Source organism: Argiope bruennichi, chromosome 7 (assembly GCF_947563725.1).
Source record: "Argiope bruennichi chromosome 7, qqArgBrue1.1, whole genome shotgun sequence".
Classification (NCBI taxonomy): domain Eukaryota; kingdom Metazoa; phylum Arthropoda; class Arachnida; order Araneae; family Araneidae; genus Argiope; species Argiope bruennichi.
The window spans coordinates 84997686-85141864 of NC_079157.1; the positions used below are offsets into that span (position 1 = coordinate 84997686).

General features: G+C 30.5%; 2 protein-coding genes and 2 long non-coding RNA genes across 4 annotated transcripts in view; 2 read left to right on the forward strand and 2 right to left on the reverse strand.

The window, feature by feature from the left end:
* Positions 1-40723: 40723 nt before the first annotated feature.
* LOC129975900 (adhesive plaque matrix protein 2-like) lies at positions 40724-64622 on the forward strand. Its single transcript, XM_056089179.1, has 17 exons — positions 40724-41010; positions 44119-44223; positions 44320-44442; positions 46533-46640; positions 46723-46830; positions 47252-47362; positions 47982-48089; positions 48199-48306; positions 49877-49984; positions 52008-52115; positions 52222-52329; positions 54492-54698; positions 56001-56243; positions 57543-57609; positions 57779-57834; positions 61471-61567; positions 64370-64622. The coding sequence occupies exons 1-17, from the start codon at positions 40878-40880 to the stop codon at positions 64386-64388; spliced, it is 1917 nt and encodes a 638-aa protein (XP_055945154.1). The 5' UTR covers positions 40724-40877; the 3' UTR covers positions 64389-64622.
* A 954-nt stretch (positions 64623-65576) lies between these two features.
* On the reverse strand, positions 65577-78146 carry LOC129976501 (adhesive plaque matrix protein 2-like). The gene is made up of 6 exons (XM_056090107.1): positions 77945-78146; positions 74504-74611; positions 72315-72422; positions 67613-67720; positions 67410-67520; positions 65577-65751 (listed from the first exon to the last, which is right to left on the reverse strand). Exons 1-6 carry the CDS (start codon positions 78072-78074, stop codon positions 65636-65638), a joined length of 681 nt encoding a protein of 226 aa, XP_055946082.1. The 5' UTR covers positions 78075-78146; the 3' UTR covers positions 65577-65635.
* A 9489-nt stretch (positions 78147-87635) lies between these two features.
* On the reverse strand, positions 87636-93770 carry LOC129976183 (uncharacterized). The gene is made up of 3 exons (XR_008785098.1): positions 93655-93770; positions 91953-92061; positions 87636-90560 (listed from the first exon to the last, which is right to left on the reverse strand). It is a non-coding gene; the product is annotated as an uncharacterized LOC129976183 (long non-coding RNA).
* A 46737-nt stretch (positions 93771-140507) lies between these two features.
* The window catches only part of LOC129974820 (uncharacterized), an 11811-nt gene continuing 8139 nt past the window's right edge, over positions 140508-144179 (forward strand). Inside the window, exons 1-2 of the long non-coding RNA XR_008784969.1 lie at positions 140508-140653; positions 143161-143412. This is a non-coding gene — a long non-coding RNA (uncharacterized LOC129974820). The remainder of the gene's footprint in view (positions 140654-143160; positions 143413-144179) is intronic.

Consider the following 144179-nt stretch of genomic DNA (forward strand, 5'->3'; position numbering starts at 1 on the left):
GGCCAACAGTACGACTTTGCCACTCACGCATCATTCATTCGCTTGCACAACCCCTTTTTGCAGGAGGGCACATTCACACATCTCACAGATAGAACAACAGAAGAACAACCATGCTCAAACCGGGACTCGAACCCGGGAAAGACGCGCTACCCCTATGCCAGGACGCCGGCAGAAATAAACAGTATTTGTAAATGTTATTAATTTTTGACGAATCTCTTTTTTTTTTGTAAATGCTGCCTATAAATTACGTTTAATTAAAGAATCTTTTCTATTTCAGATAAAAATATCAATTGTACCTAAAGCTGTTAATAAAATATGAGGAATCTGTGGTGAAAGCTTAATAGCCAATTAACAGCTGCGCTACCTGAGCAATTGCTTTATATTGTGGTCACGTTACCCGACTGCGAATCGTAAAGTCCCAGATTCTATCCTTCCTCGTAACAATCTGCTACATTGTTGACCTCGATTGATGAACCGCCAATCTTCCTATAACTGTTGTGGCGCCATCTACCCACTGCAAATCAAAGTCGTCACACTCACTTGACTCAGCAATACAAAGTCGTTAGACTCACTTGACTCAGCAACACAAAAAGGCAGCAGCAACACAAAGCCGTCAGGCTCACTTGGCGCAACAGCATCACCAACCACACACGCTCGTTATGCCGCTTTGCGCTTTTCAAATGGGTACAGGCGCATTAGATTCAACGGCTAATACATCGACGTTCAACAGCCATATCGTTCCTCTCATCTCCGACTCACTGGAGAGAGAATCTGTGGTGAAAGCTGATAAGCCAGTTAACAGCTACGGTATCCGAGCAATTGCTTTTGTATTGTGGTCATGTTACTGGGTTGCGAACCACAAGGTCTCAGGTTCTATCTTCGCTCGTAACAATCTGCGAAAGTACCATATGAATGCTTTACTTGTTTATTATCCTTCGAATAGGCTATCCTCGTGTTTGTATATTTTTTCACTTAATATTCGAAAATAAATTAACCTTTTACGTTACATTGATTTATGTAAACCCATGCATCTTTGAGGATCACAAAGTATTTAATTTTTCTCCTATTAAATAGATTTCAGAAAGGTTTCGACGATTTATTTTGTGTTGAGCCATATGTAGTGGGAAAAAACTGGAGAACCATTAGATTTTTTAGCTTTTTACAGATATAAATTTAGACTTATTATTTTATTTATTGTTGACGCAGATATATTTAATGACTTTGAAATTTCTTACTGCGTCGGTGGGTATTTTTCTTACTAGCAATTTTACTTTAGAATTATATGGAACATTATGTGTTTTTTCCGGGAATTCTTTCGGAGACTTCTTTCCACATGAAAGTAATGATAGGAGTATTTTTCCCTTTCCGATTAGTAGTATTGCTTATTTTACATTTAGACGATTTAATACCAATATTTTCTCAATAATTTTGAGTTAGGCAAATAGGAAAATTTCTTTTTTGAAAGCGTAAGAGCATATCTTTCAATCAATCTACAGTTTGTTTATGCGCGATATTTTCAAAGAAGAATAAAATTGATATACGATATTTCCCATTTTAAATAATAAGTTGTTGCCAGAAATGTTTATTCCAAGTGATTCTCTTATACAATATTCATTATCGAAATCGTTCTAAGATGTGCAATAAAAGACCCGCTTTTTCTGAACTCTGAAATATGAAATTTTGAATAAAAGCCGTGAAAAACGACATTTTACATTTTTCCTCGTGTAAAAGTAGTGAAATTTTGTACACTTCTTAATTAGATTTTAAGAGTGTTAAAATTGTCTTAATTTTAATCTTATTATCTTAATTTTAAATTGAAACATTTAATGTAAACTTTTAAGTCTTAATATATTAATTTTTCTAAAAGTTGATATAAAAACGAAGACACCATATACAGGCTTGAGAAATGTTTCATATTTCTTAATATTTAAACCATGAATTATGCAACACCTTAAATATTAAAAAATGAAAATAAGATTTTACTGCCCGTTTCACTCATGTAAGAAATGCAAGGAATTTTTTAAATCGAAAATGAATTAGCAGTTTGTAAGTAGATTAAGGCAATGTAATCAGAAATAATTTCTTGTATTTTCAATAAAAATTAAAATATATTATAAATACCATTAAAATTTCAAATTATCTAAAATATTCCCTTCAGTTTCTTACATTTTTAGAGTATTGCTTTGAAATCCATATTTTGTTAAAACAACTGAACATAAGAACTTATTATAAGATAATATAAACACAATTATTCTTGGAAAGAATTATTACTATTTTATTGAATTAAGAGTATTACATTTTGTAGAGAAATATTAAATATATTTACTAATTAGAATTTTTATAGTGTTAGATTTGAGTGCTTATTTTCCATGTCTCCTAAAATACATTTTCCCGTTAAGAAAGCGGTCAAAAAATGCGCCTACATCATGTGCTAGACCTTTGCGGCATGCATGCTTCTACGTAGAGAATTATTCCTATGGTGTTGATGTTCTTTTTAAATAATTTACTTTCATGTACCCGTGTGTGTTTTTTTCTGTATAGAATAAATGCTTTTAATGTTTTGCAAATGGTCACTGCATAAATCTCCCATGCGTAGAAATCTAAAGCTTTTTTTTTCGCTGAAAAAACTTCTTTTCCCTGTTAAAGCTACTGGGCTGTTTTCTGTTTCCAATCAACAGAATATTATATAAATCAAAATTCCAAATTTTGTCGTTCGTATTCGTAAATCGTTCGTAATCGTAATTCGTTCGTAAATCGTATTTGCGTTATGAACGCAAATACGATTTCAGTTCATTCGGAGCTTTTCTCTCTATTTTTCACACATTTAAGATTTCTATTTCGACTGCCAGATTTAATAAAATTTTCTCGTTAATAAATCTCCCTTTAATAATTTCCCTCTGATAAAATGTTTAAATTCATAATTATGTAGTTCTTATTTATATTAAATTTCCTAGTTTAACGATCTTTGCTTAGTAGTTAGTCACTTAATGTAGCAACTAAGAAATTCGATACCGACTGCGATTTGATGCGGCAAATTTGATACCGACAGAAAGAAATGGAATTTTTAAAATAGTGCAAATTCAATTTATTCATAATATATAAATCTAAAAAAAAGAGTAAAAATCAGTATATGAGAAAAAAGTGACATTTAAATGCGTTAATAAATATGTAATATTTAATAAATTACCGATTTTAACAAAAGAAAAATTTAACTTATTTTCAGATAAATTCTTATATGAAAATCGATCAATACTACAATGAAATTTCAAAACAAATTTTACAATTCAAATCAAACACTCAAAGTTTTAAAAAATGCTTTTTTTCAAGTTAAGGAACTCAAATTGAACCATTTAGGAATCAGGAACGAACATACAAGTAGATTTCAGCTTTAAATTCGAATGTAGATGAATCCGATTTTAATACACTGAGATAATCATAAACACAATGTTAAAAAGAACTAGATTAAAATTCCATTCGTTCATTTCTACTACAATATTTCTAGGGCATGACCCATTTCTAATTTATCCTATCTATACTCCGCAATCAAATTAAAGAAATAAATTCTGATGACTTGCAATTAAATTTTAACTAATACAATGATTTCAGATAAAGTATTGAAAAAATAAATATTAATTCGTCTTGTGCCTCTCTACTTTTAATTTGAATAAAATTCTTCCAACAATCTGGGTATATATGCAGTCTTAAATTAGATTATGAATTTGTTAGAACAGTAATTCTAGAAAATTTAAAACATTTCACAGAACAATTATTCAAAAGGAGACAGGACTATTTTATAATGAAATACGAAATTGAATTCGAAATACAGAAGCTTTATTTGCAAATTGAATATACAAAAACTGATCATTTACAAGATTATAACATAAAAAGTAGAATATTAATACATTGAATTAAGAATCCACTACAGGTATCAAATTAAATAAGTTAAACAGATATGAAATTATATAAAATAGCAATCAGCTTAACAAGAATTCAAAAAGTTTTAAAGGTAAAGTTTTCATTTAACATAAAATTGATGCACTAAAATTGGAAATTTAATATAAGCATTTTTTAATATATAATTAAAGAAACACCACATTTATATAAATTATTATATAAAGATAGGATGTAACTGGAATATTAGTTAAAAAATTTTGCAATGCATAATTTCACTTGCAATAAGTGAGAATTTAATATTCCAAATAATTTAGAATGAAAATCGAAATTCGATGATTCTGCAAAGCTGATAATTCTGAATCCCTCATTTTCACGTATTTTATTAATAAAAGAAAGTCATCTACACTATATTATTCAATATTCATCGCATCCATTCACTTTTTTTTTTCTCAACACATATTTCATTATACTCGCGTGCAATTTAGAATTTTTATTCAAGCTAATCATGCGCGAGAATCATTTTCTGCGAAGGCATATTGATCATTGTGGTGATCAGGCACAATGATCAAATGCTTTCGAAGAACCGAAGGACATTTTGATTGGCTGGCCGGCCGAGCCAATCAAAGTATCCTCTATCCGCGGATTAATTTTATAATTATTACTCATTTATTATTTATTTAATTTTTTAAATAAATTTAACAAGAATAAAATCCTGATTTTAAAAAATAACTGCAAATGGATGCAATGAACGGATACTTATTTAATATAACTATAAAGATTTTGTTAATATTTTTCTGAAAGTGTTGAAATTAGATTTCAATTAATGAACATTGATACCATGATTTTAAACCGATGTTATGAATTTCATAAAATTTTTATCACATAATTTAATAAAAATTACAGTCTTGAAAATCAAATTCAAAATATAGCCATACAACATCTTTTCAATGCACAGTGCTGGTTCATGTGCACAAACGCCTAACAAAGTTCAAATAATCTTTAAGGCAAAGCAAGAATTTTTACATTGCATATTTTGTTTTTTTCTTTCATACAGAGTATAGATACATCTCCTCTAGATAGTAGAAACTATTCATGTGTTTTAAATTAGACAAACATACATATAATATTAAATTTCATTGTTATAAATTTTTCTTTAAAGCTCAAATATTTCTAGAATATTTTAAAATCTTGAGGCCACATAACGGACGTAAAACAATATTTCAAAAGTGAATATGAAAATTCTATGATAAGCAAAATACATTGATATTACAATTATACACATATGATCATTAGAGTAAATATATTAAAATTGTGCTAACTCATTTCAGAAGCATAAAGTTAAGTTCTAGAAATGAATGAAATAATGAAATTGTTTTCCCCAGCATTGACATTAAGTATAAAATGAAAACACAGAATTCCAATTTCATAAAATTACTTAATAAATAAAAAACTATACAGAAACAGTTCTGCTAATTACTATTATTAACAGTTATTTAAGTATGAGCTAATGAGTTGATTAGAGTTTAAATTTTTAGATTATGTTATGACAATAGATGATGAAAAATAATCTTAAATCACATTAATGCATTTTCCATTGACAATGATTGAGAAATGTACCATGAAAATTAATTCTTTATTTTATGTAATTACATTACTATAGCAGTCGTTGGGATACTACATATATTTCTGGAACAGTGACGGTTCTGCCTGTTAACTTACAAAATGTAACAAGAGATTATGGTTACAAATGAAATTCATACATGCGGAAAAGTAACTTTCAGTATTGTTGAAAATTGGATTTAGATAACAAACGAAATTAAAATATACTATCAAATTTTAATTTATCAACTTAATTTTTTTCAAAAATCTATATTGTTTTAAAAAATGCTTGCTTCTAAAGCAGTACAAAATAATTATCAACTTTAAAGACATAATGTACCAAAAGCTGTTAAATTGGTATATGAATAACAAATTCCAAAAATTTTTTAAAGATGAAATATAGATTCATATGCCAAACATGTTCTGAATGATGTACATTCTCTGCTCTTAAATGTTTTCCAATTTCAAAAAGAATTACTTCATTAATTGAAAGAATTCTCCAAAAAAGTAAATAAATATTCAACACCTTAAAAATAGATGAATAAAACATGTATTGATATCCTCAAATATTGCTAATTACATATGTATTCACATTTCCACTATGTATATCATTGTTAATATTTCGGTACAATATAAGTCTTTTGGGTTTGGTCTAAAATTTTAATTTTATAAACTGCGGATGTTGGATATCCATTAATACTTCATTGTTCCCAATTCCAATATGCACTTGCTGAAGATTCCGGATGTCATCCACTGTCTCCTTTGATCGTTTCAGTCAAAACAATGTGTATAGATTAAATATCCGATTGTCAATATCTGAAAAGATTAAATATTTGAATTAATATAGATTTGAAAATATCATTAAATACTGAAATAGAAGCGACTTAATTTTGCTCTTTAAATTAATGATTCAAAAGTCTAAAAAAAGAACTTATTTACCATTTCGTTATTCATAGAAGTGAAAATAAAAATTCTTTTAAAATATAGATTTCCTAATACCCCGCTTTACTTGCCTATTCTCGTTTTAAAAGTGAAATTTATAATTATTTTTAAATTGCATTTAATTCATTAGCTAAATAAAAAAAAAATCTTTCAGAATCTTCCGTTTGTTCTGAAATGTTTATTCTCAGAGGATGAGAAGTGGCGCGAATAATGAATGTTCAAATAGTCCTCCAGTAGTCACAGTCATTGCATTCAGCTGTGTAGTCAATAGGTTATTCTTCCATGTCCTCAAAACATTCGAAAAATCATCTTGGCACTCTGGACATATGCATGCGTGCAGAGAAAAAAAACATGACCCAAATTGCGTTTGAAAAATATTTCTTTCGTAGGTTTTTAGATGAAATTTTCTTTGTTGTCTTTTAAATACGTGAAAATGACTCGCGTCCTTACTAATATCAGTATGTACCGATTACTACGGTTAACGAAGATTATATATTTTAAATATTAACCGCAGTAAGTCTGATTCGTTTTTAAAAAAAGAGTTAACTCGAGGATGAAAGAAGACACGAAACAAAATGACACAAACATCTTTTATTTATCTCGCATATGCGCAGATCGGAAAGGTTTCTGGCCATGCAACGTATGTCTTATGAATACAACATGCGGAAGACTTTTGATTTCGAGGAAGTTATTGTTTTGGTATCTTTACTGCTTCAGGACATTTTTTGAAGGTCACAAATAAAAAGATTCGCCAATGTCAAATTTTTCAGATTATTATAATTCAGGAACTTACCACGTCCTTTAATTTCATCTTAAGAGAATATCTTCCCAGAATTAAGCACAACGTGTTTTGATGGCTAGAGTTTGGAATCGAAAAGGCTATACGAAACAAAGTTCTGATGGGTTTTTTCCTAGAAAAATGGAATCAATAAGCTGTCTGTCCAAAAAAAAAAAAAAAAAAAAAAAAGTACATTTTTATTTATTTGATTGTCAAATCAAATGATTGTATCCAATCTTCATTTTGATATGATAATTATAAATTTGTACCACTTACCGAAATCACTATAGCACCATTCTTTCCTGGGCATCCCAGCCATTCTCTATACATAGAATTTGTAGCTGGAACTATAAAGATCATTCATTCCGCAGAGGGGAGCACCGTTATTGTGCTGTTCAAATTAATGTCGTCAGACATTCTACGCACTGTATGTTGCTGTAGTATCAAATACCTATCATGTTGATTTACGAGACGTTGTGCTTCACTATGTATAAGTAAAGTGGTGCAAAAGGGTGTTATCTCAAAAGCTCTTGCTTTATCATTTCCTTTGAATTCCTTGAATTTTCATTGAATCAAAAATCCTTTGAATTCACATTTGTTCCTTTGTTGACAACAGTATCAGAAGAAATCACCATGATTCTTTTCTTATCACAGATTACACATTTTAAACCCGCATAACTCTGACGTCGTCACTTAGAAGCCACTTGTCTGTAATAAGGAGAGATTATAAACGTTTCTTTCGCTTTCAATCCACTGTGCAGATTGGGTTTAAGTTCTATAATTTGTGAGTATTAAAGACGATGCATTTTGAACTTGGTTCAGTATTTCAAGCTTTTAAGAACTATCAATTAAATCTGTTGGATCTCCGTTCATAATTTAATTTTCAAAGGGTCCTTATTCCAATAACTGCTTGAAGGCTTCCGATATTTCTTGTTCAGCAGTGGTCATTTCGGTCAATATCTGAAAAAAAAGTTGAATTTAAAACTACGGATATGGAACCATGCATCAAGAATACGGTGCAATGCAGGAATATATGCAATTTAGTTTTAATCCTTCAATATACAGCGATAATTTAAAAACCAGAAAAGAATTCGCTTGCGATTTTCATTGATGAAAGGAAATGAATTCGGTTTTTTAATTAGAAAAATCTCTGAAAACTAGCATCCGTTCCTCTTTCCCTATAAAAATGAAATTATTTGCATTATTTGAAATACATCCATAAAACAATGTATCTAATCATTTCATTTATTCTTTCTATAAAAGACATTCCGATTTTTTTCCTAAGAGATATACGCATTTATTTAAGAAAATAAATAGAGAAACCAATTTATTAATTTTCCTTTAAACACAATTATTGATTATATATGATAAGGTTTATTCGCCAACAATTAGAATGCTTTTCAAAAAGGACCCACATTATGCCTAGACCTAAAATATCTTTCATTAAAGAACCATTCAATTTTATTTTTGTCAAGTTTCAATTCAGATTTTATAGGATCTTATTAGATGCTTGAAAAAACGTTTTATGGCCTTAAGAAAAAGCTTCTTAACTTACGGTAATAAAGGATCAAAAAATAATTTATTGATTTTTCAAATAGTAATACGTTTGTGGTCATTACAAAAAGTAAATTTAACGCCAACCATACAGAGACGAAACAAACTTACCTAGAAGTATTTTTTTTTTGCCCTATCATAACCGTTGGGATAGATCTAAAATGTTCCTGCCCAAGCAATATTTCATTAGCGATGACGACATCACAGGCGAACTCCCTTCTCTGGCAAACAATTAAAGACCCACGCATAGAAATTAATTTCACGGTATGACACGTATTTCGATTCCTGTAGTTCTTATGTTGGGAACTATCTGAAAAAAAATATTTTGATTAGAGTTTCCAAAGAATTATGTTTCGCATGTTTTTGTATCCTCCAGAAATTTTTTTCTGGACGAACCAATTATATTTGTTTCTAAAAGCTATATCGTTTTGTCAGTTTAATACAATTACAAAACTTACTATGTCCTTGAATTTCTGATGCCCCGACATCATTTTCAAATCATAATTTATGTAGATGGATGGCATGTATATGGAACTGAGAAAATACTGGTGGTAAAAGGCATGCGTTTATCAAGCAAAATGGCATTGATGTAGAGTCCTAGGTTGTCTTCCCTGTGAATAACTAATGAAATAAAATGAGTGAATTTTTTTAAATCTAATTATTTGATAAACCAAAGGATTGTATTTAATTTTTATTTCATTATGTCAATTATCTTAAATAGCGTAACTTACCGATGTTACTTCTGTACGAAACTGAAAAAGAAAACGTTTTCTGGCCAACCGGACAGCTGTTAACTATGCTATTTGTCTACAGTTGAAAAAGCAACTCTACGTATGAAAAATGACGTTATGCCATTGTTCCAGTAAACACAAATGCCTATAGTTAAAAGCTCCAAGAACAACTGCAGGCTAATTGGATTCGTTGGTGATTTCTATGGAGTTTCATTTCATTTAAATGGGTGAAAAATTAATATTTCAACAGAAATTATATGATATCAGTGAAACAGTTTCAATATAAGATATGGAATGTTCCTATTATTTTTATGCAAAGAAATAGTAAAATTCACTCAGCACATTTGTAGAAAATGGCACAGGAAAACAATCGCCATAGTTCTTGCCCCTGCCGTTTTGAGACTGTACCATGTAAAATCCATATAATTGTGGTATTCACGTCGTTTAGAAGCAACATGAATGGAATATCCAGAGATTATTAATGCTTCTTCCACATTCAATCTAGGCATCAACCGTTTAATTAAAGTCAAACTTTCAAATTATTTTAAAGGGTAACATGCTGTTAATGATTACCGTTTATGAATAGATGTGGGTATTATTCTGACGGAAGATCATTTTGTAGATTAAACCGAGCCGAAACGTGAGGTACATAGCATAATTGTTTCTATTCAGAAAGTGAAGAATACCGATTTTAAATTTTTGAAGGTGAAGACCTACTGAAATGTGAACATGTCGTGCTTTGTTCCATTTACAATAAACAAAGTTGTATTCAAATAAAACAAACAGCTTTGTCTTAAGGCAGAATATTATATATTTTTTAAGTTCTGTGAAAGGAATAATTTTCTTTATATACTTAAATCTCGTATTACAGTTCTCTATACTTATCTAAATAAGTCCAGAAAAGCTTCATTTTAAGATGTTTTATTTCTAAGTAACTTAATAAATTAACCTTAAATGCTTAATGCCATTGTTTAAATTTTTCCTATGCCTGTTCCAGCCGATTACTGACTTTGGATTCAAATAACATTAAAATTCTCCCGCATTCGATATATGAGGTTATACAAAATCCCTTTTGATTGTGATAGGAAACAAATTATTTCTAAACTCTGGAAGTTGGGAAGTTCAAACAGGCTCAGCTATTTTATCCTAAAGAAATTACATGCATTCTCTCAAAAATTTTTATTTTAGGATTGATCAATATGCAAGACCGAATCAAATTGTTTTCCATGGGATGTCAAGTTATTACGTCAAATAGAGGAGGAGTTAATACATAGAATAATAAAAAGAGGCCCTGCAAGAGTACTTGGACATTAAAAGATGCCGATTTTAATTCCAAGACCGAAAAAGAAAAGTGGTTAAAAGACCGAAATGCTTTTGAATTCAACATTATTTGAAACAGAGCAATTATTATAGATGGCAAGAACTATCAAAAATTTAAAAGGTGATTAAAAGGCAACTTTCAAACGGAGTTCTAAAAATTTTGAAATAATTTTAGGCGTAATTCCAGTTAGCGATCACCTGCTTCAATGCCTCCGAAAGAATAAGCGCATATTATTAAAAAAAATTTCAAATATTTGAAAAAAGATCCACAAAATAAATATTTTAATTAAATTTGATAACGATTATTAGTATTTTTATCGAATTCGGTAATGAATAAGCTCTGGATTTCAAAGACTCCTGGCAGCTTAATTTGGAATGAAACGAAATAAGAAATTGAATGGATTCTGCTTCTCAGAAACTATGTATTAAAATGCTATTCTTCGATTCTTCTTGTATTACACAGAACAGTTATTGTTGCATTATACACTTATTGGTTACAACTATTAGACATTGCATTTATTGACTTCGAGTTCTCATTACTAGAGAATTTTTGAAATAATGCCACGAAACAAATTACAATAGTTCAGTCGATTTATCTATTCATTTATTGTTTAATCTTTCTGTTGATTTGAGATTATTCTAAAGAAAAATGGGAATTCGTCATTATTATTCTGTCTAATATCCATGAGAAAACGAAAACCCGTAACAACTGGTTTATTGTTAAAATAAAAGTTACCAACAAAGCCCTTCTTAAATGTTAAACACAGTTTATTTCTAAATTGCTTCATTTTTTTTTTCATTATTTTTCTACTTCAAAGCAAGACTTCAAACGCTTCCTACTTTCTACCGAAATATTGTTCCTTGATATGAAAATAAACTAGGCCGAATGAAAACAAGTATTGCATTTTTGGGTAGTACACAATTATAGCACTATTTTTTTCTTTATCATTTTAATTTTTTACAATCCGAACTCAAGCAAGCCTGCACATATTATTTACGTCACCAACACCCATCCCGAAACAACACACACACCATGCCACCACTACTCGAAACCACACTTTGTGCATTACCCACGCCGCCGCAAACACCACTCACGAAATAACAATTCATACACACAATATCCACACCGCCACAAATCATACACACATTATCCACACCATTACCAACCTCGAAACACAATTCACACACATTTCGCGCACCACCAAAACTCCAAAATCACAATACACGCATTACCCAGGCCAACACCACTCTCGCAATCACAATACAGGCCAACACCACTCTCGCAATCGCAATACAGTCATTACCCAGGCCAACACCACTCTCGCAATCGCAATACAGTCATTACCCAGGCCAACACCACTCTCGCAATCGCAATACAGTCATTACCCAGGCCAACACCACTCTCGCAATCGCAATACAGGCATTACCCAGGCCAACACCACTCTCGCAATCGCAATACAGGCATTACCCAGGCCAACACCACTCTCGCAATCGCAATACAGGCATTACCCAGGCCAACACCATTCCCGAAATCACAATACAGGCATTACCCACGCCACCGCCAACACCACACCCGAAATCAAAATTCATTCATTAACCACGCCATCACCACACTGGAAATAATTCACACACATATTGCCCACTCTACCGTCATCACCACAATTCATGTATTACCCACGCCACCTCCAACTTGCCTCAAAACCACAATTCACACACATTACCAAGTCACTGCCAATATTAATCTCGTAACTACAATTCACGTATTCAACTGCGTTGTCTCTAAACAACTTAGAAACTATTCACGAATTATTCATGCCACTAGCTACACCTCTAGTCCATGATTCTCCCAAAGTGTGATCTGCAGCGCCAACACGAACTCCAGTCCACAATTTTAATACCCTCATACAATTATTACTTATACTATTAACTCCACAAACTCCCAATTTTCAACATTATGTACAGTATCCGATAATTGGTCGAACTAATTATTTCTATCTTTAACCGATGAGGAAGTAACTGATCAAGCTTTCATATCTAACAGACCATTTCCATATTCGACTATGTTGTAATCACTACATATCCTATTCACTGCATAATGCGCCATTGCAGAGATTAGGCGCCACACACAATACCGAAATAAAGTACATTAATTTTCTTTCGTGCAATATATCTATGGGTAACATGAGACTTGAAATGTTTACATCACACTAAGCAATTTTTTCTCATTAGCATTATGCATTTCAAACTATGAGCAAATACACAAGACAGTACATTCCTCCACCCCAATTGCGTCAAGAAGATCAAATATTTTGCATTGAAATTAACACCAAAACGGAATTTCAAAAAAAAAAAAAAAAAAAAAAAAAAAACTTTACCCAGTGGTTTTTATGATGACTTTGATGAACGATACATTTATTAAAGCAGGGAAATAGCAAATAAAACATGTTGCGTCACTTGTTTTGAAAACATTAACTTTCGAAATTCCGTAAAAAATATTTCCTATCTTTTGTACTGCCTTCACTGACAATTTATAAATTTTAATGTTAGATTTCTCTTTAAGTGTAACACCAGCTTTTCCAAATCGGTTCTCTACCAATTCCAGATTATGTCTCTGAACTCTGAAAATTAGATTAATTGCAATCAAAATACATTATGAATAAATCAAATTTTAATTAAAGTGTTGGTTGTATTGAATAATGCACGAATGATTCGATTTTTAAATTTAAAAATAAGTATTCGGATGCACGAATCTGACGTGAGGCATTGAGCAATATTAGCATTTTTCTTCGAATTTCTGTAAGTTACTCTTTCAAATATAAGATCTGAAAATATTCAAATATAGGTGGTGGTAGATAGACCTAGATTTTAAAGAAGTTAGTTTCAGACGGAAAGCAATTAAAATACACCTTCACTGAAATGTTATAACAACTAATTTCATGTATGAGCATGTCTGAAAATTCATGATTTGAAATAATAAAGAAAAACAGTAAGAAATGAAAGTGAATAATACTAAATAATAGCGCTAAATATATATAAGAATTCTGAAAAATACGAAATATGTTAATGCAATTTAGATTTCTTCTATTAAAATAATATATATTCTATTAATATTAATATAAGTCTACACGAATGATATCAAAATAAATTGAGAAAACCTATACTACTAATAAAAAGAAATTTAAAGAATTATTTCATTTTTATGTGAAAACGGATTGCGCAATTAAAGAAAATTTAAAGAGAAACAAAGAATTAGTTCAAACAGCAAGAGAATGTTTGAGGTAACGATTGGCAATTTCAATATGCACTAATAATTCCAAATACATGTTAGCGAGAATTATTTCAATCCTACGAAATTATAAGAAAATTAGTTTGAATTTCAATATTTTTTTTTATTTTTCTGCCCCTATTTACGATAGAATAGAAAAAATTGATTTATCACTCATTAGGAATTAATCATTTTAAAAAAAAATTCGACAAATCCCTTTTCAAGGCTAAAAAAATTCTTTTTCTTATTTGCTTTTACATTTTTACAATCCAGAAGGAAAGTTTCGTTTTAATCACACATATTTTAACCCCGAAGTTTCCGAAATGTTCTTAAGCATTTAACACCAAATCATTTTTCTTAATATAGAAAGTATGAAATCCTTCGGTTCTATCGTGCAGGAAATTAATAGCATTAATGCTTGGAGTTTTAAAATATGTACCGATATTTTATTCCTCTTCTTACAAAACAATTCTTGGATTTGTTAAAATTCTGCCTTGATTCTGACATCAAGTATCCCCTATAAAATTAATTTTTAGGCGCAACAGCACCCAAACTCGCTTTTCGGTTAAGTATTCAAACTTACTTTAACAATAAATTTCTCTAGTTGAAAAATTTAATTTGTACTACTCTATCCGCGATTTTCCGTATCACAATTCATAAGCAAAAGTTTGGTTAGTTAGTTAGTTATTTTGGATTTTGTGGCACAAGAGCCAAATCTGGCTAAGCTGCGCCAAACATATGGTTAAATATAAAAAATATTCAGTGGAGTTCTAAAAAGTTAAAGTAAAATTTGCAAAACCAAGAAATGTGGAGATAAAATTTTACTAGTTAAATAAAATGGAAAAAACCAATTTCTTTCAAGAAAGTAAAAATATTTGGATGGGGATGTTCTCCCACCAAGTCACGAATGTTTGAAGATGATGTACCGAATAAATGTAATCGATGAGAATTAAAAATTGGACATTCTGATAAAATATGAGTGACAGTTAAATTAACATCACACGCATTACAGACTGGACATCGCTCACCAAATAGAAGATGTTTATGTGTGAGGCGAGTATGGCCAATGCGAAGCCGAGTCAATTTGACGTCCAACTCGCGTACTGGAACTACCGGCCACAAAGTGATGTCAGGCTGAATAGAATGCAGCTTATTAGAAATCTGCAAATCCCATGATTCTTTCCATAAATAAAAAATACGTTGAGAAATATATTTTTTTAAATCTCTGTATGGAATAGCTCGTTGTAGAGAAGTGGATGCTGCCTTTGCTGCAGCATCGGCAGATTCATTGCCAAAAATGCCAGCGTGGCCTGGCAACCAACAAAATAAAATTTGGTAATTCCGAGTTTGCAAATTTCTCCAAAGATGTAGGATATCTATAGTTAGTGGATGTGTTTTAGTATGAGGATGGCTGAGGGACTCCAGAGCACTCATACTATCAGAATAAATGCAGAATTTATGGTCACTGAGATTAGAAATTTTTTCAAGAGCAATCATAATTGCCATTAGTTCAGCAGTTAAAACCGAACACAAAGTACTCAATTGAAAACTGCTTGTGTCCTCAGCAATGACGACAGCACAACCCACATGATAAGCTGTCTTTGAGCCATCCGTAAAAACAGGAATGTGCGTAGAGTATTCATTGCGGTGATATAAAAAAAGTTGTTGAAAGACAATAGATGAAGTGGTAGACTTGTCATAGGTGAGAAAAGGGTTAAGATATGATATTTCTGGGACATCCCAGGGTGGCAAAGCAAGAGCAGTAGTATTATGAATCTGCAGATTTAAAATATTTACATCAGCAAAAGCTCTTTTTACCCTTTCACGAAAGGGTAGGATATTAGAAGGACGTGCATTATATAATCGTCCCAGGCCAATGGGTAAATTAATTCTACGAATAGGGTGATTTATAGAAGATTCAATACGGAAAAAATATAGTTCAGATAATTTTTTCCGTCTCAGATAAAGTGGAAGTTGATGACAGATCACATTCAAACTATGAACTGGTGATGTACGAAAAGCTCCAGAACATATACGCAAAGCACTGTTGTGTACTGTGTCTAAATTTCGGAGAACACCAGAACGAGCTGTACCATATATTTCGCATCCATAATCAATTCTCGACAGAATAACAGACTGATAGATACGAAGTAAAGATGTTCGATCTGCCCCCCATCTTGTAGTCGAGAGAACTTTTAGGATGTTGAAGGATTTTTCACACCTCTTTCGCAGATGAAGAACATGCGAAAGGAAAGTGAGTTTCCGGTCAAATATGACTCCTAAGAAACGTACTTCCTCAACGACTGGAATATCAACACCTCGAATTTGTATTACAGGATCAGGATGGAGACTCCGTTTCCGACAAAAGTGTACACAGCGGCTCTTTTCAGGGGAAAGCGTGTGTCCATTCTCATCACACCATGAAATTAGTTTGTTAACAGCCCTCTGAAGTTGTCGCTCTATTAAAACCATATTAGACCCCTGGCAGGAGACTTGTAGATCATCCACATATAGTGTTCCACAAACGGATGATGGTAAAACATGAATAATTTGGCTTATATGGAGAATAAAAAGGGTGAGACTCAAAACACTTCCCTGAGGAACACCCTCACTTTGAATAAAATGATGAGAAAATGTATTACCAATACGGACTCGAAATGTACGAAATTTTAAAAAATTTTGAATAAAAACTGGCAAGTTACCTTTAAAACCAAAATCACCTAAAGTACGGAGGATACCATACCGCCACGTACGATCGTACGCCTTTTCTATATCGAAGAATATAGAAACTAGATGGTTTCTCCGGACGAATGCATTTCGAATTTGAGATTCAAGCATAACCAAGTTGTCATTGGTAGAACGTCCTCGACGGAAACCACTTTGGAAAGGTGAGATATACCCATTTTTCTCCAGTTCATAGAGTAAACGGGCATTTACCATGCGTTCGAGCGTTTTACAGAGACAACTAGTTAAAGCAATTGGCCTATAGTTTGAGGGATTGGTAGGAACCTTTCCAGGTTTAAGGATAGGTATCACAATGGCTTCATACCATTGTTCAGGAAAAGTTTGCTCACTCCAGATTCTGTTAAACAAGTGCAGGAGGTGCAAAAGAGAGGTTTCGTCTAAATGTCGAAGCATACTGTAGGTAATCCCGTCGACACCTGGGCTAGTATCTCGAGTATGAGAAAGAGCGTTCCTTAATTCCAATATCTTAAAGTTATAGTTATAAGAGAGGACCCTGCGGGTTCTAAACTTCAAAGGCACTTGTTCAGCTTGTCTCTTAATCGCACGAAAAGTCGGATTATTAGGAACAGAGCTTGAAACATCAGCGAAGGTTTCTCCAATAACATTTGCAATATCAAGTGGCGAGGAATATGAAGCCGTTTCTGTATTTAAGATGGGGAAAGCGAATTCTTTATAAATTCCGTTTGCCGCTTTAACTTTCTTCCACAACTGTGCACTAGATGTATTGGAAGTGATGGTGGATATAAAACTTTGCCAAGATTCTTTTTGACTGCGGCGCCGAATTCGACGAGCATTTGCTCTTGCTCTTTTAAATGCAACAAGATTTTCCGTGGTAGGATACCTGCGGAAAATACCCCAACATTTTCTTTGTTCCTTATAAGCATTACGACATTCATCATTCCACCATGGTTTGCGAAATTTGCGTGGAAGAGGGGTACGCTTTGGAATTGAAGCATCAGCGGCCTTAATAATGCAATCAGTGACATTTTGGACAGTCTCACTAATATCGGCAAATGAAATCATTTCTTCTGTAATCAATGCAAGCTTAGTAAATGTAGCCCAATCTGCTTTTTGGAAAATGTATGTTGGTGGGCTTTGCACCAAATTACAATTATCATCATGAGAGATGACAAGAGGAAAATGATCACTATTATGTAAATCACTTTCAACTGCCAAATTCAATAATGGGAAAATTGCCGGAGAGGAAATAGCGAGGTCAAGGGAATGGAAAGTACGAGTGGGTTCATGAAAGTATGTCTTTTCGTTGTTATTGAGCAGACAGAGACAGTTATCAGAAATGAATTGTTCTATCTGTCGCCCACGGGAGTTAGTGCTATCCGAACCCCACAAAGTACTATGCCCGTTAAAATCACCAAGCAAAATGAAAGGAGTTGGAAGCTGATCAACCAAAGTATTCAAATCATCCTGCGAAATAACCTCATTTGGAGGCAAGTAAAGGCAACAGACCGTGACTAAGGATTTGACATGAATCTGCACAGCCACAGCTTGCAAGTTAGTTCGTAGATTAAGGATAGTACTGGGATAAAAGTTGGAGGTTAAAATGCACACTCCACCAGAGAATGATGCACCAGTTTCGTTATCCTTCCTTGCACAATTATAACCTCTTAATTTGAAGTGAATATTTGGTTTCAAAAATGTCTCTTGAAGAGCTACGCAAACAGGATTTGATTTATTAATGAGAGCTTTAATGTCAGTTAGCTTTGTCCGAATGCCGCGACAATTCCACGAAGCGAAAAAAACCATTAATTAACAGGAGGAGGGGTTTTGTCAATACCAGTAATGGAAGTTGCTGATAATTCGCAACTCATTTGGAAATCGTCCTCATCAGAAGGATGGATTTTTAAAAGCTCGGTGGTAGATGGATTTCCAAATAATGAGGGTAAATCTTTAGTAGCAAGACCAGCTTTGCCTAGATCAAGAGCTAGAGAACGCCTTGATTTTAATGCCCCTAGCTGGTTGCCTCTTTTAGAAAGCTTCAAGGTTAAAGCTTTTTGTGATTTGGATACCTTTTTCTTCTTCAATTTTGTGGCAGAATTTTCTTTTTTAGGACTGGAGAGTTGATCTGAATCAGAGTCAGTAGAGACTATGACAACATGTTTGGTTTGTGTACTAGAAGTTGCAAGGGGTGTCTTTGTTACAGAAGCATACGTTCGACCTTCCTTTGGCATTTGTCCTAATACCAAACGTCTGGCCTCGGGATATGTTATATCTTTTTTCACTTTAGTTGTTATAATTTCTTTCTCAACTTTCCATTTAGGGCAAGATCGTGAGAAAGATGTATGATCCCCTTTACAATTCACACAGGCTTCTTTTGATTTGCAGTCAGTGCTCTCGTGGCCAGCTACTGCGCAACGGGCGCAAGTCAAAGTCCCGCGGCAGTTAGTCTTTGAGTGGCCAAAACGCTGGCACTTGAAGCATCTTAGAGGATTTGGTATGTAAGGTCTTACGGGTAATTTCAAGTAGCCGGCCTTAATTGAATCTGGCAGTTTTGGTGAGTGAAACGTTAGAATTAAGTGCTTCGTATTAAGTAGCTGTCCATCACGCCGGATTGCTATGCGACGGACATGTGTCACTCCCTGATTTTTCAACTTCTCGGTAATTTCCTCCAAAGTAACATTAAATAACTCCCCGCAGGTAATAACCCCTTTCGAGGAATTCATAGAGCTATGTGGAGTAATAGAAACCGGTATTTGTCCAAAAGATTTTAATTTTAAAATTTTATTAGACTGTTGTCGTGATGACACTTCGACGAGTAAGTCGCCCGATCGAAGCTTCCGAACAGATGCAACTTCTCCAATGCTTCCAGTTAAAGATTTTTCTACCAAAAATGGTGAAACGGAATGGAAAGTTTCTTTTTCAGTTGAAATTCGCTTGACAATAAAAAAAGTATCAAATGGTTTTTCAGATTGTTTTGGTGCTACGAGATGCCCACTGAAGGGAGCAAAGTTTTTGCGGCCCATACGATATTGATGGGGATTCAGGCCCAGCGGCATCGCCCACCACGGAGCCCTACAAGGGATGGCAGTAACTGGCTCTAGATGTTCCTAGCCTCAGCACTTACCATAATGCTAACTGGTACCTATACGTTGGGAGCTACCCCCGGGGACAGTGACCACCCTTAACGCCAAGCCCAAGGAGTAGCCCCTTCACTTGATCCCTAGCAGACTAGCCACTCAGGTGACTAGCTACCAGCCGATTGATGTACAGGGGACCACAGTACACCACCCGTCTTTCAAATGGGTCGCCACGCACGGCCAACACGTGGGGTTTTGGCTGTCCATGAGAAGCAGGAAGCAAACAGAGCGGCGACAGCTTCTCATGGAGAGCTCCCTCGCTTGCCGTCGAGGGAAGGAAAGACAGCAGAAAGCAGAAGGCGTAGAGGAGAGCGAACTAAAAGGGAGTAAAGATCCCTGGGAACCTCGGGATTGGGACACCCGTACTCACCTATAGAAGGTGAGCCCCTGAGGGGAGCAAAAGTTTGAATAACAGCATATAATCAACAAAACTAGGTCACTGTATAATATGTTGCCTGAAATAAGTAAAAGCGGTATTAGGAAGAAACTACAGGAATTGTAAACAAGTTCGATGAAATTTTCGGTATTAGAAATATACAGAGAGGAAACTATACCGGGATTTAAATAAAAGCCCTTTCTGAAGAATCCATATTCGGTTTATAGTTGATCTCCAAATAAAAAATAACGAAAATTACTGGAATAAAACTGAATAACATTTTGTGTGTTTTGGAAAATTAACTTTAAATATTTGAATAATAATTATTGTATCCGAAAAATATTCAACTTTCATTTTTAACTTCAGGGGATTATAATTATTTCCAGGTTACTCCTGCTTTGCGGTTCATTCATTTCTGAGAGTGGACTCGATTGCTCCGTATTCAAATTGCCTTCCGAGTAGTTTAAAAATTATTTCGATTAGAATTAAATATGTCCCACTTATATATTAATATGCTCTTGAAAGGCATTAAAACCTAAAACTAGTATTTTGAAAGAATAAGGATGAAATATTTACAACTTCTGAATATTCGATGCTTGCAATCTCTAAGCGGGTGAGACACCACAATTATATAGACATACCTGGTTAGTCTAATACGATAGAGTAGGAAATCAAAAAGAAAATATCTTCCTCATTCATCTAAAAATGGCATGGAACGGTGTGATGTGACTCATATGGGGTTCTTTCCTCAAAACAGCCTGGATCTAGTATTACTTCTTCAGTCGAGAAATGGGAAGAGCGACACTTGCTAATAAATCACATAATGAGAATCGGATATGAAGATGAAGGTGGCACTCCTTTGTAGTCCAAATTATCTTTTGCAGAATATTGAGCTGGAAAGGAAATTGAAATTAATGTTTGCGTAAATTATAAATTGCATTAAGAATTGCACTTTTTTTTCCTTCAATTTGTTTAATTGGAACATTGTCATTTTATCTTCATTCACATAGGAAACATCTTTTCGCTTCACAGGTATTTCGCATTTCGTAGAAAATTTGGGAACTAATTATGCTTGATAAAGTGGGATTTCCACTGTCTCTTTAATCCAGGCCCCCAGACCACTGATCGCAATATTAAAAATTCATCCTTGAGTAGCTTTATTTAGCTTTACAAGATAGGAAATGTAAAAGAATGAATGGATAATTTTTCATGGCCCAAGGGCTAGAACTGAACACGCTGCACCAAATGATGATGCAACATCTACGTTAAAAGAGCAGGAGAATAATATTAAAATATATGAACATCTCACTTGCTTGTCAAAACACATGATCTTTTCCTAACATATCAAGATATTATAGTCCTACGATTTTAATAACACTTTGCATAAGATGAAGGAAATATAAATGAACTTTCATTGGCATTACTACAAATATTTTCGCACAAATGCGTTTTAAGTTTCCGTTGTTGAAAGCTTTGCTAGTTTTACATGGTTTTCCTGTGGTGCGATAGTGAGCTTTTTTTTTATGCGATAAATACAACTTTGAAATATTATTTACAAGAAGTATGTTGTGGTATATAATCACGTTTTGATCATTTTATTTCACAAGAGCCATCGGCGACTCCCACGGCTTTGAACGCGTTTCCAAAATGAAATGATAATGAAATTGAGATTTCTATTTCTCTAATTCTAAGTATTTAAGAAATCCACGCCTTTGGAAAAGTTCAATTGGGCAATAAAACGGTATCATTAGAAAAAAATTCCTGTACTTTGAAAAAGTAATAATTTCTTTATGCAATAGTATTTCGGAAAGTTATTTCAAAAAATTCCCAAATTCGGATTAACTCTTAATAAAGGTTTTAATGAAAGTTTTTAAAAAATCGGTCTGAGGTGCGCATTTGTACCCTTTAAAGTATATATGTATACCAGATTTGCTAGCTATAGTTCAAAGGGTTCATTCTAGAGAGTGCTTATACGCACTTGATCTTTGTTATTAATAGAAATATACAGAACTGCCACTTAAAATATTTTCAATGAAGGGAAACGTTGCTTTGCTAATTTTATATTATTTTAATTCTAGGCTGCCACAAGCAAATTCATTTGGATGTTGATGGATATCAAATCCCTCATACAAGAACATATCATTATTGCTAGTTTTGTCATGCGGAAGACATGCAACCGTTTATAATTTGCTCAAAAAAGCAGCGATGTACTCGAAATTGAAAAGGCTTGAAATGCACTTTAGCTAAATTCCGGAGGATTTCACAGTGCATTGTTTTACCCTTTAATTGAACTATTTGCATAAATACAGATTATCAAATAATTAAGTAAAGAAAAGAAATTTAGAATAGAAGTCAAATGATCGCAATTTGCGACACTATAATTTTTCTTTCTTTTAACTTTGGAATGAACAGGGATTATTCACAATAAAATTAAAAATGAAGCTACTAAGGCCTTAGTCGAATGATGAGCTGAATTGTGCGCATTTCCTGTCTAGGTCCCTTTTAAGGCATTAAAATAAATCATTTTTTAATAAAAGACATGGAAAAATCGATGAATTGTAATAGCATCAATAGGAGTTCGACGCAAAACTAATATATATATAAAAGTTCCCGTAAGATTTCTTCAGTTTTATGAAAATTAAGAATTCATAGAAGTTTAATATTTCATATTGGTTCATTCAGTCGTCTAGTAAAGGAGAGTGACATTTAAATAATAATAGTTTTCCACAATAATTGTTTACAAATGCAAAGATCTCCATTTTCCAAGAAAATCCGTCTTTGAATTACTGATAGCAATAAACCTTCTCGGAAAAAAAATTTATTCGGAATTAATATTTCAGTAAAAAATTTTCCAAATCTTCAATAAATAAAAAACTCGTATTTTGTTACTATATTCGTGTGAACTAGGAAAAAAACAAACCATTACTTACCCATTATCATTCAGTCCAGTATCAATGAGGAGCAAGGTTTAAAAATGCAATATGATACTAAACACTTACAGATATTTAAAATATTCAGCAATACAAGGAGCATTAATAAATTGCATTATCTTTCCAGTTCAAATATATTCAGACATTTTATGTAATTTACAAAATCAGTTTTCGACCTTATACAAGGAATGACAAAATGAAAACTGGCAAATCTTCTGAGTGTTTATCAGTTTCTGAGAGTCTTGAAATTTCTCATAAACACTTCTCTTCTTCCAAGGTGGCAACTCAATAAGCCGATATTAAAAAAGGATTACAAAAATAGCTACCCAAATTCGAACCCTGAAGAGGCAAATGTAGTATATATAAATATTATTATATAAGCAACAATAATTTTGATATATTTAAAAATATATCTTTCGGATTTTGTAGAAAATTAGGACAAAGTGAAGTAGAGGTGGCGTGTAAAATTGTTACCAATCATATGTAATTATTTTATGTGCTATAAGCAGATTTTCACATAAGGGACATTAAAAAGTGATGGCCCAGTATCATAGGCGTCAATGAAGATATACCATGATATTGTTTGGCTCCGAATCCTAATTAATATTTTCTGAAATTTTCCGGGAAAACTTCTTTAGATACTTCAAAGAATCGGTAAAATAGTCTTTACCCAAATGCCGGATTTACACTCGGCCAGTTATAAGACGACCAGTAAACAGAGCATGCGTAGAAATGTTGAAATATACTGTTCGGTCAATGGCAAGTAATTGTCCGATTGAACAACAACAGGCATGGTACTGATTTTTTTCTTACTGCGCATGCCTTTGTAAAATTTGGCGGATTTTTTTTTGGGGGGGGGCATGAAAAAATTGATGACTTATCAAAGATTAATTACATTTTTTTGCTATTTGTTCCTTCTGATGCGATGTTGTGAGATTTTTTTTTCATTTTATTTGCCATCTATTTTGTATGGTTTTTGAAATTTAGGTATGTTGGAGTTTTTATTTTTATTTTACCTTGTTTCTTTGTGTAAATAATCATCATTTTATACGATACGCTGTGAAAAAGAAAATTCCTGGGACGCCAAAACGGCAATTTATAGCCAAGAATGGAATGCCTGAATTTATCTTCTTTCTATATTTATTTCAAAATTTCGACACAAGAAAAATACTTATTTTTAAGTAAATACTATCGATGGAAATTAATCTACGCCCCAGCTTGAAGGTACGAAAAAATTTTTTCAAGCTTCATTATCATCAATATTGTTCAGGAGACAGGAAAAGAATCCACGCATAATTTTAGCCGAAACTTAATCCAACACAAACTGAAGACGCTTAATTCAGGAAGCACAGGCTTCACCAGGATCATAAATTGAATCGCATTTATAATTCTACGATAGCAAGGATGAAATTTTATCATCTAAAATTATGGATATTATGTAATAATTATCCATATACGATTCCAATTTCCCAATGGAAGCTTGAATTACATTTCCTCTGACCAATTTCTTCTATTTACAAAATATCGAATAGATTATCGCTTTTAAAAAAGTTATTTCAAAGGGACCGTATAAAAAAAGCTTTTAAATACCTGAAAGTTTATGATCGAATATAAACAATGAAATGATATTAGTTTCAGCTCTCTCAATATGAGCATCAGTAATTTTGAAACTTGTTAGAGCTGTTCGGGAAACGTGTTTTACGGTAGCTTTTATGCCGCATAAACATAAGAATTTACTTTAAAATGTTGAATTTTCATCTGACAACTTTCTATATTGTAAAATGAGGTGTTTTAAATTAAAAATGAAGAAAAAATATACATAACTATTCATCGTCACGTGAATTTGAACCTGCAAAATGCTCTGAAATCCATTGCTGCTTAATTCATCAGGTCACACATTCCTTTACCGATATCTGCATTTAAACTTCTAAGTTCGATTTAAAAAAATGTTTGTTTCAAATAGGATCTGTTTATGATCAAGAAGGGCAATGCTATGAATTGGAGGGATTTCTGCACGTGCCAATATATGGAAATTAAAAAAAAAAGTTATTAATTCTATTGATATTTTCAGATAAAAATTTATTTTTTTAAAGTATGAACTTATTAATAATTCGTAGTAACTTTTAAATTATAATGGAGTGTAATGTACAAAATAAATTAAAAATGAAGATAAAATATGTAAAACTATTCATCGTCTCTCAGATTCGAACCTGCGATCAGCAGAATGCTATGAACTGGTCAATCCATCAAGTCAAACCCTTTTCGAGCGCCATCTATATTTAACCTATGAAGTTAGTTTGAAAAGTCGTTGCTGGACATAGGCTGGGATTCTGGTCAAAAGTAATATTATTTAAATTGGAGTGATTTCTGAGCTTGCGCAGTATGTGGAATTTAAAAACTGTATTAATTAGTTTGATATTTTGAGATAATTTATTTTTGGAAGTATAACTAATTTATTCTTAACAATCTTTGAATTATGCTGTGGTGTAATAAACAAATTAAATTAAAAACGAAGAAAAAATATATATAACTGTTAATCGGGCCCGAGACTCGAACCTACGATCTTTAGAATGCTCTCAACTGGTCAATCCATCAAATCGCACATTTTTCGAGCGCCATCTATATTTAATCTTCTAAGTTCGATTCAAAACTCATAGTTTCAAACAGGATCGGTTTTTGGTGTGAAAGCGCTATGCTATGGATTGAAGTAATTCCTACACTTGCGCAGTATGTGGAATTAAAAACTTTCTATCGATATTTTCAGATAAAAATTTATTTTGGGTAGTATAATCACTTTAATAATTCGTAGTAAACTTAGAATTAGTCTGGAGTGCAATGTACAAAATAGATTTAAACTTGTACCGTCCTGCAGCTCATTTAAAGTCAAGTCGCTCTGGAACCGAATTTGAAGATTGATTGTGAGATTGAAGTGAGATTGGCTTCGACGGAATAAAAAGCAAGGATGAAGCGAGAAAGAGGGGCTTTGGTTTTTGCTCTGTGTGATAGCCGAATCCTGAACTCTTTATATTTAGCGATTTTAAATTAGTTTGATTTTGAAAACCCCAGAGGATTTTAAATTGTTAAACCTGTTTTTTATTTGTGTTTCATGTTAATTGTTGTCTATGTCTGTGAATAAATGTCTTCTGTGCTTTTAAAAGTATGTTTTCCTTCTCAAGAAATTACAAATTAAAGATAGAATAAATAAAACTATTTTTCGTCTCCTAGATTCGAACCTGCTATTTGCAGAATTCTTTGAATTGGTCAATAAATCAAATCATTCATTTTTCGAGCGCCATCTATATTTAATCTTCAAAATTAGTTTAAAAATCACAGCTTAAAAGAAGATGAGATTATTGTCAAAAAGCGTAATTCTAAGAATTGGGGATATTTCAGCGCATGCGCAACATATGGAATTTAAAAATTGTATAAATTGTATTGATATTTTGAGAAAAAATTATTTTTGATAGTATAACCATTTTAAAAAATCGTAGTAACCTCTGAATTATACTGGATTGTAATAATAAAATAAATTAAAAATGAAGAAAAATTATGTAAAACAGTTCATTGTCTCTCCGATTTGAACCTGCTATCAGCAGAATGCTCTGAACTGGTCGATCCATCAAGTCACAATATTTTCGAGCGCCATCTATATTTAAACTTCTACGTTAGATTAAAAAATCATAATTTCAAATAGGATGGGAATCTGGTCAAAAAGCATTTAACATGAATTAGAGCATTTTCACAGCTTGCGAAGTATGTGGAATTTAAAACATTTATTCCTTCTATTGATATTTTCAGATAAAAAATTTATTTTTGGTAGTATAATAACCTTAATAATTCATAATAACTTTAGAATTAGTGTGAAGTTTAATCTACAAAATCAATTAAAAATGAGGAGAAAATTTAGAAAACTATTCACCAATTCCCATATTCGAACCAGCGATCTGCAGAATACTCTGAACTGGTCAATCAATCAAGTCTCACTTTTTTTCCGAGTGCCATCTACATTTGAGCATCTAAATGCGATTAAAATATCATAGTTTCAAATAGGATAGGTTTATGTTATAAAATACAATGATAGGAATTGGATTGATTTTTGCTTGCGTAGTGTGTGGAATTAAAAATGTTTATTGATTCTATTGATAATTTTCGATGAAAATTTATTTTTGGAATTGTAATCATTTTAATAATTAATAGTAAGAATTATTTTGGAGTATAATGTGCAAAGTAAATTAAAAACGACGAAATAAAAGCATAAAACTGTTCATCGCATCTCAGATTGAAACCTACGCTCTGCAGATTGCTCTGAATTAGTTAATAATTTAAGTCGCATGTTTTTCAAGGGCCATCTACATTTAACCTTTAAAGTTAGTTTAAGAAATCGTAGGTTGAAATAGGATGGGATTCTGGTCAAAAAGAATAACATTAAGAAACGGACAGATTTCAGCTTTCATACACAAGATATGGAATTTAAAAAGCGTATTAATTATATTGATATTTTGAAATAAAAATTTATTTTTGGAATCATAAACGTTTAGAAAATTCTTAGCAGCCTCTGAGTTATACTGTTGTGTAATAAAGAAAATAAATCAAAAACGAAGAAAAAAATATATAAAACTATTCTTCGTCTCTTAGATTCGATCCTGCTATTTGTAGAACGCTCTGAACCGACCAATCCGTCTAGTCATACTTTTTCGAGCGCCATCTACATTTAAAGGAGATTTGAAACTCGAATTTGAAATATCGAACTTGTTAACAGATTAGTTTTAAATTAAAATTCTAATAAGAATTTAGGAAAATTCTACAAGAAATAATGACATTGGAGATTATCTACTTTCTGAATATAAGAAAATTAAATAAATAAATATCGGTTATTGTTACTAATTTTATGTATTTTTATTATGTACAGGGTGTATATTTTTTAACCGACGGTTCTGAGAGACCTCTGTAGCTTAAACTATCAGCAGCAAATCCAACAAATTTTGTAAGAGGACTATTGAGGGCATGGGAAAAAGGAATCCGCGAAAAAAAATATTGGTTCGAAAAGTTGCAAATAGGGTGAATGTGGCGCTTTTGATCTAATTTTTAAGTTTAACTGCATAATAAAATTTTTAAAAGTTACGGTAAACTGATAAATGAATAAAAGAAGAATTAGTTTTTTCCACAAATTGACTTTATTCGAAAAAATAACTTCTGTAAATGGTTACAAATAAAAAAAAAAAAAAAATTAAAAAAAAAACCAGGAGATTCTATTCGATTTTCTCTTTATTCAGTAGAACCGCTTTCCAGGAGAATACATCATCGATTTTCAATATGACCTCCATTTTCTTGGACTAAGCATTGCGTTCTGTACACCGTACTCTTTACAGCTGAATGCAACATTTCAGGTTAATGAATGCAACAGACCGTGTTATGTTTTCCTTTAAAACTGATAAGTTCAAGATTCCATCAAGATAAACTCTCGATTTTAAACAACCCCACAGAAAAAAGTCATATGGCGTAAGATCCGGGGAGCAAGGTGGCCACAGAACACGAAAATAGCGACTAATGTCTCTTTCTTCTGTAAAGTGATAGCGCAACAGTTGCTGTACGGGTGTATCAATATGTGGTGGTGCTCCATCCTGCATAACGACAATTTTATCTAACCATTGCCATTGCTGAAGTTGTGGGATAAGAAAACTACTCAGCATATCATAATATCTTTGAGTGTTTACAGAACAGGTCTGCGCTCCTGCTTGGATAGTAGTCTCAAAAAAGTATGGTTCTACGATAAAATCTGCTGTAAAATTACACCAAACTGTTACTTTTTGAGAATGGAGTGGGATTTCTTGAAATGCATGGGGTTGTTCAGATGCCCAAATTCTAGAATTCTGAGTGTTAACAGTCCCATTGAAATAAAAATGGGCCTCATCACTCGTGAGAATTGTCCAAGGAAAAGCCTCGTCGACCTTCATCCTAGCAAGAAATGTCAAATCAGAAGTTAATCGAAGATCAAAATCTGTAGCTTTTAATTCATGCAAAAGGCTAATTTTATATAGATAAAATTGGAGAATTTTTCTTAAAACTTTCCATACTGTTGAAGCACTAACATCCAGTTGTCGGGCAGCTCCACGTGTGCTGCGATTATCAGCAGTGCTTGTCTGATTTCCTTCAACGAATGCAGTTGCAACATCTGTCGTATCCACCGATACCTGTTACCGTCCTCTATCAGGTCGAGTTGCGAGAGAAACTGTTTTTTCAAATTTTTTAATCATTGTTTCATTGGATTAATTGATAGAGGTCCTTTACGTAAATTGTTTTGACTTCTAAATTCTCGAAGAGTGGCCGCTGCATTGGATTGATTAAGATAAAAGAGCTTTAGAAGAAATGCACGCTGTGTTAAAGTGAGATACATTTTACAAATCAACTGATACTTGAAATGATTTTCAATACCCCGCTTTTTTTTATAACTGAAAATACTGGCGCTGGTGTCGACTATGTAATCGTGATTTTGCATTTTGCAATATTTCCCAAAGTTTTATGCAAAAATTTAGCTTTCTTAAAGTGTAAAGCGCTACATTTTGCCCTATGGGCTGCTTCTGGAACTAATATTTTTTCACGGATTCCTTTTTCCCATGTCTTTAATAGTCCCCGTTCAAAATTTCTTGCTTTTGCGGCTGACGGATGAAGCTACAGAGATCTCAGAGTACCGTTAGTTTAAAAAAAAACTCTCTGTATATAATTATTTAATAAAATTATGGTTTAACCCCTTGCATCTTTCAAATTATCAGAAAAATTTCAAAATAATCAAATAATTAAATTTTATAACAAATATGGTGATTCATTTAAGTTATGTCGGGCCTTCGAAGTTCCAAATGATTTGCACCTTGACGATGATTTGATATGAAATTCGTTTTATATAGGGTATTTATTTACAGCAAAATTAAATATTAAAAATGTTAGCGAAATGTTATAAACTTTTAAGAAATTTATTAAATAAAAGGTTACGGAAAATAAAAGAAAATTAGAATTTTAACTCAAACACATTTATAGACTATGTAAATTTCAAGATCAATCCATGAACTAAGATTTTTTAACTTTCTTGCAACATAAATTATGCCAGTTCTTGTCCAATCAAAATAAGTCTAGTTATTGCATTTATAAGGTAAGTATAAAGGTGGGAGGACTTTATTCTTTGCCTAGTTGCTTATTTCTAAATAGTCAAAGATGACCTTTTATTTCCGTTAATACTTTAAATAATGTCGGTAATAATATTTTATATAGTTTGAGTCAATAATTCTAATACTTGAAAATTATGAAATGGACATTTGTATGCAGTGCTGTAATCCTGTTAGTCATAATAAAACATTTCAAACCAAAGAAAATTCAACTCTTTTACGATTAAAATTGTCAGAATACCGAAAATTAATTTTTTTTTTTCATTTAAAGCAATTCTTATAGCTGCGCTTTAAGAACACAAGAAAATATACAAGGTATTGAATGTAAACTGAATTTATGCATTGCATGTTATTAAGTATAATTTTTTTTCGAGTATTCGATATGAGGAGGTATCATTACTGTTTCGAATGATTTTTAATATTAAATATTTTCCTTGGATATATAATGTATATATGCATGTATGTATCGTAATTAAAAAAATATACCTAAAAAAGTATATTTTTTTTTACTTCCTGAATCATAAACAATGTAGTATTATATATTTAATATTTTAAAATTTATAGCTAACTAGCCACCTTTGGCGTCCAGCCGGTTCAAGATTATTAATGCTCGCTAAAATGCTGAATTAATATTTTAGGTATTGGGTCTCGTAATAGGTTTTTCAGCAAAATATGTTTAAGCTTCAAATTTTGATAGTATAATTCTCGTATATGACCATCAAATTATGTAGGTCTTAAGCTGTTCTGATCATTGTACTATGTATCTCTCTATAATTTTCTATCATTGCCTGTGAAATTGAATTTTAAATTAAAGTGGAAATGACGAAATTACAATTAGTATAAAGACATTTTTTTACTGAAACCAAGCGTGTCTTTAAAAAAAATGTGTATTGAAGCCAGATTCGTACAGCACTGATATCTTATGTGTACTACAGAATAATTTTCATAATTTATAATATCTCAAAGAATTATTCAACAAAAGTTGCACGGGTATCTCGTAAAATTTAGTGTTTAGTTTCGTTTTCAAAAAGGTTTAAATGATGTTAATAATTATATTTTATTTTTTCGGTTCATAAATAAACAAAGTTATCAAAATTAAAACATCCCTGCTTTGAGCTCTATATATAAAGAACTACTCAGTGTAAAGGCTCTAAAATTGTTGATCATATTATTCAATACTTGGGAAAACGGATTAAGCGAAAAAGAATTAGTTCCAAAAACACCGGTTATCATCATCAAACCATAAATCCCAAGAATCTTATCGATGCAGCGGAAACTGCTCAATATGGTTCCCTTCTTCAAAATGTAAAATCTGCATTCTGTAGACAGATTGTTCAAATGCGGATCGTAATTGATCAAAAGTGATGCTTCTCACATGCTGAGTCATTCTGTCTTTCAAGTCTTCCGAGGTTACGAGACGTCCTCAATAAACAAGACTTTTAAAGTACTTTATTTAATTACGTAACTTCCTTCAAAAAAGTAGTTTGAAAATATATACTTATTGTTAAACATTATTTGGAAAGAGAAAATATGAAACATTTACATTTCTCCTACATACACAGTTGTTATTGAACACAAACGTCTCCATAATATGCCATTAAAGTTAAAATTAAATAATACTTATTCAATTACAAATGGAACATCTAAAATGTAATTTGAGAAGCAATATTATATTTGATGTCAAGTCATGTATTCCTTAACCATAAAATATGAAAAGAAAATAAACACAGTAAAAGAGGCAATTTTGGTGTTGAGTCTATTTTATTTTGAGGGTTGATGGGATGAAATAAGAATAAAATTAAATACTATTGAATGCGCCTATTGATAAGAGTCCAAAATGGCATGTCTTCAAGCGACGATGTTTGGTTCAATATTTTTGATCTTACGGTAGCAGGCCAGCGATCTCATTCTTCGGCAAAGTCTCTCCAAAGTTCGATGACATTTAATCACTGCAGAAAAGCATAAAGTCACTAGTAGGGTAACCGCTTGCGGTCATAAAGTCATATCCGGTAATAAGTCAGTCCATCATCAGGAACAATCAGCACAAGTATTTGAACAGTAATAGAAAAAGGTCCGCAGAGTGAATATAAATATATACAAATAACAAAAAATATATACAAAAACACTATATACAATATGTACAATAAAGATGTCCATGACTGGATTTCTTTTTTCTCTTGAGGAATTGTTTCTTCTTTTTTCCATCAGCACTCTTGGAAGGTTGTTATTACAAAAAGTTGTTTTGAATAAGCAAAAGATTTCTTACGATGACTGAGAGCTTTTGATAGTTCATAACTTAAGAAGTTCCATGATATTTTCTTGTTATATTTAATGAAGGTTGAAGGCTATCTTTTGTCTTTGTATGGAGAGAGATTTTGAAGCGGTGATCAAATATATTTCAATGACTGCTATTGTAGATATTTCACTGAAGTCATTATAGCTACATTTATTTGTTGAAAAATGCTTGATGCTTCAGAATCCACTCGGCACAGATGGTCATTTCATCTTGTTCACTCACATCAAGATGTGCCAGAGGGTTATCAAAGGTCACATAATCGAAAAAAGGATTAGTGAAAGGATTTATGTTGATTTTAAAGGCAGTTGATTCTGGTGGATGAAGGGTTGCAGCTACGTCTATGTTGGAATAGGAATCAAATGCTTCCTCGTCAGGTTGCAAGATAGTTTCATCCACAGAGGTCGCAGTATCAGTCTTGGCATTAATTGGCAAGTGAACCATTGCCGTTTGACAAGCAGTATGTCTTTTTTTCAATCCATCCATCAGAAAAGTTTTCAACATCAGAATATACGGAACGAAGAAAACGCAAGAAATCCAGTCATTCATAAAAAAAACTCGATAATAAATCCACATGAATGTGCCCACAGAAGCATATTCTAGCACACCCATTTCTATGTATGGAAAAATGTTATTCTCCAATAAAAATACGTTCTTAAAAAACGCTCAAAAGAAAACTCAACACGTCGAGCAGTTTCAAGCATAAAAATGACCCATTTAACAAAGATGCTGCTTAAAAGACGCTCATTGTTTAAAATTATATTGTTTCTGTTAAGTGAACAATATGCATTATTTTTATTGTTATACAATGTTAGAAAAAAAACTTATATACTTTATTTTAAACACTGTTGTTACTTGTACTATTATAGAATAAAGCATTTGGTTATTGTTAAAAATAGAAATTAAAGCGATAGATAAATGGCCTTTTAATTTATCTTGAGGCATATATTTATACAGTAAAAATTTGACAGATTCTAAGCTGTTTTATTAATTAGAATTGGAATTGGGGGGGGGGAGGAATGCAAAGTGTGCAGAATTTCATTGTTGTTTGTTAACATCGGATAATTTCGGATATAACATTTGGAACAGAATAATTATATTCCAAAATATAAAATAGCAATAATTTGTAAGTATTATAATCATATTTAGGCTTGCAATCTTCTAAAATCCTATTACATAGGGAAAAAAATCTAAATGTGAGCAAAAAAATGTAACAGAAAATGGGAAGTATGTTTTTATCTTCACTATGGTATATATTTGCACTTTTGAATCACTCAAACTTAACTGAAAAGAGTAAATTATGGAATAGCATCGCTGCCTTTTATACAAATTACATTTAAGTTTTTCAATGGATATTTCCGAAAACAAGTAGAAAACAGTGGCAGCGTTCACCTCGCAACTTTCTGAGTTACACTTTAATGTGTATTATTAACTGCATGCAATAGGCGAACAATAGTTCCGAAAGAATCAATTGTAAAGCAATCTTAGGTGACTCGTCGTTCTCATAATATTAATGCACATGAACTAGAAAAGCGAATGTTTGTTTTGAATGCCTTTATTTTCGACGGAACTCTATCAAAATTGGACATATTACTATAACTTTAATCCAAAAATGTCATACCAAATTTCATATATTTTATTTATTGTGTTTTGAATCATTGCATACATGTGAAAGTACAGACGGAGAGACGTCAACCCCATGTGGAAATTCATTTCAAATTTGATACACATCTGTCCTTTAGATGATCTATCTGTTCCAAATTTAGCTCTCTTCGTTTTATTAATTTCTTTTAATATTTGAACAGTCATGCTTCTTCGGAATGAATTTGTTCAAAAATTGAATGCATTTTACAAACTTAGAGCAGAGAGCAAAGTTAGAGTAAAATCAGTTTTATTTGTCTAACTCAAAGCATTTTTGAGTACAAGTATTCACAGACAAAATCAGACAGAAAGTCATATTTCAAAAATGTACTTTTTAAATTCAAGAGAGGTTTGAACCAAAGAGATTCGTTAAAATATCGAGTTCAAAATATGATTTTGTTGTTGTATGCTTCATATACAAAAAAAAAATTAAATAGTTTGTTCTCTTCATTGAAAAGAGCATTTTCCCAAAATTACGAGTTACAGAAATGATGCCATATATCCAATTTTGAGTTTATAAAAGTAAAAAAAGAGCTGCTATTTGCCATATGCAATTATTACATCACCTCCGCAGTGCTGAATTGTATGAGCATGATTCTTCTTTAGTATGATCTTACTAGACTTATTCTGTTTTTTCCACACCTACTGACGCCCTTGATGCCAAAGTTACACATTTTCCACTCTTCATTTAAAAATAAACATTTTCCCAAAATTGTGGAGTGGATAAATGTTGGAATGTATCCAATGTTGAGTGCATAAAAGTTAAAAGAGCGATAATAACTGCCATATTAACAGAAATCATGGCCATCGCTTCTTACTTGTTAACTACAAGGTGGTCAAAATGAAAGCACTCCTACTCAGAGCTCTCTATAAAGGGAAATACTCAATGTAAAGGCTCTAAAATTGTTGATCATTCAATTCAATACATGGAGAAACGGATTATGCGAAAAAGAATTAGGCCAAAAACACCGGTAGATGGCGCAGTATAACAGAAAATATGCTGAATGGACACAAACTATACATGTGTGGGACATTTTATTCGAACGCATTTCAAAAGGTAACTGTACGGACAGCTGTTTCCAGTAGAGGTGTCATTGGATCTCTCTCTCTCTTTTTTACTTAATGCGATAACTTTAAAATATTATATTCAAATTTTGTATGATTTTGTAGCCATTGAAAAAGCTTTGGTCGAACCGTCCGCGATATCCTATTTGAAGCATGATGATGTGAGTCCTCACCGTACATTTGACGTTTTCCGTTTCTTAAAGAAATATTTTGATAACCTTGTGATTGCTTTAAATTATCCATGTTTCACAGGAAAGGGAATACACTGGATACCGTTTTAGCCAGACTTAAATCCTTGCGATTTATTTCTTTAGGGTCACTTGAAGCATTCGATATACCAGACAAATCCAGTGGAACAAATCAATCTCCACTTGAAAAAGAAATATTCGGGGTCGCATGTGCAACTATTCCATTAGCCATTTTCGAGAAAATGTGTATCGATTTCGTCCTCCCGTTACGAGATAAGATTGTAATTGATAATGGGCATTTCGAAAATATTTTACTGTTATTTTCATTTATAAAAAGATTTCGAGAAATTGTGATGTGATTTTCAATTATTTCTTTATTTACATGTTTACTGTCTATATCGCCATCTATTGACAATTTTTGAAATGAAACCAAAAGCTTTTCGAGGAAAAATGTATGCTCTGTCACATGCATTTGCTGAAAGAATTCTTTTAACTGTAACCATTTTCCTGTACTGCCTTTTTGAAAATCGTCAGTCTATTTCAGAATACTTTGTTCATAGTGATAAATACAATATTAATGATAAATATTTACTTAAGTAGACTTGTTTTTACACTCACTCTATTAATTTAGTACGCACATATCCGTCTTCATGATCGCGTAACTATACTTTTGACACTTATTGTTAATATTGACGGCTTGAAACGACTTGACGACAATTGAAATTATTAAGATCTATCCTAAACTAACTCCTCTCAGTATATAACTAATGGAGAAATAGATAAATGGATATAAATATTCTAGGTCCAAAATATTACTTCATTTATGCCACTTTTTGAAGCCAAATAGGGTGAGGAGAAAAAAATATTATCAAATAAACCATGTAAATTTAAAATATCATACTGAATCTTCGATGTAGCTTATCCACTCTCCAATGCTGACCCTTGTGCTGCTAATAAAGTGAATGTTAACCAAACTAAGCTGACAGAAAACGAGTGGTAGAGGTTTGGTTTGCATATGAATATACTTAAATTTCGGTCTTATATTTATTAAAGTATATCATATATATATATATATATATATATATATATATATATATATATATATATATATATATATATATATATATATATATACATATATATATATATATATATATATATATATATATATATATATATATATATATATATATATATATATACATATATATATATATATATATATATATATATATATATATATATATATGGTATAAAATCATATATAAGAATATAGTTGTCTTTATGTTCTAGTAGAAGCTTGGAGACGAGAGTGGAAAATTAGGTATTGTTGTTTTACTTTCACGAATAAAAAATTATTAAAATGGATTGATCGAAATTGATTGATCTAGACTTCGATAAAATTCCTTGTTTAAGAAAAGTCATTTTTGAAATGACATTTGCCTAGTGTAGATTTTGATATAATAACTCGAAAATGCTACAAATCTCTATGCTAATTTGTGATTTTTTTCATTAAATTTGTATATTTATTTCGCATTTATTTTTGATGAAATGCGCGTCAGGAAAATATGGCTTCTTACAAGCTGATCCTTGAATATTTTTTAATGGAGATTCGGAATATTTCCACCTCGTGATCTCATTTTTCTCTTAGTTCGATGTGATGATTCTATGTTTCATTCTCCTAAGGTTAGGTATAATTCTATGGATTTCAATATCTCGCATACCTTTATGCCACAAAAATAGTTTATGAAACGATGTCTGTTTGTTGTACAAACGGACAGCTCTCAGTTTTGATTTCTTAGCAAAAACACAGCGCGAATTATGTTGATAACATTGAAAATAAGTTAAGAAATCGATGGTTTCTGAAGACTGCGAATACATAAAGTCGTACGGCTAACCTACAGACGATTAGAATAAATGCACAATTATTGATTTATTCTTTGCATATATTATTTTCTTCTAGAGTCATAGCTTGATTACTTATTTTTAATTAATTACTACTAATCAGCACATGATGATTATTAGCACATGATGACGACACTTGATGATGTCCAATATTTTGAATGCCGACCGTCGTGAAGATATCGTAAACATTGCTATTGGGCATTTTGAACTGATAAGACATGGGATTAAACATGACGTTGAATTTCAATTTTTATAATTCATTCATATTTTTACGAAGTGATAAAAACGTATCCCTGACATGCCGACATTGGCGACAAAAGTTGGCGACTTGGCGAGAAAGTTGACGATCTTGGCGACACATATTGGCGACTTTGGCGAAGAAAGGAATCTTCTAGAAGACTCCAGATGGTCCCAACATTATATAACCGAGGCCAGTTTTTCCTTGAAACTTGGGGAAAGTTCTGGAACTTTCCCAAGATTACGCCATTTCCTGTAAGTGACATCTCTTCCTGTAGGAAGACTATAAAAAAAGCAAGCACTCAATACCGGGGGAATTTCCTAATTTCCTAAATTCCTATATCCTAATAATATCATGGCAATATACTAAAAGCAAAGCTCTTATCAGCCACAACAATAAGGGGATAGTCCTACTCCAAGGACGGGTGCCCCGATAATCGCATCATCGAGATCGAGATCGAGATACCGGGGGAATTTGGAGGATTAGACAGCAAGGAAGCTGCTGAACTAGAGATAAAATGCGCTGCATTATTATGATTGATTGACGGTATTTGCAGAAAAAATATTTTGTAACAATATTTACTGCATATTTTTTATTTTATAGAATATAAAACCAATTTATTTTTTAAATTGCTTCCAGGTTTGGAGTAACAACACACACACACAGAATAGTATGACTAAAATATCCTCCTAATATTAATTTATTACCCCTTAAAGAAATGCTTGGAGCTGGGAAGCAGGCCGAAGTGGTAGTTAGGAAACCTTAGTGACACATTCTTGATTTATGGAATATCATGGCACAAAAAAAATCAAACACAAAAACAAGTATTTTTTCACTGACAATGAAGGAATATTTGTACATTAAATATACATTTTGTAATACATTAAATATATCAATACATTACATGAATTAAATATATTGAATATACATTTATTCCCTATGGGACAAAGAAAGGACTTTCCCTCCGCTACGTGTAGGAGGTGTGAAATAGAATTGTTGAAATTGTTCTCGCTTCCGCTGAAAGTAATACAATAATAGTGCAGTCATTACTGCCAACGGGCCTCTTTTGAGAGAGTTCTGTGTATGCATTCATGATAGCTATTTTGTAACTGTCCATTTTTTTTGTGTCAGTATTTTCATTGATCTTTTCATTCAGATACATCCAGCTGCTTTGGTGGGTTGGAGTAATTTATTATACTCACCACTATTGATTCGTTACTCACAGCAAAAAGTAATTTGTTAGTCACAAACTTACAATAAAAATAATGTAAATAAAGTTAAAGTTTTGTTTTTCAATATTTTTTAATATTAAGTCGGTTATATATCCTTTACAAAAACGATTTTTCAATGGATATAGCTTAAATTACTGATGAATGTGATTTTAATTACGTCACAAGTCAAGGGTATTGTGATATCTAAAAAGAAATTGTTTTCACGGCTAGTAATCATATGTTTTGTATTAATTAGTATGATATCTCTGGAATCACAAGCTATGATTAATGATTATTTAACTGATTTTCTCACTTTGAAATTCTAACGTTTGGAAAACATTTTCAGAAAAATCGTCCAAAGTTTCCTGAAATTATTTGATAATTTAAATATATTTTCTGAAAATTACTATATAAAACACTCATCAGTAATGACAGAATGCATTCATTAATGGATTGAATTCTATATTTTGGTGAAGGAGACTATAAATTGATTAAAAAGAAAAGAAATTAAAAAATGCACAATGTAATAATAAAATATAGAGCAAATTTTATCGAAACTATCGAGATAAAAACCAAGTCGTAAAAGTATGAACCGCTAATATTATTATACCAAATGAATCGAAACTTCACATATATTATAAAATACGCTAAATTGTAATGAATTTTTCAAAAAATTATTCCTTATTAAATGAAGTTCTAATTTGCAAAACCTATTTTCCTTTAACATAATTTTAATTACAACTCATGATTTCTCCATTTGTTTGTCAACCAAATTACTTACAAAATTTTAGCAAATTAGTAAAGACGTGTTTGTTTTTTCAAATTTGATTCTTTTTCTACATTTAATTTGTAAGTATTTTCGTTGTTGTTTGTTATGGCACCTGATCCAGACAAGCCCTCTGTTGAAAGACAGCCGATTTAAGCCGAAGGGGGGGGACGCCTTTTGTTTTTATTGTAGAGCCATCTTGAGCCAAGAGTACCACTTGACAACTCACGCATCACTCATTCTCTTGCACAATCCCTTTTTACAGGAGGGCACATTTATACATCTCACAGATAGAACAAGAAGAACAACCATGCCCAAACCGGACTCGAACCCGGGACGCCGAGATCACGGGGAAGATGCGCTACCCATATGCCAGTACGCCGGCTGCATTTTTCGTAGTTAACCAATAGAAGCATTTCGTAATCGTTTAACCACTCCTTTTAATAAATTCACTGCCAGGTAATATTTTTTATACGGAATCAAAATTAAATTCTAACCAATCGATTAAATCATAATTAAGTTTTGAATTTGTTATATTATATTTCCATCAAGGACATGCAATTGTACTAAAATTCGAAAATTCAATGGGAAAATAGATGAAAATTGGATTACCATTGGTTTGGTGTGGTTTGATTATATTAACGTCCCGTTTGAAGCAACACTAGGGCTACTTTATTGGATTACGAAATCCAGTCTTTACGAATAGGAAATAATTCATAATAAATAAAAGCTGTAAAAAAAATCAAACGCTGTAGGTTTTTTATATTATCTGCAAAATTATGAAATAAATACAGAAAATGTACTGATGAAAGTTTTAGAATGTTTCATCAATCATATTTCATTACAAAATTATCACCATCTCACAATTTTCGAAATGGCACGTTTTCTTATCTAAATCTTGTTGTGAGTAAATGCACCTGGTGTTTTCTCAGTTTCTTTTTTGTTATTTTCGATTTCTTCATTTGAACTTCTTTTACTTCACGCTGTAAATGAAAATGCAATATTATAGATAATAATTATTCGATAACGTCAAAAATAATTTTTCTTATCATTTTCGTTGAAGAGAAAGCGTTTTTCGATACAAATCTGCTGCAACTGTCAGCAGCCTAGATTTCCACAAGAAATTAAACTAATTCTTATTTTTTAAATATGCATGTTTAATTATTTTAAAATAGCGTAGAAAAATGATGAAAAAGGAGATTTTGATTTTTATTGTTTTTATTTTGTTAGTAGAATGTGAAAGTGTAATTAATTTTAATGATACTAAAGACGAAAAAAATTTGGATTTACTATCGGAATTGATAAAAGAAATAACAGGCAAGTAAAATGTTATAAAAATTTATATAGTTTATATATTTTTTTATATATATTAATCTTTAATTATAAAAAACTCAGTTTAATTTAAGTAATCTTAAATGTTTTAAAAACAAAAATTTCAGTTTTATGCAAAGAAGACTATTTTCTAGTTAATTATCTGTGTAAATTAATGTTTCAATTTGAAACATTTTATTTTGAAATGTATTAAGAGTTATGATATAATGAATTTTAGATTATTTGTTTTTATAAGATCTGGATCTTTACTTTTGTAAACATGTTATATTCAATAATTTTATGCTTAAAATTTTAATTTTTTTCTTGGACATGAAGTAAAGAAAAGTCTTGGAAGTTGATCAAATTTCATATTATTTTATATTTTTTCTGCATTTCATTCTTGCTTTCTATAATTTATATGTATTTTATGAATGGATCGCATCAATACCTTCAATATACTTTGCCTTTCAGTCTTACTTGCTAAACTTTTTAAAACTGATTCTTTCTTTTGTAGAAAATTTAATTTATTAATATACAGTCGTAGATTATTCAATCTCCTTTCTTTTAAATAGTAAGTAACTAAGAATTAAAATTAAGAAGTAATCGAAGTAGTTTTTATAAATTCAAAAGTTTTCTTTCATTATTCAGCCTTTTTTTTAATTTTCGTGGCTGTAAAATAATATATATATTGAATTAGAATTAGAAATTAGAAAAACAATTATCTAATCAAATATAATTCCTTTCCGATTGTGTCTTCAGTTAGTTGCACACGAAATTATACACTTTGAAAATATTTTTATTGATGACATGCTTAGGGTTCTTCTTAATATGCTGAATACCGGGGTTACACTCGGCCAGTTATAAGACGGCTTGTAGGTAGCGCACGCGTAGAAAGGCTGAAAATGGTATTCGGTCCATGACAAGTAATTTTCCCGATGATACAACAACATGCCGCTGTATTTTTTTTCTTACAGCGCATGCGTTTGTAAATTTGGCGGTTTTTTTGGCGAGAAAAATTCATTTATCGTAGATTAATTCCGACAGTTTTTGCTCTTGTTCTTTCTGATGAGTGGTTGTAAGTTTCTTAAAATTTTATTTGCCTTTTTTTTTCCTATAGTTTTCCAAATTTAGGTATGTTGACCTTTTTTTTTATTTTACCTTGCTTATTTGTATGAATATCCATCATTTTAATACGATACACAGTAAAAAAGAAAATTTCAAAGATCCGAAAACGTCACTTTTTAATGAAGAATGGAATGCCTGTATCTGTCTTATGAAAATGTGGTAAACATAAATCAGTCCCTTTCTACGCATGTGCTGCCGACTGGCCCTTTTATAACTGGCCGAATGTGAACCCGGCAATAAATTCTTTACAATATTGACAAGTAGTACTGCACCAAAAACTTAAGTTGCCAATTTCACATAGCAAAATTTGTGCATTATTGTCTTCGAAGTTTCTTAACAGACTTTTTGCTAGGTATTTTAATTGATATTCATTTGTCTGAACACAACAACTTTAAGCTGAAGATGGACATTCTGTTACATGTAAAAAAAAAAAGAAATTTTAATAAAAGTATCGGATACTTTTTTGATTAGGTTAGATGAAATATATCCTTCGCATATTAGTGATATGGACCAATGAGGAAATTAGCGTAAAATGTTTAGGAAAATATAAGGAGTTATAAACATTTTTATGTACTGAATTAATCATTGTTATTGAATGATGACTGTCCACTGCACTAGCACATAAGTGTGTTTTTATTAATTTTGGAATCAAAACAATGGGCAACATTTTTATTAAAGACTAGTTGCATTAACAGTAAGGCATATAGGTAAAATTCCGTATTTTAATCTAATTGCAAAATCTAGTCTAATTAAAAAATAAAAAAGAAACTTAATTAGATATAATTTTTGAGAAACACTTTTATCTGTGTGTTTATTTAATTTTTATTTTTACTCTTTTCTTTGTTATCTTGAGATTATTTGCTTCAGAGTTTGCAGCAATTATTAAAATAAAAATTAATTCATTTTTAATTAAAATTAAATTTCTTGAAATAATTTTTTTAATTTTTTTTATTTTTCAACAATAATAAATTTTTAGTATATTTATTTTTAATAATATCATAATTATTGTCAAAATTAGAGGAATTGCTTTGAATTATGAATAAATATATTATATTTAATTTTTTTATTAGATGGCGAGATAGACTGAATATTTAATTTGAACGACAGAGAATGTTAGATAATTTTCTATATACTGATAAATATTAAAATAACATAAAAATCGGAAATTCAAAAATGCAAAGCTAACAAAATTTCAGTTTTATACCATATTGTGAAATGCAATAAAAATACTAATTCAATACAGTCCAACATTATAAATATGAAGCGCTAAAAGTGAATGTTCTTTTGAAAAGATGATAAAAAACTAAATGTTTTAAAAAAATAAATCTGAAAATTATAAATTAGGAATATATTCAGATTGGTTTGGTTTGATTTATTGGCGCAAGAGCCATATGTGGCTATACTGCGCCAATCAAATGGTAAAAGTATAAAAGATAAAAAAACCACTCATTTATTAAATTATAAACACAGATGTGTAAAGATAATACTGCGTAAGTAAGACGTAAAAAATGATTTTAGCAACTTCAAATTTAAAACAATAATTCATAAAAATTTGATGCAATTATATAATGTATATATAATGAATATATTCAGAAGTATAAGGAATCTCAAACGATAAATTTTTCGAGATCACGTCCGCTGTGTATCGGACACACACACACACACTCGAAGATCAATGCTTTTTTTTCTCCGATAACCATTTGACCATCTTAGAAATAAAATATAGAAATTTCAGATTATAGTACTTTGATTTTACTTTTCTCTAGTTTAATAATGAATATCATCAAACGATATCTTACTTTTAGAAATGTAAATTGTTAGTTATAATTTTAAACTAACTCATTAACTCATTTAATTATTTTTTCAGAAAATCTGTAATATAAACTTTGAGTGGAATAAAGAATAAAATTTTGAATTAATATTCTTCATCATTTTTCGAATTATTAAACATAACGAAAAAGATTTTTAAATCTTTCTATGCTTCTTTAGATCCCTGTCCTGAGCTGTGCCAGAATGGTGGAGTATGCGTGGCAACAGAAAACGATGTTATGTGCATTTGCACCCCTCCATATTTCGGAAAAACTTGCAGTGAAGGTGAATATCTATGTAATAAAAAAAAAGTTATAAAATAAAACGATGTTCTTTTCTAAACCGTTTCGTAATATTTTAATAGTGCAATGTATTATTTAGATCCTTGTACAAGAAATCCTTGCCACAATGGCGGGAAGTGCCAAATTGAGCGGGATGGGTTCGTAAGTCTCCTTACAGAGTCTTTTTGTAAGTCTCCTTACAGAGGTGAAAATTGCACACTAGGTAAGAAATTTTTTAAATTTTTTTAAATTTTTATAATATTTTATTCTATCCTCTATAACCTTGATAAAAAAATCGATTTTTAGCTTTCTGAACTATTTGATATTGTAACTTGTAAAATCAAGATATTGTTTTTAAATTCTATTCTATTTTGTTCTATCCTCTATAACCTTGATAAGAAAAAAATCCATTTTTAGCTTTCTGAACTATTTGACATTGTAACTTGTAAAATCAAGATATTGTTTTTAAATTTTATTATATTTTGTTCCATCCTCTATAACCTTGATACAAAAATCGATTTTTAGCTTTCTGAAATATTTGATATTGTAACTTGTAAAATCGAGATATTGTTTTTAAATTTTATTATATTTTGTTCTATACTCTATAACCTTGATACAAAAATAGATTTTTAGATTTCTGAACTATTTGATATTGTAACTTGTAAAATCGAGATATTGTTTCTAAATTTTATAATATTTTGTTCCCTCCTCTATAACCTTGATAAAAAAAATCGATTTTTAGCTTTCTGAACTATTTGATATTGTAACTTGTAAAATCAAGATATTGTTTTTAAATTCTATTCTATTTTGTTCTATCCTCTATAACCTTGATAAGAAAAAAATCCATTTTTAGCTTTCTGAACTATTTGACATTGTAACTTGTAAAATCAAGATATTGTTTTTAAATTTTATTATATTTTGTTCCATCCTCTATAACCTTGATACAAAAATCGATTTTTAGCTTTCTGAAATATTTGATATTGTAACTTGTAAAATCGAGATATTGTTTTTAAATTTTATTATATTTTGTTCTATACTCTATAACCTTGATACAAAAATAGATTTTTAGATTTCTGAACTATTCGATATTGTAACTTGTAAAATCGAGATATTGTTTCTAAATTTTATAATATTTTGTTCCATCCTCTATAACCTTGATAAAAAGATCGATTTTTAGCTTTCTGAACTATTTGATATTGTAACTTGTAAAATCGAGATATTGTTTTTAAATTTTATTATATTTTGTTCTATACTCTATAACCTTGATACAAAAATAGATTTTTAGATTTCTGAACTATCTGATATTGTAACTTGTAAAATCGAGATATTGTTTCTAAATTTTATAATATTTTGTTCCATCCTCTATAACCTTGATAAAAAAAATCGATTTTTAGCTTTCTGAACTATTTGATATTGTAACTTGTAAAATCGAGAAATTGTTTTTAAATTTTAAAATATTTTGTTCTATCCTCTATAACCTTGACAAAACAAATTACTTTTTAGCTTTCTGAAGTATTTGGTATTGTAACTTGTAAAATCAAGTTTTATGGCTTTTATGTGTAATTCATTTTCATTGGATCACAAAGAATTTCATAAACAGTTTGTGTAAATATGTAATAATTCCATGAAATTGTAGAGCATTAAGTTGGAAAAATCTTTGATTAAAAAAAAATTGTAGCAGAAAAAATGATGAATTGTGATATATAATTATCAACATCTCATTTGATACTAAATAATTGAAATTTTAATTATAAATATTTGATTAGTTATAAACATTTTAAAATTTCCTATAAATATTGAATTATTAAAAAGTCTCACTATTACTCAAGTAAATAGCTAATTTATTTTTTAAATGCCATAAAATTATCATATCTGGATCAGTGGTGGACATATGTAATATTTATAATAATGAATTTACAATATGTAGAAATAAAAAAAAAATTGTTTTTAACTGCCCTTAATTGTATAAAAATATAAAATTAATTTTATATCGTAAACACATGATTCAAACAAAACTGTTAAAGAGTGAAGCTTTGAAAATAATCTTATAAATTAATTAATCCAAAGTAAACAAAAAAAAAATAACCAAAAAACTTCCAAATAACCAAAATAAACCGAAATAACCAAAAAATTTCAAAATTCTGATTTAAAATATATTATTAATATGAATAAAATCTAAGTTGTATCAGTCCTTCAAGCTTTTACAATCTTGTTCTGATATCCATATATTTTTAAAAAAATTATTTTCTTCTATTTGCCTCATAATCATAAAAATAGGAACGAAGTAATTTATTTATTTTTTTTCCTTTTTAGATCCTTGTCTGCCAAATCCTTGTGAAAATGATGGTAAATGCAAAATTAGCGGCAATGGTTTCAACTGTACTTGTAAGAATCCATATTATGGGGACACTTGTGAATTTGGTAAGTTGGCGATGATAGCCATATAAATTAAGCTAACAAGCTCTTCAAAATGAATAATGTCATTTTTATCTGATCAATCTAGGTCCTTGTGAACCAAACCCTTGCAAGAATGGAGGTGAATGCGAACAGGATGGAGAAAGTTTTAACTGTTCTTGTGAAAGCCCTTTTACTGGACGTACTTGCGAAAAAAGTAAGTAAATGAATTATTTCGGGACACTACAAAATTGTTTTTACTGGTGAAAGTGGGAGTAAAATAATTAAATGAATGCGTTCAGGACACTAATTTGCATAAAATATCAATTTTTTGCATTATTGCCGTGCTCTAGTTTCACAAATATTTATAAATAAATATCTCACCATTTTATTCCACCTAATTTCTTAAGTACATTAAAAATTTTGTTACAATTATTAATTTAAAATTTACCATGAAGCTTAGTAAATTAATGTACATTAAATATCAAAGTTTCCTTCTGATTGATTCGTTGTACTCGTTTAAAACTTATAGAATGCTCATTTAAATTGTTTGTGATATTCTACATATTCATTAAAGTTAATCACCTAGTTTTAATAAAAACCGATTTAAGAAAAAAAAATTATCCTTTTTTTAATAGGTCCTTGTTCACTGAATCCTTGCCAAAATGATGGCAAATGCTCCCTTACAAATGACCTTGACTTCAAATGCACGTGTAACGAGCCTTTTTCAGGAAAAACATGTGAGAAAGGTAATAAAAGCAGAATTATTTAGCCTACTTTAGGTTATAAAAATCATAATTCATTCAGTTAACAAAATTAGTTTATAATGTAAAATATTATTGATTCTTAAGAATTAATTCATTATTATTTACACTTAACATTAATTCATTCGTAGATTGATTTATAATTATTGTAATTGACATTTATTTAGTTGTTCATTAATGGATTACTTCATAACTATTAATACATTTCTTTAATTCAACAATGTACTCATTCATTAATTCATAATTAATATTAATTGATTTTTTATAGATTTCTAAGAATAATTAATGAAATTATTTGTGTTTAAAAGATGAATTTAAAGACAAGGAAAAAATGTTTAGGTCATCTATATTGAACATTTAAAATATATAATTCAGTAAACTTTAGAGGTTAATTCACAATAAAATTATTCATTAAGACTTTATTTATATGTATATTATCTTTTATAAGTCACTCATTTAAGTACTTTTTTAATTCTTTATAAAATGTAAGTTGCAAAGCAGGCAAAGTAGGACTAGCAATTATTATTACATTTTTAAATCAGATAATTGAATAAACTAATAAATTTAATAATTCAAATGTATATCATAATTTTTCTGAACTCAGGGCCTTGCACGCCAAATCCCTGCAAAAATGGTGGTCACTGCAAAGCCTCTGGGAACGGTACGAAATGCCTTTGCCCCAATGCTTTCTTCGGAGAATATTGTGAACAAGGTAAATTAACAACATAATTTCTTGTTTAATTTAGAATTCATTTCAATTGAAAAACTAATAGTTCTTCACTTTCAAAATGTTTTTTATAAAATATCTTTTACATTTGCAGACTTATGTTCAAAAATGCCTTGTAAAAATAATGGTACATGCATAATAGAGGGGAGTGATTTCAAATGTGAATGTAAAAGTCCTTTCATTGGGAAAATATGCGAGAAAGGTAAGTTAGAACTGAAATAATTGAAAAATAAATTTCTCCTTTTTGTTATAGTTCATTCAATGATGGTATTTTATTCAAAACAGTCGTGCGGATTACAAATAACTACAATTTCCTTGTAAATAATATCAAGAACAAAATATTTGAACACAATAGAAAGCGCCTTGAAATTTTATTTGTGTAAACAATAATTTCCCTTGATTGCATGGCTAACAAAAAAGCAACAACCTATTTCACTAGGATATCATACTTTCTTTATGTGTATAGTTCGTCAATGGATTCTGAGACCACCACATTTCGACGACACCATCTCATTAAGGGGTGAGACGCGGAACGATGAGTCCATTTCCGGTTTTCCCTTTGACCTTGGATTTCGCCTATTATATATTAGTAAATGTAAACATCTCCTCCTTTCATCTTTCCTTTCACCCCTATTTTGATGAATTAAACCCATCTTAACGCATGCGCAAAAACGCGGAGGGTTTTACAATCCGTTGCTGAACTATATCCAAAGTTCTTGCACTGTTGCATATAATAGGAGGTTTATGATGAAATGAAACCAAAAACCAAGAAATTTCAGAAGAGTTAGATAGTAATAGAGAGCTACTCAATTACTGATGAACGTGACTCAATGTCTCCAATATCTAGTGTGAATTGTTCACACCAGAAATACTAAAGTGCCATCAGGTTATTTATGTTATTCAGTTCAGAATTCATCAGGTTAATTACACCAAGTGACTTCAGGATATTTATTCGTAAGGTAGTATATCCTACGAATAAATTACCTGATGTCACTTGAAGTAATTATTATTATGCAAATAAACAAATCTTTCTTTAGTGCATGCAACATCGTTAAGAGAGAGCGATATGTTAATGATACGAAAACAGATTATCTCAAAGCATTCTATATGAATTTTCTTTCAACCAAATTCTATTAAAAATTGAAATAAAAATTTAAGTCTTTTTGAGAATTACTAGAATTAAAAATGGAAGGGCATTGAATAATCTTTAAAATATAATGCCATTTTTATTTATGGGTTGATTTCATTCTAATTCCATTCATTCTTTTATTCATTTATTTTTTTATTTTATTTTCGAAGATTTATTACTTTACTGGCTTATTTGGAATAAAAATTTGTTTTATTTCAATTGATTAATTAATTAATTAATTCTGAAATTATAAAAAAAAAACTTTATATTCTTATCGAAATCTTAAGACATTTTGCAGAAATCCATCAAGTAAAGAAATGAGTGGAAAACTTTTTTACCACATTCCATTTTTAGATTATAAAACTGGTACCAATATTTAGCCTAGTTTATATAAAATTGGGCTTAAAATCCATTCAAGGTATTTAATTACATGGTTATATGAAATATGTAAACTGCATATATAGATTCATACATTACATATATAAATTCTAAAACTGACATTAAAGTCACAAATAGTGAGATTTCTTAAAAATATTAAAAACTTATTATATTCATCGCATTTATGATGCTTAGGGTTATATTCTAAAACTGCCACAATCGCATAATCATAAATACAAAATTTAATCTTAAGACTTTCTTTCAGATCTTTGCTCATCAAATCCTTGCAAAAATGATGGAATTTGTAAACTGGATGGAAGCAATTTCAAATGTGAATGCAAACCACCGTACAGCGGCAAAGAATGCGAGAATGGTAAATGAGAGTAACAAAAATGACTAATCTATTGAAGTTGATTCGAAAGTCGAAAGAAGTTATGAAAATTAACCCTTTCTAAGGCCGTGGGAAGTATGCTTCCCACCAAATATATAAATCTTTGTATGAAATTATGTAGGTTGGCATAAGTTCTGACAAATTTTTTTAGAAAGGCAGAAACATAGATGCTTCAGTTCTTTATCTCACACAAAATGATGTGCCTTGGTTTGTTACTTCATTATTAATTAACAAAATAAATTAATTAATCAAATTAAATTTATCTAATATGCTAAATGAATCCCTTTTCTTATTCTAAATTCAAACCTAAAAATATTTTAACATAATATGACTAGAAAGAAACGGCCCTTTAAAGGGGTAATTAAAATTATTTGTTGTAAATGAAGATAGAAATATGCCATTTTCAAGGAAAAAATAGAAATTGACTTATTTTTTTCTTTCATAAAATCAAAATTTACCATAGGCATAGATCACATTTTAAATCACAAAATAGTTCCCAGTTGATGGATCAATTTATACTTATGATAAAACGATTAATTCAGAGCAGGTCTGTCGGTTTATTTTTGAACCTGGTGTTCTTCATAGAGTTGGGAGACGAGGAATCAAACATTTTATAGCAATAAGAATAATTTTTTGGTGTTCTATCAAAATAGGTAGGAGCTTCATTATTAGAAAACATATTTCCAGGTTTGAAAAAAAATTCAGATCACATTTATGTCCCTTTTAAGGTAATGGTAACATCTACCTCCAGTCCTTTAAGACCTAGGAAAGGCGTCTCAATAAAGGGAAAGAAAAACCGACGGAAAATTGAATTTTCGCTTCCATAGAGGATATAGAAAAGATGATGTGGTTAGGTTCGTTACAAAGCTAATGATGGTGATATATGCCGATTTCAGGACTGTGTCACGGAGTTCTTGAACTCAATGTTTTTAACCTCTGGACTAAACAAGTAGGAGGGATATTAACATAGCATTGAGGATATATACCTCCCCATTGTTGTTCGTAGGCCGACGATGCGACAATGTTTGAACCAGTCATGGTCATTTTGCAACTTACCATACAACTTTTGTATCTATTAGAGAATAACTGATCTTTCAGGTTAAACGGATAGCTTCGTGGCAGGTCAAAGTGATTTCGTGTCAATATTTATTTGTTTGCGAATGAATAATTTTTAACGTTGATTCAGACTTTTGAAAATCCTGTTTTTCAAAGTATTCTATGTTTAATCCCCCGTTTGTCGTTATTAGCGACTATATATAAAAATAAGTCCAGCCAATAAGTCTAGGAAAACAGTATAGTTTTTTTCATTAACCATCAAATTACCGCCACCTTAGAAGTAGCAAAATATAATCAATTTTTATTTAGTAGAGTAGAAACTGAATCATGGTATGCGTCTATTAAATATTGCAATTAAAGATTGATTAATACTGAAGTTTTTTTTTTTAAAGAAAAGATAATATTTCAATTTTTATGCAGTATAGTTAAAGAAAACAGTGGCCGGCATCCTGGCATAGGGGTAGCGCGTCTTACTCGTGATCTGGGCGTCCTGGGTTCGAGTCCCGGTTAGAGCATGGTTGTTCTGTGTTCTATCTGTGAGGTGTGTGAATGTGCCCTTCTGTAAAAAGGGGTTGTGTAAACGAATGTGTGAGAGCCTCATCTTCATATGAGCTAGAAGTCATACTTCTGCCCTTATGTGATCAGGAGTCATTACCCTCAGAAGCTACTGCAACTCCTTTCCGTGGTAAGGCGGACACGACATCATCATCATCAAAGAAAACGGTATAGTTTTTTCGCCAACCGTTAAAATGATCGCCAAATGAACGCCATCTTAGAAGTAGTAAAAAATTAAATTTTGCTTATAAGATAAATTATTTAATATAATAGAAAATGAAATTCTTGTGGATTAGAGGTATCATAGTATGTGTCATTTAAATGTTTTTAAAGAAAAATTAAATACATTACTGGAGTTTCTTTATAAAAAGACACTCTTTCAATTCTTATTTAGGACCTTGTTCTTCAAATCCATGCCTAAATAATGGAGGATGCAAGGTAGAGGGCAATACTTTCAGGTGCAAATGTGTCCCCCCGTTTGCAGGAAAACACTGTGAATCAGGTAAACGAAAAATATTGAATGTCATTCTTAAATTTGCTTTGAATTTTAAGTAAGTTTTAGATATTCGAGTTGCAAAATATAAAAATATTAATTATTTTTATCTTAGGGCCATGTTCATCAAATCCTTGTTTCAATAATGGAAAATGTAGAGTGACTGGTTTGAATTTCAAATGTGAATGTCAACCACCTTACCAGGGAAAACAATGCGAAATGAGTAAGCTTCTATGGAAAAGATTTATATTGTAATGCTGTATACTTTTCTTAAAATACAAGTGTAAATTGGTATAGATATAAATTTCCCGACTGTAGTATTTTTCACTATGCAAGTGTTTCACTATAAAAATGATAAATTTTTAATGGAAAGTTAAGTTTGAAGTTCGATGTTAATAAGCGAAACTTTTATAAAATCAATGAATGGCAAAATTCAAAATTAACTTGCTTTTTAAAAAATCTTATATGGTAAATTAATTTTATTGAAAATTAATTTGTTATATAAAAATCATAGATAACATATGCCAATATTTTAAAATTTGATAATTTTCTGCCGGTATAGGTTGCGAATCATAGTGAACTGTAAAAAAGTTGTTTTAATTTTTTTCAGTAGAATTCATTCATAAATAAAAAAAAATATTAAATAGATTTTTAAACCGCTTAATAGTCTCGAGAATTTAAAATAAAATGTATCAACTGTTTTTTAGTAAACGTTTTGAGTGTGACTGGTACTTTCAATTTCCATGGAGCTAAACTCTAAAAGTTCGGAAAGACTTTTGATTTGAAAACACTGATAGTCGATCGCAGAGTCAGAAAAGAAGTAGTTAATTATAGGAAACGCAATGGGATGCTCTTCCGTTAGCCGGGCGCAAGAGAAAAATTGCCAAATAATGTAGAATTCTGCCAAATTTTTTACGCCAATTTCGCGTTTGGTTCACAATTCATTAGCCGGGCGCAAGCGAAAAATCACCAAATAATGTAAAATTCCGGCAAATTTCTTACGCCAAATTCCCGTTTGGTTCACAATTGGCGATATTTCCGCCCGGCTAACGGAAAAGTACCCTCAATGGCGCACAGAACGTTAAAAATATATCTGCTATTTTATTTATTTTTAAATAAATTTAAAAAATGCTACGACAAAGATTATTAAATTGTCCAAAAATTGTTTTTGAAGGGAATAAATACCACGGCATCGATGTTTAAACTGACAAAAACAATGAAAAACGTTTGAAAGGGATGCTACCAAAAAAATGAGTAGCGGCAGCCAATTCAATTATTTGTAAAACAAATGCTACCAACGGGATAAACAAATGGCGCAAATTAATTCATGACTTTAGAAATAATGCATCAATATGACATGACCAAAAGATAATTCTGTATTTTCGACAGAAAAGCATAATAGATATCGCATGGAAGACACAATAATCTTTAAAAGGCTACTTACATATTGTTGCCGTTGTTTCTAATGGCACTTGTCATAGACAAACCCACTGACTTCTAAAGTCAGTGAATATATCCAAGGATGCGTCTCTTGTTTTTCAGAAGCGTCATATAGGGCCAAGAGTACGACTTACCTATACACACGGCACAGCCCTTTTCACGGGGCGGACTTCATTCATGCATTTCATTCACTCATCCACAGATCGTAATTTAGACCTGAATCAGAGAACGATCACACCTGATCCAGTACCCCCATTAGTATTACTCTCGACATGGAGGACTTTGTGACCACGACAGATTTATACATGCGCCAGCCATCACACACATGGAAGGTCTTCGGCCGACGGGATTCGAAATCGCCACCCAAGGGACGCAAATCCAATGTCCTACCAACCAGGCTATTCCGGCCCTTTTTATATTAGATATGCATGTAGTGAATGCTGCAAACCAGGCATTCGTTTTTTTATTTAATTATTTTATGTCTAAGATCACTTCCGGTCATTTACATCAGAATATAGGAAAATCCTAGTTTCTCCTTCAAAAATTAGAATAATTTTTTACACCCTCTGAAATTCTGCAATGATAGCTTCGCATAAAGGGTTGATATTCGAAAAAGCACCTTATTTAGCGAATAATTACTGATATATGCCTTGGCATTTTTTCAGATTTTTCAGAATATCTTCTTGTCCCCAAATTCATTTGCAAGAATGTATCTAACAAGCAAAACATGCTCTTCAGGTTTTCAATGGATCACACTTTAAGATAGGGAGTGAAATTTAACTGTGACATACAGGCGTCTTGGATGCTTGTTGTAGTTTCGTTAAATGAGCGTTTAGGGCCTTTCAGTACTGATAGTGTTAAACATACAATGACGTAGCTAAATAAAACTTCTTTCATGTTTCAGGTGGTAATGATACATCACTGATGATGCTTTTAATATTTCAGGGAACAACACTGAACCTGACATTTCAACGACTACCACCACCGATTCTACGATAATCAGGAACATCACATATCAAAATATCACAGAATTAACTCACAGTTATAACTGGACATCTTCCGAATCGACTATCTTTACATCAGATGAAAATGCTACAACGGCAACTGAGAGAAATTCAACTAATGGCTTGATGTCGACTACTCTCGAAGAAGGTAAATTAAAATCTTTTCCAGGAGTTGTGTTGCAATAAGAACCAACAAGAAAGTCCAGTAGTGAAATTTCCTATATAAATACAAAAAAAGATGTTTTGTATTGTTCCTCTTTGTGGTAAAAGAGTTCCCTTGTAATCAACAACTTTATTCAGATAATAAGCGTACAGTCAAAATATGGATTGTAGTCAGTCCTTACAAGCAGAGGGATATTTCACTTTTACTAAGTCAACAAGTTTCACTGGGACGCATTTGAGGATGGGAAACTTCCGGCATGGTGGTTGGTTCTCGCCACCCGGTGGGGTATAGAATTGGTGCGGATCGACTACCCCATACCGATGGCGGATACATTCCAGCAAAACAGTGAGCACAATTAGCGACATTAAAGCCTATTTGCACTCAAATAGTTGAACTTGCAAATACACAATCCTTTAACAGAGAGCAAATAGGTAATTAAAAACAGCTCAGCAACAACAGCGCTAAGCAAAAAACAATTGAAATGTCCACTCTTTATAGCTACATTTCAAAAAGTGAATTCAATTTGCTCGTGCTAGTACGTCCACTTATATATATTCCATAGCAAGTTCTCAGATTTTCTGGAAGGATCTACGAATTTCATATTCTAATAATGATATCACCATAATTCTTGTATTTTCTATAACTTTTACTTTTGTTTCAAAATTAAAGAATCCGTCGCCAAGCAACCAAACGTTCACCAAGGTCAGTAATTATGCATTTAATCTCTATTAATATATATGTAATTTTCTTTTCCTTACTATAAGATTAATTACATAGGGAAACGATATTTCCTTTTAGTACACTTCCTATTATAGAAAATAAAAACAATTTAGATTTATGTCTGTTTTACATTGTGGATGTAATGTATATTGTAATTAAATTTGTAATATCTAAAACTAATAATCAAATGTGTTTTAGATATTCTAAATGATATTATAAAGTTTTAAATCTGATATTTGAATTTGATTAGAGAAAAGTATCTTAGGCGCTTTTTTATTACAATTTCATATATAAAAAATATTATTTATGATTGACAGAAGAGTTTTCCTTTGCTTACAGTTAAATAATCATGGAATTTCAGGCAGCTAAAAAAGTCACGTTATTTATTTAAAAAAAAGATTAAAATCGCGCAAATTCGTAATCGATTAAATTCGCAAAAAGATTAAAAACGATTTTGTGAATTTCTCTGCCTCTCTGCACCACTGATTTTGACCTGTACTATTTTACATTCTAGATTTAAAATTCAACTATTGTAACTTCTTTGCCCCCCCCCCTTTTTTTTTATAGGATTCTGTGAAACTGACAATGATTGCCTGAATGGAGGAATATGCAGAAAAACGACTGAGGGTGAATATTCCTGCATATGTAAGCCGAATTTCGGAGGGAGCAGATGTGAAGTGAACTTACCATGTGTGGGTCTTCACCAGAGTTGTCGGATGATCAATGCTGTATGCGTGCTTATCGATAATCATGCGATATGCGTGTGTCCAAATGGAACGCTATATCACAAAAGATCAGGTTTATGTGAAGGTTAGTTACGACTGATGCGAAAATAACTCTTTTTTTTTCCTTCTTTTTTTTTTTTTAACAGAAAAGAAGTGACAATGATTCAGATATCTATGAATGACTGCTATCATTATAACAGAGCTTAAAATATCCTATTTCCAATTATACAGAGCTCTTCAAACGAAAAAAAAAAACGATTATCCGTGCTGCAGCGATTTTTTTAAATGATGATTAGATACGATAGATCTGTCCATAAGATGTCAATTTTGCTCTCATTTCCTTGTTTATAATTCATTGCATGAAAGAGAAATCATGCACATGTCGTAACATTTAATATCACGCAAATTCATCAATTGACATATGGATTCCATTAATACCTTTTATCGATTAAATTGGCATAGTATATATGGAATCTATTTAAAAAAATCATTGGTCGATATTGTTTGCTTTGCCGGGTCTATTTTAATCAAATGCATCCAGCCACTAAACATTTTATGCCATACTTCTGATTATTATTAACCCTTTCGCCGTCCTCTTCTATCCGCGAAAATTTCCTCCCATTGTTTTAAGTCGCATAAGTAAAAACAAAAATAAAAACTCAAATAAATGAACAATTACAAAGCGTTTTAAACGTTTAAATTTTTTTAAATGTTGAAGAACGCTTAAAGCTTATTACGGCAGCCCTGCAGAAGTTTCACTTGAACGTGTTAGATGCATTACGGACGACGAAGAAGTTAAATCACAGAGAGAAAACTGACCTGACAAAGTTAAAAAATATCCTCTATGCGTAAAGTTGTTTCTTGAAAGAAAGTGGAAAATAATACCGAAGTGGAAGATTGATTTATAACAAAAAATGTCTTATTTGAAATCAATCTCGCTTTAGAAATAATAACATTCTGTTTTTAAAGAAACTCTAGGGCTATTATGGGACGGGCCTCATAATTTTGAAACGCAATCAGATGAAGAGGATGATACCTGAAATTGCATCCCCATCCTTAACACATTAGCGGGAGGACATTCAGCCGCGTCGGGCTTAATGTGCATTAGACCTGCTCAATAGTCGTCCCAATGAGACAATCATTTGCCATTGTGCCTTTTAGGTCACGTGATATTCCTCAGGTAGGCGTCGCCTTCCATTGCGCGCAGTAGTTGGTCTCGCGTGAACGTTGCTTTATAGATTATCTTGAAACATACGCAGAAATACTTTGGTATATTGTTATTTTTGTAAGAATGTTTCTTGTTCAATAATGCATAGATAAATGTAAATTATTATGATTTTTTCTGTAATGGACATTTTGTACTGATCTCAGTATCTTTTCTCAGATATTTGTGACGCTCGGAAATGCTTGCATGGTAAATGCGAAGTAATAGGAAGAACGTACAAGTGCAAGTGAGTGCGTCTGAATTATTAGTTGTAAATTATTCATATCTATCCTTTCAGTGAATGATCATATCTTTGTTCATTCAGTGACACGCTTGTTAACAATAGCTTCGCCTCTCAATTCCAATAAAATTTCCATTGTATGATTTTGATATCATAAAATATTCTTCTTTTATAGTTGCGATGAGGGGTACACAGGAAGTCATTGCGATGAAGAGGAAAGAAGACATCATGGTAAGTTAGCTAAATATTATTATGATTATTATTTAATTTTAGCTTACTGGTACACTGGACGCGTGGCCCACCTGAAGATTCTCCGGTCGTTGGAATGCCGCTTAACAAGGATAAGGACAAGCGTTTGAGAAAATCTTCGCAAAATTCTCATATTTTTCCAAATGTGCATTCCACAACAAAATAACAGAAACCATTTTTAACCTTTTAAATAGTTGGCAAATACTGTTAATATACTGTCTGAATAATGATATCAAGATACTGCTAATTTTTTTTAGAATCATATATTTCTGTTTTTTAAGATTTTCTGGAGCCGTAAGTATGTGCTTGATACATTCCTTGATACATTACCTATACATTCCTTTAAATAAGGATAAAGTGTTCCGAATTCTCTAAAGATGCATTATTTATTCACATTCTTCCAAATCTTTGAATCTCTCGTGTCCTGATATAATTTGGACTATTAGTGGAGAGTATTTCTTATTATTTTATTTCTGGGTTAGAAATGAAGTTAAGTTTCTCTTCCTTCTTTAGAAATGGACCATACACCATTGTAGTTTTATTTCTCCTCTTAATTATTGTTTTAACCCTCTCAATTCCAGCCAGGCGGTTTGAGAATTTACCCTATAACTTCCAAGTAGGTCAGTTTCGGGAGCCTTCTAGTCTTTTTAGGGGAGATGGGTATTAAAAGTGGCTACTCTATTAAACACTCCAGGAGGTCCTCGTTAACTTCAACAATCGAGGCTTTTCCACAGTAGTTCCCCCTGTGCCTTAGGGCGGTAGGGGTTGAGGAGGGATTCACTAAATAGATTGTTGGCGTATATTTTGTATTTTGAAAGAGTTTTAGTTTCTTTTTTCATGTGTTGTTACCTCAAAATTGGAAAGATTTTATGGCCATTTATAAAATTTTTTTCCTCTGAAGTGTTCTCTTATAGATGAATGATATATAAAGATACCGACAAGTTGTTTATTTTCCCATAAGCACCAGAAGCTCTTTTCAGTATTAAGACTATTGTAATGATATAAAGACAAACTATTGCATTGCCACTGCGGCCTATTCACATCGCAGTTTTCCCACAAAATATGTAGCGACTCTTGTTACTGTAAATGGAAGTCGTTTTACACTCCAAGTGTCTTGTTCTATTATCAAAGGAATGTCCAAATTTCTGAGGCCGAGTACAAACTACCGCTTTCAAAATAGCATCAAAAGACCAAAAAAAGATTGGGAGTATTCTTTATCGTCCCTTTCACACAGTGAGATAATTTATATAAATACTGAATTCATTTTTCAAATGCCATTCTGAAAATATTCTCTTCAGTTGTGAATTTCTACTCGTTATTTTAAGTACTATGAATCGGGTTTTTGGATTATCAGAGTAATTTTTGTATTGACACGCTTATTATTTCTTCATTATGAGTAAAAGAAATCGTGAACACACTGAAAAAGAAATTATAGCAATTTTACTTGCTTCTGATGAAAGTGACAGTAATTTATCATCGAAGATGATGGTTGGCCGAAAAATTATACTTTAATTGATCACTCGTTTATTCGAAACAAAGAAGAAAGAGATGAAACTAACTAGGAGCAGATGAACGAGAGAGATAGAGATGAGGAGTCAAAACATGTTACATGATTTACTCATTATCAAAAATTTGCAAATGATTTCCTCATGTGTAAATTTGTGGAAATTTAATATGAAACTTTAGTTCAAAAATTTATCTTGTCTTAACTATAGAAAACTTGTTTTGTCTATAGAAAACTTGGCATAAGATTTTAAAATCAGATATTCATCTTGAAAAATTGCGCATCAATGTTTATTTTTAAAAAGTAATATTTATGATGAATGTAATAGTAAATGCGTTACATCTTCATATTTAGTTTATGAAGGATGTAATAGTGATGAATGTTTCAGTAAAATGTTCAGGCTGAAAACTGAAGGAATGCATTTTCGAAATATATTTCGCTGAGTAATTTTTTCCCCGAATTTTATTTCATTAATTTTTGTATTTCAGTATTAAATGAAGTTTTAAAAATATGTTATCTCATCTGTCGAATAGTTTCAATAGTTGAGATATATAACATTTGACGTAATATATCCCTTGGTTAGGCAAAAATTTTAAAAGTTATATTTTAAAAGATTATTAAAAATGAGTGGCAAAATAAAGATATTTTTGGAATGTATATTTACCCCACATTCTTTTTCGATTATTTGATGTAAAAGAAAGAATGCGTAAGATTTTGGAAACAAAATGTGAAAACTTCTTTAAAAATTTAATTAAAATTCTAAAAAATTTTTCTTAGTATTACTATCGAAAATACAAAATAATATTTTATATTTAAAAATTCAATGAAGATAACCGTTTATATTTTAAAAAAAAGAATGCTAAAGGCAATAAAAAAATAATCTTAGCTGAGTGTTGAAAGAACGTATTATTTTCGAAACGTCTTTTAAAAAGTACAATAACATTTTTTTTATTCAACGAATGTTTTTATTTCGGTTTTAGATAAAGATTTAAAACATTATCTCGTCTATCACTGAATTGCTTTGACATCTGTACTATGTAAAAAAATGTACTAATTGCATTGATATATGAACAATGTATGTACTATACTACTATGTAAAATAAAATTTTTACATGGTATATGACATATTATTTAATTTTGGCAAAAAAAAAAAAAAAAAATGTAAAAGCCTAATGAAAATTAGATGAAACATAAAGATGTTTTTGAAATTGCTAGTAAAGCCGGGTTTTATTTAAATGGTTTGGAAGACTAGCATAAAACTTTAAAAAAAACAAAAAAAAAACCTGTTTTTTAAATTATAGAATAAATTTCCAATTTTTTTGTAAAAAAAAAATACCCCACAAAGACGATGAGCGAAATGCTTCACACTAAAAAATATAAATACATTAGAATAAAACTCTTAGGCTGATAGAAAATGAATCTCGCTGTCGAAAACCGCAATTCAAGCTAGAGCGTCAACAGATTTATTATTTCGGAGTGCAAGGGGTAACTACCCCTCAGCTTGGAAGAGTCCATGTCTTTCAGCGAGACATTGAGAAAGTCTGGATATTAAAGGGAGTGCCGCTTGAAAAGTACTTGGTAAAAGTACTTAGAAAGTTAAGACATAATTTGAGTTTGGGACAATTTTATTGGTACTTTCTTCCTGTGCCGCCAACTTTGTACATTGATCCACCCTTTCGTTACCATATATTCAATATGGACAACTCGGGCGATTGTGAAGAAAATAGATGAAGGCATAGGAAATTCCGGAGCATTGAAAAACGAAATCGAAAAACGAACTTTGAAAGATGGTTATTTCCGGAAAAACTAAAAATTTTAAACAGACACAAATAGCATCCTTCTTTTAAAAATAAATAAATAAATAAAGTGCTATATTCTCTTTAGATAACTCTTAAAGGTTTCAAATAAGAAATATATACCAGAGGTGCATATATTATGTATTATATGAATTATTTTGTAATTGTTACGGAATCCCCATAGAGCTGCCCAATTATCTCGAACGGTGGGATGACTGATCGGGGAGATTTCATTGTATTCATTTTTACAAATTGTATTTTTCTATTTACTTAATATTATTCCTTCTTATACGAATTATTTATTCTATTCACTTTCAGAAAACTTTGTTCCTTGGTTCACTGTAATAGCTTCCATTAACCTATTTATATGTATACTTCTGATAGGGATGTTTTGTGTTGTTTGCCATATTAAAAGGTAAGTTATGAAATGAAGTATATCGCTATTAAAATGTTCACATTTTTTCTAAAATTCAAATTCACAGCTAAAATTTCTAAAATTCGAAGCTTACATAGAGTAAGACTAGGAAAAACTTGAATGAAAAAATAATTTAGAAAAAAAAAATATGTTAGAAATATTGAAAATTTTCATACAAATTTTTTTTTCAGGAGAAAAAAAATTGAGATGAGTTAAAGAAGTGCGTATGAAATATTTTACTACCATTTTCACTATTTTTAGTTGATTTATATACATTAGTTATATCGAGTAAAGCCTGTTCGCATGATTGTAAAAAAAAAAAAAAAATGGAAACTAGATTTTTAAGGAAGTCAATTTTTATGAAACTAAAATTTAGTTAATCGTCTTTATTATGAAATATTTTACAACTTAAGTAAAATAGAGTACAGAACTAGATCCTTTAATTCAAACAAAAATTGCTTTTTTACTGAGAATATTTCTTTGAGATACTTAAAATTTCAAAATTTCGAGTTGGATTGGTTTAATATCTAGCCATTTAACATTTAGTGTAAAAATTGAAAAGATAGATTCATTGCATTTTATATAAAATGAATTACCTCAGTTAGTTTCTTGCAAAATGAAATCAATCTATTTCATTGCAACGTGTTTATGCATTAATAAAATTTAAGACAATAGAAGATTTAATTTAAATTTGCGATAAATACGGTCAATTTTTCAGTCCTTCATAAACTATCTCAGTTTGAAATAATTATGTTTTTTCCAAAACGCCTGGTCATTTTAATATTTTTACAATATTCTAGTGATATTTTATATCAGAAAATATATATTCATCACTGCTTCAAATGAATCAATGAAAAATCAGTATAATTGTGTTAAACCAAGCATGTATAATTCATTCGCTTTTTAATGATTATTGCTTTGCAATCTGCTATAAAAAGACTTCAAGACTGTATATCTTCCTGAATTAGGATAACAATCTTAGCATAATTATAATCAAGATGATATAAAGACATTTACACTGTAAAGAAAACCATTAGTAATCTTTAACACATCCATCCATTTCCATCTTCATGATTCTTGCTTTATGTAAATCTTATTTAGTTATATAAGCTGCAAACCTGCAAGATTGTATATTATCATGAATTACTATGCTCCATTATAAGCAAGCTCAGCTCATAAGTGGCAAGCTTGCTTATAACTTTATCTCAGTTATAAGCAGAAGGACGTAAAGGGATTTACATGTAAAGGAAGCCACTGGCTCTCATTAGCTGATAGCATAGACAATCTTCGTTACCAGATGCCCAAAGGCTAAAATATTGATATTCTAATCGCTTGCTATAGCGTTAAAGAAACTTTTCAATTGCTTTGTAGGGAAAAATTTACAAAATTTAGAGTGTTCCCATTGCAATATAGATGTATTCTTTTGAGTTAATCATTTATAACCATTTCAAGCTGCTCAGCTCCGACAACATTACACCAAAAACTATCGTCAGCGTGTCAGAATTGGCACGGCATGGAATTTATGATTAGATATCCAACAGCCCCAATGACAGTTATTAATTTATCATTTGGAAATGTCGGCTGTGGTCCCATTGACGGAATGCGACTAGATAAGTTTGTGTATATGAACTGAAGTACGTAGAACTATCTTGAATACGAAATGAAGGAAAATGTACACTGAATGTTTGTGAAATATTCATAAAGGAGAACGGAATAGCTGGTATTTAGATTCTGCCAAAGCTGGAAGAATAGACTGAGTAGTTCAGCATTTAAATTACTGAAACTTCAGTTAGTTTAGTTATATTTATGTTTTGTTTTAAAGTATAGTGATATTTTGGAACGGAGATCATGAACCACAATCAGATGACGAAGACTACACCTGAGACGGCATTCCCTCTCAGACTCCTCATCTTACTAATGGGAGACATTTGGCCCAACGGATTTAATCATACAAGCATGCACGGCTATTCTTCGGTGGGAGTAGGTCTAGAACCATGTCTGGAAGTCATGACCTTATCTCTAGGTCAACGAAAGTCAACGAATTAGCTGGGCGTATAATGATTGTGAAAGACTGGCTTAAATGGATGGCCCATGAATACAGTGACGTGAATGTGAATAGTTATCTTCACAGTGATCGGTAAACAAACGTACATAAATTTAAACTTCGTATGTAAAAATGGAGTATGCCATTACATCATTGGAGTGATGCAGTCTCATGCAAATGACTAGTGTTACAACAGACACTGGTACATAAATTTCAACTTCGCGTATAAAAACATACACTAAACCATCATATTTTTGCTAAGCATCTGCCCATTTGTGTGTGAAAAAAAATTTCTGAAGCGAATACCAGCTTCTTTGTTATTCTCGCTATCTAACCATGATTGAAAATTATGTTTCAAATATATTTTTTGAAATTAAGTATGTTAATATATATGAGATTTCAAAATCTGTTTCAGAATTCTCCCATACTTTGTAAAAATGGAAGCTAATTAGATTAAATTAAACAAGATTAAAATTGACTTTTATTATTGTAACATTGAAACAAATGGTAGTTTGCCTCATTTCGAATTCATCTGAAGTCTCATTTGAATAAATATTTCAAATGAAAGGTAGTCAGAAGGGTACTTTAAGGAAATTGTAACCTTCCTTGTATGTGCCAAAGTTTCTTGAAGAATTTCTAAAATACTTAAAATGATTAATTAATTCATTCTCTTTTCACTACAGGATTAATAATTACTAATAGAAAATGAATAAAAAATTATTTATAATTTAAATGGCATTCATTTCTTATTATTTCAGATTCATAACCACAGCGTGAAAATTTTGACTATCCAGATTCCAAGTGAAGAAAGAAAAAAAGAATAAAAATATTAACAAAAGATTGTTGCTCCTTTCACACTGATGTTTATCTATTATCACTGATGTTTATCTATTATCTAAAATAAGAAGAGGAATTTCAAACTATAGAAATGTATGCAAATATGAATATATTGAACATATATATATATACAAAAAAATAAATAAAACTGACGGGAAAATATTTTACTGGTACTGTTTGAAGATGATTAAAATAAATGCGAACAAAAATTATTTAACATAATTAACCATGTATATCATTTCATTGATCTTTGGGCACAATTTTGATTTGCTTTTAGAAAATAAAACCATTAATTAAGATACAATTATTTTTATACTGTTTCATTGAGAAAAAGACATTTTTTATAAACGCATTAAACTTTAAATCAGGTCTAATATAAATTAAAAAAGCTTCTTTATTAGCAATCGAAATTTCAATTTTCGTTGTCAAAAACAGCCAAATTCCCTTAAATTTTTGGGCATATTTTGCCTATCTACAAGGCATTTGCGTTTAGAATTCCCATTTGAAATCACGTTCCTTTCCTGTTTTCCTTCTTTCTCCCCACTAAATTTGAACAATCCATTCTAAAACATTGAAAACCGACATCAGAAAAGAGATATACTTGGATAATTTTATCTGTCTTTCTAGAACATGCTAGAATTGCTCATGCTTTGCAATTACAACTTGCGAAAACAGCTGATCATATTTTTGCTTAATAACGACAACAATTAAATAGTATGCTTTTAAATTTCTAGAAAACAAAACTAAGAAAAATCTAAAAGTTATCAAACATTAAAGTTTTCCGTCTGATTGCATATAATTTCATAGTTTATCTGCTTACAAAATCTGCGCGTATGCGGCGAAACTCTAAAATAACATATACCAATATAAATGGACATTGCTTGTCAAATTTTAGGAAGTTTATCTCCCTATCATTAACTTTCTTAAACGAGTGACCTAGCCTTTTTGATCATCCATAATAAAATATCTTCAAAAGTTTTTTACTAATAGTCAATTTTGAAACTTTTACAATATTTATAATAGACATCTGAAGAAGTATTGATGTGTTTGGCCCTATATGATTTAAATATTGTCACTCGCACTAATAAAAGACACAACAGACATCAAGAAAATCAAACATTTATTGCCATTTAAAATTCTCTTGTCACTATATATATATTTATAACAGTTATCTATAAGCATAGAAATTAGTTAGCTTCTTCACAATGTGGTCCATAGAAAGGTGGTTCGCAGACACATATGTATCCAAACAGGCTGTTTTTGCAAGTGCCACCATTCAAGCATGGATTTTCAGAACAAGATGCTAGACAATTATAGAAAATTGAAAAAACAATGTGAAAAGGTATTAATTATACATTACTATGTTATATTAAATAAATTATAGGAAATTATAAAAAAGAATGTGAAAAGGTATTAATATACATCACTATGTTATATTAAATAAATTATCGACAAAAAAGGAACATACATAAAAAAATTGATTTTGAATATTCTTTCACCAGATTGAGTTTTTAAATACAGCAATATCATGTTAATAGACATTATTTAAACAATTATTTAATTAAACTTAAATAATTAAATTAATTAATCAATTAACAGAACTGTCAGTAAAAATTCGTAAAATTCGTTCGTCGTCTCACTATAAAGCCCCTATTATTTAAAGAAAATGAAAATTGCATATAGGAATAAAATTACTCTTTGAAGCTGAAAAAAATTAATTAAAGGAATTATCACGAAATAGATTTGAAACTAGATAATTTTCATTTTCATCAGGAATCTGTATGTAATAATATGGGGCAGATAATTAAATAGACAGAATAAATATAAAGTGCTGAAAATGATGAAATTAGAATTCTTAGTCATTTAAATTTCAGAGAATAATGTTTTTAGGATTTTTTTTCTTGTTTACAAATTTACTTGCAGATTATTCGGGGGTCACAATTTGTTTTGCAACAGGTTGCCTGATTCGCAACTCCACAGTCCTGGAAAATATTTCAATACAAAATTGAAAATGAAATCCACTAATTTGCTCAACATTACTTTTAAAAGATTAAATTTTAAATTTTTATTCCCGACAAAATGAAATTGTCTTGGAAATGTACCATAATTACATATTTTGTTATTTCAGTTTACATAGTTTAAATTTTTATGTGAAGGCGGGATAGCCTGGTTGGTAGTGCTTTGGATTCACCTCCCTTGGGTTGCGAGTTCGAACCCCGCCGGCCGACGAATCTCCATGTGTGTGTGCGTGGGTGGTGGCTGAAGCACGTATAAATCTGTCGAAGTCCCAAAGTCCTTCATTTCGAGAGTAATACCACTGGGGTTACTATATCGGGGGTGATCGTTCTGTGATTCAGGTCTAAATTACGATCTGTGAATGAAATACATGAATGAAGTCCTCCCCGTAAAAGTGGTTGTGACGTGTGTGTAGCTAAATCGTTCTCTTGGCCCTAGATGGCGCTACTAAAAAACAAGAAACGCACCCTTGGGTTAAAATCACCGACTTCTAGAGTCAGTAGGCTTGTCTATGAGAAGTGCAATTAGAAACAACAACAATTTTTTACGTTTTTCGAATCGTAACAGATACGTTACGCTTTTCGAACTATATCTCAGATATTACATGTAATAAATTAAAAACAATAAAAAAAGTATTTGAACAAAGCAAAATTACAGATCGCCAGCGTTGATTTTTTTTCTCTTTGTTCCCTGCTCTGATACCGACAGATTCATTGCAATTCTAATAGCTATTTTTTTTACCATTTCTTCTAGCCTTCAAAAATGGCTAACTTTGTGCGAGCTTTTGAAAGTTTGAAAAGTATCATGCACAGGTCAACAAATTTTGCTTACAAACTTATCGTGAAAACAGGCATTATTCTTACTGCTCAACGTGAAAGTATCTGATTTTGGAAGTTACAAAAATTCAGACATTAATCTAATAACACAGAAATGTGTAGATCTTACTTTTTTCACAATTTACGCCTGAATAAGGTGAAGGGCATCTGCACTTGTATGTGTCTCCATGCGGCTGACAAGTACCCCCATTGTAGCATGGGTTATTTCTGCATATTTCAGCTTAAAAAAGGATTGTAGTTAATGGAATTTCATTCGAAATAACACGTTAAATATTAATATAATACATATTTATATATTAGCATTAATAATACCATCTTGGCAAACGTCTCCAGTGTATGGGTATCTGCATTCACATTTAAATGAGAATCCCGTCTGTACGCATGTTCCGCCATTGTAGCATGGATTTTCCGAGCATGGATCTGCAAGCCCAAGGTAAATTTATAGTTCCGTATTTAAGCAAGGTAAGATATTAGTTCGGTAATTTCTTAAACAAGCTTATTAATTTAACAAACATATTATTTAAGATAGAAAGAATCGAAGAAATTTTTTTTCTACCTTTCCACAGGAGATTAGCACAGACAAGCTCATATGAAATTAAGTTGAAAGAAATACATAAAATATATATTTAGTAAACGGAAATGCAGTTAAAGAATAAAGAAGACAAATTGGTTATCTGTTTCACACATAAACTGCTTAACAAGAAAAAAATTACAATAATACATAAAAACCTGAAAAAAGTTTAAAGACTCGAAAATGAAAAATGGAGAGACATAGAGGAAATAACATGAAATATCAGAGGAAAAATATGTAAAAATACAAATTTTTGGCCTTTTATTTTATTAAATAGCCAGCAAATTTATAATGGTGATATTTATGAAATAAATTGTTTATTTTTTCGGTTTTCAATGAAAAGATAATTTTAATAAGTTGCTAAATATTAATAATTACAAATCTTTTACTTAATTGTTACTATCATTTCGTTCTCAATGACCAATAAGTTTACTGTTAAGCCCCTTATTCCTAAGATCATTTTAATTCAGTACCTAGGAGTTATCTTTCACATAAGATAAGAACACATCCCTAACCCTCTCAAAAACCTAATTGACAGCTCATCTTCTTAAGGGGTTTACATACAAAAGAGGGCACCTCCCCCCGGCTGATGGCTATCAAGAAAATACAAGTTTCTGGCATCATTTGTATGCTCTCAGAAAACCTTCCTGCGTCCTTACCTCAACCGGACAAGCATGTCTAACGAATGAAACACATACTTAGTATTAAATTAGTAGCCCTTAAAGAAAAAGGGTGAAATTACGCAGACTTTACAAGTGACCCTCATAGCCTCATTGAACAGACTTTGTGGCTTTACTTTATTGAAAAAATTAACATATAGTACTAACGTAGCCGTTTTAAAGAGTACTCCGTTTTTCTTCTTAATTTCAAACCTTTTAGAGTTAGATTTTTAATTTAAATATTGTTTAAAAAGTAACTAATATTGTTAAGTTCAAATTACCAGTTAACTGAACAGATATTCTTTTACATCAGCTTAGAAATTTTGTTGAAATTTAATTCTTATTCAATGCTACATGACTGCAATAAAAAGGATGCAAATGACTTCATTAAATAAAAGTGTATAAATAAATAAAGTACCCCTTCCTGGAAATATTTGGCTCTTCCAGAAGAAAAGTTCACCGAAATACGTGATGAGGACAAGCATGCTCATGTGGAAGTATTTGTTGGAATATTTACAACATAGTTGGGATACAGTTTTCGGTTATATCTCAACATAAGAAACATCGGAACTGAAGCATGTGTTGTAAAGTAAGACCAATTTCAATATACCGTTGCCAAAAATGTCTGCCACCTGAAGATGAAGCTTACATGTGACAATCGTCTGATTTCGTTGACACATGGACGCTGCTATTCGCACGAGGGTCTTTTCAGTTGCTGGAACAGATAGTGGTCACTCGGAACAAGATTGGGACAAAAGAAGGAAAGGGCAAATACTTTCCAAGTGAACGCCACAGCAGTTGTTATATGCATAATGTCACTTGAGGGTGTGGAATAACACGAGGAACTTAAAAAACAAGTTCCGATATTCTGAAAAAAATTCCTGACAGCCTTCCCCAAGTGATGACGACATGAAGACGGCTTCAATTATTGTTACTTATCGCTCTCAGGTGTCAGGTTTACTTTTTTCGACAAAGTTATACAGAAATTGGATTCATGGTATGACGCGAGCTTCAATTCTTATATTAATAAGTAGCTAAAAAGAATCTCCTATCTGTTTTAATAAATGCTTTTAGGCAGTTTTGTTTTTGTAATCTTACTTTATAGATGAACTAAATAATGATATGTCTTTAAATATTAAAAGAATAAATTTAAAAAAACGCATTAAATTTTAAATAAATGTGTGATATATGAATTAAAAGAGAGGTTTCCATTTAGATTTAAAATATTTAATTATCAGCCATAAAAGTTACCTAATGAATATAATACTATCGTATTTTCAATCAGAAATTTTGGCGATCTGTCTTTACATTGTGCTCATAATAAGCATTATTCAATGAGTAGTAGACTCAGCCGGCGTCCTGGCATATTGGTAGCGCTTCTTGCCCGTGATCAGGGCGTCCTGGGTTTGAGTCCCGGTTTGGGCATGGTTGTTCTTCCGTTGTTCTATCTATGAGATGTGTGAATGTGTCCTCCTGTTAAAAGGGGTTGTGCAAGCGAATGAGGGATGCGTGTGTAGTAAAGTCCTACTCTTGGCCGTAGTTGGCGCTACTATAAAAACAAGAGACGCTCCCCCCACCGGCTTAAAATCGCTGTCTTCGTAACAGCGGGCTTGTCCATGGCAAGTGCCATAAGAAACAACAACGAAGAAACATCAGTAGACTGATGTACTCTTTAGCAATATTTTGCTATCTGCTCTAAGATTGGCGCAATAGAAATATTTCTTCAATGAAAGGACAAATGTCGAACAATCACATCTGATTATCTTTCAAAACGGCCACGCTTTTCCTAATTTTGGACCTAGAATTAGACTTGAATCTCATTTGATATCTAGGTTTTGCAAGGTCACCAAAAGAAGGTACCTCACTATTCCTTTTGAGTAAATACTCATTTGTCTATTTACGATAAATCATTCAAAATTATAACATTTATTCTGCTTCCAGAAGAAAACAAATCAAATCTTCGGACATTTTCATTTGCTATAGAAATAAAATATCAATATTTCAAATTTCCATGAAAAACGAAATATTTCTATAATATAATACGTAGGGATTGCAGTACCGGTATACCGGGATACCGAATACCGGTATTTTGAGCCATTTTACAATTTCGTAATACCGGTATTCACAAGTTTAAATACCGGTTTTTCGGTATTTACTAGACATTTTTAAAATTGTCTCCACTATATGTTCAAAGATTGCCAACATAGTAAAATAGTATGTTTTTGTTTTTATGTCTCCCTAATTGGCGAAATAAATTAGCTAAATGGCTTAATTAATTGCTAAATCTAAATTAGCGAAACATGGATTATTCCTGAAAGAAGATATTGTATCCATAACGACTAATGGAGCAACAGTTATGAAAAAATTTGGAAAGTTGATTGGTGCAAATCAGCAATTGCGATATGCTCATGGAATTCAATTAGAAGTAATAGATGTATTATACCAAAAAAATAAAGAACAGAAGAATCCAAATATTGTGGATATAGAAACTTCGGATTCCGACATTGAAGAGAGTAAGAGTGAGAGTGATATTGACAATGAAGATAATGACAATGTAATTGGTGAAGAAGATCTTGCTAATGAAGATGAAATATTAACCCATCAAGAATTGCTGCCTATAATTTATAAAGTTCGAAAAATTGTGAAGATATTTAAACTTTCCCCTACAAAAAATGCCATATTACAAAAATATATACTAACTGAACATAAAACAGAATATATGTTAATAATAGATTCTAAGACACGTTGGAACAGTTTACTCCTAATAATGGAACGTTTTTTTGAAATTTAGAAATCCAATTCAAAAAGCAATAATCGACTTAAACCTGCAAATTAATTTTTCAGACAGTGAATTCGACTTAATATCCAGAACTATATCAGCTCTACTTCCAATGAAACTGACTATAGAGGCATTATGTTGGAGAGATTTTCATTTATTAACAACTAATGCAACAATAAACTTCATGTTGCAATCATGAGAGAACAGCACACATCACTATCTGAAGAATTATATATTACATTGAAAAATTGCACAAAAGAAAGGCATACCGAAATAGAAAATGTCTTACGGTATTTACATAATTATAATGATTTTAAAAATGAAAAAGAAGAAAAGAAAATAATCAATTCAAATCTGATTAAGTTTATAGTAAATTTTCTTACAATTTTTTACCTCCAAACCTATCCACATTTAGAAGAATTCGGTTCAATTATCGAAGATTATGATGACACAAATGTCGATAGTGAAAAGGAATTGTCTCTTGAACAAAAATTAGAATTAGCGATAAATAAAAAAAATCAACGAACCAAAATACAATACAGAAATTTTTACACAAAATTACTTTTCATCTTTAATTACAGTACAATTGATGCATCATGTTTTTTAAGATCACATTTTAAAAATTTGTAATAGTACCACAGACTGAATAGTGATATTCACACTTTTTTTGTGATTTAAATAAATAAGATGTTCCTTTACTTTTTTGTGATTCTTTATATACTGTTATAATTTATCAGTTACATATTATTTTTTGTGATATTTACACTCTCTTATAAAACTGGCAAATGAGACAAAGAAACACCTGTGTTTTTTTTTCTTTTTCTAAAATTTCTAATACCGGTATTAAAACCGGTATCCCGGTATTAAGATCTAAAAAATACCGAATACCGGTATTGAAATTTTGGTCCGGTATTGCAATCCCTAATAATACGAATGCTTGAGATAACACAATTGAAACTAAAACTTAGCTATAAGTGAAAAAAAAAAACGAATGAAAAAATTTACCCCTTTCGCAGTTTTTTCCAGAGAAGGGTACTTTGCAAGTGCATCTATAGCCATCGGTTCTTGCTAAGCAATGTCCACCGTTCTTACAAGGATTAGGATGACACCAATCTAGAAAGAATAAAGAAATTTGATAATTACTTCATTATATTACAACGAAATTGCAAATAAAATAGAGCTATATTAGCTTCAGAGTGAAAGTTGTTCCTCAGTAATATAACTCAACTCTAATACTATAGTTACATGTTATCATGCACTCTAGAAAAAGGACATTAGTAATGTCTCTAGATTTTAAAACAGAAGCCTTTTTCTACTTTAGATTGCTTTATAAAGTTCGTATTTATCAGTTGTATTCATCAACATTAAAGATCACTTTTAGTTTTTTTTTTTTTTTTTTTAAATAGAAATTTTTGAAAATGCTATTCTATTTGGAAAATAGAACTTCAATTTCTTTTTTTAAGCAATATCTTAGTTTTACCTTACATAATTAGAATTAACGAAATTAGAATACACATTAAATAATTAAAATTTGTGAGTTTGAGAACTGAAAACATATAATTTATGAAAAAAAATTGTATTAATTATAAGAGGCTTATTTAGTAAGATAATTCCAAATGTTTCTAAACCATGAGGTAACATTGCCTTATTTGCTACCCTTTTGTAAAATAATAATGCATCTAAATCAATTTAGTCTACTTACATACTTAGTATTACAAATTTATATAATTAATTTCAAATTGATATTCAATACAAACAACAGCGCAGAAAAAAAAAAGCAATTCATGCTTGTTTGAATTCCGTAAGGTGAGCCTTTTCTAATCAATTTCCGCATTTGGCACATAAAAAAGGACGAAAAAACAATCTAACGGAACAAATTAAATTTTATAGACAATTGTATAGGAATCGCAATTTATTGTTAATTAATTAATTACTTTCTTAGTTAAATTAAATTATTTATTCTTATTTTCCTAGTATTAATTATTAGAAAGTTTCTTTCATTATATGAGAGTGATTTCATACAAAGTGACTCAATTCTGCTTCTCATTTCTTTTGAAAACATTTCTTTTGTGAGTCTCTGCCTTATGGAAAGACTTTAGTGACATTACTTCTTTAAAAATTATTTACTTTGACTTCGAATTTTCCGAAAATACGAGAAAAGAATGTTTTTAAAAAGCCATAGCAATGCAAATTACATAAAAAATATTCGCAGAAAATGATTGTCCAAAAAATTAAACTACAAAAGGCAAAAACCAGATGACATAAGAAATTCACTATAAGAGATGTTGATTAAAAACGAATGTAATTTACTTTGTTGAGTAAAACTTCAAGCAATGTTGATTCATTCCAAGAATGTCTCTTATAACCTTTCAGTTTAGGCAGAATCCCCCATCCTAGATCGAAAATGTTCTGAACTGGATACGGAAGTCAACTTTGATGTTTCCCGAGTATATCCTGAACACATTCTATTGGATGAAGTTCGCCGATTGGGATTGTCAATATATAAAAGCTTTGTTTCAAATTTGAAATACTGGCTGTCAATGTGAACTAGATATCTAGAGCTTTATAACCCGAGAAAAGGGAATCGGGACAAGAAATGGGGCAGCATATCTGCACAATCATATCATATCTGTTCCGATTCAATATTTTCTGTCTATTTTTCCTCTATTTTTCTATTCTTTTGGAAAGAATATTTTAAAATGAATATTCTTTTGGAAACAATATTTTAAAATGAATATTCTTTTGGAAAGAATATTTTAAAATGAATATTCTTTCCAAAAGAATATTCATTTTAAAATATTGAATTCTTAAAATATTTTCCTGAAATTAACTAATTTTTATATTTTTCAATGAATTTCATAATTTTTAATGTATTAATTTAAATATTTTAAATCATTTAAATGAATACGGATAGTAAAATTCTATACATTAGCTTTTCCATTTTTTCACAAGTTTTTAATGATTAGCCATTGAAATATTGGGGCTTTATTTTCAAAGACATGTCAGTTTTTCTCTCATTTTAAGTATTCAGATTATAAATTAAAGATATATGTTAACATATACTAAGACATATTCAAATTACTGCTTTCCTGTCGATAAACGAAAAACCAAATTTAGTGAAACATATCTTTCAAAATTCTAAGATCATCGTAACTTATTGTCTCTATAAGATCTTTCATATGTTAATGAATTACCATATTCACATCTTGGTCCATGGAAAGGTGCTTTGCACACACAAATGTATCCAAACAATCCATTTCTGCAAGTGCCACCGTTCAAACAGGGATTTCCAGAACAGGGATCTACAGGATTCAAGAATATTAAGGAAGAGTAAGTATATTTCAAAATGTCGTATTATGATACAATAAATGTTTATGCTATATCGAATAACAAAAAATCTCTAAATACACTGTAAAGCAGAAATTTTAAAATGATTTATCTGTTAATTCACTTTCAACACATACTGTTATTTCAATATCTGAGCATATTTAATTCTTAAATACATGCTACCAATTGTCTACATCCAGTTTCACTTACTTTTATTAAAAAAAAATGAACGCACGTTGATAATCATAGACACTAAACATGTATGAAAAAAAAGTTGGCATTACTTTTAGCAAGCAAGTTATATCGTTTTTATATATTTGAATGTGGTGGAGGATGAAATTCAGCGGTATACCTAAAGTTACAGCTGTTGTTACCTGAAGAGGTAATTTCTATTGTCGAGTTCCCTATAAAGGAGTGATCTATCCAATTGTTAAAAAATTACTTCTCATCTGTTGTCAGGTAAGCTATCGATGTCCAGTATTGTATTTGAAAATTATATTCGGTACAAGCTAGATTTTTGGACAATACTGTATGTTTCCAAAATACTACATACAACTTTTTTCAAAATAAATATATTCACCTGGATTTTATTTTTTTTCGTAACCTATGACTATTTTTCTATGATAAACGCTTTTTTTTTAATTCAAAACAAATAATCATGCATTTAAAGGTTAATAAGCTTGTGTCAACAGGTGGGAAGAATATAAAGAGAGGGTTGTCATTTTGCGTCAATTATGCTATAACGAGTCGTGAATTTGTAGTAAACGTCCCATGACATTTTACAATGATCAGTTGGATTGACATGAGGGAATTCAAAAGACAGAGCACAAAACTGAATTCCTAGTTAAGCTCCTTCCATTATGCCTCCGCCTACCACTATCGTCTACATTTTTAAGTCGGATGACTGTTGCCTGATCCGTTGCCAGTCGAAATGGGGGGGGGGGAGCGTCATCGTCTATGTGATAAGGATAACTAAAATATACATCATTTTTAAAAAATAACACATCGGATAAATGTCTTGCAGCCATGTTTGAGGGAGACATACTCAGACGAAGCATATTATTGCGCAAAAGCGATTTATACTACCACTTTAAAATAATAATAAAAAAAAAGGGATTCATAAAATTAGCTACTGTTTGACAACGAACTGTAAGACCCTCCGCGCGTTTGCGCATGCGCTAGATGGGTTTAATTCGTCAAAATACGAGTGAGAGGAAAGATGAAAGTAGGAGATGTTTACATTTAACAATGAAATAAACTAGGATTACATGTACTTTTATGGGACGTAAACATTACAGGCAATAAGTAATACAGAATGAAAAAGGTATTAATGAGCAATAAAACATTTCGGAGCAATTTTTATTTAATGTAATAGACATAAGCATTAAATTATGAAAAATAAATGAAAAATTTTTGTTCTTAATATTTGGTAATTAATTTTCTACAAAATAATAATGATCTTTTGTAAATTAAAATGCTTCTTTTTTTTATATGATATTGAATTTTTTCGGTAATATGTTAAGATTAACAGCAATAGATAATCGAGAGTTTATTCAATATAAAACATTTTATTTTCATTGAAGGAGTTGCTGTAAATATAGAATGTCTTAAAAATATAAATATTGTTTTTAAAGTATGATATTTTATATATTTTGATATTTAAAAAAACATTATTTTTAATGATTTTTCTACTTAAAAATAGTATTTTTAAATACATTACATGAAATAATTGTCAATTTTTTTTAATGTTGCTAGTAGTAACGCCGGCAGTTTGACTCACTCGTTTCGAAGAATGTGCGACAGGAATAAATATTCTCCGTTTTCTGCTTCTTGGTCACAATATTTAATGATATTATATAAACTTTTCTTCGTACCACTCCTGAAAGCTTTTTTATCACTTGAACTAGCCATATCAATATGAAATTTCGAGTTAAAATGCAATGTGTTCAGAAATGACACAAAACTCACATACAGGTGAAAAAATAATTGAACTAAAAAGTATCCAATGGGGAAAATCCAAGATCAAAGGTGAATACCGGAAATACGCTAGTCATTCCGCGTCTCACCCCTTGATTAGGTGGAATCGTGGAAATGTGGTCGTCTCAGAATCCGTTGTCAAACAGTACTAAAATTTAATTTTTGCACGTTTTCTATTTTTCATCCAATTAAGAAAAATTAAAAATATTTTAGTGCAATTTGTGCCATTACACTTTTTATCGTTGTTGATATTGGATTGATGCCCGTGCTTGTTTAAAAGCCGTTACCACAATATTTTATATTCACATTATTCAACTGTTCTTAAAAGTAAATTTTTAAAAAAAATTATGAAAGAAAAAACAAGCCTAGATTTAGGATTCCAGGTGGCTTATTCATTTATTTTTTTTTAGAAATTTTGTACCGTTTGAAAATCATTGAAATTTCCTCTTCATGTAAAACATGTGCAGAATTTCTATTTTGTTCATTTTGTTCCTGTTAAATTTATAAAATACGTAATCAGTTAACTTAATACAGTTATTACTGAAATTTTTTATTTTTAAAACATATGAATTATTTGAATATATATTTCAATATATATTTGAATTATATTTCTCCTGTTTTTCAGTTTTATCAGACAAAAGAAAATTTGTGAATCTAACACATTTTTTTTTAATGTTTAAACACACTACAAAGACAATTTTTGGGGGAATAAGTTAATCATGAAATTCAGCTAGTAATCAGCCTATCTAAAATTTCGATATAAAAAAATCTGATAACTTTTTAATTTTTAATTTTGAGTTAAAAATTCAAAAATGCTTAAAATGACTTATTGCTCTAAAATTTCTGTAATTGTATAAAGTGCAATTATAAAAAAAGTTGATAAAAATTGTAAAAATTACAAAATATTATAAACATAACAATATTCTAAAACTATTTTGAATATGATAAAAACGAATTTATATCATTACACTGCATGACGAATGCAAAAATTAATCCTGCTGCGAGACAATATCATATAGTACCTCATCTTTGTATTCTATTAGTACAATATTCCAAAAAACACAGTTACAATATCTTCATGATCTTGTCCGCTATTTAGAATACTAAACTGCACCTTGGAACATTTGCTAAAAGGGTTAGAAAATTGTTTTGAAGCTACCTTTGAACGATTTCTGAAGAGATTTTCGATTTTAACTTAAAACTTAGACAATAATAAAACATATCTGACTCTAAAGCGTATTATAAGCTATTAGGACAAAAAGTTCACTATGAAATAATGTCAACATTTTATAAAAACAGAATACTTATCTTTCGATAAAGTCGTGTCTTACCTGAGGAAAACTTTCCCAAAGTATTGCTATCAATTGAAGATTCGATATTGTTATAACCTGAAGCACTTACCGCAAGTCCAAATAATGCATAAAAAAGAAATAAAATTTCTACTCGCACCATAGATAACATTTTAAATATTTTACGGATTACTGTCAATAATGGTGTTCAAAGTAAACCCTTCTCGAAAAATATTTGATTCAATTCACTGTTTTATCTTCTAATGATTGCGATAGGAGATCTGTTGAAGAGGATATGGATAAGATTATGATGCTGCAAACATTTATTTCCTGATATGGATAAAAAAAGTAATTTCTTTATCGCACAGGGAAAATGTATGTTCTTTCCCACGTATTTCCATTTTTACTCACAAAATGAATAAAATATGTTTAACTTTTACTTGGATAACATCACATTAAAAGAGAAAGTTATAAGTGGCAATTATAAATTTTGGCTCTTACTACTCTCTCGCCTGAACTTTCTCTTGATTCTCCAATAAATGTACTTGTGTATTAGCCTATGCCGCTGACAAACAATAATTACGAAAGAATCCAGTAGAGCACGATTCTATGTCATTAATCACCAGTACGTTGTTATTAAAAATTTCCCAGTAAATCCCATGTATTTTGGGTTATCTTTCACAGACGGAATGGAAAACAATTCTACAATTGTAATCTAACAATCTACAATTCTAGTTACAAAATCATACACCAAATTTCACATAATAATGCCATTGAGATTTCGAGTTATCAAGATTACAGGAAAGTACAAATCGACAGACGATCAACCCCTTGATAGATTCGATTCCAAATTTGACACATCTATATTCAGAATGTTAAAGCTGTGTATCAAATTTTATCCATCTAGTTCTCTTCCTTTTATAGTTATCGAGTTAAATTATAATGTGCAAGCATAATTTTCCGACATTTCTTTCGTACAAAATATGACAGAAGCCTACAAATTTAGTGTAAAGAAGTGTTTCCGAGTTGCTCTCGTATGTGGACAACACACGTTATTCCAAAAGCATATTATTCAAACACAGGAAGATTTGAAAGGTGCAGTTTCGTCAAAATCTCGAAAAGAAATATTTGACGACTACAATTATTTCTTTGTAAATTTCATATATGAGAAAGTGGAAAACGATTCATTTGTGTATTTGTTTTTTCAAGATGGAATGGTGCTCTTCATTTTTTACTTTTCTTCTGATATGCTGGTGACTTGAAATTTTATAACTATGGCAACTGAATATTTTAATATTTTCAATCCCTAATTATCAATAATCGATGAATTTTTCAATAGAAATTGGGGTGATATCTAGTAATTAACCTGAGAAAACTTACTTATTTATTAATAGAAATTCGTTATTATAATGCAAAAACCGAAATGCATAATTTTTAGTATACAAATAAAAGTGCCCAGAAATTATTTTTTATTGATATTAATTTGAAAAAATATTGTTTTGAAATTTACATTGATAAAACGCAAATATATATTTTACACATAAAATCAAAATTTTAGTATTTTCTGCAGCTTTTAATTTATTAAATCTAAAGCATTTTATGAAGATAGTTGTAATATATTGATTTTCTACTTAATCTGATATTAGTATCTTTCTAAATATTTTTCGTAGAACCACAGAAATTGGAATATCATTACACGGGAAATGTAGCACTAAAAGTTACATAAACACTAGATTTGAGCAAATTATGTTACATATAAATACAATTATAAATTATTCTATATATTATTCACGATCTTTGTTTTTTTAATTAATTTTTCTTAGAAAAGACAAGTTACATATGAATTTCTGTAAGATATATTCCTTTCTTTCCATAATTATTGCTCATGAATTATCAAATAAAATTCTCTTTCATCACATATATATTAAGTTCAATTCATTTCTTCTACAAAGACATATGATATGCAATCCTAATTAGGATTATTTTCTCAGAAACCTAATCACTGCTTTTATCAAAAGTAAAAAATTTTTGACCTTGAAATAATGCTTCAGATTATTCATACCAAATATTATTTAAAAAATTTTTGTAAATATTGTCTGTTGCCTCAAATATCTTGTACTTAATTTACAGAATTAAGCATAAATATTAAATGGCAATTTAATATAAATTATTTAAAAGGATTGTTAGAATTGGCTTCCTAATGATTTCTACGTGATAATTTGGTGAAGTATTTGGTTATTATACATTCATTATCGATTTATAATGAAGCCAACAAATACAAACATTAAAATAGGTTTGATATCATGACCAAAAAAATGAAAGGAATTTAGAATACCAAAAATTCAATTTAGTCTCACTTAACCCTTTAACAATTTATTAGATATGAATATCCAACTTTCCTTTTAAAATTTAAATTTTTCTTGGCAATAGTAGCATTTTGAGGATTTGACCATCACGACTTGTAACACTAGGCTTCAAAATCATTTTAAAAAGACTTTTGATCAAACTTGTCTTATTCACTTCAAATGCGTAGAATATCAAGAGAAATGATGTGTAAAATTCATAACCCAAAAGTTAAAATGCTGATAACCAATTATGAATATATAAAAATACTAATTAATAGGTTGAAAAGTGCGAAGTTATTTGAAGTAAAATTCTTTTAAAATATAGATATATAAATTAAACAACTTCCTGAAAGTCTTATTATGATTATCGAAAACAATTTTGTGCTATAACACTCATGGAACACATGAGTTTTCAAGACGTCTGTTAAAACACGTTTTATAAACTTTTTGTTTTATATTTACAAATATCAGTTTTAGTCGGGGATATTTCGTTTCCATGTATGCAAGATGATTGAAATTGCGTTTTTTTTCCCTCAAGGAATAAAATCTAAGTTTCCTGAATTTACATATTAATGACTAAATGGTTAGGCGTATCATTATCAGTGAAACTGATAAATGCATTCCTCAAATGAACCAGTTATTCTTGATGCAAACTGAATCGCCGCAATGTTTATTTTATATATACATTAGGCAAGTAAAAATAAAATTAACTTTAAAACTGGATGGGAAATACGATAGATTGCTAGCCTGAAAGCTAAGAATATCCTGAAGATTGGCATGAATATACGCGAGAATAGGGAGGAAAGAATGGCAGAATTAAAAATAAATCAACTTTTTACTATACATGGCCCTTCACACGTCCTAAAACGTATATGGAATCTTGTACCTGTGACGTTGACAATCCAAAGCGACATCCATTTTTGGGTTGCAGGTTAAATCAACTGTACTATTTAACGTACATATCTACAACGAATTTTTACCTAAAAACTCAACGACTTCCATGTAGCAACCGTACAAGTATCTACAGGGTAATCCAAATAAAACGGTTTGTGTTGCCTAATCACACATACCCTCGTGAGATTAGTTTTCCAATTTAAGTAGGCAATTAATATTTTGATTGATGGGAATAAAATGACACTTTCGCACTATTAAATTAACTTCAGATTTCCTTGAACGATTTTTCTTCTAATGTAGAGAAAAGTGAAATTACCAAACCCCTAGACTATATAGGGGGTATTGATTGTTCAACTATCCTATTGTAACATCATTTGCTCTATGCATTCCCAAACAGGGGGCACGACAAAAGTTATTCTTCAAAATGCAAAACCTTCCACTAAAGGATTTTTATTTTAATATTTCCGCGCAAATATTTACTTGTCTTATCTTGTCTTACCTGAACGTTTACGCAATGTCTTGAGTGTGGTAGAATGACTGGTATTTCTGCAATAGAAGAATGACAGGTATTGTTCGATCTGGTAAAGTTAGGATCGCAGTCTCCTTCCCACATTCAAAAGGTCAGAGGTAGCCGTCTAGTTTAAAATCCTTTGCTTAACCCCCATCACTGGATTTCATTCCTTTAAAAACTACCAACAAATAACAAAATTAACGTCAATGGAGGTTGGACCACTTCATTTCTGGTGAGGTTAGAACTTCGGGTTTTGCCAGCAGATATTCGTTTGAAAATAGACCTGCCCTTAGAGATGAAAGACTAGTAGTTATTTTTATTTCAAAACAGTTCTATTTTTCGGAAATATTTGCCCATTTTTGATAAAATATTTCTCACGAACCAATTCAGGATTCCAAAACAATCATTTAAAAAATTTAATGAAAAAAGAAAAACTAGAAACATTTAATAAATGTATTACATTTTAAAAACTTTACTTAACACGTTGAGTATCTTAGAGGTTTGCTATCGAATTTTGACTTTCGCTGAAAAAGGGTGTTATGATTTAAACCATAAAGAAAAACCATATACTTCTTTAAATATGGAATAGTTTCAGAGAGCTACATTAAAAACATTCGCACTTTAATTATTCGCTGTCGAAATGATTTGCCTAGGTAAATGTATAGTTATCCGAAATCGGAGAGGCTATTATAAAATTTACAATAAGCAATCCATCAACATATCAAAAAGGTGAAGGAACATAAATTTCTTGCTTAAGTCGTTTCCGTCTTTAAAATTTCTAATAGGAATAATTTAAAATTTTTAATAGGAAAAAACCCGATTGCACTCCGTCGAAGCGACAATGACGGTTTCGCGGATCTTCATGTGGGGTTAAGGATGGAGATTCATTAAAACTGATGTTGAATTCATTTTCAAAATGTCCATACTCTTACAATATGGTCAGCTCAAAATTTATGAAAATCCGCATAATGCCGAGTTTCAATAAATACAGACGTAACATCGCCATAATTATGGCAGAGAAGTGAACATTCACATTCCCTGTAGAGGAACCAAGTTAACAAAATGCAGGCACGAAGTTAGCCTGGAAATTCAGAAGGAATTCTCTAAGAACAATGTATGCAATTCATCAAAAGGCAGCGATTTTCCATTTTAAATGCCATTAAGTGGAGAATTTCACGATTATAGAAGGTAAGGTTGGCATCTAGTCTATCTTTTGGAAAACTATAGATAGAACATAACAAAAGCTTAGTTGCCGATGATCAGCTTTCATTAGCGTAAAAGAATTGGTACTCTGCATCAATAATTTGAAGCTTCAGACGACGGTGGTACTCGGAAACTTGTTGCATTTAGGTTTCAAGTATTCAGTCAATTTAAATTCAACCGAATATATATAAAAAAAAAAAAATCAAGGGGTACAGTATCAATCGATTAAGATTTTAGTTTACGATGCGAATCCTTAAGTGACTAATACTTTAAAATCTGAATTTATCCTTTATAGGAGAATGCAAGTCGGAAACAATACACCTTACTCACAATTAAAAATGAACTGTAAAAACCAATACTACAAATAAGCACTCCAAATTAACAAGAAACAAGTTTATTAAGGTACACATTTGCTGTATTTCAAAGCAATTTCCTTTAACATTGTTGCATCAATAAACGCATGTTAATGAATAAAACATGAATAGCTTTAAACAAATTAAATTTACAAATGTTAAAATTCTTACAAAATTTATCTAGAGCGAAAAATCCCAAAAAAATTTGGCACATACAGGAGTACTGCTCATGAAAGCTTGAAAATTATGTAAATAGCATACACATAATTTTGACATTGACTGCAGACAAGACAATTCATTCACATAATATTCAGAAACAGATAAAAAGGCAACGCAGATAAATCTGAAGTGTTAAATCGAGAATTCGAACATTATGAATTTTAAATGAAACAATTTCAGCGTATTTATGGATAAGAATATCACGATATTAAATTTGAAAATAAAATCGTAAAAGGAATATTTACTTTCACTTTTATTATGCATCCATTCATGCTGGTAATTTAAAAAAAAAAAACAAAACCGAGTATGATGGTAATTAATGGCAAATGTAAAGTAAGAAACTCGATTAAATAAGGCTTATGGGAACATTTACAAAGTCTGCAGTTTTAATAATAGAACTTGGAGATTTACAGTTGTGCAAGATTGCATGCGTTAAATTTGTTTAAATCTCAGATTTAAAATACGACAAATGTACATTAATACTTGCTATCCATTCTACACGGAGCGCAAATACTTTCTCCGTCCCAAACTTGAATATTTTTATGCTAGTATTAATTTCCAAGAACTTGCAAGTCAAGCGATTGAAACTCTATTCTTACATATTGGCGACCGACTAAACACAAGTACGAATGTTTTTAAGATATACGCCTTCAAGATCTTCATTGGATACCAATTTAAATGCAATTGCGAGTCCTTTATCTCTATTCAGATAAAGTTCTTTTAAAATCCATTTCTTGAATTGATATTTAACATTTTAATTCCATAACATTGTTCTATGTTACATTAATAAGACATCGAAATATCTATTCAACCACACTGATCAAAACATTAACATCTTATCGATAATGAGTATTTACGGCCAATGTTCGTCATCGCTTAAGTATATCAACTAGCATAATGAAGTAGGATAACAGTTGTTCAAGTAGATAAAATTTAATAAAATCTTTACATTTCCAATGAAGATAAAATAACCTAGAAACAATTGTTATATAACATCGTCTACATTTGGAGCATAACAAAATACTCTTACACTTCAGCTTGATCAGTAGGAATAAACAAGGTTTTAAATAATGCAATTCAAGTGAAAAATGGATTAAGATTTCCACCTTAAAATTATACGAAGAACAGCGTTTAACCAAAAAAGGCTGGGTGATGCATTTTGTAAGTGAAAATATTCACCAACTCTAATGAATCTATGAAGCTGCTGAAACATTTTTAATTAAAGTCTAAAATTTTCAAAACAGATTTGACGCGTTCTGGGCGCTGCCATTTGAATACGGTAAAATTAAATTGAGTTTAAATCCGCGTACAGATTAAAATATTGAGGGAACTTGCTAATTTAGCAGGATCCTAAATCTGACTTAAATCGTAATTAAATTTGTAAAAATCTGCGTCTCTAAATCGAAGTTATTTTATTGTGCGTTCGAAATAGAATAGTAGAAATCTGAATTCATTGCATCAGAAACTTTCGGCTGCAACATGGCACATTTTAATTCTCTTCAAGGACACGACTTTGAAATTTTATTCCATTTCATAAAGTACAATTTAAATGTTTGATTCGCGTAGCTACAGCGATTTTGGAAGTAAATTTATATGGGAGGAAAATACACATTTTATATTAATAATTTATCTAAATCATGTTCGAATTTTCAATTCGTTTCTAAACATAATGAAAGATACGAGTTGTGTTAAGTCACTAGATAGGTAGTTGATTTGCTTAAATTGAAAACTAAACTAATAATTTAAAGAGCAAAATTGCATAAAAATAGAGTTTTATAATCTCGTTATAGAAGGGGATATGCAGAACTTAGCATAACTCAAATTGTTTTTAAAGCTATTCGGATTCTCATTTATTACTAAGAAAAATCCGATTTCCCTTAAGAACTCCAGCAAAACAGATGGAACTTTTGAAGTGATCTAGAATGCCAAAACCCGAGGCGCAACAAGGTGCTGCTAAAACGACTGATGCGATTTTCTAGCGGTTGATTTTGAAAATTTAAGTATTATTCATTTCAAATGAATTCTTCGTTTCAACATTCCGTTTCTTTTCGAATCTCTGCTATCAATTCACTGTGCGGTTTCAGATTCCAAGCCATTTCAACTTCGATGGTGATCAGGCATCAAGGTCAAAATGATCTCAGGAATCAAAAGGATTGTCAATTAACTGGCTAGCACAGTTGCTGACAATCACCCTTCACAAACTAGAAAAAAAAATTAAGTCGCTAAAAAATTCTTCCGAAACTAGTTATGACTGAAGTCTTCAAGAAATTTTAATACCATTTACATAAATTCTCAAGTCGGTATCGGATGGATTTTCAAAGCTTTGGAATTGAATATCCGACACCGAAATAATTCATTAAGCCGATTTTTCAAACGCCACTGTTCATTTCTTTCATTCTTCTAAATTAGAAATCTAATATATTTTAATTCCATCGTTTTGCATGAAGTTCAAGTTATTTTAGAAGCCTATATCCCCCTTATACCGTAGCATTTTATTACCAATTCATATCCGAATACAAGAGGGAACTAATTTTTTGTATAGCCACCGGACTGAATCCGAAAAAATCATTTTCTATTGACAGTTACAATACTGTAGTTCTGCTCGAATTCTGAAAATCGATCTCTACAGAAAGTAGATTTCTATTAGCTACAATTCTGAAGATTTTAAATTCAGCAAGCTCAAAGGTTAAGTTGATTTTTGGTAGGTCAATCTTCATGCATTAACTACAACGAAAAAAATGGGAGAACCGTTTAATGCTTTATATATTTAAAATTATGCTAAACTTTTAATTTAGGGAGGGTTTAGAATATCATTACAATTTAAGAATATTTAATAAGAGGACCCATTCTTATCCGATTCGAAGTACGTTATAAAAGTTTACGTTTTACGTAGAAGTACTTTAAAAAGCAGAATTGGATTAACTGCTGTAACGAGACTGAAAACTAGTTAATAGTAGAAATGGTTAAGGGCTCCGTTCCCTACATAGTAACCAGACAAGCTCCGTCATCGAAGATCTCATAAATTAGAGTGACTTAAATTTAAGTTTTTGTATAAATCGACTTTAATGAAAAAAATATAAGGTGGTTAATTACAATTTATCACTATGAAACAATATCGCCTAAATAGAGATTCACCAGTACTTGACAGTTAAATTCCTATTAGTTTCCCGCTCTAGCGATCATTTCCAATTATCATTTCGAAACCTTCTGATCAGATGTTGGCCAGGCATCATGATCAAAATGTTTCTCTTTCTAAATACAACTGAAGGCAACACGCTAGCTTCGCCGACAAGCCACGAACTTCCACCAACTGAAAGGAGTGGTTAATTTTAAAAGTCCCTTCAATTTACGTTCTGTTGCTTAAGATACTCACGAGACATAGTTTTATGAATCTTTGCACTTAATTTTTGAGACCCTTTAAAATTCATATGACATGTACAAGTCATTAGGATTCAAATTAAGGAGATGACGGATTTGTCTGGTTCCTAAATTTTTAGATGGAAAAATGGATTGGTAAAAGAAACTTCAACTCTGTAGCATTACAATTCAACTAAATAATTTTTAATTGAATGATGAAATTACTAATTTTAACGTTCACTGAGCAAGGGGATTCTATGATAGTTAAAACGGGCAACTAAGTTTGGATAGTTTTAGGTCACTAATTATTTTTATTTGGAATTTAAGGAGTAAAATTTATTAAAATGAAGGATGCAAAATTAAATTCTCCGAAATAAGTCCTTAAATAAATTCGGTAATATTCAAAGCTATAGATAGCGTTCGAAACCCATTAATATATAAAACAAATTAGCGACTTCTGAATGGCAGCATTAGACGAAGCTAACTGAATGTTTTTTTTAAATTTAGGATAAAAAATACCAATTTGAAATTAATAGTGTTGGGCCAGTTTTAGATTAGCGATAACTAAGTAGTTTCATATTCAGGATTTATAAGTGTCAAAGAAAGCGAATTCAAATTCAGACTAGATTGAATTTACCAACATATTACAATCCATTTCAATATTCACGATTAAATTTCAAGAAAGTTTCACTACATCGATTTAACTATACATCGCCCAGCCTTGAGATACATAACTTAATATGTAATCAATACAAAATTTGCTACAATTAGTTAATAAAAATCATCTATGTATTCTTAACGATTTGAAGTATTCTGTATAATAAAAAGGATTACAATCTAGGTTATCGAGACAGATAAGACATTGACTAGGATTTACATACAATATTCAAAATTTACAAATTTAAGCCTTACTTTAATGAAGATCTTTAAAATGGCAAGGGAACTTCAATGAAAGCCGAATATTTTTAAATCTTGCATAACTGCTGAATTGAAGAGATTTTAACTATGGAATATAACCATCGACATAAAAGCATGCGATGCAAATTCTGAAGTCGTTATTTGAAGAATATGCAAGTTCTGAAAAGAAAAGCGAGTACCATTTAAAGTTTCTTGTACGAAAATTAGGACAAAAATTAATCGAGCGAGACATTGTTGAAGCTTTCTGCAGTAAATTAAAAACGATTTAATGTAAACTTTAGATTAAAAATGAAACGGACCTTAATACGAATTGAATTTATGTTAGCGATGAATTAAAATGGATCAATCGGAATCCATAGCTGCACGAATTAAACGGTTTGTTGTAAAGACGCCGTTCGCAATCAAGTCTATGGCTATTTCGATCACGGAAATGGCTCTCAAATCTGTTAAGGACATTACTTTGCACTGGAATCCTAAATATTCTGGTCAAGCCTTTTCCTAGAAAATTATCGGACGATTGAAAAAACAAGCGTCAGAATGAAAGGAGTTATTTCTATGCGACTAAGGATTTCACCTACCATTGTCATTCCAATCTAAATCTAGGAAACAGAATTATTTTAAACCACGACATCAACTCGGACAAAGATATTCCGATAATTTTGTTATGCGATCTTCTTATAATCCTACCACGTTTAAATAGTGCATTTTTAGATTCAAAAAGTATTGAGGAAAGGGGGATGGGAATTGAACGAATGCGTTAAAATTTGAACCTCTAATTTAACTTCCTTGTCAGGCTTCCTCAAATCAGGGAACTAATATCTTGCCAAAGAATTGATCTAAAGTTATAGCAGATTCCATTTTATTAAAGTTAAGGCATAAAACGATTTTATGTGGAATTATTTTATCCATTTTTAGTAGATCCTCATTTTGATACCAGCCAGGAGACCAAAGAGATATTTTAGACTATTTGCCGTAATATTCGATTGGAAGGTTAAAGTCAATATACGATTAAAAATATCTTGAGCAATTCATATCTTACTGAAAAATATACGAGCAAAAGTTCAAAACACGGTATTCCCGTGTAGAATTTGTTAACATTGCAATGATTAAAGCAGCTTAAATCTAGCCTCGCTGTAAATTTACAATAGTCGCTACCAATATTTGAAATATAAATTGCACTTAACAGGTTCCTACCTTTAGACCCTATCATACTAAGATTTAATCTGTTAAAGTAATACCAATCCCACTTTACGCGTCATAAATTTAAAAATTAGAGATTTGATCATTTTTTCCTACCAACCCAAATAATTAACACGTTAAATGTTGGTATCCTGGGGACCGATACTTTCCCTTTAGACCGCCGGTCCCAAACAGTCTAGACGGAAAGTAAACAGGGACCAGCATATTAACGTGTTACCCTCCATTCCATACTAACCTTTCTCGAAACTTTATTCTTTAGTTTCGACCCCGGTGAACCAGTTAAGTGCAATTTCTATTTTCAATATTGGCATTTGTAGTCGTTAACCAAGACTCGTGTCAATTAAATTCAAAGAATTGTTTGCTCCGATTCAGATCCTACACTTGGTGTATACATTAAATTATTATAATTAACTTATTTAAAGAATTTTAATATAGAAGCCATGTATGGAAAAGTTGCGTTTTTTAAAGGACAGTTGAAACCTGGCAAGGTTTAATTTTCCACGCCACAAATCAAGATTTAGGTTTAGTTTCTATTTTAATAAATTCCCCATTGACAAATTTGTCTTCTCTATTTCGATAGTTTGATGCTTCAATGGCTTTGAGAAAACAATTAAACTTAGCAACAGAGATAGGAGTACATTAAATAATTGCATAGTGTAATTATTGAGAATTGCAATGAAACTTCGAGAAAAAGAATAGTCATTATGACTAGAATATTGCGAAATCCGTATATAATCGAGTCAAAAAAGCCTACAACGAAGGAAGTTTAGGTTATTAAGGGGTGGAGTGGACATCGATTTTTAAATATCTTTATCACTAACTTCGTTTGAGATATTGATCTCATACAGAGAAGCTCGATTCGTTACTGCAATTGTGAAGGTAAGATGTACTGTCCAAGATAATAATCTTACGTATTTTGATACAGCTTAAGAAGCGAGTGAACTATACAAGGTAGAACTCAAATCTAAATAAATCAGGCGAAAGCCAAACAGACGATTCTGTAGATTTATAGTTGGAATTTTGGTCATTGCTATTGAAGTGCCATTAAGCCAATAGATTTTCAACGAATGTTCACCCAAGTTCGCAAAAACCGATATCTGTAACCTGCAGTTTTTTGTACCGATTTTAATCTAGAAAAGAATTCACGACTGGACCCTATGTCAACATTAAACTCTAGCTATGTAGGGATTGCTAGAATTCAAGTAGTTTGGTCCGTTTCATTCGAAATTATTCAAAATTGGATGTATAAAACAATCACTTTTTAATGTTAAAGAATAAAAGTATTGGAAGCCTACTAGCACATACATTGAAGTCCCCTGTACAATTGTAGGATATCGTTTACTATCAATTAAGTTAAATTTGATTTTATATCGAAGTGTACAAGCTTGAGGAAAAGTATTTCAGAAAGTGCTAACTAAACATATCAATGAACGTTTTTAAGGTCCAAGTTCACATATAAAATCATGAAATAAACGTTACTGTTTCATGATTTCAGAAGTCAGCCAGGGACAAGAATACTGAAATACGCAGTTTTACCATACAATTGGCAAGTTTTCCATCTCGGAACTTTGAATCAGCAAGATGCGCTACTTTATGAAGGCCAAGGCTGGACCATTGTCGAGGTATTCATGCTCACCGAGTCAAATTCATCGAAAGTTCTGAAAAATATTTGATAAATATAATGAATGTAAATATATAATGAGCAATCTTCAAATATAAGAACACTTATTGTATGTCAGGCATAAAGTATTACATTTATCTATGCATGCAAGAACAATAAAACCAACTGCGATGATTAGTATCTTGGTGCAAAAGATACAAAAATGCCCTGAATCCATTGCTATAACGCTTGAGTTTATCAAATGAAATATACCTATAACTGAGCATTATAACGTTCTGAATTAACGTAATCCTGGTTTGTCTAGGATTATCGATTTCCGATATTTAAATCTGTTCAAATAGCAATTTTAAATAAGTGTTCATTAGCATCCATTTCAGTAACTAAGTTGATTATTAGTGTCCAATATAAAGTTGGGCATCTAATTAAGAATATTGGAATTTAAAGGTAATAAATTCGATGCCTTTAGTTTTCCCTTATCTCCGTTTGTCCAAGTAAAAATAACTTGGAGTCTTCACCGTTGGAGGGAATTTAGAGAGTATCGAATACATTTTCAGATTTTATACTGCGCCAAACATTAAATATCAATTTGTCTATCAGAATGAAACTTAGAAGTAGCACAGCTGTTTCCAAATATTTTACGTAATTCAACAATACAATGAAATATTGCATTTATACAATATATATGTCCTAAGGATTAAAAGAATGCAACGCGTTGAAAAACGAAGCTTCAAATTTGTTTCGACAAGTACAAAGTAATGTTCGCTATATTAGCCAGTTTTTCCAATTCAAAAATGGGGTAAAATTTACAAGTCTCGAATGTATGTTCATATATCCTTCGTACGGACATCCGCAATTCATAGGCATAGAAATATTTCAGTCAGCGAAACGAATGAACAAATGGAAAACAATTGTTATTCTTATGCAAGCCATTTAATACTGTAATTTGATTTATTAAATTTTTAACAAAATTTGTTAACCCTTTGCAATCGCAAATAATTTGATAAGGGACTCATTGACTTCGAAAAATAAATTGTTTAAAATTGAATTTCCCCAGAATTGCAATCTACATCTTGCCAATCCATGGGCCGTTTCAGCTGTTACTAAAAGTAACAGATTTGCAGATTCAAAATTTTGAATATAAAAATCGCCTACAAAACACTTCAGTATCTCAAATACCTTAATATCAAAAGGATTAAAACCATTGCCCTATATAAGATGCATCTAACTACGGATTTGCCTCTTTTTCATACGAATATGCTTATGAAATTAGCATTTACAAAAGTTAATGCGACAATATTCTGCCATGTTTATTTTCTAACCTTTTGTTGATCTAACGGATCCAACATCAAAGGAATTTGAATATCAATATACAATTGATCAAGGACCTTAAAAATCGAAGACTACAATGAAACTTCATGGAGAAACTTACCATTGCAGCCTTGCACTCCCAGTGGTCGAAATACCAATTCGAAATTCTGAGAATGAAGTCCTTCCATTTGCAGTTCACTTTTCCGGCATCTATTCGAATTTAGACAGATCTATAAAGGAAGATATTTATGATTAAATGCCGGCAGCATTTTAGATTTTACTAATCCTACAAATTTACTTAAATGCCATACCTATTTTGAACATTTTATTTATTATACGTAAGATTATGGAAAGAACAGGAGATAGAAACGTATGATTTTTGCACTTTTAAATTACAGCTTATTAATTATTAAGTGCAGCTTTAAAATTAAATATTCAGCAATTCGCACATTTTGATGAATACTACTCGTTCATCGAAGAAGTTAATTATATTGTCATGTGGATGAATACTAGAGAAATTCTGAATTTCCCTGAACAAGGCAAATCGAACAACAAAAACATGCTAAGTGTGCAAAAATTGTATTTTCAGAAACGCAAGTTTTAAGTGCAAGAAGTGCCGAATTGGATAGAAAAGATTCAATTTCTAAGAACTCAACGGTTTGGAATCTTTATGGTTGGCGACTATTGAAAAATTCGACTTTCTGTAAGAATACTCATTAGGAAACGTGTTTTAATACTTGAACTGTCTTCATGAAATCTTCTGAAATTAGTTTTCCAAGTCATTAGCTAGGAAGTTCTCTTCTTAATACAGAAAAATGTTACTTCACAGCTTCGAATGCCATTTTCTATACTAAATTTTGCAAAATTCTTACGGAACCTCATTAATTAAATACACATTTTATTCGAATTTGGCATAATTGATATACTTTGCTATTCGTGAACTAGAGTAAGAATATAATTTATAAATATCCCATATTTTGATGTTTCACAGTTTTATTTTCTTTAATCCATGTATTAAAACTCTGCTATTTCGGTGAAATGCAGCTTGCTTGGTTCAGGAATTAGTTTATATTTAAGAGATCGACAACAATGACAGAACAAATCATCCGATACATTAACGACCCAGAAAAATGTTTCGGCACTTCAGTAAAGCCACCGTTTTCGATGTTTTAAAAATGATTTAATTGGTATAGTTCAGTTTCACAGATTATAGCCTGCATTATCTAAAAGTAAAACAATAAATTTTTGAAGCCTTTTCCCCACTCTTAAGTCATCGTATATATACGCGACCATTGACTTGTAAGTATCGCGTTTTAGATGCATTTTCAGACAAAGTAAATTTACTATATAGTTTCAAAGACGCAAATTTTTTTCTATCTTTTCCTGAAAATTTGTAATTAGCTGACTGAATGCTCCTTATCCAATGAAGGATAGATCTCTGCTCATTTTCTTAATCCTTTGAAAAAGTATTTTACCTTTAGATGAGCATTTTGCACGTTTCTTTAAGACGCTTAGGAGCAACAACAAGTCTTACCGAATTCAATGTGTATCATTACTTTCTTCAGAAAACATTTTATTCTTAAACTCATAAAACGAAAGTATAAATCACTCATTTATGTTAAATACTAGAAGAGTATTGTTAAGAAATTGAGTTTTTGAAATAATTTCTAACCAATTCAGATATTACATAAACAATTTGACGACAAAAAGGCGGAGAAAACGGTTATTTATGGTGGTAAGGGTTCCTCATATATACATAATTCAGTAATCTTTCTAATAAGTAGTTTTTATTCTTGTGCTATCTTTAACAAAAAAAGGCTTACCTGTGGATAAGGTATGTTAACAGGTCCAAGTGGTTCATTTATTGCAACACAGCAATCAATTTTTTTAATGAAAGCACGCAACAAATATAGCAATGAATCAACACAAAACTACAGCATAATGCAAAAACAACCAAACATTAGTCAGTTTTAAAGAATCTTTAATATCTCTTAACCAATCAAAATGCTTTTTATCGATATTTTTTGCCTGATCATTCGTATTTCATTTGAATAAAATTAATTCCTTAAGTAAGCTTCGATGTTTGGTTGAGCATTGTTAATTCGAATTATGATTTCTTCAATGATATATATATATATATATATATATATATATATATATATATATATATATATATATATATATATATATATATATATATATATATAGATTAGGTACATTTTAAATCTACCGTCATTGATTAAAAGTCTTCGAATCGACGTGACATGTCCATGTGCTTGCTGTGGGATATTTCATCATACGATGAGGGTTCAAAATGACAAGTTTTTTCGCCTCAAATTAATCTCCGTGTACTTTACGAATCCTAGGCTCAATGAACATAAATTTATATTTGAACCGTGCTAAGGAACATTAGAATGTTAATGACTATTTTCACAATGGAACATAAACAGTATTATTCACTAAATAGTCACCAATAGCTTTAAAAAAATGTAAAAGTAATAATCCAAAACTAACTGTCTCGCTATGCACCATAAGTGGTTTCTCTTAGTTGCAAAATGTTAATAACATATTAAATGTTTTATTAATTAATTTCTTTAAAAAAAGTAGAAGATTTGAAAAAAAGAAACAGTTAGTATCATAAAAGCCATGGCTTGTTGTTGTTTCTAATGGCTCTTGTCTAGACAAGCCGACTGAAAATGTATGAAAACAAGTATTTTTCTGAATATATATTTTTTTTAAATTTTATTATGTAACTTTCTTCAAAAAATTAAGTTGAAAATATTTATTTTGAAAAAAATTTAGTTTCGGAGAGTAAACCTGAAACTCTTGTATCTTTACTACGCGCACAGTGATTCATGATCACAGGTTTCTCTACAGAGATGTGAGTGAAGGTAAAAGTAAAGAATGTTTCTTTCTTTTAAAATTGAAACATCTTAAATATTATTTGAAAAATATTTATACTTTCAAATTATAAATTCAAAAGATAATTAAATCTAATTACAACATTATTTTGAGAAGTCATTAAAAATGTACTTTTCTTCTCTAACAACCTTCAAAGATTCATTTTATTTATTATTTATTACATTTATTTATTATTTATTATTACATTTTATGACAATATTTTAGGTGAATATAAATGTATATTTTGTGATGAAACAATAAAAATTAAATATCACGTTTTCATCCATGTTTGCTTTTTTCAAAGTCCACTGTCTCGTTAAAGCATTCGAATCTTTCAGTTCAAATTGATCAGATGCGTTTTATCACCACCCCTAATCGTCATCTGACAGAGGTTCAAAATTAGGATTTCAGTACCAAAATAGCCCTAGTGTTACTTTAAAACGGGACGTTAATATAATCAAACAAAACCACTTATTAACCTTTGTTTTGTGCTTTCAACACATTTGAAACAACATTCAATTTCAATTTAAAAGGCAATAAGCTGTGCTCTTCTAATCTATATTATTAAATATCTATAAATATCTTTTACGAAAGTTTTTAAGTCAAGCAAAAATAAGCAAAATTCTATTTCCAAGACAATGAATAATCATTCTGATGTCGATGGCTAGCTAAATCTTGAAAGCTTGGACAATTCAAACCGATCAGACCCTCTTTCATCTCCACTCCTTAGCTTTTGTTTTGTTCTTTCAACACTTTTGAAACTACATTCAATTTTAATTTGAAGAGCTTTTTTCAAACTCTGATCTTCTAATTATATTATTAAATATCTAAAAATATCTCGCTCGCTGAAATATTTTAGCCAAGCAAAAATAAACAAAATTCTGCTTCCCAATACACTGAAGAATCAGATTTTTGAAATTCTGATGTTGATGGCAGGTGAAGTATTAAAAATTTGGATGCCAGTATTTGTAATGATAATCCACGAAAAAAGTGTTGGTGACTTAAAATGTAACGAATATTATACTGAATAATATCACTGAATTTTATAAATTGGAGGAAAGAAATTGACAATTAAAAAATTTTCATCGTTTTCGTATTCTTTGGGATCCATGTATTAATTAAAGATTTTTAACGTATGTGACTACGTTCGGGATGAATTAAAAAACAAACAAACGTTGTTTTTTTAGATTAAATGAGAGATAAAGGAAAAATATATTTCTACATATTTAGAAAGCATGCATAGTATCGTTTACCCGCGCCCATCTATATAATGGAGGGATAGCTATATCGAATGCCATAGGGCCGCGGTGGCCTGGTGGTAAGGTCTCGACTTCGGAACCGGAGGGTTTCAGGTTCGTGACCTGATTCCACCGAAGAACCGTCTTGTAAGGGGTCTGTTACACGTTAAATTCGTCATGACCAAACGTCCTCCTGCTGGTGTTGTGTGGTGTGGAGAGGGGGGTGCCAGCTCAGGTGTCGTCCTCGTCATCTGACCGTGGTTCAAAATGACGAGGTCCGTCCCAAAATAGCCCCAGTGTTGCTTCAAACGGGACGTTAATATAACCAAACCAAACCAAAATCGAATGCCATAATAAAATAAGTTTAGTTACATTAACGCAGCACTAGAAATAGGATAGCAACACTAGAAACTGTGTAAATTTGAGACCCGATCAGACGACAAGGATGGTGCCTGAGCTGGTGCTTCCATTACAAATTTTCGCACCACTCCAGGGGAGGGTATTTGGCCAGACGAATTTTTTTGCTAACCACATTTGCACGACGATTCTTTTATGGAATTGGATTTCTGACATTGGACAATGGTTTTTTTAAGCAATAAATATACTCTATGCCAAGAGAATATACGAGGGTGATATTCTCTTGGTGTAGAGTAGGATATTTAATAACAGGAATATTTATTCTAATGATAGAAAACTTTCCCAACATTTCACAAGTTTTTTTGATACCACTGGGGGAAAAAAAGGGGGGGGGGTTGCTGTTGTACCTGTAAACAATTTTGCACCGCATCAATGACTTCTTCATAGGTTGCAATTCTTCTACCTCTTAGAGCTGTCTTCAATGGTCCAAACGTATGAAAATCGCTTGGAGCCGCAACGGCAACGTCGTGATGTTTCGGAGTTCCGCGGTGTGACAAAGTGGTCACGAGCACCTCCACATTGCAATTTGGAATAATCACTAATAGTTTGCAAGTTTAGGAAAATATTAACTGATTTAGAATAGTTTAGATGAGCGCATAAAGCTCTAACGTAATGAAATTTGGTGAAATTGTTTAATTAATATTTTTATGATATAATTATTAATTTAAAATACTATTTTGATTATTTATGGGGGAAAGAGAACTTTAATGGAATTACGTTACGCATGTCTTTTATTATGGGGACTGAATTAGATATTTTTATTAATTATTTTTGAAAAAAATCCAGAAATTGCACGCTATCATCTAAGGCCGAATTAGGAATAATTTTATGTGACTTTAATGCGCCAGATTGATAACAGGGTTATTAAATTTTCAGTCTCTCTATAGACGGAAAATTAATGAAAGAGTTGTTGACTACAACTTTAGGTCTTTTTCTAAAGCTGGTCACAGCCGAATTATAAACTGGCATCTAAAATAACTCGTTACGAATCTAGGATAATTTTTCCAAGAACTTCATTGATGTTCTTATAATAAATTTCGAAACGGGTTCAATTTGAAGGTCATCATGAAGTATTTTCTTTCTTATGCACCAGGTTGCATTAACAATTGCTAACTTGCAACTTCTGAATGTTTTGGCCGGAAGTGCCCCCCCCCCCTCCAAATTTGAGAGCAATACATCAACACTGGTCTTGAAACAGCTTTTTAGAGTAGAAGCTTGAGCCTAATCGAAAGCTTACTCCATGGAGCAATTCAGTTGTTGAGTTAACCCTCATAGTTGTATATTTGGTGAGGGCCTCATTAATATGACTATTAAAGCATAATTTAGCATATAAAACTCACCCTAAATATGCTCACTCCTTTACAAAGGGGACGGGCTGGTCAAAAACATGGAAAGGGTCTAGATCGGACATTGCTAGGTTTTTTTTTAGTAAATAGGAGGAACACGCATTTATTTGAGTTGACTTTCGTTTTCCACCCGATGAGCTAGTACTGTAAAAGGGTCGTGTACTGTTGAAGTTGTGTAGTGACTATTTGTGAATCCCTATGCAGTGTAAGAATGGCGATATCGTCTGCAAAAATTGTTAAGTGACAATTCCTAATTCTCGGTACATCATTGACATAAATGATAAAAAGCGCTGGAAACTTCCTTTACGCACAACCGCTCAGAGTTGGTATGGGGAACGAAATTACATTGTTCACTCGTACCCTAAAATTACGAGAAAATAGGTACAAGCATACGAAAATCCAAGTCGCATGCACTTGAATAAAAGCCCTTCATGCCAAATTTTCTCAAAGGCTTTAGCTACGTCCAGAAAAAGTACACATGTGATTCCTTTTTTCACAAAGCTATCACAAATCAATTCTGTATCATGAATAAGCTGGCGATTCGTCGACAGATTCTTTCTAAATCCGAATTGTGCGGAAATTTTAATATTATGGACTCTGATAAATTGATTCAGGCGCTTTAGAAGCGCAGATTTGTACACTTTGCTTAAGCAACTAAGTTGCGAGATGGGACGAAAATTTTGAGGTAATGAGAAATCAGAGTTTAGTTTTGGAATAGGGACAACCACAGCTGTTTTCCAGCATTTGAGGAAATAACACAATTCTGACAGTTTATTTAATAAAAACTTTAAGTATAAAATAAATCTAGGTGGAAATTTCTTAGTCATGCGATTACTAATTTGAACCAATCTTGCTGATATGTTCGGCTTGAGATTTTTCATGAATTCCATGACCTCCGCCGTGCGAGTGTAATTGTGAAAGAAAAGAAGAAATGACACAAACGGACGTTATAGTAACAAGCTGTTAATAACTCAAATTCTTAAATATAATATAGAGGGTTTTTCTTTATTTTGGATACTTCTTATGTTACAAATTTTTACTTATACCTTTCATTGCTTTTGAAATAATATTACTCATATCTAAATTTACTTCTTATAGGCGGGTCTTAAGCAATGGAATCTTCTAAGGACTTTATCGGCAACAGACGAAAGTACCTCATGGAAGAATTGACGGTTGCAGCAGTCGGGGGACAAGTGATGAATCCCCCGCCTTTCACTTTGGAGCTTTACAGCTTGATAAAACTTACTCTTCCATTCTGCAATCACGGCGAAATTATTAAATTGATAAAAAAAAATAGACTTCGATGTGGAATTCAATGTCAGATTGCGTTTCTTAAATTCGGAAGAATGGAATTTAGTTAAGAACAAGGTTGAAGAATTGATAACACAATTGGGTATTTCTGATAAAATTAAAGAAACGATTTTAGAACTGTTTTGGTGCCTAGCTTGCAGAATGCTCCTGTGGATCGTCACTTATGCAGAAGGCAATGAAAGGGAATATCTGCAAAGCTTTTGCTGGACAAATCGAGGAAAAATTGACGGTGAAAGTACTGCCAAATCTATAATTGAAAACAAATTGTTGCCAATCCACGATCGTTTTAAATTTGCTTGCAAATTTTGTTTGATCAACGAATGTCTTGCACTGTGGTACGAAATCTCTTCAAATGAGAGAAATATCTTTTATACGCAAGGCATGTGTTCGCTATGTGATATCTGTCATACTGTTCCCAGGTAGAAAATCATATTCTTACAACGCTCTAATTTATTCTTTGAAAGCGAGATATTTTCAAGCTGTGAAGTATCTTATCCAAATTCAGACAAAAAAGTTTAAAAAGATATATTCAAAACGTTGTTTGAAACGTATGTCTGTCGGACTAGAAACTATTATGTTCTATGATGAAGATCAGATAGACATATGTCTCTTTTTGTTAAGCCAATTTGACAATGAAACTAAGTCATTGTTATTCAAAAAATATGCCTATTTATTACTGTGCGGTTTCCTGCACTGTTCAGATGAAAAATATTTCATCATATTTTTCCAGAGAGCTGTTGAAGATGGATTGTCTAAATCAAACATTTATGGATTGTTATGCTTTATTTTTCAAAAGTTTAATTTAGGATATTTTCAGTATCAGTGTTATATGAATCTTTTTATTGATATTTGGCGTAAACTCCCCAATTCTACAACAGACTACTTAATGACAACAGATGTAGGCATCTATTGTGTCAGCAATTTGATCAGATATTATTTTCCATTTCTTTTAAGCAGAGGGGATTCTCGTGAAATGGAGTGTTTCTTGACTGGAAACTCAAAACAAAAGGCTTTTAAGGATCTGCTTCCTTTTCATGCTAAGAGATGGAAGTTTCTGAAATTCCTAGTTGAAGAATATATAATGTCCAATACAAGAATGAGGAGGGACAGAGTAAAATTATTAAGATATATGAATATTGATAAAGGTAATCAAGACATCTGGAAGGACGTAAACAAGTTAATTCGCCTGATAACAATTAATAAATATTACATTACAAGAAATAAGCAATCAAAACGTATAGTTTAATGACATTTAAATCCTCATTACTCATAATTATTTACATATTTTGCAATCAAATGAACAACATGCATGTGCAAAATAAACTTTGTAATTTATCTGTTAAATAATATTCTTATACAGATCTTCATTTATGTGGTTGCTTTTGCTAAAATTATTGCATATGCAATAAATACAAATGAAAAGATAGATTTGTACTGTATTTATTACTTACTTATGCAGATTTTTATTTAATTGGTAATTTTGATATAATTATTACAAATGCATGGAATAGGAGATTTGTGCTAGAAGCAAGAGTTGCTTTGTACTTCATTTATTAATGGATGTGCAGATGTTTCTTAATTGAATATGTTGACAAATTTGTTATGTATGAATTGAATTACAAGTGAATTACGGACACATGCAAGAGTTGTTTTGTATTCCACTTATTGACATTATTTGCGTAGATGTTTTTTTAATTAAGTATTGTGGAAAATGTGTTATGTATGAATTTAATTACAAGTGAATTACGGACACATGCAAGAGTTGTTTTGTATTCCACTTATTGACATTATTTGCGTAGATGTTTTTTTAATTAAGTATTGTGGAAAATGTGTTATGTATGAATTTAATTACAAGTGAATTACGGACACATGCAAGAGTTGTTTTGTATTCCACTTATTGACATTATTTGCGTAGATGTTTTTTTTAATTAAGTATTGTGGAAAATGTGTTATGTATGAATTGAATTACAAGTGAATTACGGACACATGCAAGAGTTGTTTTGTATTCCACTTATTGACATTATTTGCGTAGATGTTTTTTTAATTAAGTATTGTGGAAAATGTGTTATGTATGAATTGAATTACAAGTGAATTACGGACACATGCAAGAGTTGTTTTGTATTCCACTTATTGACATTATTTGCGTAGATGTTTTTTTTAATTAAGTATTGTGGAAAATGTGTTATGTATGAATTGAATTACAAGTGAATTACGGACACATGCAAGAGTTGTTTTGTATTCCACTTATTGACATTATTTGCGTAGATGTTTTTTTAATTAAGTATTGTGGAAAATGTGTTATGTATGAATTGAATTACAAGTGAATTACGGACACATGCAAGAGTTGTTTTGTATTCCACTTATTGACATTATTTGCGTAGATGTTTTTTTTTTAATTAAATATTGTGGAAAATGTGTTATGTATGAATTGAATTACAAGTGAATTACGCTCACATGCAAGAGTTGTTTTGTACTCCATTTACTGATATTACTTGAGTAGATGTTTTTTTATTGAGCATTTTAACAAATTTGTCGCGCATGAATTATCTATGCATTGAAGAGGAGCTTTGTAATCTTTTTGATTAATAAAACTATTTATATATGCATTTTTTTAATTTATTATTATTTTTAAAATTAATTAATAAAATTTAATAATGTGTAATATTATATATTGAAAATATATAATATTATATTTATATTACATATTTTGCATAAGTATAAAGTATGTTGAATACAAAATCGTAAAAGTTTGTCCGCAATTACACAATATTCAAAGAAATAGGAAATTTAATCCTAATTATCGAATATTTTAATTCTTGACAAATGTATAGCAATTTACATTCTTAAATATACAGTTTGGATTCATTTCTTTAGAATGTTTAGCGACTTTAGATTTAAAATTTTATTCCGACATTTGTTTTCATAAAAGGTTATATTCCACATTTTGAAATGAAAGTAAATTTTCAAAACCTATTTATTTATTTGTTCCTACTTTTTAATCTTTAGCCTGTTTTAAACATATAATAAAATTTTATTAAATTTCAAAGTTTATATCGGATAGATAAACAATTAAAATTAAATTAATTATTAAGTTATAGAAGTGTTAAAATCGTTCACAGTCATCAGAAACACAAAGTGTGCTCAATTTTACTATGCGAAAAAGAGAGTGGAAAATTGTTTAGAAAGTTTACATGTTTAAAATTTATATATAAATCAAATTATATGAAGGGTTTTAAAAATTTATTACTATATATTTGAGATATGGCCTCCGTTCTAGGGATAATCCTTGCGTGGGTCAAGAACTTGTGAGTGAATGCTGGTTTCAATTCCCTAACCTACAAATTTGCCTGCCTAATTTAAAATATGCTAGAGCTAAGAAAACAAGGTTTAAGTTAAAGAAAATTTAATTACAAAATATTTACAAGACTTTGTACAATTGCGAGATTGGTGAAAAAAACACGCTTAAAGATTAAGTCAGAATCGTTCCGAAAGCGGCAGTGTTTTTTTTCTCTTGCTTCGCTGGTTTAAAAATAGACTGAAGGAGTCGTTAATTTGCATACTTGCGGAGATCAAAAATTAGCACCAAGCGGCACTGTCAATTTGATTTGAACCTCGTGGCAAATGTCAGTTTGTATTTGCACTTTGTAGTACCGCTACAAACTTGCTGTACCTAATTATATATACTCCAGAACTTTATTTTCATCATATGTATCTTATAATAGATTATATATATATATATATATATATATATATATATATATATATATATATATATATATATATATATATATATATATATATATATATATATATATTGAGTATTTTTGAAAATAAAAGAGAACACAGTTAGTTCAGCTATATAGAAATTAAAAATAAATCGTTTATCGACGATAATTTAATCAAGTGAAATCCTGACAAATAATCAAATCATAAGAAATTATAAATGATAGATATTTGAATCAAACTAAGGCATGCCATAAGTAATCCCGACATATGATATTTAATCATAAATCAAAAATAATTTTCATATATCATTCAAATTTATACACAATAATTCATTAATCAATGTAAATTTATTTAAAAAAATCATAAATTAAAGCTATTTTAATCAAGAGAATTCGCATCGAAATTATTCAGTCATAAAAATTTATTCATCCATAGGTTAAATTAAATTTACGTTATTTAAAAATAATTAATTCAACAAAAAATAAGTCGATGATAGTTAAAAATAATAGTATATCAAAATTTATTGAAAAAATATCACAGATCGAAAAGTGTTAAAGGAAACAATAAATAAAAATAATCTGAATATTAATAAAAATTGACTCATTATTAATTTCATTCTAATATATTAATATTGGGGGGAAATAAATTCACATCAATAAAATCTAATTTTAAGATTCTTTTATTGATTGTATTACATACAACAAAAGACGATTAAAGAAATTGCATCTCACATAAATCAGCTAATAGTCAGCAAATAATTCAGTAAGCTAAGTAACATATTTTCTTATGAATTCCATGATTAAAAATTTTATTTCCAGAAAATCTTCCAAATCCATACCGTTCACAAATAAAGTATAAAGACGAATTCAGTAAGTTTAGAATAAAATTTAAGGTTGAATTATTCGAATTTCTGTAATATGAATTGCCGATTAACTAGATCCATTTGAGAGGATAAAAGTAACATGAAAATAAAACCATTTCTCGTTTTAAAAACAGCCAAACAACTGACCCTGACAGCTAATTTTTTGCAGTAACACTTCAATATAAAATGTATTAACCCTCTGGCTGCATAATTCTTTAAAATCACTATTTAGATGCGATGTTTGCAAATAAGTTCAAATATTTTTCAAAGAAAGTGAGCTGATACTATATGTTACTCGTTAATAATAGAATAAAAAATCTTTAATCATAAAAATAAACTTTCTAAACTGCGATAAACGCGGGATACAATAGAAAATGGACTGATTAGCAATCTCGAGATACGCAGCTGGAGGGTTAATGAGAAAGTAAATACAAAAATAAACGAAGAAAATAATATCCGTGTCTTTATTAAATGAATATGTTGTAAGATATTTTTTTTTCCTATGAGAAATGATTTTTAAAGTTAATTATTCTTATTTTCTTTTCCCTAAAAATCTAAATAATTGGCTAATTTGTTGAAGTGTACTGACAGAAAAAGTTTTTTTTTTAATTTTTTATTTTTTTATTATGATGTTCTTAATAGATAATAGGTTTAAAATAACTAGTATTCTACAGCAACACAAATATTTCTTTAACACATCTACCCGAGAGATGGCGACACTAGCGTAAACTCATCAAATTAGAAATTTCCTTAATTCGAATTTATAAAGAAGCACAATCTGATTGATTGAAATTCTTGGAGATAAAAATTTAACAAATTTTATTCATTAATTATTAAATAACATCCATGGAATAAAGAAGCCCTGCCAGAAGCTTGTAGGTAAATAATTTATATTTCTGTGATCGAAATGTAGTAATAAGACTAGTAAAAATATACTGATTCCACACGAATTAATGTTTGCAGATTCATATGCAAAGATATATATAATTTAGGATGAGAAAAAAAAATTATTTCAAATAATACGCACTAACATTTTAAAAGTCGAAAATTCTTTATCATATTTTTACAATTCCATGCATGTTACTATTCTGTAACTATTTTTAAAGGCGAAAAATACAAATTATAATTCAGTCTAATAATGAAACTTCCAAGAAAGTCACCAAATGGCAAATTACTGAGCATAAACTTGATTCTCTTAACCCTATAAAATTTTAAAGAAATAAAAATAGATCAAATTCTTCGTTGTTGGATTCCAAGACTTTGTAAATAACTGGAGTACCAATTTGATGAAGATATAAAACTACATTGGAGGCATTTTTTAAGTTTATATTAAAAATATTCTCTATTTCAGAAATCAATGAGAGTTTTTTTTTTATATCATGTGATAAACATGATGTTGTTTTGATTTGGGCTTTTTGAAGCCTCAAAATTCATGAGCAGATAATTGGCTTTTGAAGACCGATATTGGGTTATTTTAATAAGATAAAGATGCTCGTTACATTTGGCGACTTATCGTTAACAAAAAGTTACAACTTGACGAGAATGTCTGCCACATACCCGATTTTCCTGTCTGGCCAATAAAGTGCATGGGTCGTAAGAAGTTATTGAAGACGCACACAAGGAATTATATATATATATATATATATATATATATATATATATATATATATATATATATATATATATATATATATATATATATATATATATATATATATATATATATATATATATATATATATATATATATATTTATATATATATATATATTTATATATATATATATATTTATATATATATATATATATATTTATATATATATATATATATATTTATATATATGTCTGATCAGAAACTGATTTGGACCACTCATTAAGACAGAACTAACAATTGATTCAGGTAGTCCCTTCGGTTGCACACTATTCTGAAGTTAGATTATATTATTTCACATTCAACAATATTATTTTTAATATAATATAATAATGTACAATATTGGTGTGGTACTAAGAGCGTTCTTGAATTACTGAGATATCTACAAATTTTTCGATCCTCACCTATCCGGCACATCTCCATTTTTAGGGGTTTCAGGCTTATATGAATCAATCAAAAAATGTCCGAGTGTAAATGTTTTAGGTTGCTTCACATTATAGTATAATATTGTGGGACATTATATTATATTCTACAATATTAAACAATATTAATGTTTAATATAATATAATATTATTCATTATTTGTATGCTACTGGGGAATTTCTTAAATTCATGAAATATCTACATACTTTTTTGACAATTTTCCATTCACACATCATTATTTTGATCGGTTTCAAACTTTTAAGAAGCACTCAAAAAATTCTGAGTATTATCAAGTTGCTCTCTTTGATCGGATGGTGTGCTGAATGTGTGGTTTTAACCATGCATCAGTTACAAACACAGTTACATCAAATCTTTTTACTTTTACTGATTTTTGCCTGGTTTTTTGAAACTTAAATTCTAATTAAAATATTTAACACTCGCTGTTGTATCGAAATTTCTTATCCTGATGGAAGATTACTTTTGGTTCTATCATTATAAAAATTTATTGAAAATAGTTGCCCATATTAACTCAGGCAGACTTACTTATACCATACTGGAATAGTGTGCAAAGTTCCATCGGGAGTGCATCCAACATTTGGCGGAAAGTTTAACGTACTTGGCGAAGAATAAATCTGAATGTAATCGGGCAGAACGATTGGAACAGTAAGGAAGAATTTTGAAATGGATCAATTTGGTGTCTTCAGAAAGTATAAAAATTAAATTTTAAAAATACATCTTAATAATATCAATTTCTAAAATATGTATAATTTAAAAATGCTTATGCAGTACGATTTAAGTGATTTAGATCAACAAAATTGCGATTTAAGAACTTTTTCGAAATAGGCGCTATAAACAACAACTAGTGTGTGTATTGTTCTTGGTCATTTGCTTTATAAAATATTGAAAGATTCCAGGGTTCCCTGCGAAAGCTAGATTATATTTCCATGCTTTGTCCTCAATAATGTTTACTAATCAGCTAAAATATTATCAAAAAAGTAAAATCCCCATCATTGGAACGTTAAAGGAATATAAAAAAGTGAAAAAAATCATGGAAAAGAATCAAGGAAATTACTGCAACTTATAAATGAGAAAACTATCTTGAAAATAGAAAAGTATCATTTTGATGATCATAAAAACATATCTTGAAATAGAGAGATAGAAATTGAAATTGAACTTTATAAATCTGTAAAGCTGAATTTAATATAAATACAAATGAAAAAATATACTTTAGAAGATTTAAAAGCCTGTGAAAATGCTCGGCAACTCAAAATAAACAATTCAAACTTTAAAGTCAAAATGGTAAAATAGATGGCGCCACATCAGAATTTTTTTCGCTTTGCATACTTCTTGCAAACAATTGTGAGAAACAAATATTAAAGGGCATAAAATTAAAAAAAAAAAAAAAAATTAGAATAATTGCTTTATATATATATATATATATATATATATATATATAAAATTCGTAGTTTTGACTCAAAATTTCTTGTATTTGTTTGGCACAAGAGAGCTTAAAATAAAAACCAAACGCTTTGTATTCCTTGCTGATGTAATAATTACAGTAATTACGAAGTAAATAATTACATACATCTTCGAAAACAAATTATTAATTGAAAAAACATGAGCATTTAAAATATAGGCCTATAAACACAAAGAAAGATACAGTTCCAAAAATAATTTTTTTTTTTAAATTTCAGAATAATTTCAGATTAAATTTCAATAACTTTTTAAGGATTCAGAAAATTATAGAGAATTTCCAGGTTTAAGTTTTTTCAATCATTACAATACTAATTCTTTTCACATTTCATATACAAGAAAGTGATACTTTATCGAATGAAAAAAAAAATTACCAACAGATATAAGCTTTTACTTGACGTTGCTATAAAAAAAGAAATATTTTACTTCATCCAAAAAGTGTTGAAATAAATAAAAAGGAATTGTAATTTCATGACAAAATTTACTTGAGAGAAATCTTAAGTGTAAAAGTAAAAGAAGTGTTATTCTCTGAAGCCTGCTTTTAAACTTTTCCGCTGCGTCGTTTTTATTTCGAAAGATTTCGAATCCATCACACTAAAAAAAAGTTTCCATAAAAAAATTGCAAGGTTTAACAATATACAAATTCACAAAAATGGCGAACTAAGTGTCAAGCGATATTTAATTTTGTAAACTCAAGAGATGAGAAAATTCTTTTGATTTGAGTTCCAATTCTTTTTTTTTTATTATTTATCCCGCTCATCATCTTTTTTCCTTTTTCCCAAAAATCTTTTTTCCCCTTCTTTTCCCTCATTTCAAACGGCCCTCTGCTCCATTTTTCATCATCAATTTCTTTTTGATTTGGAACGACATCCTTTTCTACTTCGTATGAGAGAAACTGAAATAAATATGAAAGAAGGAAAAAAATTCAAATAAAATATAACATTGTGCCTCCCAAAACATTTGAAACTTTTGCTTTAATACAATTTTGCAATTCATTTTTTGAAGAATTTCTTCACAAATAATTTTGCAAAAGATTTATAAACTTTCTTGACTCAGTTTCTTTTCCTGAAGACCAATTGTACACTAAAGTTTTCTGCTATGTTAAAGAATCGTTTTTTTAAAAAAACTTGAAAGCTTTTATAGACTTCTGGCTACTAAATGTTAGCAACATTATGAATAATATTTTAACCAAAACTCATTAAAAAATTTCTACAGTTAGAATGATAAGATACAGAGCAATCAAATTTGGCTCATGTTTACTTCTTATTAAATAGAGATGATATAAAAATTTTTAGAATTTCCAAATTTTAATTCATCATTTTTTTTTCTTTGAAATTTGTTTGGTTTCGTTATATTAACGTCCCATTTAAAGCAGAACTAGGGCTATTTTTGGACGGACCTCGTCATTTTGAACCGCGGTCAGACGGCGATGACAATATCTGAGCTGGCACCCCCCACTCTTCACACCACACCAGTGGGAGGAGACTTCAAAATTTGTAATATTAGTTTTAATTCAATATGAATTTTTATCTGATTTTATTAAATTTTTAAAATGTGTTACATCAATATATTTCACAGAATTCTTTATTGCATTTATGCACTAAAGTATTTATTTCATATCATATAAGAGCATTTATGATGATGTCGTGTCCGAGTTGCCACGGAAAGGGGTGCAGTAGCTTCTGAGGAAAAAGACCCCTAAGCACCCGAGAGCAGAAGTCTGATTTCTAGCTCATATGAAGATGACACACATACTTTCGCTTGCACAACCCCTTTTTACAGGTGGGGCACATTCACACACCTTACAGATCACAGGAACAATCATGCCCGAACCGGGATTTGAACCCGGGACGCCCAGATCACGGGGAAGATGTGCTACCTCTATGCCAGGAAGCCGGCTAGGAGCATTTATAATTATAACAAATAAAATTGCTTTCTTAAAATAGTAAAGGTTATTGCTGATGGTTTGTCTTTGTTAGTGTAGTTTTAATATAACTTTATGCACAAAATTCAACTACTGTCGCAATCAAGCTAGACAAGAAACAGGACGATCTAATCAAGACTTTATTAACTATCAATCTGCCTCGTTTCGGTCAAATTCTCTTTTAAATTCCTATTTACTTTCTCGCATGCGATGTACAAAAGATAAGAATTTATCATTGTCAAGCTATTTAACCACGAAATTTTGAGGTTACCTGAATCATGATACTTAAAAAATGTTATCCTTTCGATTAAGAATTTCTAATTTCGAGTAATGTATGTACTTACGCGTATTAGTTTGGATTGCATGTATATTTTACGTTTAAAGAACATATTATTCAAAAAAAAATACAATTACATAAATCAGTGGTTCCCGACCCATAAATGCCTGCGTACCACTTAACCAGAAGTTCAGCTACAGACCTCCCGTACCGCGATTTAGGGGGCAACCTCCCCACAGGCACGGAGGCATTATTAATACTCCCCTTCGGAAAATTGACTCTTTACTCATTGCTAGATACTGAGAAACTGGTGTGGAAAGGGAAGGGATGACTGATATGAGCAGTGATACATTCATTACAGTCAGCTAGTGAGGAGGTGACTGCGCCACGCATGCATATAAGTAGACAAAGCCTCAAAGTATGCACGTGACAGAGTTCAAATGGAGATACATGACTTTCTGTTTATTTAATGTTGGTGAATATTCATTTGCTACATCTAAACATAAGTAGGTCAACAAGTTGTTCAAATAGCATCGGTTTCGAAATTCCCATATATTTTTCAACTTTTTATTTGTATTGCAGGACCTTACCTAAGACATAATTAAGGCTCTTTGTGGACTATCTGTGGTCCATTGATAATCATCTAGGAATCGCTGAGTTAAGCGATTTAAATTAAACTTGCAGTTGTTCTTTTTTCACCAATCCTATAAATCTATATCGTATGTGTCGTTGTACTCTATATCGTGAAATCGTAAAATCGATAGAATTCACTTTTACTGGTAGACTTTTTTTCATTTCTTTGAAGTTCGTGCGTAGATATCAGGAGCAGTAATATGAATTCACAATTAAAATAACAATGAACTAAGATAAAAATTTCTTAGATTAGATTTGATTTGAATTCAGCATTCATAGGCAAATGCATTTAAGTATTGCTAATCTTAAAAATATAGAACGCATAAAATAGCAAGGTGAAACCTGATATTTTGTAAATTTTGTGCAATTTGCTATCATATTGTTTATGTATTTCTTTAGGAATGATTAATATTCATATTAATCAGAGCATTATCATTTGAAAAAAAATCAATCAAACGTTATTGATATTCATATGATTAAATCAGATCATTCTTTTATGAAAGTTATGTATTTTTCTCATGAAAGATGTGTTTTTCTTTATTTTTAAAGAGTCTTTTTGTTCATAAAATCGATATTTGTTTGTCTCAAGGAAATCCATATATTCTATTCTTGACCAAATTGCAGAAATATTTTGGAAATTTCTTTTTATTATGCAAGTAAATTTTAAAATGGACAATTTAAAAATTAATCTATTTTATCTGTCATATTTCTTTTTTATAAAAATGGTTTTGCTGCTTTCATATTATTTTTATAATTTTTCGGAATGCAGTTGCACTCATTTTAATATAAAATGTAAAATCATGGTGATAAGATCTATGTTTTCCTGAAGATCGCATTTAAGTTAATTGAAGCATTGAAATTTATCATATCCTCACAGATAATTAAGCATTCAAGAATGATTCTAAAAATTTTATTTTCAACTCTTAATAAAATCTAAAACATAATAATTTATCAAAACGTTGGACCGAGTTTTATGACAAATTTACGACAGTTTCACTTTAACAAAAATCAAAATAACAAAAAGAAAAAGAACCCTTTTAAATAATAGCATTACACAAAATTGACTACCTCTGTCATAATTTGTTTTTTTTGCTGAAAATATTTATAATATTGAAAAAAAAACGTACTAAAAAAATTGAAAAGTCTCATATTTTATTAAAAACTTTAGTTTCCTTTCGTAGATATATTTTATTCAGGAGGAACTCGGTTGATGGAAGGAGGGCACCTTGGGAAAAATAGCTGCAGGGGTTGTTCTAAGTGATAGGGGGTGAAAGTTCATTTAATACGACATTCATGAGATATGATGCAAGTAAAATGGAAGAGGCCCTCTATATTTTCTTCGGATAAGTTTAAGGAAAATGTTAAACACACTGACAGAGACATACGATGCCTGATGCATTGTAAGAACTTTAGTATAGCAGCATGAAAATATAGGTAGGTGATGAAATTTCGATTTTCTTTAAAAATTTGAGAGCAAGACATTTTTTTTATATGTTCCTGTCAAAGATTTTATATGTGTTACATTAAATAATATTACAAAATGTCAAATAAATAGTTAGACTGAAGACTCATTTTTTTGTACACATTTTATGCTTTTTCTGATGTTTGTATCTTCTATTTTACGTGGTCGGGTACAAGTAGATGCTGATGGAAGATTATATCTGGTGCTTTCGAATCTGAGATAGCCGATAACCGATTTTTTTTCTCATAGGAATGAAATCAGATAATCGATGGATATCTCGCACTTGCGTTGATACTGATATGATTCCAAATTTGGATTTATCTTCTTCGGAAGAGATACAAATTACGATTTTCTGTAGGCATTCATTTTGACAGTGTTTGACAGATGGATGAGAAGAGGAATGGAAGGAATTTGCTGATACAGTTAGTATATGAGAAATTGGGGATTCTTCAGTGGTATGTGCTCTGTTACGTTGATTAAAAGGAAAATGAAGATTGAAGATGCAATGCAACTTGTTTATCAACTTGTTCTTTAAGCATATTAACTTTCCTGGCAATAAAAATAATTATAATTCTTATTAATAATTCTTAATAAGGAATATATCTGTTTAAAATCATCTTATTTTTTCATAAGACCGTTAAATACGAATATAATGAACCCAATGTATTACAAATTGTTGCACGTGGAAATTGAAAAAAAAAGATTATATTCTGGTAAATTAAAACAGAAAAGAAATTCCTAATACGTAGTTAATGCCCGAAGAAAATATATGCCATCAAAACATAACTTGTAAAAAAAACCAAGTCTCGCAACTCAATTCTTCTATCGTAAAAAGTTGTGAGATCCATGTAATAAATATCAAGTCAGTTAATTTATTCAGTCCCTACTTAAGGGTCCTTCTGTCTTAAGTTATTACGTAATTAGCTAACTTAACAACAACTTATAGTGACCATATCAATATTAAAAATCTTTTATGGTTTAAATAAATAGTCTGACTTGGAAATCGCACTAAAAAATCTAATTTAATATAATATGTTAATGTAATCTAATTTAATGTAAAGATACATTGTGTTTTCATGCGATGGTCAAGTCAATCAGAATTCAATAGAAGAATTGAGTTGCGAGACTTGGTTTTTTTTTACAAGTTATGTTTTGATGGCATTTCATTTCTTTATGTAGATAGTCCTTTTCTTATTTTTCTATGTAGTCTTCCTCTTTTTCTTTTCCGGTACTACTTCTTGAGCTTCAGCTCCAGTTTTTCTCAAAGCCCACTCCCTGTCTCTATGGGTTTTTCTCGTCAGCTTTGATATAACAATTTTTAATGTCTGGACGGTAAATGCTTCTTAGTCTGTTGTATTCACAAATTGAGGATTCCTGCGCTTTAATACTTCCAAAGTCGACATTTATTAGATGTAAGCCGTCCAGACTTGAAACTCTGGAAAGTGCCACGTAAGGTTGACCGGATGTGAATACTGCAGAACCGATATCTATCAGTGCATATTTAGACTTAGGTTCCGACTTTTGTGTATAATTATAGCATAGGCTATACATATGGGAAACTGTTCGCTATGAACATAAGCTCTATTAATAATTTCAAATTTAGTTTTGACCGGACTAAGCTCGTAAACATGTTCTTTATTAAATGTAATGTATATTTTCTTAATTATTTTTGTATTTTCTGGATTGACCTTTACTCTTTGCACTATACCGATAGAACCATTAACTAAACCTAGACTCACGTCAATATTTCGCCTTAACATGAATTTTATTCCTATTTTTATAATTATGTTCTCTTCCAGGCCTGCAGTCATAGAAGCATCGTCTTCATATTTTTTATGCATTCACGAGCTCTTTTGTTAGGTATCTGGGGCAATCTATGCTATCTACAACTGTAAGTTTTATTTCAGGATGTGGAAGAGATTTAAGCATTGCAATATTTAATTGTTGACATGTTTTTTGTAGGTAATAAGCAAACGGTATCATCACGAAGTTTCGAGAGGTGTTCAATTATTTCAATTAATCTGTTTTCATTTGAATTGGATCTGAGAGTTATTAATCTAGTCGAGAGTAAGTCACGGTCTTTTTGTGTAGTCACACCTAATCTTATTCTATTTAGCATTTCAACAAAGTCAGAATCATTGAGCTGTCGCATGTTAATTCTAAGTTCATCGTATATGAACAGTTCAATCCACAGATTCGGTATACTGAGGGAACCTAACAACTTTTCAGTTTCAGCAGTTGATAGTTTTTCAAAAGGTGACTTTTCTCTTACCGGCGGAAGCTGTAAGAGATCTCCGAAAACTACAAGATGTTTTTTTCCAAACAACCCATTCTGATCGTCGCTTGTGTCGAATATTTCAGATAAGCGTAAATGAATATATGTTAAAGTAACATTGGATATCATCGACACTTCGTCTATGATAAACAACACTACTTCTTTCAAATTTGATCTCAGAGCTTGGAGCACTTCATCAGAAAGTGGCTTGTACTTCGGTGTTTGCTTGTGTTCTACAGGCAGCTGCAATAGTCTATGTATAGTCAATCCATTCACATTGAATACAGCTATTCCTGTTGGAGCACTAACTGCCACTTTTTTGTTTAAATACGTCTTAACCCAAACTTTCAGAGTTTTTATTAAAAAGCTCTTTCCAGTGCCACCAGTTCCACTAACAAAACAACGTAAAACGTCAGCGCTATTATCAGTTGTGTCCATTTTATTTGTGATCATATCGAAGACTCTTTTTTGATCGGCATTAAGTTTTGCGATCATACTTTGAAGATCAGTTTGCTCTTCTTCTACCAGATTGATTCTCTGAAAGTCACCCATTGCGTTTGCAGCTTCCACAGCTTCAAATTGAATTATTTAAATTTATATATTGTTACAAACCTGTAATTTTGCTTACTGGAGAGAATAGTATCATCATAAGAAAGACCGTTTTAAAGTAATCTATATTGGATGCGGTCGGATGCCGGGCCAGTGATTCCAGAGCTTGGCGACGAATTTGCCGACAAAATAGATAATGCTCGAAACTTCGAGAAATTTATCGATCCGTCCATTATTAAACGCATATTTTAGTTTTTCCTTGATTTATACACTAAACACTAATTGTATTCTAAATTTGAAGCTTCTATGTCTGCTAGAAGTGCCTTAGAGTTTTGATGATCGGTCAGTCAGTCAGTGACAAAATTCACAAATTTTGACTAGTTATAATTCTTAAACTACTGGTTCAAATTTAATGAAATTTGAAATATACTGTGTTTATATAATGCCTGCTTGGTTACTGAAAATTCAGGCTTCTAGTTTTATCCACAACGAAGTTATAGGAGATCGAAAATGGCCTGATATGCTTCGAGAAAAATATGGTACGGCCGTGCCGCTTGTTTTTGCCAGATTTTTCTCTCTCTATTTTAACAACGGAAAAAGCAAGCGACTGAATGATTTTTTGAAATAAAGAAAAACTAATTTAAATTTCCTCATATCAAAAAAACACCATTGTCATAATGTATCAAATTAAATTTTAAAAAAGATACTGAATTAGAGAAAAAAATGTATGGTAATGCCATTAGTACATGGTATGGTATTTTTCTTTAGAATTAAAAAAGTGTATAAAGATTTATATGATGATATTTTCCTCAAAATAATTGAAAAATATCAAACGCTTAGTATATATTTTAGAGACTTTGACCTTGGAAGTATTAAAAGTAATCCTTCTCTTATCTTGAAGAGCAATCTTTTGAAATTTCGTTATAATTGGATAAAAATTGTAAATTTCAATAAAAAAACTGCAGAAAATTACCGATTACATTTTTATATTTATAGATTACATTTAGATACTATATAATATAAGTTTATTAGATTTCTTTCCTATTTATGGAAATATTATTTTAATATTATTAGAGCTTTTTAAATATAATTGATACAAAATTATTAATTAATAGTATGTAATATTAATTAAATTAACTAATCATAATCATAATTAATTAAAACTTTTAATTACTAAGCATATAACGTTTATTTTAAAAATTCTCCCTGGAGTATCTCGAAATTGAGGATCAAAAACTTAACTTTAATTGTGTGTGTGTTGTTTCTCTCTACACTGGAGGATACACACAAAAGCTAGGGGTCTGACTTCTCCCCTCAATGATAAAAAGTACTTCCTTAGGAAAGGGTTGTTCCTTGGTCGGTGATGGCCCTTAGATCAACTACAGTTCTCACCAGTGTTAGTGTAGTGCCGTTCCGGTCATCTAGTTTTTTATCTGCGTGCCTTCGAGGAGGGTCGGAGAGTCAGTGATATGACTTTTAGTTTAAAAATTCATTTTTCTTGCTTTATTACACTTTTCAGATCTAATTTTTAACTTCCACATTTAAAAAAGAAATCAATTTTTCTTTTTGTACCTCCTTTGGATATTGAGTACGATGAGCTTAAAAGTAGAATCGTGTGTGAATACTAAGTTAATTTATAAGAAAAGCGACATCCGATTTAGTTTAATTCGACATTTTATTTTAGCACCATTACTTTCCAGTGAATCGAGTTTCATCACATATTGAATACTAAAAGTTAAATTTCTAGTTGAAATACTCAGTCTTTATAAAAAAGTATTGAAATTCACAGCAGAATTTTATCTAATTGCGCCTTCTAACCACACTCTTATTTACCGATGTCTTTCGCTTCTATTTTCTTATTTTCTGCCCCATAATCTAATAATCTTGATCTTTAGAGCATTTATACTTTTTTTCGCGGAAAGAATTGAGCACCAAGTCACTTGTGATTCAATTACCTGCAGTGGAAGTCCTCGCATTAAGAAAACCGAATTTTTTCCACCTCAAACCTGTAACCTACATCGCTTTTTCTCCTTGATATCCTCTTTTAATTGTATTTACCTACTTTCCTTCACAAAAGTTGTGTATTTCAGTGTCTGATTTTTATATCCATGTTTTGTCTGTGTTGTTAGGAACAGCTTAGTTCGACATGCTTGTCAATTTGCAGTTAAAAATAAAGAAAAAGAAATTCGATAATCCATCCTTGATTCTTATATATTTTGTCTTTTACTAGCGATTTCCACTTTCTTGTTTATTGATTCTAGCAAAAATGTTGTTAACAAAAGGCTAGTAAAACAAAATTTGCTAGAAAATATTACTTTGCAAGTATGGAGTCAGCACGGGTTCAAATGAAACATACAATATTAAAAACGCCATACAATCCATTGCATAAATAATAATAAAACAAAAGACGTGGTATCACAAAATACCGAAGTCACTGCCCCATTGAAAATAAAAAGGAAAGTACTTTATATTTTTTTATATAACTATCAAATTAGAGTATCGACAGTATTACTTTTTATGTATCGACAGTATTACACTGTTCGCTTTGGAATGTCATTAAAACATTCAACTAATAATTACAATAAAACAGCCGATTTCATTTTTAAATGAATGCTTAAAGTTTATGAGCTCTTTGGATAGATAATTCCATTGGATGACATGCACTCTGCCATTTTTATTTTTAAAAACATTATTTTGCATATTTTTAATGGCATTACTGTACTTGTTTGTAGCAGCGAACAAAAAGCGCCATGAAAAAAATTTCGCCATTCGATTTCAGTAGTCAAACTATATAGCATGTGATTTGCATATTCAGAATTTTTCATGATAAATGATAATGCATTTGAATAGATTTTTATAATTTGGTGAAATTTTTTCACGGCGCTTTTTGGTCAACGTTGAAACCGCATTGTACCGGCATCATTTTTCTTCTCATACTTGATAGCATTTTTTAAAGTTTAAAATTTTATTTATTACCTTAATAATTTTAACAATCGTCCGCTTAAAATGTGAAATACGGGCCGTTAAATATTCCTTTTTTTATTCCATTTCTCAACTTGATTGGAATATAAATTTTCCAAGATTTGAATTGTACTTTTACTCAAAGATACTTATCTCTTTATTAAGTGTTTTTAAATTAAACCCCTTGATATTCAATTAGACAAATAAATCTATTTAATTCTTGTAGAAGCACAACTCTAAGTCTAATTAAAAAATATTTTTCATTTTTTTTTAATTCATTGGATTTTAGAATGTTGTTGTTGAGAATTATGGTACTTCACAAGCCTGCAAACAGTTTTCTGCCAGCGATTTAAGCCAAGTGAGCGTCTCTTTTAATTTAGTTGCATCTACGAGGACCAAGAGTACGACTTAGCTACTTCATACATCACATACGCTTGCACAACCCCTTTTTACTGAGGGACACATTCACACACCTCACAAATACAACAACCCTGCCCCAATCGGGACTCGAACCCGGGTCGTCCAGATAACAGGGAAAACGCGCTACCCTTATGCCATGACAGGAGAGTTACTTAATGTATTACATTGTGTATAGTGAAACTGAGTTAAGAGAAAGGCTTGCTTAAAAGAGTGACCCGTGGGAATGATCTCATTTTATATTCTTTGCACAATGAAACAATCTAGTACATTCTTTTTTGTACTTGTATATATTAAAGCTACCAAATTTGTTTGACTATTTTAAGATGACTCCAATATCGCTAGGTTTCATTATATAAAATATGTCAATTTATTTGATATTTGCAGAACTTTCTTTTCATGTACTTTATATATTAGAAAATAATAACGCTTTTCATTTTGAATTTCAATTCTAGAATTGCATCCAAAAGAGATAAATGACGTGTTTTTACTCTATCTTCTCAGCACATGCATAAATTGAATTAAAAAATATACATACTGTCGTGGCTGGTTCGTGAGTGCTTTGAATAAACAGGCAAATAGGAAACTTAATAACAAATTTATTGCAGATTCGTTCAAATTACTCTGCTCAGTAACTTCTTCTCCTCCAAGAGCAAACACTCGAATGACATCACTCTTTTAATTACACTCGCGTTAGTTGTCTAGCGCCATCTATGAACGTTTATTTCCTAACGCTTCAAAATCCAATCACTGCACATACAATCTGTTTTCTGCTTCGTGTATTCACACTATTATATAAAATGGGATAAGTATATAAAAAAGAAAACTTCAACTGCAAGCAACCCCCCAGGGAGTATACATCGAAATGATGATGAGAAGCTTCCGGCATGGTGGTTGGTTCTCAGCATCAAAGAGGGTATACTTAAATGTGTGGGCCTGGCTCCTCCCATGGAGGACGGGGCGTACTTCCTTAGGGAAGGGTTGTACAGTGGCCGGTGATGATCCTTAGGACTCAAATATAGTTCCCGCCACTGTTGCTGAAGCGGTGGTCCGGTCATTCAGCTTTTTATTTGTGTGCCTTCGAGGCGTGTCGGAGAGTCAGGGATATGACTTCAACTACAAGCAGGCGAACGCAGAGGAAATTACTCAATTTTTATTTATGAAAAAATAAAACTTCTAATAGATTCATGAATTAAAATTTCACTAATATTTTTTGTACTGTATTGATTCTGGACCAATTTCACCGAAATTTATAAAGATAAAATCGTTTTTTCTCTATTTTTTCTTTTATTTTTTTTGTGTGTTCTCATGTCTTAATTAAAGGTAATATTTTAAATAAATCCTAAATATTTCTTGCACAACCAGTTACTATGGAATCCTGTAATATCCAGACTTATATAGTTAATGATATATAAATAATATAGGACTTACATAGTTACTGTAATAACCAGAGGTAAAGAACATTGAATTCAAGCACTCCTGGAAATCGATTGTATTGACTTATAATTAATTTGACCACTGTGCTGATAAATTACTTTGCACTTTTTAGAAAGAAAAATTAGAATTATATATGTGATTCATAACAATAAATTTTAAATTTCGCCCGAAAACTTAGAAATGCATTAGATTTTAATTTATTATTAATCATTCATAGAATTAGTGAGATCTAAATTAGACGGTTTAATTAATAATATTGAGTTTATCAATGAGATAATATTCTGATATATTTGATTGAAATCGAAAATGGAGAGAGTAGAAATGAGATCTACGCTGGCTGAAAAGTTCTAGGTAAACTGAATTATCTTGTGAATATCTGAAACATAATGAATTTGTATCCGATTCCATTATTCCACTATTGATTTAAGATAGCTTCGAGTAATAAATTTCTCAGTATTCCGCTAGATTTTCTACCCGTGACATACAGTTGTTGTTAAGGTATGTTTACTAAGATTTATTTAGCACATTGAATTGAGATTTTGCGGATTTGGAAGATGAGCAATAGAGAGTTTTCTGAAAAATCCGTTTAAAATGTTTACACTTTGATTGCATGTCCAGAAATTGCTGCCTTGGTTACAAATGTTTCAATACTGATTATTTGCGAATTTAATTCAGTTATAACCCGATTAAAAGCAACACTAGGGCTATTTCGGGAAAGATCTCGTAATTTTGAACAGCAGTCAGATGACAAGGAAGACGACTGAGCTGGCACCATCCTCTCCAAACTTTCACATCACACCAGCGGGAGGACGTTTCGCCCCGACGGATTTAGCGTGCATCAGAGCTGTGTACATGACGGATGTTCGGTGGAATCGGGTATAGATGCTGAGACTTTTGCAACAAGCCACCACGGCCTCTATGAAATTTTGAGACTAAAGTTGTTCTAATTTGTCCAATTTTGATTGCATTACGTCGAAAACAAAGACATTCAAACAAATATTTGGTTTTCAAGTAAATGTGTATTAATATTATAACAGCAATAGATCGCCTGAGAACGCTTTCTAATTGATTCTTCTGTGACTATTGTTTGCGTGTTGTTTCTTGTTAATAATACACATTAGAATATATCCGAGATGGTCTCGGTGTGAACACACCCACTGTTTTCAATTTGTTATCGAAAATTTCTAATGGAAAAAAGTGAAATGTAATTCTGTATAAAAGGCAGCGATGCTAATTCCATATTTTACCTTTTCAGTTACCTTTCAGTGTTTAAGAGTGGAAATACATACCGTAGTGAATATGAAAATATACTTCTCATTTTCTATTAACTTTTTAACTCTCATTTAGATTTTGTTCCTACGTAATAGGATGATCGAAGATTGAAAGCATAAGCATAATTATAATACTTAAAACCTATTGCCTTATGGCATTTGGAAATATAATTAATGAGATCCAAAATCTATATCCGAAATTATCCGATGCTAACAAACACTAATGAAATTTTGCAAAATTTGGTTTAGTCACACACCCCTCCCGAATCCCAGTTCTAAAAAAATAAAATAACTAGCAATTCTCACATTTTTTCTAAATAAATATGTACCTCTCGTTTAAGTAAAAGTGAATTTATCCATCCTTCAAATCCTATTTTTAACCATAACCAAATGCTTTATTCTACAACAATACAAGCTAAAACAGTGTTTAAAATAGAGTATTTCGATTTGTTTTCTAGTATTGTGTAACAATGTAAATAATATCACATTATTTACTTTACTTTAAAGAAACAATGTAATTTTAAACAGTGAGTCATTTGAGCAGTATCTTTGTTAAATGGGTCATTTTTCTGCTTGAAACTACTCGAAGTGTTGAGTTTGATTTTGAGCTCTTATAAGAACGTATTTTTATTGGAGAATAACATTTTCCTTTGTTTGAAATGGGTGTGCTGGAATATGCTTCTGTGGGCACATTCATGTGGATTTATTATCGAGTTTTTTTCATGAATGATTGGATTTCTTGCGTTTTCTTCGTTCCGTATATTCTGATGTTGAAAAATTTTCTGATGGATGGGTTGAACAAAAGACAAACTGCTTGTCAAACAGCAATGGATCACGAGCCTGTTATTGGCAAAATGGACACTGCGACCTCTATGGATGAAACCATTCTGCAACCTGACGAGGAATCATTTGATTCCTATTCCAACATAGATGAGGCTGCAACACTTCATCCACCAGAGTCAACTGACTTTAAAATCAACATAAACCCATTCACTAACCCTTTTTTCGATTATGTGGTTTTTGATAACCCTCTGGCACATCTTGATGCGACTGAACAAAATGAAATGACCATCTGTGCCGAGTGGATTCTGAAGCACCAAGCCTATTTCAACAAATAAATGCAGCTACAAAGAACTTCAGCGAAATATCTACAATAGCAAGCTTTGAAATATATTTGATCACCACTTCAAGAACCTCTCTCCGTCCAAAGCCAAAAGATAACCTTCAACCTTTACTAAATACAACAAGAAAATATCCTGGAACTTTCTAAAGTTATGAACAATCAAAAGCTCTCCATCATCATAAGAAATCTCTTACTTATTCAAAATAACTTTTCGCACTTAACCTTCCCAGATTGCTGATGGAAAAAGGGAGTAACAGCTCCTGAAAAGAAAAAAGAAATCCAGTCATGAACTTCTTATTGTACATAGTGTAAATAGTGTTCTTGTATATATATATTTTTGTTATTTGTATTCACTCTGCGGACCTTTATTATTCCTGTGCAAATACTTGTTATTATTGTTCCTGATGATGGACTTACTTGTTACCGGATTTGACTTTATGACCGCAAGCGGTTACTCTACTAATGACTTTATGCTTTTCTGTAATGATTGAATGTCATCGAAAATTGATGAGACTTTGCTGAAGACTGAGATCGCTGGCCTTCTACCATAAGATCAAACATATTGAACCAAACGTCGTTGCTTGAAGATATGCCACTTTGGACTCTATCAATAGGCGCGTTCAATAGCATTTAATTTTATTCTTATTTCATCCATCAACCCTCAAAATAAAATAGGCTCAACACCAAAATTGTCTCTCTTATTGTGTTTATTTTCTTTCATATTTATAGTTAAGTAAATTATAAAATGAATGCAGATTTTGCAGAGATTATATATATATATATATATATATATATATATATATATATATATATATATATATATATTAAATTTGAATAAAACTTCCTATTTGAAATAGAATGTATATCAAACTTTTCGTTTTTAATGATGCGAAAATGAAGTCGAGACCTTATCGCGAGGCCATCTCTTCCCTATTGATTAATGGCGAACTTCCAATTAATCCATGACTTTAAAAAGCGTTCGTTCTAAATAGAAAGTTTATTCTGTGGTATTATCGTACAGTTTCTCCGAGTTAAGAAAAACTCAATCTTCAATTAGTGAAAAAAAATTAAATATACTTAGGGGAATAGGGATAGCAGAGACTACCACTCTTTCAAACATACTATATCGATGTCCCACTAAAATTGCCTGATAACGAAAATTTTTTTTAATTAATTCTTAACTGGGAAGTGAAAATTTAGAACTTAATTGACGAGGTTCGGTCTACAAGACCACATTTTCTTCACACTCATATTAAATTTACTAATGAAAGTATTAGTATGAAAATCAACCAATATATTCTGCGGATTTTTTTTTTTTGAAATATAAATAAATTTTTAGAAATTTTTCAATACATATTAACATTGAAAACAATAATTACGTTTGAACATACATTTTATACCCAAATACATGTTTTAACAAATAATATTTTTGGTAAAACATATTACTTTTTACTTTTTAAATTATATTTATTTTTTAAGTATTCAAAGCTATAAAGAAAACAATATAATGGACAATTCAACCATTATATGAAAAATAAAAATATTGATGATTTTTTAAATTTGCTCTTTTTTTTTATCGATATCATGTCTATGTAGAAACTTATGTACATCCATAGCACGGTAGGGCATTTTAAACATGCAGGTTTAAAACTAGCATAAAAATCAGCTTGTCAATTATGTAGATATTTTTCTTGGTGTATTAATACATTTTAGAAATTTTTCAAAATACATTATCACTAGAGAAAGTAATTATATTTAAACACACATATCAGAATCAATCGGATGCGAACTTTCATCGAAAAAATCATCTGTAAAATTATCCTTATCACTAAAATCACTTTTTACTTCATTTTGAAACTCTGAAACTCTGCTTCATAACGAGGATCATTACGTAGAATGATATTACGAAGACCCATTTTTAGAACCATCTACTAAGCCTTGTATAATACTGGAACACTACAAGGGAGGTACGGTCTCACGGATTCGCGCAAAGAAATAGCTGAAATATTTTAAAAAGTAAACGTTGAGACCAGCTGGAAATGTGCACGTGTAGCGAAGGTCGCGAAATCAGAAGCTGAAGTATCAATCCATTCGATTGAGTTGAAAATAAAATAGGGGTGACCGAAAGACCATCCGTATCGGTCTGAGATACCGTAACATCCCAGGTAAGGGTTAAAATAAACTAAAAAGAAATTTTAAGAATCATGTCTATTAGTGTACGCTACGTAATCACTGATTGACTAGCCTGTCCTATCCTGAGTTGAATGATCGGACTGGGTGACAGCATTAGCGGGAATGAATGCGGTCTCACAAACATCACGCAGAGAAACAGCTGAAAATGTTGAGTCATAAAGGCCAACACCGGCCACGGTACAGCCTTTCCCTGAGGAATGCATCCCGTCATAGACGGAAGATAATCGATACCACACCATTTCTTTACCTACCCGAATGTGGAGAATCAACCACCATACAGGAAGCTTCTCACCGTCTTATCTGAGGTGCCTTCCAGTGGGATCGAATGATACATGTATTAAATTGGAGCAGATTACAACTAGAGACTTAAGAGGAAAAAAAATAGTACCTGAATTATCATAAATTTTTACTAAAGACACTTTGTTATTACAAGTTTTTGTAATAACTAATTTTGAAAAAAAATTACAAATTTATTGAAAGTAGAAGTGTTGTGAAATATAAAGAAAAGCAGGAAATATGACATGGAAATTCATTTCAATGAAAAGATGCCTGCCAAAGCTACTATGCTCGAAAGGGGCATAAACTACGACTGCCATCTATGTTACTTATTGCGCTTTTGAATTACTTTCTTCACATATACATGTATAGGCTGATTGAAAGTTCTCCCGGTAATCGTTTTCGTTTAAAATTCGATTCATTTGTATGATTCTGATGAAAATATCATATGCGTAAACTATCCAGTTTCTTCAATTTTTCAGTTAATCATTTCATATAGATACAAATTGAATCAATAGGCAAAGAGATGGATTTAATATACAGTTATATATCTATATGCATGTTTGATGTTAAAAACATTTTCTAACTTTTCTTTTATAAGTTTGTAGTTTGTATTATATATTTATTTATTTGAATTATTAGTTTAACAGAATATTGACAGTCAGACAAAGTTTTCAATGAAGAATTTATTCATATTTAAAAAAATGCAATTTTAAAATGTCAAGCCTAATTTCATCCGTTTAGCTTTTTTTTTTTTTAGCATTATCATATTCAAACTGGGGAGAAAAAAAAGTAACCTTTTTATCGAAGTAAAAAAAAATTGAAATCATGGATATTCACTTTAAACTAGGGGAAGAAAAACATTTTCCTTTATATTTTCCTTTCATATTTCTTTCAGAAAAGTATCGTCCCACTGGTGCGGCGTGGAAATTTGGAGAGGTTATGCTAACTCAGGTGTATTCATCTGACGGAGGATAAAAATTACGAGATTTTTTCCAAAATAGCTCTAGTGTTTTGTTTTAAAAAACTGGACTTTAATAGAACTAAACTGAATTTTAGAAATAATAAGAGCTGATCAATACGTTACAAAAATTTGTATTCACAATTAGTTTCAGTTTAGAGCTATACTATAAAGAATTCGGAAGATAATAATTATTTTCATGAAATTCTATTATAATACCTTTGTAATGTCATTATAATAGAGCTAGAAAAAAACTGTTACAATCCATGGATATTTCATCTGACCTTATTCTAGCAACAAAGAAACTACATCGACTAGAATTATTGACTGCTGCATCTAACAACCTATTAGCCGATGTTGCAATTTCGTCGACAAATGTTATGCTATTAATAATAGTACTCCCAGTCACGGAATCAGACAATTAGCGCACGTCTGGGGAATATGTTTTCTATACATTTTCTTTGAATAATGTTTATGACACACCAAACATGTTTCAATCAGGATCTAGCAGCACAGGATATCATCAGTAAGGCAGAAAGAAAAGAAGGATTTATTAGCGTTATTAGCCACAAAGTATATTACAAGAAGTAACATTTCAGTTAGTTTTTCTCCTATCTTTTCCCAAATAGCCACCATTTATTTAAAGATGTCTTTTCATTCTCTTAATAATAACTTCCGGATTTCTGTCTGTAGTCATTTCTATAAGTATATTGCTTTTTAAAGAAACTTTCTACTTATCCGCCTACATTGGGCATTGTATAAAAGTGGTTCATTAAAAATATATTACTTCCTCTTATACAAAGTATGCAAATAATACAAAGATAAAATATAGAAATCGTCAAAAAAATTCGAACTACATATTTTGATGAAAGCTCCTTGTTCAGACTTCTATGTTTTTAGCTTAGTAACATTTACGTCCCGTTTTATAGCAACGGCTTATTCTGGTACGGTCATCGTAATTTTGAACTGTGGAGAAATGTCGAAAATGACACCTGAGTTGGCAGCCCCTCCCCAAATTTCCACACCACAGCAAAGAGGGGATCTTTAGCCCAGACGGATGGCTCCCGCTATTATGACGGATCTTCGGTGGAATCGCGTCTCGAACCTGAAAATATCCTCCGGTTCAGAAGCCGAGACCTTACCGCAAGGTCTCCTAGGCCCTTGACATAAAAACTATATATAGTTTTGGAATGCAACTTTTTTTTTTTTTTTTTTTGCCTGCAAATATAACAGGAAAAAAAATCACTACGTTGATTTACTTGATGCCCTAACAGAATTTGGTGTTTGTGCGTCCGATCATGGTCCTTCAATAATTCATGTTAACCAACCTCTTTCAATATTTTCAGAATAGTGTCTTCATGAAGAGATTTTTTAAACCTTCTCTAATATCAATTACTATTTCAGAAGCAGTAATCTTTGGATTTAAACGTTCAGATTTCAGAATGTATCTGTTTTCTCGTAATGTCAGCTTAGATGGACGGCCACTACGTGACTTTCGGATAAAAGATTTCGATGACTTGTAATTTTTCATTTCTCTCTTCATCGAAGAATGAGTTCTTCCAACTATTTTCCTGCCAGTTTTCCTTCGTTCATTAGTCTTAAAATGATTTTCCTTCCGTCCGAAGAAATCTCTTTTCCATTTAGAATCCATTTTAAGTCAAACAAAACACGTATTGTCTAATAAATCTTCAAAATACAATTTTAAATTTACTTAACAAAACTAAATACTTGTTTGGAAGTGTGTATCGTATCAACAAGACAATGGAGGCTAAAAAGGAAAATTTGTTTGCAAATATCCTTTTAATTTGTACCTGTGCGCAAAATTTTTCTGGTAACATTTTTTGTAATTTTAAATTATTATTATTATTACTTTAAGACTAGGTGTGTTTTATTTCTGAAATTATTATAGGTATTTAATGATTTATTTCAGAAATACCTTAAATAAAATTTAAATTAATATAGTCGCTACAGTGCCCTTTTGTTGACTCTTTAATGTTTACTGTGCCTTTGTACGCAGACTTTTTCTGGCAAGTGTATATGTATGTATAAAGTTTTATTATGTTAGAATATTTTTATATATTTATTTTCTTTCTATTATAATTTTCTATATAAAATAATCAACATAGAAAATTTAGAGCAGAAGGTTCTATGATGGATTTCTGATGATGATATGGCATGACCACTTCCCTGCCACTTTTCAAACTTTCTTCATTCAAGTATAATTTTTCTTATTTTTATTTTCTTCTTTTATCTGCAGACGTTTCATTACGGTTTTCTTTCAAACAATCTTTTCAGGCATATTTGTAAAAATGGAATTCTGTATTCGAATTATTACTAATTTCCTAACATGAAATGGTTTTCAAACTTTGTGCACCAATTTCATTAATGTCTTGTTTCTCATTATTAATAAATCACCTGTAATCAGAAAAAATTATTAATAGAACAGAAGTATATTTTGTTAAAAAACTAAAAATAATAATGCATTTTTAAATCAAAAACATGAAGTTGAAAACAAGAGTTGTAAAAGGAAGTATAGCTGATAAAAATAATCTAAATGGTTATAAATTTTAATTCCGTCTATAATTCCAAAAATTTAATATAAAAAAATTCTGAAATTTTTTATAATTCCATAATTTGCCATAATATTTACAAAATCTTGTAATTGTATATTTTTTAAAAATTTTCTAGTCAGATGTCACCTTAAAAAAGGGATTAAAATTTAATTAATTTGATTAATTGATCAATAAAATATGAAAAAAAATCTTTCCATAATTAGTTATTGAAAAAAATGTATACATGTAAAAAATTCTAGAATTCTGGCACATGTGGAAGTGAGAAAAAAAATTTATCATAAAATTCCTATTTAAAAAATATGAAAGAAGTCACACAATAACCACTAAAAAAAGTAGTGAGTAAATATCTATATATAGTGAATATACTATGGCATAATGGCTAATCTAACAAAAAAGATTGTATTGTAAGAAAAAAATGGGTGGAAATGCAGAAGTTCCTCTTTTTTTTTATTAAAATACTTTCTTTTTTTATCACAATCAGTTGCGCTAACTAATGAAAGAATAAATGAATCTCTAAAGAACCCATCATTGTAATTACTTTCCCCTAAAAGTAAATAACGGAGACAAACTAAACTGTTCGCTGGTTATATTTTTGTCATGTATATAAGAGAATTTCTTTCACTAGAATAGAAGACACTATTTTCCTAACAAAAAACAGTGTTCAATTCATTAAGTTAAAGTAATTGAGAAACCAAATACGAATTATATTAGAACTGATTTTTTCATACTTGTTTTAACTATTCATTAATTTCATATTTACCCAGTCAAGTCTTTTTTCGGGGAAGATATGGTCGTAATATGAAAAAAAAACTTTTTTTTTTTTTTTCATGTAAGAGTGAAGAGAAAAGGGGAACGCTACATTAATTCCAATTCAGTATGCTTTAACTAAGCGAAAGTATTATTCAAATAAAACTCGATAGTTCAAACTTTCCAAAAAGGTTAATAAAGATTTATTTCTTTAAATATTGCATCCAGGTATACATTGTTAATAATTAAGTTTCATCTAATAACATAAAGAATTGTCTGAAAATACGTTAACTTCAGTAAAAATTGATAATAAAAAAAATCTAAATTTTTATACAGCCCCCATAGTGAAATAGTTTTCTTACATTCAACTATAAGTATATTAAATTTTATTTTTCTGTCTGCAAAATTTACAGAGATATTTAAAAGAAAATTTATCGTTTGGGACAATTTTTCTGTGCGTGTTAGATTCAACATTTCCATTATACATTTTGGGGCTATACTCATATGACAGTAGATTATTAAGAGGGCAGAATCAGAAAAGAATAATGCATTTAATATTGTCTTTTAATTTAAAAAAATGCTCAATCGATGCATTAATCGAAATATTTTTTAAAAAAAAACCTTTCTAAAATGGGACATTAACTTAACAAAGTCGCATTTTCTTCTAATAATATTTGAGTACACGATCCATTTCATGACTTTTGATATCAAGACAGGATTCTTAAATTCCTCTGTAAAAATCTACTGCGATAAAATAGGCATATTATGCACAGATGAAAGTGACCGAGATCATAAATGCAGTGGCGTTTATATTACTCTGAAGCAAGGCTAGCATTGCTATTAAATACAACTTAACAAACCATCATTTCAAACATGGATAATAAAATTTCCAAAGGTGATGTACTCATTATGCAGATACATAAAAAGTTTCAACACATTGAATGACGTACATAGAGGGGAATCAAGATGCACGCTGAATTGGGCAGCTAGGAAAAAGTAGAAGATTCTTGAAAGGGTTAATAATAACAGAGAGTTTAGGGTAATTTCCCACCTCTGATTACTTTTATTGTTCTAATGTTGCCTATATTGACTATTTACATCATGAAAATACAACTTACATTTTCTGTAACATAAATAAAATGTGTTAGTTTTAGAAAAACAAATAAGATTTGTTAGGAAGGCATAATTAGAGGCTCTCAGTATAATTGGAAAATTTAAGATATATTTTCTTTCTAATTAATATTTATATCATCTATTACATTCAGATTGCCGATACATTTTTCATTTAATACTTAAATTAATTAAGAAGAAAAGATGATATTATGATTAATTTCAGAACTATTAGTTATAGACTTAAATATTTGACTATTTCATTTATCAAATGCTTTTCATTTTGTTTTGAAAATTTTAAGAATAAAATAATATATTTTCTTTATTTCATAATTAAATTTTCTTAGCAAAATAACAATCATCCATTTTCCAGCTTCATGAAAAATAACTTCTACTCAATGACTAATAAAAAAAACGATATGATGCCCATTAAGCAATATGTTAAACTTTCTCTAACACAATACTTTCCCAAACAATTACTGTGTTACTGGAATGGAAAACAAGATAACGATAGGACATTCATTGCTTTAACTAATTTATTTTATCAAACAACATATGAATGAGGCTATTTAAGTAGAAACCTGACATTTGGAAGGTGGCCAGGAACTTGGAGAGTTCATAAAGTAATTAATCATGCAGTCAGTTTGTTATTTATATTTTTATTTCACTCTCAAAACTCGCCAAATAACAAAAATATTCACAAGTGTCTTTGTTTTATATTTACGAAGTATTATTATATTTAATACGATTTTTAAATTTTTGAATTTTTCTAAATAGAAATTTTCTAAACGATTTTTAATTGAGCGATGATTAACATATTGATTTAATATGTGTAAAATTTAAGAAGAAATTACATTTTATGTTACTTGAAATCTAATTGAATAATAAATGTATTTCTGAAACATTTACGAATTCTACATTTTTATACGGTCCCCTAGTCCCCCCAATGTTTTTTTTTTAAATAAAAAGCTGCCTAAATGTTAAAATAGACTATAAGAATTTTTTCATCCGTTAAAGGAGTACGGGGCACAATTAAAAATTTATTAATCAATTTAGAATTTTGAAATTGTTTCTATTGATTAACAATATAACTAATTTTCAAAATCAGAGCATAAAAGTTTTTTTTTAATTTTAAATTTAATTTTTAAAGAAAAAATAGAGTTATTTTAAATCTTTTATGTTCAAAATATTTTTGGTCTATTTTTTAATTTTTTTTAACTAAATTAAACACAAATATATTAATTTTAAGTTTGATTAAACAATTAAAAATGATTGATTCGGTAAAAAATAAAATAAAAAATAAACTCCATAAAACTATCCTTACAAAAAATGGAAACGATTTGAACATGCATGCATGCTGGGGACAGCCAAAGAACGGAAATTTAAAAAAAAGAAATCTCTTATGGCAAATTTTAAGTTATCATGTGAGAGCATTAATATTATTTGTTATTTTTTATCTTAATTAATTTAAGTCATTAACCAGTTTAAACCCTTTTGAAACAATCACGAGACTTCTGCATAGGTCTCTACCCCCCCCCCTAACTGTCTCTCTCTCTCTCTTTATATATATATATATATATATATGTTACGGCCAAAGTCCGAAGTAAGGCCAATTCGCGAACTGGCCAAGTGGTTTGGCCAAAGTCCGAAATACTTGCAATTAATATTGTATTTTCTACTTTGGCTGGCCATTTCACGAAGTGGCCGGGAGTCCTTGGCCAAAGCCCGATGTGATAATCTATACTTATAAATAAAGTTCAATGTGTGTGTGTGTGTGTGTGTGTGTGTGTGTGTGTGTGTGTGTGTGTGTGTGTGTGTGTGTGTGTGTGTGTGTGTGTGTGTGTGTGTGTGTGTGTGTGTGTGTGTGTGTGTGTGTGTGTTGGCGCTCTACAGTCCAAACCGTTTGACATACACTTATCAAATTTGGCATATGTATACCTTGAAGGTCGGGAATGGAGCGATTTTTTAAAACTTTTAATTAAAATTTTAATTAAAAACTAATCTTAATTTCGGCGTTTTCTCGCTATAACCAGAAAATAATACAGCACAAAATCGATTATTGCATCAAATTAAAGCTAAAAATTTATCTTTTTAATGATACCAATAATGATTTATTTATAAATTATGCTTAGATTTCTAATGAATTTTTAAAGAAATATTTTAACCATTTTTTTCAATAATATATCTCGCTCAAAATAAAAATAAAACATCTTTTTCCATTTAAAAGCAGTAGACAACAAATTACTGAATCAAAATGTTTAAGACCCAATGAGTCCAGTAATATACATTCATTTTAAAACATCAGATAAATAAACCATCACTACATAGGCTGCGAGTTGGTGGTGGTTGCTGAAAGAGTGGGTTTTTAATGAGATATTATATAATACCCAATACATAATAATGTAAAAATAACATGGCATCGAAAATTTATGGAGGAAACTAAGTTTCCATAAAAAGTTGGGAAGTGTGCAGGTTTTTTTTTTTTTTTTTTTATTTCGTCCTCAAAGTTTTAATGACTTAAACAATTCTGGAAAAACCACTTACGAATACAAGACCACCCAACATCATGAGGAATGACATGTTTGTATAATGCGTTCACTAATTTTTAGAATTGTCCGCTGTTTTATTTCCTTGAATACCCACTTGAGAAAGAATCCAAAAGAGAAGCATTTCAAAAACATTTTTAAATAGATCCTTAAGCAAATTCCTATCATCCGAAATATAAGCAGGATCTCATGACTTTCGCATGGGGGCTGGAAGATATTTCCAAGGATCGGAATAAGTAATCGCTTTTTAACCATATTATTCGCAATATACTGTGTAAAAAGATATAAATATGTGATATCTAAGGTAAAAACTGAAGTACATTCGTTTGACTGATAACAATAATGTCACAAGCATATGCACAGCCATCATGAGACTCAGCCTTGGATCCATCCATGTATATAGGAAAGTAGTCGCTGTACAATGTACAGTGTACATGTCCATGAGTAGAAGAAGGTGACCTAAATATGAAATTAGGAATAGTAAACTATTTTTAGAATAGATAAAGAAAAAAGATGTCATTTTGATACCAAGTTTGTATTCGAAAAGAAATTTCGTCATAAATTTAAATATCAAGGAAAATTTTTAGTAATAGCCTCTAAATAAGTATTTCCAGATGAGCGATGCAGGATCTGAAGATTTTGAATAGTGAAGCATGGGTATAATTTAGAAGTTTTCTCGCTAAAGGATAAGATGTTTTCATAAAACATGGAAATAGCAACAAACTCTATCATAATACACTACCTCAGTGCCTTTCTGATTTATTTGAATCTTTCGTTATATTTCTTTCCTGATTTCTTTGTTTTCACTTCAGTGCATTGCTCTAGCCATGAGGAAGAGAACATTTTACTGATAGATAAAAATCGTCCGATTTCCTTAAAGTTAATAAGAATAGAATGACTCAAAGTCTGGCTCTTCAAATTTTGTTTTGTATATTGTAAATGCATATAATAATGTTTAATTTCTTAATTTAAAATAATATAAAAGGTTGTATTTCTCATCATTGTTTTGAAAAAGATGCATTTTAAAACTAAAGATAAGAATATTATAATTCAGTCGTCCTGGGCTATTCAGTCAGTAAAGATTCAATCTTTATATGATATTAGTGATAACACAGTCACTAATATATAGCAACTTGAACACAGCAGAGAAATTTAAAACAGCTAATGATTAACTGATAATTAAATGCTATATACATAAAATATTTGCCATAGAGACACTTTTTTTAAGAAATTTTAATTCTTTATCGAAGTAAATAAAAATCGAATTCTCTTCTGAGAAACATGAAAGAAAAATCGAATAAAAGTTTTTAAAAAGCTTGAATATAATTTGAGAAGATATTTTCAAAGGTATTTTAAGGACTAACATTAAAACTTTAATAAAAATTATAAACATTTACAACTACAAATACTTACAACAATAACTTACATTTATATTACAGACATAATCGGTTATTTCATCTTATTTCTATCTAATAGAGATCGTAGGCTTTTTTATGATGATACGTTTGTTCTTTTTCCCAAATGCAGAATGAATACCAAAACTGAGCATTTATATGAATTACAACAGCATAATGCTCCTCCAAAAAGAAATATTTGGTGAAGATAAATGTCACCTATAGCAAATTAAGCCTGATGTTACTTCTTTGAAAAGTAAGCTACTTTTTTGTCTAATCAATCCTCAAGGTCGATCCAGTAAAAGTTGTGAAATTGTTATCATAGCAAATCTCTCAAACTCGATACGTTACTCCACCGAATCTTCTGCAATCTAATATATAGAAATTCAATATTTTTCCATTCACTAGATCACCTTCGGCGAGAATATCTCTGAATCGTGTAAGTGAAACCCATTTAATCTCCTTATTTACAACAAAAAACGCACAAATTGCGTCAGTCTTGATGAAGTGATGAAAATCGTTAATTACGTCACAATAACACAACACCATCCTATGTGAATGGAAGTAATCAGGAAACTTATGGTGCCAGAAACTTATGACGCAGCAAAAACACTAGCAAAGCGAATAATTCCTCTTCTAAATATCAATCTGCAACAAACGAAATATTCTAATGTTTTTCGTAATTCGGAATTTTTTTCGACGTTCAATTTCGATGTTATAGTGCATCAATAGAAGAAACGTTTGGATACTGAAGTCTTAAACAGAAGAGAGTTCGAAGAATGGCGATAAAAATCTTTTGGTAGAAATGAAAGTTTTATATGAAAAATGTAAACTATCTTTCTAAAAGAATAAATAAAACTGCTCAAATTCTTAGTAAACTTAATTTTTAAAAAAAATCGTACAAATTTTGGACTCTACATCTATGTAGAATATTGTTCAGTACAAAATTGAAGATTTAAATCAGGCACAGTTGTTTTTAAAAACATTTAGAAAATAAAAAAAAAATTGAACGAAATAGCCAATACATTTAAAATTTAGGATACAAATTGAAGGTTAATATCAGTCACAAAAATTATAAAATAGTTTTAATTCATTGAGTAAATTAAGTCTTAATAGTTAGTTTATTTTAATGTAATGATGTTTCATTCATTTATTTATTGTTTGTTTGTTTCTTATGGCACTTGCCACTGACAAGCCCGCTGTTACGAAGACAGCGATTTAAGCCTGAGGGGGACGTCTCTTATTTTTTATAGCAGCGCCAACTAGGGCCAAGAGTACGACTTTGCTACTCACGCATCACTCATTCGCTTGCACAACCCCTTTTTACAGGAGGGCACATTCACACATCTCACAGATAGAACAACAGAAGAACAACCATGCCCAAACCGGGACTCGAACCCGGGACGCCCAGATCACGGGGAAGACGCGCTACCCCTATGCCAGGGCGCCGGCTCATTTATTTATAGATTTATAATTATTTAAAAAAGAGAATTTCAAACATATATAATGCATTCATGATGAATTTGATTGGAATATCTTTAAAGATGTAATGGATCTGGAATGCTTTTTAGTGTATGAAGTATACAAACCGTTAAAAATTTGAACTCGAAATTTTGATGAATCTCCACATTTCAGACTTCCCTGTGTTTGAAAAACATATATTTAATATATATCTGTCAAAGTCAGAGAATACGAGCTAAATGGGTGAAATTTAAACATGCACCAAATTAGCAAATTCTTATCATATTTTGGACGAATTTCAATCATTGGAAATTTGTATATCCGTTTGTCAGAGCACAAAATGAAACTGTATCTACAAAATGTAAAGATCTAGACAAATGAAATTTGTTATACAGATGTAGCATTTATAATATAGATATGTATCAAATTTAGAACCATAATCCGTGAAGATCTTGCTGTTTGTCGGTCTGTGATTTCTTACGGATGCAAACGCCACAACGCAAGAAAGCTATGAGTTAAACAATTGATATTAGTATGTGATATCTTGATTTCAAATGTAATTCTATGTCAAATTTCGGTTACATTCGATTGGGATAGAAAGGTCGCCAGAATGTATACTTGAATTTATGGCATTTATGTATTAGCATGTCTGCAATTACTAATCATACAAGATCACATACGAGTTCAGTAAAAACAATATATTCCCACTAAAAATAGATTTGATTACCATTGTTCTCTAAGGCACGTTTCTATTACACAGGCACAGGTTTTCTTTAATATACTCTGAAGCTCACAGCTCTCTTGTGGGAAAATAAAAATCTGAGCACCCATGACTTTCGCCACCTTAACTAAGGTCAACAATTTTATGTTAAGACATCTAATAAGGATTTATATCTTTATTAGGGAGTATGCCAGGAAAGTTAGTGGATGTTACTCCCATTGGTTTATTTTTCAACTAAAAACCAAAGACATGTTTTTTATTATTGTGATTTATGCATTTATTCATTTTTGCTACTTTTTAGAAATTATTAAAAACAAAAACTATTCAAGAAATTTATGAACCGTATCTAGTTAAGTTTACTTACAATACTATTGCCAATTGCAATGCCGAACATTTACCATAATGGATTCAGCTTTCAAGCTAATTCACTGTAACACGTTTCAGTGAATTGGGACTTGTTCTCGATGCAATTATCGGGACTAAATGAGAGTAACTGTTCTATCAAAGAGGTTGATTAGTTCAACACATCCAAACTGAATGTAATAGATATTCCCTCTATGACTATATAGTGAGGGAAACCGTCTTCCCAATTTATCATGTAAAATGATGACATACATAGTTAAGTATAAGCATATATCACAGATTATCTCTCTTCAGTATTATTAATTGTGTATTTCTTTATGAAAAATCCGCATTGCGATTCAGAGCCAAAATATTAAACTAGACTCTTCATTCGATGATATTTCCTTCAATTCTTGTGATTTATCTTTGATTTCATTAAAATATCATCTTTGGTCAATGAGTGCCAAAAAAAAAGAATTTCACTACATTTCCGATGCCCTGTTTTTCATTTTGATTAAAATAAATATTTTACATTTATTTAAACTAAATTAAACAGAGATTATGAAAAAAAATTGAGGTGAATAATATATAAATTTATTTAAATGTTTAGATTTTTTTTGAATTGAAATCCCGATAACGACAATGTAGACAAATCAAAATCTAATTCTTAATTCGATTTAATTCAATTATATTTTTATCTAAAGAATTTGCATATTATGATGTAATTTATTTAATCAAAATGACTATAAAAACATATACTGAATTGAATTTTGATAATTTTATAAAAAAGTAATCAAAGAAATAGACAAAACAAAGATTTTTCACTGATTTTCATAAGAAACAGAATCATATTAAGAATTATTTCCATAATTTATATTTTAAATGTATATGTCAACATATATGTGATAATGTAATTTTATTAATTTTTATTTTCTCGTAATCATAGAGAAAGTGCTATAATTGACAAAAAAATAAATAAATAAATGAATAAATAGGTTTTAGACTAAACTGAATATGAAATAAACATAATAATAATTAAAGTCATTCTGATTAATGTAATAACAAACAGAATTTTTAAAAAATTGTTACCTGTTTTTTTACTTTAATTATTTAACTTACTTTTTTTACTTTAATTTATGATTCGCTTTTGTGGATATTATGATTCAATATTATAATGATATTAATATTATAATTATTTTGATAAATCAGTACTTTTAGTTGACATTGAGATTAAAATGAATTTAATAATAATTTGAAAACACATATTTTTAATAATGTAATGGAAAAGACTTTTTTTTTCAATTTTTCCGACTTTCTGCTTTTTAATTTATGATTCACTAACTTATGAAAAATTAAGAAATAAACTTTTTTGGAGTTCTAGATGAGTCACAATTTGTCAATCCCTGAAATCATTTGTTTTTTAGAATTTTATCAATATGATGACACGTTTAGGAGTAACTAAAATTTTATTTATTAAATAAATTCATAAACAAGTATATCCCAGAGATTTTGCCAAAAATAATACTTAAATACAAATTTTATGAAGTTGATACAGGGCACGCGACTGTAATGACAATATTTCAGTCCAAAAAGTTTAAGGGATCGTTCGGTGACTATTTCGGTAATGTCTCCACTTGGGGGAGGTGAGTTCTTAATTCAAAACTCAATTTCAGCAAGAATCATCAGAAGCATATTAAATCCGTCGCGATCAAATGTTTTTCCGCTGATGTGGTAAGGAATTTTTAAGAGATAAATCGCCAAAGCACATTTTTCCAATTGTCCTCCTCAGCATCTGACTACAGTTCGAAATCTTGAATTTCATCCCCAATCAGACCCAATGTCGTTTGCAAACTGGACATTTATCGAATTAAATAACTTTTTAGGGGATTTTAGAGTTATTACCTTTTAGATATTGTTTTAAAGCAGTAATCGGATTTCAGGGGCTAAAGTGTCCTATTCAGGAGTTTCACTTTAAAAACTCTTTCATTAGTATAATGCAACAGCTTTTCATTACCAAACACAGATATAGACTACCCAAACAGACATTTTTGCGTTATTATATCTCGGAATTAGGATTTTCTTTACCCCAAACCAGGTTAATCTAAATATATAAGGGAGATAGTTTTATATTGATATTTTATTCAATTCAGAATTGTTGCTGAGTTAATGGCCCACATCTTGGAGATCAATTTGACACTTGATGAAGAATTTAGCGAATATGATTGCTAAATCGAAAGTTCTAGAAAATATAAGAATTGTAGTGATATATTTATTAGGACTCTAGATCAAGAAGCCTTCTCAAGGATTCTAGAACCTGCCTCGTAAACTTTTATAATAGATGGTTTATGTCAAGATAGTGATTTCTTTCTCCTGAGTGTTAATCACAGTACAGCATTGCTCTGTTGTTCTTAGCCCAGTATTTCTATTTAACAAACTGTTGATTGTATGTTGTTAATTACTGCAATAATGTCTTTGCGTAACCTTCCCCAACTTTATTTATAACCAGTGTTTTGAATTTTCTTTTGGTTTAAAGTGTCTACCCAGTGTTAATAACCTCCGTGGGGGGCACCTCGAAATGAGGATGAGAGGCTTCCGATATTGTGGTTGGATCTCGCCATCCTGGAAGCTACACGAAAATGTGGGGGTCTGGCTCTTCCCATCGATGGCGGGACACACCTCCTTAGGAAAGGGTTGTACCGTGGTTGGTGAGGGCCCTTAGGAATCAACCACAGTTCTAGCCTGTGTTGCTGTGGCGGCGGTCCCGTCATTCAGTATTTATTATCATTGTGCCTTCGGGCGTGTCGAAGAATCAGTGATATGACTTACCCCAAGACAGGACTCTAACTATTAAACAAAAGGAATCGGAAGCCGTATAAATTTATTAAAACTCAGGTTGCATCAAACTAACTTGGACTTGATTTAAATTCTTCTTCTTTTTACTATATACCTCCGCCACTTTTCTTAATAATGGAGCGATATATTTTGATGGCTTAATAAGTAAAAAAATGAGTTTGTAAGGATTTGAAGCGATGTAATAATTGAATATATTGAATGATTGACACTCTTTTCGCAATACATTAAATACCTGATCGATGTCATTTAAAATCTTATTAATGTATATTAATGAATATTTTCTGTCACATAATTTTCTGGTGTAATTGATTATCCAAAAATTTTAGTATCCATATAAATATGATGCTATGGGTTCTTATTATGGATTCGAATGTATATAGTGTAATCGTAACTTAGAAATTTTTTCTATTCGGATCACTTCCTTATAACTTTTTTGATGATGATGATGTCGTGTCCGCGTTACCATGGAAAGGGGGTGCAGTAGCTTCTGAGGGTAAAGACCCCTGAGCACCCGAGAGCAGAAGTCTGACTTCTAGCTCATATGAAGATGACACACACACATTCGCTTGCAAAACCCCTTTTTACAGGAGGGCACATTCACACACCCCGCAGATAGAACACAGATGAAGAGCAACCATGCCCGAATCTGGATTCGAACCCGGAACGCCCAGATCACGGGGAAGATGTGCTACCCCTATGCTAGAACGCCGGCTTGTAACATTATTGAAAGGGGTATTCAGTTAAAAATCTTTAATGGTAAACGAATTTTTTTTATGGAATATATATCATAAATATTAATTTTGCTCAGATGATTATATTTGAGCGCCTTCTTCACTCTCAAGCATCATGACAACGCGAAGTAAAATGTGTTCCTCAAACACAGATTAAGGCAGTATTAAGCTTGTTATTTGGCATATCCTAAAGTGGAATCTTCTTTTAAATTATAGGAAATCTGAGAATGCCATATTACCAAAAAAAGTTTTAAATGTTCGTGCTGATCTTACTGAAGTTCAACTAAGGAATCCATTTATTATTAATTTAAATCATTTGCTTAAAAACTCTGAGATTTTATTTCTGTCTAGTAAATAAAAATATGAATATCAAAATGCTAAAGCTATCTTTAACTGCTATTGAAAAATTTATATTTATTAATTGTTTTAATTATTTGCATGAACTAGGCGACATACATTATTTTTATAGTAGAATATTAAAAGATAAAGAAGATTTTAGATCAAAATCTTTTTTTTATTTGATCATTGAGAAATGATGCATTAATGATAGAAAATTTCTATTTATTAATTGTTTTAATTATTTGCATGAATTAGGTGACATACATTATTTTTATAGTAAAACATTAAAAGATAAAGAGCATTTTAGATCAAAATCTTTTTTTATTTGATCATGGAGAAATGATGAATTAATTTAATAATAGAAATGTTGACATCTTTTCTTGAAAATTTTTTCGATAGGGAAGAATATATTCAGATTATATGCAACCCCTATGGCTTAGAGGCGGCATTTTAGTCTTTTGAAAGGGCAAGTGCAAATTCCAAATCTGATTTTATTCAAAACAGTTGACTTTAACTTTGTTAAAAAAACAATATTTGATACCTAATTATCTTCATACTGATAAGAGTGAGTATTTTTATGCCCGTTATTGTCTCTTAATAATCTGACTAGGGTTCGACATTAAACATCCATTTTTGAATATTCTTATGTGTCTCCAAAAGGAATTCAAACAAATCAATCAATCAGATTGTATATAAAAAATTCTAGTTTCATTTAGAACAGAAAATTATTCTCAGTCACATACTAATAGTGAGCATTCGGTTGTTGATTTTTAAAAGCGTTTTTAGCTTTCGGTACTACTCATTATAAAGAAAAATTAATGAATGACATTACCATATTTTTCTATTCAACTGTATTTCAAAGCATTGAATGAGTTCATTGGCATTTCCATTAAGGAAGAAGTAAGTTATTTACCTTGTTATTTATTTATTGAATTTGTAGGCAACTGTTATTGACTATAATTTTAGACTAGAAAGAAATGACTTTATGTGGTCTAATGTTTCTAACTGTATTAATATTTTTCTTCCATCATTTTGAAATGGCAGATGCTTAGAAATTGAATTGCTTGAATTTTAGCTAATTGTAGTTCGAAGTAGTTATTTGCTTGTATAAATAAGAATTCCTTTGAATAATAGAATGGAAATAATTTTTAATGTATCGTTTTAAAATGTTATTTTTATAAAGTTATAAATACGAAAAATTACAGAAAATTATAAATACGAAAAAATTGAGTATATAAAGAAACTAAGTTTGAGTTTTAGTAGTCTCAAGCTCGTATTTTAGATAACTGTTCCGTGGGATGAACTTAGTTTTTATATTGTATTTAAAATGTAATTTTACCTCAGCGATTAATCTAATTATTTTATTTAGTCTTTCAAAGATGCTGGAAATCATAGAAGATAATTTATCAGTAGAATAAACTTGTATTATCAGGGAAAAGAACTTAATCACATTTTGAGGAATTCCGGATCTATATAATTAAGACATTATTTTAAAATAATTATCTGCAATTTTGAAGAAAGATTTAGAAATATTTAGAAAATAAACACCAAGTAACATTTCGAATTAAAGAATCGGCTCTTGGCTGAACCGCTATGATCAGGCATGATTAACGCTTATTTGCTTTATCAACTAGGCCTTGGAAAAAGCTATTAAGACTTATTCGTTGAGTTGAATCATTGAGTTGAATACTTCTGAATATTTAAAGTATTTTCATAGAAAAAAATCGATGAACTTAAAATATATTGGATATTGTAAATTATAATAAAATATAATCGAATAGTGAAAATTTTAGTGTTGCAAGTTCCGAATGATCCCTGTTCGGGTTCGAAATATTGCAGATAACTAAACTGAGAGCATAGAAAAGCTATTCTTGATAGTGTATCAATGCATAATATTCATATATTAAAACGAAGAAAAACAAATGACGAAGACAATGGAAGATAATAAGTTCAATTATTTTTTCTTTGGAATTCATCCTACAATTATTAACTTAACTGTTTGTCTTTTATTATATTAATAAATGAGTTTTCATTGGGACTTTCTGTCATATTATAGCTATTTTGAATGATTTAACACCGGCTTACAAGAATGGGAAATGATATTTCAATGTCCGTTAGACACATTGACACGGCGCTTACTGTTAATGCAGTGTTCATTTTTAAAAAATGTATCTGCCCTGATACTATTTCAATAACAAATTTATTTGTAATCTTGCCACTCATTGAATTTACAAGTGCAATCTAATTACATTTATAATAAGAAATGTTATTTCAATTTTTCTCGAAGCTTACGTTTACGCCTAGAATTAAATTTATAATCGGAACTGTCATTCCACTTCATACTATAGTCATTTCCGGAACTTTAACGCCATTTGTTCCTATATGTTCTAAAATGAAATGAAAAAAATCTTGCTATTCTTTTGATTTTTATTTTAGTCTTTTGCATCGTTTCAAATACGTGCGCTTAGTATTTATTGATTTGCTAAATTTTGTAAAACAAATGCATTGCTCACCAAAATTTCCGAAATAATTTTATAATGTATTTAGTAATTGATATTTACTAAAATCTTATAAATAGTAGAGTTAAAACTGTGTAGATGATTATGAATTATTAAATATTAATGAGTTGAGGTCTTCGATTTTTAATATTGGAACAGCCGATTTGTTCTGAGATGTTCATGAACATTATGAATAGAGAAAATCCAAATGCAAGAAAAAAACTTTTAATTGTTACAATATTTAAGTCCAAAGTGTACTATAAATGTATTTTATTTCCTAAACTATTAGCCAATGTGTATGAGATGTCTTTACAGTATTCTTTAATCCAATCATATCTGAAAATATAGCAACTCGTCTAGAAAGGCATATCTTCTGGTGTGTATCTTTAATCTAAAAGTTTTACTACGACGAATTGATATTCTTTTGTTACTCATATTTAGCCAATAAAACAAATATGAAGTGATTATACGAAATCTTTATAAAAATATAAAAAATTCAAGTTAATATCGCAAACATTCTAGAGGTTTAAATGTTTCCAGTTTATATATTTATAACATTTAACAAATCTTCTTTCCAATGGATTAGAGAACTTTAACCATAAAAATATTTTTAATTGTTTCCTAGAAATCATGATTAAATCAAAAGAATGCTTAAGTTCGATGAATGGAAATAGTCTGGCGTAGAAACACCACCAATCAGAAAAAAATATGCAAAATTTCAGAGCAAATAAATATAAGTATTTAATTGCTTGTTGATTGCAACCACAAATAGTCTCATCTGGTTCTCACTAGTTAGCTTCTTAAGTCTTATTGCTAATATTCATAACACTCTATTAAATTATTACCTCAGTATATATGTCAAGAATATTTTTTTTCTTTGGGAATTTATAGACCCATTTTTCCTTTCAGTTGCTTTCTTCTGTTCGACACGCATTCTGGAATAAATAGGAATGGATGCCTGTATCTTCTGTACAACATTAGTCTTTACTGTATCACGTTCTGATTGTCCATCAAGCCTCTTAGAATGAATTCTAAATTGCTTTCAAGGAATACAGTGCAAAGAAGCAAGTTTTTAAAAAGCAACCTAGGATTTTGATACATTTCTTAAACAATTTCTTGTAGGACATTTTTAATGGCTTCTGAAAGACTTGATATCACCAAGTAAGAGTACATAATCTTTAAATTTTGCTGATGGAAACCGTTTTATGGCGTATTCAGCGATTTGTTCAATGGGGAATCTATTAATTCGATAAGTATTCAAACTGTTAAAAACATTGGATCTGATTGAACAAACGGTTAATTTTATAGAATTATATTTTTAGATGAAATTAAAATAGACAGTATTAAAATCCAGTGTGTAATTGAAACTCTTTGGCAGAATATTTCAAAATAAATTTTCAATTTTAATATTTAGTTAACCTTTATCTCTAGTTAAAGTTGACACAGCATAATCTTAAAATTAATATCGAGATTAATATGTAGTATATATCGAGATTAATATGTAGTATATATCGAGATTAATATGTAGTATATATCGAGATTAATATGTAGTATATATCGAGATTAATATGTAGTATATATCGAGATTAATATGTAGTATATATCGAGATTAATATGTAGTATATATCGAGATTAATATGTAGTATATATCGAGATTAATATGTAGTATATATCGAGATTAATATGTAGTATATATCGAGATTAATATGTAGTATATATCGAGATTAATATGTAGTATATATCGAGATTAATATGTAGTATATATCGAGATTAATATGTAGTATATATCGAGATTAATATGTAGTATATATCGAGATTAATATGTAGTATATATCGAGATTAATTGGTTAAGGAATAGCAAGAATGAAGGTCATTGATAATGCAATGAATTAAAAGCTATTTTCATAAATTTTATTCATTTTTTTTAG

Excerpts from the sequence above, each read along its gene's own strand:
- LOC129975900 (XM_056089179.1), top strand. The coding sequence starts at position 40,878 with ATGATGAAAAAGGAGATTTTGATTTTTATTGTTTTTATTTTGTTAGTA. Across the intron at positions 46,831-47,251 it reads TGGACGTACTTGCGAAAAAA|GTCCTTGTTCACTGAATCCT; the intron begins GTAAGTAAATGA and ends TTTTTTTAATAG. Across the intron at positions 57,835-61,470 it reads AGAGGAAAGAAGACATCATG|AAAACTTTGTTCCTTGGTTC; the intron begins GTAAGTTAGCTA and ends ATTCACTTTCAG.
- LOC129976501 (XM_056090107.1), bottom strand. The coding sequence starts at position 78,074 with ATGTTATCTATGGTGCGAGTAGAAATTTTATTTCTTTTTTATGCATTA. Across the intron at positions 67,721-72,314 it reads TGGAAAAAACTGCGAAAGGG|ATCCATGCTCGGAAAATCCA; the intron begins GTAAATTTTTTC and ends TTGGGCTTGCAG. Across the intron at positions 65,752-67,409 it reads AGGCGTAAATTGTGAAAAAA|CATCTTGTTCTGAAAATCCA; the intron begins GTAAGATCTACA and ends ATAATTGTCTAG.